Consider the following 141,510-nt stretch of genomic DNA (forward strand, 5'->3'; position numbering starts at 1 on the left):
GGCCTCAGTAAAAGGCGTTGAGTGGTCCCCGGTGATAAAAAGGTTGGGGACCACTGCTGTACAGAGTACGTCTCACTAGCTTAGTGCGCACCTCGTGCCTCGCCTCCTGGAGGTTTACAGCTTGTGTCTCCATGTCCTTTCCGTTGCATTTCTTGGATATCCGTTGCATTTCTTATTGTGCACGTTAAAAGCTTTTCCCTATGGCTGCTGCATAAGATGTTTTCACATCAAAATTTCATTTTAATTTATCATCGAATACAAAACACTGAAAACAAGAAAGAATCCCCTCTCGTGCAGTTCCTTTGAAACCACCTGAGGCAACTGCAAAGGCGAACATTCAGCCATCCATGATCACCTCATGTATATGAACTCGGCAAGAAGGATGTGGGAGGAGGAGAAGGTGGAGAAAAAAACCAGAGGGGGTGGGGGAGGCACGGGCCCTGCAGTTTAGGATCTTTAAAGGACCACAACCATTTTGCAGGGTTAGCAGGAGGCCCATTTGTTTTCGATTCTCTCCCCGCATTGACTCAGCAGTAACACGGCTGTAATCACCACCATTTGAGAAACCCTTCTCCAAAAGGAGGAGAAAAGTGCTGGTGAAGTTTCTTGGCAGAGAAAAGTCAAGCTCTTCTCTCTGGGTTGCAAGGCACAGACAGGAGCGTTTGTCCTCAGGTGTCCAGGCCTGTTTTGTGCTCTTCTGTTTCGCCGGCTTGCTGAGCAGCGCCTGCACAAACGCTGTCCCCAGGATTGTCTACAGACTGGTCGAGTTCTGCGCCCGCAGGCTGAGCCGTTTCATCCTCCTCTTCCTCTTCGGCTTCTCCGTCGTCTTCCACGTCCATTTCGAACACTCGCACGTGCCGGAGGTTTGAACTGAGCTGGGGGGAAAGGAAAAGAGACACACTGACGGTGTTTAAAATACAAATACAAATATTGGCAGAAAGAACTTTAAAACCCCTAGGAGCTGTTTCTTTGCCGTTAAAACGATTCCAGTATCCACATCGCTAGGGCATTCCAGCACAAAGCAATGTCGCATTCTATTTCCCCCCCCCCCCTAATGTGCAGCATCATTTTGAAGAGTCAAAACAGTAGCATCATCCTTGCTTTCTTAACAGCCTTCCAGTTGCACATTGACTCTGGATGTTAATTTTTGCATCATGACTGCCTAGTTGGAAGCCACGAGAAATGTATTTTTGCAGCAGTTACAGAGTGACCTGCATGTGGAAATAGCAAACCGCATATAGAATAACAGAGTTGGAAGGGGTCTCATGGGTCATCTAGTCCAACCCCCTGCACTATGCAGGTCACTCAAATCCCTATCGCTCATCTACTGTCACCTGCCACCCCCTTGAGCCTTCACAGAATCAGCCTCTCTGTCAGATGGCTCTCCAGCCTCTGTTTAAAAATTTCCAAAGATGAAGAACCCACCACCTCCCGAGGAAGCCTGTTCTACTGAGAAACCGCTCTGACTGTCAGGAACCTTCCGGATGTTTAGATGGAATTTCTTTTGACAGATGGAATTTCTTTCACAGAATCATAGAATCACAGAGTTGGAAGGGGCCATACAGAACATCTAGTCCAACACCCTGCTCTACGCAGGATCAGCCCAAAGCATCCTAAAGCAATTTCATCCCATTGGTTCTGGTCTGTCCCTCTGGGGCATGAGAGAACAATTCTGCTCCATCTTCCATATGGCACGCTTTTAAATACTTGAAGATGGTTCATGTGCAGTGTTTCTGTGCCAGTGTTTCACTTGTCTTTATTGGTAATTGTCCCTGGGGTCAAAACACTGTTTTTGTGAATCTTTATCATTTATCAGATGGTGTGTGTCGTGTAGCCAGGGGATCTGGGGATTTTCTGGCAGCCAGACAAGGGATGCTCAGAGGTGGTTGCTGATGCCTCCCTCTGTGTTGTGACCCCTAGTGGTCCTTGGAGGAACTACCACTCAAATCCTTGGAGGTCTCTGATCCAAATACTAGCCAGGGTCTGCCCCACTTGGCTTCCGAGATCTGATGGGGTCAGGCTTGCCTGAAGGTAACCCCGTACAGCTACCAAATGAAACTAAATGGAACCTCCATGTTCAGAGCCAGTCAACATCTGAATCCCAGTGCCAGGAAAGCCTGGCCTCTCTGCCATGTTGTTGGTGCTCCAAAAGAACTGGTTGGTCACTGTGTGAGGCAGGAAGCTGGACTAGAGAGCCAGCTTGGTGTGGTGGTTAGGAGTGGCGTCTTCTAGTCTGGTTTTATTCTTAAATACAGCCCATCCTTATACTATTAGATAAGATCCTTGAATTGATGTATCATTTATCTCATTTGACATTGGCAGAATAATCACCTTGTTCACAGTACCAGGATGAAGTAAGACTGCAATTCTATGGGAAAGGCCCATTCCATTTTCTTGAGTTAAGGTGTCTCATATCAGACAGCAAACTCTCCAAGGGGAGCCTGGAGATCTCCCACCACGACAACAGATCTCTAGAAAACATGGCTGCTTTGGAAGGTGAACTGCGTGGTCTTATAGCCCAGGGGTAGTCAACCTGTGCTGGCAGGGGCTCATGGGAATTGTAGTCCATGGATATCTGGAGGACCACAGGTTTACTACCCCTGTTATAGCCCACTGAGGTCCATCCTCTCCCTAAACCCCACCCTCCTCAGGCTCCACCCCCCCCCAAATTTCCAGGCATTCGTCAACAGAGCTGTGTAGACCTGTCAGCATGATGCTTACCACGCAGGAAACTTTCCGAATGCCATTCACAGCCACATACTGGGCCTTCATGTTCTCTAGCACTCGCCACTGACTCTCTATGCTGATGGTGCAGGTAGGAATGTCATCAGCTTGCTCATCCAACCTAGCAGGGAACCAAGGGTAAAACACTGGGAAGTCAACAACCAATTCTTAATCATAACAAATAAATTCATGAGCCCCCAGACATTTTTGGGATGCTGACCCACCGGTGGATGCAGCTACAAAATGGCTGCCACAGGAGGCAGAGCCAGCCACAAAATGGCTGCCACCGCTTACCTCAGTCACATAGCGAAGATTCTTGTGGGGGCAGCTGTTGCCAAAGCAACATTTAAAAAAAAAATCTGCACAGCCTATCAGAAAACTTGCCAGGTAAAACACCCACTTGACCCCACCCATTTCCTAAGAAGCCCTGGGGTGACGGAAAACATGTCTATTTATGGATCCTGTTTCCAGTTCGCACCTTTGACCAGAATTCCAGGAGAACTGTAATTCCCGAGTTTCCTTTGTATATACCGATGATAAAGGCAGCTGGGCCAGAATTCTCTCCTTCCCCTCTTGCTTGGAATTCTCCGCTAGGACGACGGTTATGGTCTCGTCGTCATAGAAGTGGGCATCAAGACAACTGTAGAAGCTGCAGCAAGGCACGGAAAAGGGCATTTCGATGTCTGTCCAGTCTGTTTCCCTCATCTAGAAAGCCACAACTGGACTAATAGCCTCCTGATCTTAAAACTGTCACCAGGATAAAACATTATGGAGAACCAACACAAAAAAAAGTGAGACAGAACAAACCTTGAGAAACAGGGAACCTACATGGTGGACCATGCTGCCAAGTCATAGTCAACTCATGATGATCCTGACAGCTTTTAGGAAGCAAAACAAGAATGGAAGTGGTTTGCCCTTGCTTCCCTCTGTGTGTTGCAACCATGGACTTCCTTAGTGATCTCCCATCCAAGCACTAACCTGAGCTGACCCTGCTTTGCTTTCAAAATTAGACGAGATCAGGCTAGCTTGGGCCACCAACATCAGGAACATTTCCCTATAAACTCCTCGAAGACAGATTCAGGGAGGGAGCCATGCTGGTCTGAAGCAACAGAACAAAGCTGGAGTCCAGAATTACCCAGAATTAAACTTAGTCGGTCTTAAGGGTGCCACTGGACTCAAACTTTGTTCTAAGAACTCCTTGTATTCCTCTATCTTAGCAAGTTCAAATTTCCAGCAGTGTTTTAATCTTTTATCTTGCCTCATTTGGGTTTTTTAAAAGCAAATTGCTACATACACTTTGATGGTGTCAGGCAGGCTTTCTCAACCAGGATTTTCATGAAACCCCGGGGTTTCTTGACAACCCTGCCAGGGTTTCCCGAATGGGTGGTAATGAATTATTTTTAATACATTTTAAATGTTTATTTATTGGGTGATATCACCATGTATGGCCATATCTATGACCTGTTCCCCTCCCCCTGCCAAAATGGCCAATGATGTGCCCAGAGGAGGAGGGAAGGCCCCAGGTAGGTGTGCACACCGCTCTTCTTCCCAATCACATTCTGCATGATCGTGCCATTTCTAGGGTTTCTTCGTGCCTGAAGAATATTTCAGGGGTTTCTCAACAATATAATATAGGGGGTTTCCAAGCTACACCAACAGAGAAACTGAAATAAGTATGGATGGAAAAGGAGACAATAAAACTGCATCCTTACATTTCCCCCCTGATGTGTTTGCTGCTCTTCTGTTCCATTCCTCCCAAAGAGGTACTTTTAATAAAACAGAATTCTTCCTTTGTAGCTAGCATTATCCCCAGGGCGTTCTTCAAGAGGTTTCTATGTAAGTTTCTTACTGGGGTCTATTTGCATCCCCTGTTGGATTAGTATGACCCCCATATTACCAAACAGGCAAAAAGCAGGCCTCATGTCGCTCTTCCAAAAAAGGAAGTTGCTGTGTTCATAAGTCTACCTCTCACCCCCACTTCCACTTGCCGTCTTAGGAAAGCCACATTCTCTGCCTCATTTAGATGGCAACATTTCAGTTTGCAGAGCTAACTGGATCATTTGATTCTGCAGTCCACAGAGGCATGAATGCAGTTGGATGGCAGCGTTGATAATCAGCACCCCCAACTCCCCAATATTAAGCCATCCAGACACTGCCTTATCCTGGCTGTATTCTAGGTGTAAGAGCCAAGTAATACATTCTCATTTGATGAAGCAGGTTACCGCTACCTTGCCAGCTGGGGCATTATTCAGTCTTGAAATTGTACTAACCTTACACCCGAGCTTTCATTAATATTGTTGCTTGGGAGGCTTACAAAATCAACGGCCAGTATTCCATTATTAGCAGACCTAAAGGGTGAAAAATATCATCGTGTCAACCAATTTCTATTATTCTAAGGTGATAGAAGAATTTCAGGTGGGTAGCTGTTAGTCTGCAGCAGGGGTTCTCAACCAGGGTTCTGGGGAAAGCCGGGCTTACACAAGAGCTCCCCAGGGCTCAGGTGGACTTTCCCAGACGTTCGGATGGCCACTGACATCACTAGATGTCACTGGAGCCCACATCCCCTTTGCTCTACAGGCCTTGTCTCTCCACAGTGGAAGCGGTAAATGATGGATTGTTCCCACATCTTACTTCCATGCCACCACTTACAGGGTTCCTCAAAGCCTGAAAAATATTTTTCCCCCTGGGGGGGGGGGGGAGGGTCGATCAACCCTTTCCCCAGGGGTTGCCGCTGCCATGCCACCACAGCTGCTGTGGTGGCAGCCACGCAAAGGGGGGCACAGCATTAGGAAGGTTGAGAATCGCTGCTTTAATGAAATAGGCATCTTATTCCATGCCCTAGTGATGGTGGTTATGTAGAACTATGGTACATTTAGATATTTAAAAACAAAAAGCCACCAGATATTAAGAAATAAAAAGCCACCCTGGTATGTTATTGCAGGGGTCCCCAACCCCTGGTCTGCGGCCCGGTACTGGGCCGCAAAGGCCGTCATACCGGGCCGCAAGCAGCCGCGCCTGCCTCCCCCCCCTGCAGAGAGAGGGGGGGAAAGAGGCCGGCACGGCAGCCGGTGCGGCAGGCGCGGCACCCAGTTTGGCAGCTACGCAAACGCGCACGCGCGGAACTGCCGCGCATGCGCGTTTCCGCCCCCTGGTGGCCAAAACATGCATGCACGGCAGCTCTGCGCATGTCTGTTAGTGCCACCTGGTGGCCAAAACGCGCATGTGCAGCAATTGGGCATGCACGTTTATGAGCAACTGCGGCAGCCGGGCCGCTGGCTCTCCCCCACCCCCGGAGGCGGTCCCCGACCAGAAGAAGGTTGGGGACCGCTATGTTATTGTACCTTGAAATATCTGTGTGCCTCCGCAATATATATATTTTCGAAACGGAGTTTTCCAGCATCGTAAACAAAACATAATGCAAATGGGATGTTTTATCGTTCCACCTGCAATGGCAAACATTCAAATCCATTAAGAATTACAAACACTATAAACAGACTGCGGCAACACAATCACACAAACATACTTACAAAAAGGGCAACTTAAAGAGGTGAGGTGCTGAATCCTCACTGAAAGGGAAAAGGAAGACGTGAGAACCAAACGGCAGCAGAACGATGTGAATAAAAACAATGTATTTATTTATTTCAAAGCACCCAGACCTACCTCCTTGATGCTTTGTATAAGGGCACACAAACTGCTTGGTGTATCGACTTGCCAATCACATCCTACAAAGTAAGGATTAGAAACATATAAGTATAATAGAAATAACCAGTCACGGCAGCCCAGCTGACCAATGGGCTGGCAGCACTAGAATCATAGGGAGGGGGAAAAGTTCTATCAAACTAAATGGGACTAGAGCAGGGGCAGTCAAACTGTGGCCCTCCAGATGTCCCTGGACTACAATTCCCAGGAGCCCCCTGCCAGCGAACGCTGGCAGGGGGCTCCTGGGAATTGTAGTCCATGGACATCTGGAGGGCCACAGTTTGACTACCCCTGGACTAGAGCATTAAATAAAAAATATTGCACAATTATTCATGTGGCCTTTAAAAGCTGCCCAGAATGAAAGGCAGAGAAGGAAAGGGGTGTAATAGAATGATTTTGAATGGGGGTGGTGAGGAACAGCCCAAGCACTCCCTTATCCACCTACCTTTCCTCTACACCAGGGGTCCCCAATGTGGTGCCCGTGGGCACCATGGCAACCACTGACACCTTTTCTGGTGGCCACCAAGTGTTTTAAGGCAGTGGGTGTGGCCAGTTAGGGCTTTGGCCCAGCAAGGCTTCTGATTGGCTGTGCAGACTTTTAAAGAGGTCGCTTTAGCTGCAGCTGCCGCCACAACAAAAGCATCTGTGTTACTGAAGCTAAGCTGTGGCAGCCATTTTGTGACTAGCGCCACCTCTTGCAGCAGCCATTTTGTAGTTGCCTCCACCATGCTATATCAGAAATCCAAATAAGCTCTTAAGGTCAGACTGGTAGGGGACTCCTGGCTCCACTCCCTCCTTGCAGGCTTCAGTGGCTGCTTTTCAATTAACATATGCACATCAGGAAAAAGTTACAGTGAAGTTTGTATAACTTTGCCCTAAAACAAATTCCTTGCTCACAAAGTCAAGGGTACACCACGAAAAGAAAGGACGGTTCAAAATGAGTACAACAACAGAAAAAAGAACCCATCCTAGGCCACAATAAACAATTTCACAATGAATGCAACTAAACGTCTCTAATCTCTTCTTTTAATTGAACAACCAAAACGGCCTCCAGATTATAACCGTTTTCAAGTGAGTTTTCACAAAGTCAAGTGAGTAGCTATGGCTTTCGCCGCAAAATACAAAATGAACACTTACAGCCGGCTTTTGTAAACACTGATCAATGATTCCTTCCATTTGCCGTTTTACAAAATGCAGGGACTTCTGAGGATAGTACGGAAACAGTAAAGGGCTTTCTGGATGGGGTGAAAAAGGAAGAACTTCTCTTTAAAAAACACGCACACAATTACTCTGTGGAACTCTCTGACACAAGATGCAGTAAATCCTCCTAGCTCAGTCACCTTTAGAGACAGATTAAATACATTATTTGGTGGTTGGACTGGCAGTTGCTGTAATCCTTCATCGGCAAAAGGGAACCTCCAGTTTGAGAGGCAGTAACCTTTTAAATACCATTTTGAGGGCCAACAACAGAGGGAATGTTGTAGCCTCTTTAGAAGAAGAAGAAGAGTTGGTTCTTATATGCCGCTTTTCCCTACCCGAAGGAGGCTCAAAGTGGCTTACAGTCACCTTCCCATTCCTCTCCCCACAACAGACACCCTGTGGGGTGGGTGAGGCTGAGAGAGCCCTGATATCACTGCCTGGTCAGAACAGTTTTATCCTAACCACTACACCAAACTGGCTCTCTACACCAAACTACACCAAACTGTGCTATACCTATAAGCTTTCAAGGCCTTCTGGTGTGTGGAACTGGACACTCTTATATGAATTACTGCCTGGTCTTTCACAGGCGCTCTTATTTTCTATCAAGGATTCAAACCACGAAGTTCTAGCTTTGTGCCAGCACTCCTTCTGGGCACTCCTGCACCTGTAATCCCACCTGAATGATTAATGCAGAGGTCCCCAACTGGGTTCCCATGGGCACCTTGCCTAGTGCCTGCCAAGTGTTTTGAGAAAGGGGGTGGGCCTTCTGCCTAGCAGGCTTTTGATTGGTTCGGAAGATTAAAATAGCATTGTTTCAGCGGCGCCTGTCCCTACACTGTTGGCTTTATTCTCTCTCACTCCTCTTTCTCGTGTATGCTTAACAATGACTCCTCTTGTCCCCTCTACTTGAGAATAAGATAAGTGTTTTTTGTACCCTGCTTTTTACCAGTACCTAGCTTCCTTCATATGGCAACACCCGTCAGGCAAAACACATAAAACTGCTTGTTGGCTTCTAGTTAAGAGAGATGGAGTGTGGAGGACAGTAGCTCTGATGGGAGAAGTCTTCAGCCTAAACTGGGAACAATGGCATGGTTTTCAAATTTCAGTTTGCTTGCTAAGAAATTTTATAGAAATGAAAGACCCTTGTGACTAATGGCTTTATTGTTTATTTCTGTGTATTTATATGCTGCCCTCCCTCAAGGGCTCAGGATCTGAAGACACTGTGGTTCCTAAGGAAAGAGTTAGCCCGCTTTATATGTTGGATCCCACTTTATGGATTGGATCCAGCAAGATGTTTGGCTCGGTCTTCCATCATGGCTTTTGACCAGGGGTAGTCAAACTGTAAGCCCTCCAGATGTCCATGGACTACAATTCCCAGGAGCACCCTGCCAGCGAACGCTGGCAGGGGGCTCCTGGGAATTGTAGTCCATGGACATCTGGAGGGCCGCAGTTTGACTACCCTTGCTTTTGACCATGCAGGTCCCATAATCCCCAGCAAAGCCCCTTGGGGGTCGGAAGGTGAGTGTTGGGGCTGGCATTTACCTGCAGCCAGGGTGAGTGGCAACAACAGGGCTGGAAGCCCTAGTGGTTATTCATTTACATTTACAGCAATGGTTACGTTTTACTATATATCTTAGTTAGCTATATATCTTCATAGTCATATTTCTTTATGTATTCCTAGCCATGCATTTAGCCATGTGTGTAATCCTTCCAGTTATGAGGCAGAAGACTCTGCATTCCATCAGATGGTTGCCACGGGGACGGCCAGGCCTGCTCTCTCGTCAAGGCCTGTGTTCGAGTTAGAAAGGTTGGGAACCTGAAAAGGCCTAGGCTTGAGCCTGGGAACCAGGGGGTGGTCTCCACCATGGAAAATCCCCATGAAGCCCACCCATGTACTACCTAGTCTGTGAAGTGTCACTGACATTTACACCTGTCATCTGATGTCACCATTGGGTTGGACCAGAAAACTTATTTAGTCTGTGATTTGTTTTGCAAACTTGCCTTGGTCAATTTTGTTTGCTTTTCCAAGCCAAGAATCACTACTGTAACCCTGCTCCTGATTCCTAAACAAACTCTTGTTTATGGAGTTTGAGATGGCCAAGTAGTTGTTCCTGGCAGTCTCCCATAAGCTGGATTGACTCTTAGCACCTGTCAATCATCCCCTGGACCAAGAGGATGTAGTACCTTTAAGATGGCTGCCATGTTGCAAGAAGTTAAACCACTGGTTTCCTTCGGTGTTAGGTGGGGAGACGAGATCATCATCTTCATCTTTCAAATACTGCAAGGAAAGGATTTGCACAATGCATTTCTGAATGAGGCAAATGGTCTTTTGGTCGGCTCAGGAGGCAGCAGAAGTCTTTTGCTCTCTTTCTCCCATTCAACTGTGCAACCCTGTGAAGAATTGCTCCAGTCTGAGCCCACGGATTTCAATAGGCATAAACCTCACACTGGATTGCACTGTTAGCCTTCCAAAAAGCTTAGTGACTCTCTCTCGTTCTGCATCTTTTGGAACAGCTTTATTGTCCAGATTGCCTATCTAGGCAGAGGGGAACAGTTAATCAGAGAGGGCTATAAACCTTTGCCCTGTGAAACCCGTGGTGGAAACTGCAGCATGAGCACCTCGTAACCAGAAGCTGTCAAAGCAAGAAAAGAGACTTTCCATCTCTTTCGTAAAGGTATTACCCGAGACGGAAATATAAAAATGCAGATGGAAATATCAAAATGCAGAGGCGGTGATCTTTCCATGGCAGCTGCTCCACTGACCCTGTTCTTAGCGAGTCATATTCTCACCTCTATCGCTTACCTGGCCCACTCTTTCCACATTGAAGTACTTCCCTTTACGGCTGTAGAGTTCAGGTGCCTAAAAGCAAACAAAGAGCACATCACAGAGAAGCCTGTTTTTGCACCCTTGCAGGGGCACCTGGCCACCAGGCTGAACTGAACCCCGTACAACAGACTTTCTCAACCTTTTTTACCACTGAGAAACCCCTGAAATATTCTTCAGGCTTGGAGAAAGTGGCGCCATCCTGCAGAATATGGTTGGGAAGCATCGCTGTGGACATGCCCATCCGGGGCCCCTCCCCTCCCCACCCCCTCCAGGCCCATCGCTGGCCATTTTGGGAGGGGGGAGGCTGGTCGACATGACCATATTAAATTCCGAACACATTTTAAAAATATATTAAAAATGCAAACTCTTCCAGGGCCGTCCAGAAACGCCAGGGTTTCACAAGACCCTGCTTGAGAAAGCCTGCCCTAGAGACAGGTAACAAAGAGGACAAAGTGGGGATCTGCAGTGGAAGGGGAGAATTGCTGAAGACTGGTTTCCTTTCCAACAGAAGTGCTGCTCCATCAGTGCTTGATCATCCCACCAGTGCAATGGCGGAGGTGCGGAATGCAACCTTGGGAGGAAGGCCGTGAGCAAAAGCCATTTACCTCATTGAAGTGCTCAGTCAGAAAATCTGCCACAAAAGTAATGTCTTTTTGAGTCATCTGAAAGAAAGAATGAATTGTACGTTTTAAAAATAATGTCCACGAAATACAGCACGCTTTAAAACAGCTTTTTAGCAATTGTTCCTCCCCCCCTTTCCGAAAACTAATAGGTAGCAACCAAAATGTTCACCCTGATTTTTTTAACATTTATTTTTAAATATGCGAGCACAAAAAGGCTACCTTGTTCAGCTCTGGAGGGACATGATCTTCTGACATCCGTAGCATGGCTGGAAAATAAGGAACGGCCACGGTATTGTGAAGAGATTAATTCACATCCCCCCACCCCCTCCACTGCAAAAATTCACATCCCCCCCCCCACCCCCTCCACTGCAGCTGTTATGAAGGAAGAAATCCCGTTCTTCCAAGGCTGATGCTAGAATAAGGATCTTGAACCAAGCAACAATCCACACAGTACCTTTACTGGGACCCACTACAGTGACACAGATGTACACACAAGCTTTCAAATGAATTCTGGTTTATTGCTGGATTCCGAATTTGGTCAAGTATCCCTGGCACACAACTTTTCACTAGAATTAAGGACTGCGGAAGTAAATTCTCAGATACTAGCCAATCACTGCAAGAGCCAGTTTCTAAACCAGGGATTCCCAGCCCAGGGTCTGCTGGAGCTCCAGAGAGCGTCTGTGGCCTTTCTCCTCCTACCATAATGGGCTTGGCCACAATGCCCAATTTCATTCCCCCCCCCTTCCCAAATGTGAGTGAGTTTTCTTCCTTTCTTCCTTCCCTTTCTTATTTTTAAATTTATATACCGCCGCTCTCTGACAGGTCTCGTGGCAGTTTACATGATAAAACCACATCTTGTCGTTTCTGTGCCTGGGAAGGGTGATGGAGCCTGAACACCTAGTCCTGCCTTAAACTAGCGATCCCCAACCTGTGGGCTGCAGACCACATGTGGTCCTTCGACTAATTGGAGGTGGGCCCCAAAGGACACCTCCCCCCCCCCGGCCCTTTACAACACACTTCGGGTGTCATTGTCTCCCATCACTCCCAGATGGGACTATCTCGTTGCAGAGAAACAAGCTCAGGGTTCCCATTGATTTGTCAGTGTCATGAGTTAAAATTTCCATGAAAATAAAATGTTCCTTATGTTCCTTGTTGTGGCGTGTCTGTATCTTATTTTGAAGGGATGGTTAAACATTACCATAGCGATCAGAGAGAGTTAGGGCAGTGGTTGAGAGTAGAGGAGTAAACTACCCCCCCCCCCCACCGAGCCTCAGTAAAATTGTCAAGCGCTGAGTGGTCCCCGGTGATAAAAAGGTTGGGGACCACTGCCTTAAGCCACCTTCTATCCCTCCCCGTCAGTCCTCCTTGAGCCTGCCTGTTAACATCGGTGGTGACGTCACTTCTGGGGTGTGTGGGGTGTGGACAGCTGATACCACTTCCGGGGCTCCAGAATACAGACACTTTGAAAAATAATAAAACTAATTTGTATGATATGTTGCATTTTTCTTACCCACGTAGAGCCATCGGAAAAAAGCTTTGAAATTTTTCATACTGCTGTCTATAACTCTGCAGGGAGAAGGCAGAGGAGGTTAAAAGTACATTTTAAACTTGACATCGATGCTGATGAATCCCCAAAGGTGCATTCTTAAGGGACCCCCTCCCCACCCCTCCAACAGAAAAGCTTCAGTTACAAAGAAGGTAGCTAGAGGGTTGTGTGTTTGGTTTTGGACACCACCCTTTAAGAAAGACGTTGACAAGCTGGGACACGGCCAGGGGAAGGCTACGAAGATGGTGACCAGTCTAAAGACCAAGTGCCAGGAGGAAAAGTGGGAAGACCTGGATGCATTTAGCCTGAAGGGGAGGCGATGGAGAGGGGATACGATAGCCGTGTTCAAGCACCAGAAGGGCTACTGCAGGGGTAGTCAAACTGCGGCCCTCCAGATGTCCATGGACTACAATTCCCAGGAGCCCCTGCCAGCGAATGCTGGCAGGGGGCTCCTGGGAATTGTAGTCCATGGACATCTGGAGGGCTGCAGTTTGACTACCCCTGGGCTACTGGATAGAGGATGGAACGGAATTCTTTTGTTGGCCCGTAACTTTAGAGAACCAATAAACTGAAATTATACCAAAAGGGTTTTTGGCTAAACGTTAGGAAGAACTTCCGGATAATTGGAGGGTTCTTCGTTGGAACAGGCTTCTTCGGAGGGGGGTGGGCCCGCCTTCATTGGAGGTTTGTAAGCAGAGGCTAGAAGGCCACCTGAAAGCCCTGCTGGTTCTGTGAATTGCGGCAGATTGTGAGAGGGAGGGCAGGAAGTGATGTGCCGATGCTCAGCTCTTGTGGCCCTTACATCTCCGGCGTGTGTGTAGGTGAGGTAGCTGTGAATTTCCTGCATTGTGCAGGGTAGGGATGGGCACACACCACACCTCTGCAGTTGAACTACCTCCTCAAAACAGAGAGGGGCGTTACCCCACGTATTGCAGGCGGAGAGCGGAGGCTGGGAAAACTGTGGCCCATCCTAATGCAGCTTAGAGAATCCGTGACTGAGCTTTCAACTCTGCTCTCTCACCCAGCAGGCCCCACCAGCTCTCCGTAGGCGAGCTGCTCCATAACCTTAGGCAGAATTACTCTGTTGTATAGCAGAACATGAGGACGAGCAGCAGAAGATACAACTGGGCTGTTGGCAACGCAAGGCCAAGCAACTTAACAAGAGAACGTGAGTTCTTTTGCCCATAACTTTCCTGAATCATACTTACTGAAGCAGTTCGTTCGCCTTCAGGATGAAGGAGCCCACAGCAGTAATGGCTTCTGCAAAGAGAGCCAAGATGACTTAGAAGCCAGCCAAAGTTGTGATCCACGTTCTCATTGGTGAGCCAGCAAGCGTACCTTCTATTCCTGTCACATCCAGCCCCAGAGACTCGTATTTCTGCTTCCACGATGCCATTCCTTTCAACTCACTTAAATGGTACAACAAGGCCTCAGAGCCACTGTTAAAGCAAGATCGCAGAAGTGGTTAATGAAGGAGTCTGTGTTCTGCTAGAGGGGGAGAAAACACTGGATGTGTTTTAAAGAACAAAGCGCGAAAGAAGAAGAGCTGGGTTTTCGGACCCTCTGCTTACTACCAAAAGGAGTCTCAAACAATTGCCTTCCCTTCCTCTCCCCTCAACAGACACCCTGTGAGGTAGGTGAGAGAATGGTGACTGGCCCAAGGTCATCCAGCAGGCCTCATGAGTTTCAAAGCAGCTTAAAATCACTTTCCCTTCCTCTCCACACGACAGGCACCCTGTGAGGTCGGTGAGGCTGAGAGAGCCCTGAGAGAACTGCTCTGTGAGAACAGCTCTAACAGGAATGTGACTAGCCCAAGGTCACCCAGCTGGCTGCATGTGGAGGAGGAATGGAGAATCAAACTGACTCACCAGATTAGAAGCCGCTGCTCCGGACCACAACACCAAGCTGGCTCTCCTGGTGGACTGTAGGGGTGGCTTTGCAGTAGCTCCCATTCTACACCCGTCAGGTAGGAGGTGGCCCTCCAAGGTGGCAACAGAATTTATACAGCCTTGTCTCCTATGCTTTTAGCATTCACCAGAAGCCACTGGGTCAGACTTTCTGGATCAGAGGTCCTCAATCTCTGGTTAACATTCAACTCTATTTATCCTTGTTATCACAAGGTAAGGCAGGAGGGAACCTGAACAGATACCGGAGGCCCACGATGGAGATTAACATTCTCACAATGCAGTCTTAGGCAAAGTTAAACCCTTTGAAGTCAGCCAAAATCAAAGGGGCTTCAAAGGATGTAACACTTCCTAGGCTGGCACTGTAAAACAGCTCAGGCAAGGCTTAGCTTTTGGATGGAAGAAGAGCTGATTATCCTGAGAATTGGTAAGTCTCCTGTTCTGAACAGAGCTACACTTCTACTTGAAGGGCCCCATGCAGAGCACTGGGGACCCAGCAGTGCCCCTGCAACTGTAGGCAACAACTGTGAACAGTTTAATTAGCTTCAGTTTGGTGCACCAGCTGATACCACTCGTAGTAAAGGTAGCTAGTGAATCTTATATAGCTAGACTACTGTAAATTGCTCTATGTAGGCCTGCCTTTGAAGACTGTTCAGGGACTTCTAGCAAGTTCAAAATACAACTGCTTGCAAATCCTTTGAAGTGAGCACCTTGGAAGCATTCAGGGGCTACAGATCTGCACTAGTTCTCAAGAACAATTCAAGATGCAGCTTTTCACTTGTAAAGCCTGGGGCCAGTCTATCTTAGGGAGGAGGTTGTCCTGCTTGAGCCCCCATCCAAACGCCCTGAGAGCAACTACAGAAAGGCTGCTTTAAGTTCCAACTTTGCCAGAGTGACGCCTGCTCAGGTACACCTTCTCAAAGAGACCTGCCAGGCTAGCTTCAGTGGGCCATTTCTGGACAACTGTGACATTTTTTTCAGAAATCTGGCTGAACCAGCGTGGTGTAGCGGTTAAGAGGGGGCAGCCTCTAATCTGGAGAACTGGGTTTGAGTCCCCTGCTCTTCCACATGCAACCAGCTCAGTGACCTTGGGCTCACCACTGCACTGATAAAAGCTGTTCTGACTGAGCAGGAATCTCAGGGCTCTCTGAGCTCCACCTCCCTCACAGGTGGGGAGAGGCTAGGGAAGGCGAATGTAAGCCACTTCGAGACTCCTTCAGGTAGTGAAAAGCAGGGTCTAAAAACCAACTCTTAAACAAAAAACACACCTTGCTCTGCTCTTGCCAATCTGCAGTTTGTATGATTATAAACGGTCTTGCTTTACATTTTACTATGTTGTTAGCTATCCTGAACGCTCCACAGTATTACGCTTGGTGGGCAGTATGTTTTAAAAACAAAATCACAAAACAGAGCTCTCAAGCTTGGAGAAATGACTGAGGGATGATATGATAGAAAATTACGCATGGCATAGAGAAAGCAGTGAAAGAGACCCTCTTCTCCCTTGCCCACAATACAAGAACTTGATGGTTTTGGCCTCTGAGTGACACAGAATGTCGGACTGGATGGGCCATTGGCCTGACCTAACATGGCTTCCCTGATGTTCTTAACTTTTGCCTAGCTAGTCATTCAATGATTCTGCCCATCCCAGGAGTTCTTGGACACGCTGGGAAGCCAAAATATTTTTCCTCCTATGCAGCATGAGGAAGAATGCCTACTTCGTCTTTATTACCATGAATTAAAAATAGATCTTTGCTATTATCTTGCTCTTGCTAAAGCTGGAACCTTATTTTTAAAACAATGTTTATATACCCCAGTTTCTGCCCAGATATGGCCCCAAGGAGCCTTAAAACATCATTTTCCCCTCAGAACAACAACCCTGTGAGGCAGGGCAGTCTTCAAGCATCAACTAGACAAACACTTGTCTGGGATGCTTTAGGCCAGGGGTGGCCAGACTGTGGCTCTCCAGACATCCATGGACTACTACTCCCATGAGCCCCTGCCAAAGTCTGGCCACCTCTGCTTTGGGCTGATCCTGCATTCTGCAGGGGTTTGGACTAGATGGCCTGTCTGGCCCCTCCCAACTCTAAGATTCTAGGTTTATTTTTTTATTTATTTATGTTTATATTTATATACCGCCGCTCTCAAATGTCTCGCAGCGGTTTACAAGATCAATAAAATCCCCTACAATACCCCTTAATACAAAATGTAATAGCATGGCAGGATGGCGAACAATAAAATACCAAACCTCTCCCCCGTTCAGCACGGGTCCATAGCTCTCTTTCTCCCTGGGAGCAAGGAGCCTAGTTGACCTCAGTTTAGGCTGAGATTAGGCTGAGAGTGCATTTCTGGCCAAGGTAGCACAATCTTCCATGCTGGAGATGCGATCTCACCTTGAAGCTGCACACTCCACCAATCCCGTCTGAACACACTTCCCAGGACTCACCTCTGCAGATGACTTATGACGAGTTTCTGGATACTGGAATACGAAGACTCCATGGATTGGCCGAGTTTTTTCAAACCCTGTGGGAAGACAGTTTGTTCAGGCTGCTGCAGACTGAGAAGCATGCCAGAAGAAAATGTGCAAGGGGAAAAAGTTAGCGTACCTTCACGGTTAACTGACTCATTAGCAGACCCTGAAGTTCAAGGCTGGGTAGGAAAAAGAGAGTCAACATTCAGTTTTCTTTTTTTTTTCCTGTCAAAAGGAAGATGAGCCAGACAAAACAGGATCCTTTAGGGCAGTGGTCCCCAACCTTTTTATCACCGGGGACCAGTCAATGCTTAACAATTTTACTGAGGCCCGGGGGGGGGGCGGTAGTCTTTTGCCGAGGGACGTCACCGCTGCTGCCTGAGCCCCTGCTCCACTTGCTTTCCCACTGGTGCCCCTGACTTCCTGTTGCCCACTGGGGGGCACTGCCAGCAGCAGCTGCGCAGTGGCACGCCGAGGGGGAGCCCCAGCCATGGCAGCCACTGGAGAGCACCAAAGGTGAGCTGGCGGCAGAGTGGCAGGGCAGCCCCCGAGGCAGCAGCTGGGGAGGAGGACGAGGAGGAGCTGTGGACCGGTACCGACTGATCCATGGACCGGTCCCGGTCACTGGACCGGGGGTTGGGGACCACTGCTTTAGGGTGCTTACCTTGCTTTGCCCCACAACAATAGCTGCATGAATTCATCTTGCACAGATGTAGTGGTATTCTTCTCCTATAAAATTGGAAATCACTGGCATCAACACATTTAATTAAGAAAAAATATTCAGTCCTATCTTTCAGCTTTGAAGGCCGGCTCACCTCCTCAATCCTGGTGGACCCTGATTACGTCCAGCTGTGCAAGGGTGAAGGTGGGTGGGCTTGTTGCCCTATCACTACCCCTGTGGCAGATGTCTCGCTAGCCTTTTATGCAGGGGCAGTCAAACTGCGGCCCTCCAGATGTCCATGGACTACAATTCCCATGAACCCCTGCCAGCGAACGCTGGCAGGGGTTCATGGGAATTGTAGTCCATGGACATCTGGAGGGCCGCAATTTGACTACCCCTGCTTTTATGCTTGGCCTAGGAGCTGTAGTGCTGAGCGGTGACAGTAAAGAAATCAGCCTCCCCAGACAGAAGCTCTTCCATTGGTGGAGCCAAGCCACTGAGAACAACTAAGACAAGAAAGTCACACTACACTGTAGACCCAGCATTCCCTTCTTCCTTTGAGCCCTTTGGATAAGCCTAAGGATAGGATGTCAGTACATTAATGCCCCCTTACCCTCTCGGAAGCGGCAAGTACAAAACGGGCCCTTTTACAAGAGGGCCAGCTCCCGTCGTTTTCCCAAGGAAAGAAATGCAGCAGCTCTCAAAAGAACCATTGGACAACTTGTCCAAGGTCCCCCCCCCGCCCCCCCGGATACCTGTACAAATTTAGTAAGCCGTGAATCCATCTGCATGAGTATTTCTTCCCAAGCTTCACACATACAGGTCAGCGACAGCTTGATATACTACAAAGGAAAAGTTAACAATTCAGCCCTTTTGTCCATAGCATTGGGAACGCAGCTAATTTACAGAAAAAACTCTAACATTGTGATTAAATTGAAAGAGCCTTTTAATATGGGGTGTGGTTTGGGTGGTTTTGTGTGTGTGCCCCTTGTAAAAAATACACACAAGGTACACAAACATCCCAAGCACATCTCCAAAGCCCTGAAAATGCATCCTAAACTTATTGAAGAGCAGCAAATTCACATTTTGGGGGGGATTAATTCTTTAGTCTCAGAGTATGAATTACATAAAGAAGGACCCTGAAGCGACTGTAGGACTCCTTGATGGGATGCTTAGAAGTGCAATGAGGACAGAAGGAAGCCCACAAGCTGATGCTGGCTGAACAGTCTATTTATTATCCCAAAAATATAGAACCAGGCTCTGGTTCAGCCATCGTCAGTTCATTGGTTTCCTTCTGTCCTGGCGGTTTGGCTGATGGGTCCTTCGTTGCTGATAGAACTCCAATAAGACAGTAATTATTCCAGAATGCCAAGCGGCCTTAAATATAGATCTTGCCTTCTCAGTGACTAATAGACCAGTGCAAGTATAATTTCCCCTACTCTTAAACGGCAATAAGAGATCAGCAGTGAGCTGCAGATTTTTATCATTCCTTGTTTCTCACCATACTTATTCTCCTTCCCTTCACTTTATTGGGGGGCAAAGAGCAGGGACTCTGTCTAGTGACTTCACTGGGATATTTATTTCTTGTATTTATATGCCACCTGCCCTGTAGAATCAGGGCGGCTTGCTGAATTTAGAAGGCCACGCAATTATATAATGTTAGAAGTTTGGAATTAAAATCTATTACAATACAATTTCTCATAATAAAGGAAAATAAAGTGAAACACAGTCCCCTGCCAGGTGGAACGGGCTCCCGGAAGCGCTCAGGGCCCTGACCGAGCGAAATAAGTCCCACAGGGCCTGCAAGACGGAGCTCTTCCCCCAAGCATTTGGTTGAGGCTGGGGGGAAGGAGAAGGGAGATCTGCCCCTCCCACAGCACTTCCAGCAAGTGGCCTAGGCCATCGCTCTGGAGTCACATCAGCAATGGGGGGGGGGGAGTGACACAGGAGGGTTGGGGTAGGGGGTCAGGGTATCATTCTACTGTTATTTATATGTTGTCAGGACTGGTCAGGAGTGGCAGCTTAGAAATATGAGGAACAAATAAATAAATTATCCAGGTCTGCAAAAACTGTCTCCTATTCCAGAAAATGGAAAAAGAGGTGATAGTTGGTGTATTCAGCAATTTGATTAGATGGAGTTAGGGAGGGGGGCCGGAAGTATTTGGATTTAGGTGCCGACCACAGGCCTGGAGGAACTGCTCGGCTTTGCAAGCCTTGTAGTAGAATTAAACAGATCTTTGGTGGCCTGCTAGGTTTCTTACTCTTTCCTTTCACAGACTCTGATACCAACCAAAATTCCCCATCAACAAGGACCAGCTTCAAGCCCGAGTTGCGGGGGAGGGGGGGGCATCCGAGCTTGCAGGGATTTTAGTTTGTACAGGAGGACACTCAGTGATAAGAACACAGTTGCAGGCAGACGGGAAAAGAAGACTTCTTGGCACAGACTGTGAAGAGCCCCCTCAGGAAGGGAATACTCTACTGACACTGGGAAGATCTTTCAAGATTGTACCTGCAGGAGAGTGGAAATGTGGGTAAATTTTCGGGCCATTCGGGTCACTTCAGGCAAATACGTCGAGAGGAGGCTGGTGTCGAACTGTAACAAAAAGCCAAACTTATGCAGGAGACAAGCATCGTAAGAGAAGAAGACACATGCATCTTGAAGTCTTCATCTCTTCCTAGAAGGGTTTCACTTGTGTTTAAATTAAAATTAAACTCTTGAGTTTACTGTATTAGCACCCCGCCTTTCTCCCGATGAGGGCCCAAGACAGCTTACATTATTTCCTTGCCTCCATTTTATCCTCACAACAACCCTGCAAGGTAGGTTAAGCTGAGAGAGTGCTACTAGCCCAAAGTCAACCTGCAAGCTTCCATGGCACACGTAGGGATTCCAACCCAGGTATCCGAGTTTCAAAAAGAACTATCAAAAGACTCTTTCAATCGTAGCCCTTGGGGACATATGAAAATTCACCTAGGAAGGCAGTAGGAGACAGTTTAAATCCAATACTTGGTTTATCACAGCTTAATTGTGCTCTTTTATCACGTGTTGAGCTTTAGAATCTACGTGGTGTCCTGCCAGCAAACAACAGGCTTCCCAATTTGTCAGCCAGTCTTTTAGAAGGGACAGGCAACAGTTTGTAAGCTTGAATATCTACTTAACGAAGTGTGAATAAAAAGGTTTAGAGCCTCACCCTTCAGGAGAAGAGAGGCTGGAGATTACATCTGGAAGAACAAATACATAATGCAAAGGGATCTCTTTAATACTGAGTGGTGTCAAAAGGTTTTTAAAAATTCTCCCTCCTGGACTGCTGAAATTTAGAGTATTATGGAGAGAATAGATTGCCTTAGTCCAGCCTTTATCAACTTTTTTACCCTTGAGAAGCCCCTGAAACATTCCTCAGGCTTCAAGAAACCCCAGAAGGGGTGTGATCGTGCAGAATAGGGTTGGGAAGCTGAACTGTGTACATATGTGTACCATATGGTCATGTTGATCCCATCCCCCCCTCCCAAATGGCCCATGATGGGCGTGGAGGGGGTAGAAAGGAGAGCCCCCCCCCGATAAGCATGTACACAGCCATGCTTCCCAACATGACCATATATGGCCATGTCCCCCGATAATGAATTTTAAAAATACATTAAAAATGAATTAACTCCCACCGATTTGGGAAATCCTTCCAGGGTCAAGAAGCCCCAGGGTTTCATGAAGCCCTGGTTGAGAAAACCTGCCTTAGGGGGTTGGGATGGCTGTAGATTGCGCTGACCTGTTATAATCGACCATGTTAGCTAAATTAAACTAACAACATACATCCAATCATCCAAAGATTTTCCGAGCAAGGGATTTCCTGTTTCCCCCCTCCTGCGGCAACCCACAGAGCCCTGAAATGTCATGCCAGGTGAGTGGAGATTGCTCTCCCCCCTTTCCTACAGCTTACAGGGACTGGGTGGCTGGATACATGGGCACAAGAGACAGCAGGTTTGTCAGAGGCCATCTAATGAGCTAATGAGAGATGAAATTTGAACTTGGCACTCATTTGTCATTCGGCCTCTTAGCCATTAGGTCACACCAGCTCTTAAGCAAGGGGAGACAAAAGGCCCATCTTACACAATAGCTGGCATGGTGTAGCAGTCAAAGGGTCAGACTGAGACCAGGGAGACCCAGGTTCGAATCCTCACTCTGCCATGGAACCTTGCTGGGTGACCTTGGACCTGTCACTCTCTCGTCCTCACCTACCTCACAGGGTCGTTATGAGGACAAAACAGGACACAAGAACGATGTAAGCCACTTTGGGTCTCCATCAGACAGTACAGCGAGATATAAATAAATGAATGAATTTAAATCATCCGGGTGGCCGTAGCCAAATTTCTCTCTGCTTTTTTTTACTTTTTTGTCATGCAGCTGTTCAGAACCAGTAAGCTGAGGGTGGCAATTTTATCATCATCAACTTAAAACTGTTGCTCCAAAACACTCCTCTGCACCCAAAACCACCAACTTGACTCACCTGGAAGAACGTTATTTCCGGCTCGCTCTCTGGAGATGTTTCTACTTTGGTAATAACGGATAACGATTTCAAGTCACTCGAGAGGCATAAGGCAAGACAAGAACCAGACACCTGGAGGAGCCCAAGACAAAAGTTTTTGGGGAAAATACGCAAGGAGACTCTACTGTAGAGGTACACCAAATTTTATTTAAAATAGATTCAAGTGGGTTGCCGTGTTGGTCTGAAGTAGCACAATGAAAACTGAATCCAGGGGCACCTTTAAGACCAACAAAGATTTATTCAAGGCATGAGCTTTCGAGTGCAGGCCCTCTTCCTCAGACCAAATGAAACAAGGATCATAAACATACAGATATAAGGCAAAAGTTAATTGTGGCAAATTAGTAAACTGTCTCATAATATCCAAATTAAGCCATATTACATTTGGATGACACCAATTTGCCACAGATTGCCTTATTTCTGTACGCTTATGATCCTTGTTCCATTTTGTCTAAGGAAGAGCGCAGGCACTTGAAAGCTCACACCTTGAATAAATCTTTGTTGCTCTTAAAGGTGCCACTGGACTCTATTTTTGTTGTGCTTAAAATAGTAAGACATAGCTCATCATGAGCAAAGAAATGGGATTGTATGTATAAAGAAATGTATAAAACTCTTCAGAATACAAGATGGTTTGTGTCCCTGAGAGATGCCAGCCTTCCATCTTGTCAGGGCTTCTCGGCCTTTAGAAACACAGTGGTTGGAGAAACTGCAATAGCTTTCCAGGGGATGGACACCTGGAATGGTTCATTCCAGCTCTTAAGGAACAGAAGACCCAACCAGAGGAAAAGGGGGTCAGTTTCAATCACTGATGCTTTAGACCAGGGGTAGTCAAACTGCGGCCCTCCAGATGTCCATGGACTACAATTCCCAGGAGCCCCTGCCAGCGACTGCTGGCAGGGGCTCCTGGGAATTGTAGTCCATGGACATCTGGAGGGCCACAGTTTGACTATCCCTGCTTTAGACAGTTTTGATACGTTACTACCAAACTGCCAGCAGTCCCAAAGTTATCTGTGTTTTGCTTCTGCACAATTGAATAATACCCTTCAAAATGTCAAGTGTTCCTGTTAACGGAGTATTAAGTACAAAGGTAAAATAAAAAGGGTAAACTGTTAGTTTCCTGCACTGTGCATTGGGTGAACTAGATCAGTGGTCCCCAACCTTTTTATCACCGGGACCGGTCAACGCTTGACAATTTTACTGAGGCCCGGGGGGGGGGGGTTAGCCGAGGGACACCACCACTGCCGCCTGAGCCCCTGCTCAATTTGCTTTCTTGCCGGCGCCCCTGACTTTCCACCACCCCACTGTGGGGTGCTGCCAGTAGCAGCTGTGCAGTGCCACATCGAGGGGGAGCCCCAGCCATGGTGGCCGCTGGAGAGCACCAAAGGTGAGCCGGCAGCAGAGTGGCAGGGCAGTCCCTGAGGCAGCAGCTGGGGAGGAGGACGAGGAGGAGCCGCGGCCCGGTACCGACTGATCTACGGACCGGTGCTGGTCCCCGGACCGGGGGTTGGAAACAACAGAACTAGATGACCCTGGAGGACCCTGTGATCCTATGAAAATCTCTTAGGGGAGGACATGGCACTGAAACATAGTAATAAAAGACCAACATACCCCAGTTACTGTGGCAATCTTATACATCCCATAAGCATAAACCTCAATGAAGCCAGAGTTGTTCCCAAGAACCAGGGCATTCAGCCTAAATAAAAGTCACAAAAAGGAAGTGTTCAGTGTTCTTATCTATTAAGTAGGTGATGTAATATATTGACATACTTTCCATGTGATTTTTTAATGGACTGTCTCTTGTGTTTCATTACAGAGATATGCAATTCCATTTATACACCCGCAAGGAAAAGGGTCAGACGCTTTTAAACAAATGGAAGCTGGGACTGGATAGACTCAATACAATGACATTCAATTATCATTTAAACAACAACAAGGGAAAAACCCCTGAAAAACCCACAGTGTTGTGGGAAGTTGAATGGCAGCTGATGAAGCACTGGAGCAGGAGAAATACACTGCAACCTGTTATGTGGAAGCCTGTCCCTAAGGTGCTGTATCTGCAGTAGCAACTGGGAAACTGAACAACTGCATTCAAAACAGGAAAGCCACCAAAGAAAAGGGTGCTGTGCAGAGAAACAAAGCATCCCTCTGCACAAAGCTTATCTGCCACACCTGAAATCTGTCTGCCCTTCTTTACCAAGGAACCCCGAATCTGTTTCAAACGACTTCTGAAATATCTGGAGGACATCTCCCTTTCCCTTTTTTCCCCTGGGTCTACTTGGCAAAGGAGTTGGCATATTTCCATGGCCCTTCAATGGCATGGGCCTCTTTTCCTCCTCTGTTCTCTAGTGGTGAAACACCCGACAGTACGGGATGCGGGCCAAATCCAAAGGGTGCCTAAAGTGCCCAAATGTAGCAATTTAATTTCCCCTGCAGGAGTGAAGGGCAATTGATCCAGTATATTACAGAGGCTAAAAGTCAGTGGGCTGGATTCAGCCACCTTTTCCACACACCTCTCACCCAGCTCCTCTTGTCATATAGCTCTTGCATCCCATGGCCCCCTTGCTAGGTGGTCAAAGGAGACCTTTCTTCCCTTTTCATCAGAAAAAAAGCTAGTTAGATGTACCCTACTATGGGGGGACTTCACGTATCCTCTGTTCTGGCGGGCCTAGCTTGATTGAAGAAAGGTAGGCCTGCTATAAGCAGAGTAGGGCTATTTTGAACTGCCTTTGTATTCAATGTTAGTAACTGGCTGCTAATCATTTTTCCTGTCATATCTATCTATCTATCTATCTATCTATCTATCTGTCTGTCTGTCTGTCTGTCTGTCTGTCTGTCTGTCTGTCCGTCCGTCCGTCCGTCCGTCCGTCCGTCCGGCCGGCCAGCCATCCTTCCACCCACCCGACCCACCCACCCACCCACCCACCCGCCCGCCCGCCCGCCCGCCCGCCCGCCCACCCACCCACCCACCCACCCATCCATCCATCCATCCATCCATCCATCCATCCATCCATCCATCCATCCATCCATCCATCATTGCATTTCTATCCTGCCACTTTCACAAGGGCTCGTGGTGGCTAACAATGATAAAAACCCCAATACATAAAACACATATCTGTGATGTAGTGTTGAGATTGTCCATACCATTCCGTACAATGCAGCTTCCCCCCTGAAGCCATTTTTGACCACACAATCTTCCTCAGAGGATTTTTTTAAATGTTCCAAATTGAGCCCTACAGCACAAAACCAGGTTTTCACAACCAGGGTTTCCTGAAACCCTGGGTTTCTTGACAGCCTTGGGAAAGGTGGTCATTATAGACTTCAGCTGTACCTGAACATGTATCCTGACCTTTATTTTCTCAAAGATTAACTTTAAAAAAATCAAACACATGGCCTACCTGACATCACCCATGAGCTTCATAATTTCATCTGACTTTTCTTCGCTAAAAAAGAATATATATATATTTAAAACACACAGCAAGCATGGTATTTGTTCTCAAAGTCCAAGTAAGATAAAAATGGGAAATGAGTTACCTGAAAATTTTGGCGGTGGTACTGAAGCTATATTTAAAAACAGAAAAGAAGCACATTCAATGATATAAAAATGAACCTAAGAAGAACCCCTTGGATCAGTCCAAGGAGGGTCCATCTAGTTTCTCTGGACAGCCAATAACAGGGCCCAGAGGCCTTCATAATTCTCCTGCTGGATCAGGCCACTGGTCCATCTAGTCCAGCATGTTGTCTCACCCAGGGGGGAACCAGTTTCTTTGGAGAGCTAAGCAGAGGGCAGAGAGGCCAAGGTCTTTCTTGAGACCAAGGGGTTTCTTGAGGGCCCTAGAAGGGTTTCTCGAATGGGCGAGAGTTAATTAATTTTCCATGTATTTTTAAAAGTTGTTATTGGGTGATATGACCATATCTGGTCATGTCGACCCCCCTCAATGGCCAATGCTGGGCCTGGAAGGGGTGGGGATGGAAGGGGCCCCAGGTGGGCGTGTCCACAGCTCTGCTTCCCAACCACAGTCTGGACAATCATGCTACTTCTGGGGTTTCTCAAAGCCTGAGGGATGTTTCAGGAGTTTCTCAATCGTAAAGATACTGAGGAAGGCCCTGCTGTGACCCAGGTGATAACGTTAAGGATTTTAACACTCACTTCTTTGGCAGCGCAGGCAGCTTCGGAAGGAGGAGGTTCGATTCATCCTCAGCATCGAAACATGAAGCGAGAACACTGAAATTTAAAACAAGGAATCACCGATGGTTTGGCTTCATTTCCTGAGAAGACGATGAATTTTAACAGATGAATATTCAGCGCCCAAAGCATCATCCACATTCAGGGGGGAAAACAAAATAACTGATTTAAACAGTTATTATATCTAATATTTCCTTCAAATTATCATTATCTTCTTAAAGAGAATGAGGCAAGCATTCAGTGCAAATCGGAGCATCATTAGATGACCACAGAGCACTCCCAGCATTGTTTGTGAGAATATGCATGGCAGAGGTGAGACGATTCAGTGTCGCTGAGCAATCCACATGTCAGACTAAGAAGGGTTGGTTTTTATACCTCGCTTTTCACTACCTGAAGGAATCTCTAAGCGGCTCACAATTGCCTTCCCTTCCTCTCCCCCTTCCTCTCCCTGTGGGGGAGGCGGGGCTAAGACAGCCTGTGACCGTAATGATGATGAAGAAGAAGAGTTGGTTCTTATATGCCCCTTTTCTCTACTCAAAGGAGTCTCAAAGCAGCTTACAGTCGCCTTCCCTTTCCTCTCCCCACAACAGACACCCTGTGAGGGAGGGGAGGCTGAGAGAGCCCTGATATTCCTGCTCAGTCAGAACAGCTTTTTCAGTGCTCTGACAAGCCCAAGGTCACCCAGCTGGCTGCATGTGGGGGAGGAGTAGGGAATCAAGCCCAGCTCCCCAGATGAGAAGTCCACACTCCTAACCACTGCACCAAGCTGGCCCCTGCTGTTCAGAGTTCTGTCCACTGGAGTGCTGGTATCCTTTCGGAACTGGAGAGCAATGGAGAACTATGGAAAAGGCACAGATGGAAAGAGAAGGGCTAAGAGGACGACTTCCCATAACACTGGCGGCTGGTCTGTTTCTGAGTTCAGTTCCAGGTGCTGGGTATGACCTCTGAAGGCCGCCATGGCTTGGGGCTGACAAATGTGAAGGGCCATTTCTTTCCATGTGTTCCAGGGTACCACTATAGTCCTCCCGGCCCTGCAGAAAAGGCTCCCTGAAGAAGTGAGAGCTCCTTGGAACTCTTCAGGAGGCGCTACACAACTTGCCTGCCTGTCTGCCAGGGCTTTTGAAGGGGATTTCAAGGGCAGGGATCTTTTTTCTTTTTATTTGTGGTACATGAGTGTATGTATGTGAAGGGTGGGGGAGATATCTGGGATTAGTTATTTTAATTCTGGTTTTAAACTAAGAACATTCTTGACTGTTATTGTAAGCCATCTTGAACAACAAGAAAAAGTGGAATATAAATGTTTTAAGAAATAAGTCAATAAATCCCAGCTTTCCAGAACGGCACTAGAAGTGTCTACACACGTAAACTTTTGCTCTTCCGCGCCTCCACGATGGCACAACAAGATCAGGGTGAAAAGGAGAACCCCATGCGGGAGCTGCACACCTGCAAACTTTGCCTGAACACCTGTGTCGGGGAGAGTGATGACATTCCTCACCCGGGCAGCCAAAGTGCTGGAGCAGTTCACGGGCCAGACGCCTGCCTTCTCAAAAGCTCGATACACTGTCAGATCTTTTGGGATCAGGAGAAATGAGAAGACTGCTGTTCACTGCACTGTCCGTGAAGCCAAAGGTGAGGAGACCCCTGAGAAGGGGCTGAAGGTGTGAGAATATGAACTGAGGAAGAACAACTTCTCAGACCGGCAACTTTGGAAGCCAGGAGCCCATTGATCTGGGCATTAAATATGACCCCAGCATTGGAATCTATGGCTTGGATTTCTACGTGGTTCTGGGTCAGCCAGGCTTCAGCACTGCTGACAAGAAGCACCGAACCGGCAGTATTGGGGCCAAGCACCGGATCAGCAAGGAGGAAGCCATGCGATGGTTCCAGCAGAAGTCTGATGCCATCGTCCTTCCTGGCAAAGAAACAGTCGCTGTCCCAAGAAGAGTTAATGAAGTTCTCCATTGTTTAAAAAGAAAAAAAAACACGTAAACTTTCTGTTTGCAAGAGCTCCCGTGCATCGCTGCTCGGAGACGGCTGTTCCCACGGGTAAGAAGCAAGCAGCTACCTGCAGGCTCCCAGAGGAAATCCCAGGGCTTACCTGCTTTCTACCGTGACTTCCATCCAGTGCATGTACGTGATGGGAGCGTCCACGGAGAAAGAGTGCAGGCTTTCCGGCTTCTCTACGTCACACAGGATAACTTTCTTTGTATCGGCGAGTCCGAAAGCTAAAACTACAGAAAGAACATCAGCCCACTAGAGTGTGCAGCTGGCCTCAACCAGGCCTTTTTGGTCCTAGCTCCAGGACCCGGTGGGATGCTCTCCCTGGTGAGATGAGGGCCCTCTGGAAACTTCAGCCATTTTGGGGGGCCTGCTAGGCAGAGCTGTCCTACCTGGCCTAGGAGGCCACTGAGGATACAATGACCCCCCTGCTCCTAAACCATCAATGTTCCACCCACAAACAAAACATCAACCCACCCAAATGAAATTCTCCCCCAAAATATATGACAGCTGTTTTATCCATGCGCATTAATTATTTATATTCTGTTAAATGCCCTGAGTTATCATTATTATTATGTTATTATAATAATTATTATGCACTTCAAGATAGGTGCCAGCAGGACCTCTGACATAACACATCCGTCTCAACACCTTACTTTTGCCATCCGGTCGCCACGCAAGGGCTGTGACTTCTTTCCCAGTAGTTTCGCTTGGCGGCAGACTCCAGACTCGCTGAAAATTTGCCAGTCGATGTAGTAAGACCTAAAAAGAGATCGAGAAAGAGGTTTTCTTTAAGCGAGACAAACAAGACTAAGAGCCCGATGGAGGGACTGATGGTACCAGAGCATGGCTGAAGTTGGGTTTGCAAGAGGTTATATAGGGTGCCCCCCCCCGAAAAAAAAAACAGATCCTGTTTCACTCAGGAAAATCTGGAAGCAAAAACAGATTGAAAGAGCATTATCCAACGTGTGCGGAAACAGGAAAATCTACTTCTAAACTGCACAGAAAGAGCATTATCCAACGTGTGCGGAAACAGGAAAATCTAAACTGCACAGAAAGTGCATTATCCAACAGGGGCTGTTGCAAGCAACGGCATTACGTTGGCTTGACTGTGATTTTAAATAATGCTCACTTGGAAGCCTCTGGAAAAAGGCAGGCTAAAAGGACTGTCAATCAACAACCCATCTCCCCAGCCCACAACGGCAAGTATTCAGGACGGCCTCCCGCTCTCCTTACCTCTCCGACTTTGTTTGCAAGGGCGATCAGATCCCTCTTGGGGGACCAGGCCATGAAGAGGATCTCTTGCGGCAGCTGCTTCTCGCCCACTTGCCGGAAAGCAGGCATGGCTGTAGCGGCAGCTCCCTGAAACCACAGGCAAAAAGAGGCGTATGCCCGAGTTTCTGAGTGTCACCACCTGGATTTCATGGCTGATGTTCAGAATCAGAATCACAGAGCTGGAAGAGTCCACCAAGGGCCATCCAGTCCAGCCCCCCTCCTCTTTAGGGACAAAAATCGCACCCTCCTGACAGGTGCCCATCTAATCTCCTCCTCAAAACTTCCAATGAAGGAGACTCCACCACCCTCTGAGGCCACATATTCCATCTATGAACAGGATGATGTTGTGAGCTACTTTGGCTCCCCACACAAAGGAGAAATGGCTGAATAAAATAGCCCCATATCTCCCTAGAAAAATGGTTGCCGACTCTGGCAACCCTACATTCACTGCAGCCCAAACATGCCCAAAGTGGGGCAGGGTTGCAGGGAACACCCAAAGAGAACCACCCCCCACCCGTGCCTGCCTTAAAATCATAGAATTGGAAGGTACCCCCCAGGGTCATCTAGTCCAACCCCCAGCAAAATGCAGGAAATTCACAAGTACTTGCCCTCCCACAGTATCCCCAATTTCATGCCCAAGTGATGCCCCCTCCCCCCAAAACAACCCAGAATATCTGGCCAGTCTGGCCTGGAGGAAATTCACCTCCGGACTCCAAGGTGGGGGTCAGTAGCTTCCTGGGGATGCACTAAGGCAGGGGTAGTCAAACTGTGGCCCTCCAGATGTCCATGGACTACAATTCCCAGGAGCCCCCTGCCAGCAAACGCTGGCAGGGGGCTCCTGGGAATTGTAGTTCATGGACATCTGGAGGGCCGCAGTTTGACTACCCCTGCACTAAGGGGTCACAAGAGCCAAGCACTGACTTGGGGTTGACAGATCCCCCCTGGGCACTGGTAGGAGATGGGGGGAGGGGGTTGCCAGATCTGTGATGGGAGATTGGGGGGCGGTGCCTGCAGAGGACAAAGGTCTCCATGGGGCACAGGGCCATCCAGCCCACCCTCCAGACTCCCGGGGTAGCCAAACTATGGCTGTCCAGAGGTCCATGGACCACAATTACCATGAGCCGCTGCCAATGCTGCCAGGGGCTCATTGTCTGGAGAGCCACAGTACCTCCCCCCTGCAGTGCAGAGCATCCCCTTCCTCCCGGGGAACGGGCGCCAGATTACAGAGCCCCCCCTGCCAGGCCGGGACATCTCCCGGCCCCACCTGGAGGCTGGCCTCCCTGCAGACCGCCGCCCGCCCCTTTCTTCCCCATTGCCCTGGAAGCTCCAACCTGCAGCGGCGCCTCTTTCCTCCCGGCCGGCATGGGGAGCAGCCCGCCCGCCCGCTCTTCGCGGCTCCTCGGCGGCTTCCGGAGGCAGGCCCAGGACGGGACCGTGACGTGAGTCCGGGGCGGCGCTCGCACGTTCCCCCTCGCAGGCTCCGGCAGGGCTGGGCGGGTGCCAACTCCAGGAGATAGGAGCCAGGGAAACCTCACGTGGAGAAGGGGCGTCAGCAGAGAGAAGGGATAGCTGGAGCAGGGGTCCATGCAAGGGTTAGAGGGGGGAGGCCGGGTGGTGGCTCTCCGGATGGGCAAGGACTACCCTGACCATGAGCCCATGGTTGTCCCTGCACATCTGGAAAGCCTGCTGGCAGGGGCTCATGGTCATGGTAATCCCGGGGCATCTGGAGAGTCAGCCTACAGGGGCTCATGGTCATGGTAGTCCCTGAGGATCTGAGAGTCAGCTGACAGGGGCTTATGGTCATGGTAGACCCTGGGCATCTGGAAAACCAGCCTGCAGGGGCTCATGGTCATGGTAGTCCCTGAGGATCTGAGAGTCAGCTGACAGGGGCTTATGGTCATGGTAGTCCCTGAAGATCTGTAGAGCCAGCTGACAGGGGCCTGAGGATCTGTAGAGTCAGCTGACAGGGGCTCATGGTCATGGTAGTCCCGGGGCATCTGGAGAGTCAGCCTGCAGCGGCTCATGGTCATGGTAGTCCCGGGGCATCTGGAGAGCCAGCCTGTAGGGGCTCATGGTCATGGTAGGCCCTGAGGATCTGAGAGTCAGCTGACAGGGGCTTATGGTCATGGTAGTCCCTGAAGATCTGTAGAGCCAGCTGACAGGGGCCTATGGTCATGGTAGTACCTGAGGATCTGTAGAGCCAGCTGACAGGGGCTCATGGTCATGGTAGTCCCTGAGGATCTGAGAGTCAGCTGACAGGGACTCATGGTCATGGTAGTCCCTGGACATCCAGAGCCAGCTGGCAGGGGCTCATGGTCATGGTAGTCTCTGGGCATCCGGAGAGCCAGCTGGCTGGGGCTCATGGTAGTCCCTGGGTATCTGGAGAGCCAGCTGGCAGGGGCTCATGGTCATAGTAGTCCTTGGGCATCTGGAGAGCCAGCTACCAGGGGCTCATGGTCATTGTAGTCCCTGGGCATCTGGAGAGCCAGCCAATTAAGCTGCGAAGGCTCAATGCACTGCCTTTTCCCTGCCTGTCTCATCAGGGCCAATCCCCCCACCCCACAACCGTTTTGCTATGGGGCTGGCTCCCCTGGGGTGAGCTGTCGTGAACTTTTTGTTTGGCCAAGCGCTTCTTTGCACCCAACCTATTGCCTTGCATTTTATCCCCAAGGGACACCCTTTTTCAGAATTCCCCAAATGAAGACTGCTCAGAGGGATAAAAAGTATTCAGTTTAATTGTTTTGCGTTCTTAACAGCAAATTATGTCCTATGTCAAAGAGCAGACATTATTGACTGGTTCTTTGCATGTGTTCCGCCCTTCGAAAGAAGGAGGATCTGTTTCACCAATCCAAAAGCTAGCAACATTTCCGTTCAGTGCTGCAAAATGCAGGCCCACCTCAGCTGGGTTCTGAATGTATGGATGAGAAAGGTCAGAGGCCTTGGGTCAATACGATGACAAACCCCACCCCCCAACTTCTTTAACTGAGACGCTTTTTTGATTTCGTCTTCTTTCTTTGTTTTGCAGTCTTTGCTTTCTTTCCATTTCTCAAGACATTTGCTTTGAGTTTGCTCTTTTTCCGATTCAGCTTCTGGCCACCACTGCAAAACAAGAAAAACACAACCTTGTTTATTTTATTTTTATGTATTTATAAGATTTTTATACTGTCCATCCAGGTAACCCGGCTTTGGGCGGTGTCCAACATAGTACAGTAATATGCTTAAAAGTTAACTTTGATTTAAACAATTTAAATACAATTAAAATAGTTAAAGTAACAGTAAATGACTTCAGGATAAAAATCCTGCATTGGCTATCTAAAAACTGGAATCTCTTATCATGTTTCAAACAGCCTGGCAAAGATCTACATCTCCCTTTTCGGTAGCTGATGGTGGGTTGGGTGGGGCCTGATAGAAGTTAGATGTTCCTTTTCATCAACTCCAACCAAAAGCCTGGCAGAAGACCCCCGTATTGAAGAGCACCCTGCAGATCCTAGCTTTCTAACGTACAACATTAAAAAAGAATATCAAAACCTATCCAGCAGTGAACGCCTCCACTGGCTATCCAGCCTCTGTTTAAAAATCTCCAAAGATGGAGAACCCACCACCTCCCGAGGAAGCCTGTTCCACTGAGAAACCACTCTGTCAGGAACTTCTTCCGGATGTTGAGGCGGAATTTCTTTTGAATTAATTTCATTCCATTGGTTTTGAATTAATTTCATCCCATTGAGGTCATAGTATTATGAACTCTCTGGGAGCCAGTTTGGTGTAGTGGTTAGGAGTGTGGACTTCTAATATGGCACGCCAGGTTCGATTCTGCACTCCCCCACATGCAACCAGCTGGGTGACCTTGGGCTAGTCACAGCACTGATAAAACTGTTCTGACCAAGCAGTGATATCAGCGCTCTCTCAGCCTCACCTCCCTCACAGGGTGTCTGTTGTGGGGAGAGGAATGGGAAGGCGACTGTAAGCCGCTTTGAGACTCCTTCGGGTAGGGAAAAGCGGCATATAGGAACCAATTCTTCTTCTTCTTCTTCTGAGATTAGAACTCTGAGTGATAATAGTATTACAAACATATTTTAAAAATCTACAAAGTGTCTCCGTTTTGCATGAAGAAACACCCAGTCTACTTAAATGAACAAATGGCTCCACGTGACCAACTTACCAGCATGCTCCAGAAGCTGCAGGCAGCTGAGGACAGGCGGTGCGCTTGTGGTCTCCTGCTCCACAAACAAAACATCCGGCCTCCGTGTCCTTACAGGAATGACTTGGAAGTGCGCAGCGATCACAAACACGACAGTGAACCCAAGCTATAAAACAAGAGATTGGAGGCCTGAAAAGGGCAACAGTGCAAATAAATGCCTCAAAGAGAATCCCAAACATGAGGGGAGCCCCTCAAGAACGCAATTTAAAGCTTCACTGATGGTTATTCAAGGATGTCACCGCAGTACGCAAGCTTTTGGACAAAATAATGCAACAAGAATTGAAATACTTGAGAAAAGACAGAGCGTTTTAGGGGAAATGCTGACTACATGATTTAAAACGTCAAATTAAAATAAATCACAGGACCACCGTATATTTAATTAGGCACTGAAGTAATGGCAGCAGCATGCATTTTTAGAGCCACTCAAATATGTTCGGCCAGAGAAATGGAATTTTCATTTCTGGGGCGAAGATTAAGTAAGTGAGAAGTCTTCTGAATAGGTGGGAAGAAGGCAAATGACCAGGGAATTTCCTAAACTGCCATAAGATCTGCAAGTGAAGAAAAAGTGTGTCAGGGTTCCAGGCCCCTTGAGACCATAAGAACAAATCCTTTGACTGCTTAAGAATATGAGAAGAACTCATCTGGTCGAGCCTCCTGTTTCTTTCAGTGGCCAGCCAGTTCCACTGGAGGGCTAGCAACAGGGTAGAGAGGCCGAGGCCTTCATAAGAACATCAGGAGAGCCCTGCTGGATCAGACTAGTGGTCCATCTAGTCCAGCATCCAATATCTCACAATGGCCAACCTGTTCTGCTGGAAGGCCAACAACAGGGCATAGAGGCTGAGGCCTTCTCCTGATTCTGGAATTCAGCGGTTTAGTGCCTTTGAACATGGAGGTTCCCCTCAGTCACAATGGCTAGGAGCCACTGACAGCCTTTGCCTCCAATGAATTGCTCTAATCCCTTAGGGCTAATCCTGCGTTGAGCAGGGGGTTGGACTAGATGGCCTGTATGGCCCCTTCCAACTCTATGATTCTATGATTCTTTTAAAAACTGTTCATTCTTGTGGCTGCCGCTCCATCCTCCGACAATGAATGCCACATTTTAATCCCTCTGTGTAAAGTAGTATTTCCTATTGTCCATCCTGAACCTACTGCCCATCAGCTTCATTGGATGCCCTCGTGTTCTAGTATTTTGGAAGAAGAAGAAGGAGTACTTGTCAACTCTCAAGAGTTAGGAACCAAAAGGCTGAGCTGCAAAAATGATTTTAAAATTTTAAAAAAATATATATATTTTTAAATGCGCTAAGTGCGCTAATTCAACATATTTAAAACATAGTCATAATTTCTAACTGCACATGGAATAGACCAACATAGAATGGACCAAATGTGTTGAATTAGTGCACTTTTATGTAATAAATATTTTAAAAATTTGAGAAATTATTTTTGCAGCTCAACCTTTTGGTTCTGAACTTTTCTGGTTAGGCTGGGTTTTGAACTCTCAAGAGTTCCCATGTCATGCCTAGTTTCAGAAACCTCTATCGTGTTTCTTTTCTAAACTAAAAAGCCCTGGACTAGTCTATAGGCTTTCCATGCAAGGAAGGTGCTCTCCCCCCCCCCTCACATCACCTTGGTTGCCCTTCTCTGTATTTTTTTCCACTCTGCAGTGTCCTTTTACAAACATGGTGACCACATGGCATCTTCCCAAAAAATCAGTAGTAAGTAATGCATTGAAACAGGCCAGGGAGATATTTTAAAGCTCTCTTTTGCTAATTTTGGATATGAAACACATGCTGAGTGGAAGTAATCTTTCAGGTTTCTGACTGCTTAGCAAATCAATTATTTAAAACATCTTAAAGCCACCTGTCCGCCCACCTTAGAGCCCTCCAAGACAGTGAACGATAAAAAACATGAATACAAGCTTAAAATACAAATACAAAATTAAACTCGAAGAAGTCACGGCTTACAATCAAATACAAAGTTAAACAAGATGCATGAACAAACAGTAAGGTGGGTCAGTGAGAAAATGCCAAACAAAAAGAGAACAGTCTTCAAGAGAAGGACCCATGAGAATCTGGAGCATGTTGCTTTGAGCGTTCAGGAAGACTCAAGCATACCAAGGTTCAAGTGACCTTGGCCAAGGTCATGTCACAGCATTAATTACTGCCAGGAATCAAGGCCTATGATTGGTTGGAAAGAATAGGGGGCAGTCCCTACTCCCCTCCTATCCAGGACCCGGTGTCCTGGGGGATTGCCAGTATGCCTCTGCCTATATTGGAGTAAGAGAAGACCACGCCAGCTCATGAGAGAAGCTTCCTGGACTGATCCATTCTTGCTTGTTATTTTTAAACAGCAACCAAAGCAAGCAAAGTAGCCATGTTCTTTAACAACCAGCTTTGCCAACCTCCAGGTGACAGCCGGTGATCGTATGGGATTACCATTGATGTTCAGGCAACAGTGATCCCTTCCCCTCGGGGGAAAAGGCCACTATAGCATTGTGCCCTACGGAAATCCTGCCCCACTGCAAACCCACCTTCCTTAAGCTCCAGCCCCAAAGTCTCTAGGTATTTCCCAGCCTGGAGCTGGCAACCCCATTCACCACACAGAAGACCCCTCTTAGCTTTTCAATCGAGCTGAATAAAAATGTGATTTTTCTTTCAAGAACAAGAAAATACTTACAAGGTTTCACACACGTTTTGCAAAGGAAACAGTGCCTCCAGCGTCTCCCGTCCTATTCAAAACAAGTCAGACATAGATTTTACATAACAGGATCATAGATATGTCACTTGTGGCTAGGGTTACCATTCTCCAGGTGCTGGCTGGAGATCTCCCAGATTTACAACTGATCTTGAGACTACAGAGATCAGTTCCCCCAGAGAAAATGAGACTAAGACCACGGTACCCAGCGGACCCCACTCCCAGTCTCAGGGTGGGTTAACATCAGTCATAAAAACGATGAATACAAAGGGTAGTCAAACTGCGGTCCTCCAGATGTCCATGGACTACAATTCCCAGTGGCCCCTGCCAGCAAATGCTGGCAGGGGCTTCTGGGAATTGTAGTCCATGGACATCTGGAGGGCCACAGTTTGACTACCCCTGAGATAGATAGATAAAATTCAAAATTATAAATTTAAAGTATGTTGTAGAATTATTATAAATCCCCTCTTTTTTACAGTATACATCTTCCTGATGAGGTTTAGTCTGGATTAGGTTACTGGTGAGATTCTCAGGCAGGGAGAGGGCATTTTTGTGATGCTGTTTCCTGGCCTCAGCCATAGACCTGGCGGTACAGTTGTGTCTTACAGGCTCTCCGGAACCGTCTGAGGGCCCTGATTTCACCAGGCAAAGAGTTCCACCAAGCAGTCCTGTGCACATTCTGGAACTTGTTTCAGCTGAAAGCCCTGGCTCTGGTTGAGGCCAGTTGACCCCCAATTCTGTTTATATTTGCACAGTAACAAATTCCAGAATGTGCACATAACTTCAGCCTACACTTTGCATAGGAGAGTCACACCCCCCTCCCCGTGGCCCCAATCCTGAAGCTATTCACATGCGCTACACGTTTATTTGCGCTCAACCCCATTCCAAGATCCACTCACTTTGGAGGTACATGAATTGCACATTTCACAGTGCTGGTTCTCTGAACTCACATATCGCTGACAAATGCAACAAAACCTGCCAGAGAGGGAGAAAGTAGTTAGTGGAAAAATACGGCAAAAAGTACAAAGAGCCAGCAATTGAGAGAGAAATGGTTCAAAATGTTTTATAGGTGGTATGTAATACCTAAGTTATTGGGTCATATTTTTAAAAATTATGATGTCAAATGTTGGGAATGTAAAGATAAAGCAGGCTCCTTTTTTCATATGTGGTGGCAATGTAGAAATACAGAATCACAGAATCATAGAGTTGGAAGGGGCCATACAGGCCATCTAGTCCAATCCCCTGCTCAACGCAGGATCAGCCCAGACCATCCTAAAGCATCCAAGAAAAGTGTGTATCCAACCTTTGCTTGAAGAGTGCCAGTGAGGGGGAGCTCACCACCTCCTTAGGCAGCCTATTCCACTGCTGAACTACTCTGACTGTGAAAATGTTTTTCACCTAGCCTATATCATTGTATTTGTAGTTTAAACCCATTACTGCACGTTCTTTCCTCTGCAGCCAACGGAAACAGCATCCTGCCCTCCTCCAAGTGACAAGCTTTCATAGGCAACAATTTTGAGCAAAAGTACTTGAAGTATTGGAAAAAATGTTAAATACTAAATATTATGTCCCGGAATACATGTTGTTGAGTGTGCCCCCAGACAATCTCCCTTGTAAAGCGGGCGTTTCTTTCTTCCATGCGACAGCTGCAGCAAGGATGGTGATCGCAAGAAGATGGAAACAAGAAGCTATGCCAAAAATAACATTTCTCGAAAAGCTGGGGGAACTGACCAAAATGGCAAAGCTTACCAATCTAGTTAATAGTAGACCAGCAGAAGAATTAGAAGAACGTTGGGGGTACTTCTCAAAATATCTAGCTATATAGATATATATGTATTAATAATAAGTATTAATAAGTTAGTAGGGTAAACTGACTTGTGATGGAATTATAATCTTTTGTTCTTTTTTATTTCTGTTATTTCCTTTCTTAAACTTAATAAAGGCTGGAGGTATCCAGCATTAAAAAAAAAAAAAGACCAAAATGTCCATTACCCACCAGCTACCGAAACGAATGATAAAGGCTGTCTAAAGGGGCCTCAGAGTGGTAAGGCAGCCGACATGCTGTCTGAAGCTCTGCCCATGAGGCTGGGAGTTCAATCCCAGCAGCCGGCTCAAGGTTGACTCAACCTTCCATCCTTCCGAGGTTGGTAAAATGAGTACCCAGCTTGCTGGGGGGTAAACGGTAATGACTGGGGAAGGCCCTGGCAAACCACCCCGTATTGAGTCTGCCGTGAAAACGCTAGAGGGCGTCACCCCAAGGGTCAGACATGACCCGGTGCTTGCACAGGGGATACCTTTACCTTTACCTTTAAAGGGGCCTTAGTATTGGTCTCAATGTAATGGCACACAATCATGACTATGTAGACCAGAGGTAGGCAAACTGTGGCCCTCCACATATCCATGGACTACAATCCCCATGAGTCCCTGGGGCTCATGGGGATTGTAGTCCATGGACATCTGGAAGGCCACAGTTTGCCTACCCCTGGTGTAAGCAGATGAGCTGAAGTCTTACCTGTACCCTTCTTCCACAGGAAGCACTATCAGTTGAGGCGAAAGATTAGTAAAAATACGAACTGGGGACTGTTTTCGGCCTGTCTTCCCGTACTTGTAGAGGGCGTGGTTATCATAGTCCACCTTGAGAACAAAAGCACAGCCCAGGAAAGGATGAAAATATTAATCATCATCATTCTTTTTTATTTTGTTTGTTGTCTGGCTTTCTCACTGGGACTCGGGGTAGGTTACAAGCAGGAGGAAATCTATTCCATCAGTCAGCGAGGCAATTACAGGCGGCAACACCAAAATTGACTCTAACAGCAAAGATTCCTAGTAAAACAAAATAATTGCAAGGGAAAATATCTTGCTTAACACAATGATCGATGTAGGGAAGTCACCACCTGAGTGTTCCAATGTGCCTCAGATCTGATTCTCTATAAGAATTCCGTCCTAAATAATTATGTTTTGCATAATTATGTTTTACTGGAAAGCCATGCACTTTTGTCATCTACATGCCCTATTTTTAGCCATTCCTACTTCCTGTACATTGGTCTCTGAGGGCCACAGTGACTTTATGGTAGACATTTGACTGCTTCTACACAGGGAAAGAGGCCTGAATCCCATAATTAAATCAAAATCTTAGAGCCATGCAGACTCTGGTTGTGCAGTTACTCGGATCTCCTCACCACCTCCTTAGGCAGCCTATTCCACTGCTGAACTACTCTGATTGTGATAATTTTTTCCCTGATATCTAGCCTGATATGGACGTTTTGGTCTTTTTTTTATGCTGGATAGCTCCAGCCTTTATTAAGGCTGCATGGAGCTTTTATTCCAACCCCAGGTCGATTCAGTCCCTGCCCTCTACACAGAATGCGATTTCCGTTTGGATTTGGGGCGATTTAAATTTTCCTTCTGCAGCAAGAAGGATTGATCTGGAATGACCCTACCTTTATTGTGCGATATCTTAGAGTGCTTTTAACGCTCAATATTTTTCAAATCTGGATTGGGAAAGAAAGCTCCGTGGTAGAGAACCTCTGATAGGTCACACCTGGTCATGTGACACGCTTGCCTTAAAGGAGAAGCCCCTAATTTCTCTCAACTTCTGTCGGTGCTGGATTTTTCCTCCCTCTTCTGCCTTTTTCGATCCTCTCCACCACCACCCCTCCAAGAAAAGAAAGAGGCTCCCTGCCTGGCTCCCCCCCCCCCTTCTGAACTACCCTAACCACATGCAGAAGACTTTCCTGTTTCAATGGGGAGGGGGGGAGGAGAAGAAGACCCGAGTTCAAAGCGATCTGAATTCAACAGGATTGACAATGGAATAAAGAAAGTAAGTGCAGACTCTGCCCTCGTCTACTGCTCTAGAAAGTTGGTGCGCGTGTTTAGAGAGAACAGACGCTCTCACGGCATCTTCCTTTGCAGCAGGAGAAACTGCCAATAGGAAACCCCGACAGGTGCATGTGATGGTTTTGGATTCGTCAGATATTTAAAAAAATAATAATAAAATAAAGAACTAGCAAGATCATCACCACACAAACAAAATTTATGTAACTGCTTGCTTAACTTACAGAACAGACTCCCAAGAAATCATGACAAAGCTTGTAACTCCTCTGCCCCCCACCCCTCCACCCCCCATAGACTATATTTCTACTTCACTTCGGCCTCACCTGATAATCCAGCATCCTGAAACTTGGGAAAAATTCAAGGATGCGTGATTCAAAAAAGTATGGAAACATCCAAAATATGGGCAACTCTTTGCTGACAGCATCTTGAGAGAGAGAGAGAGAGAGAGAGAGAGAGAGAGAGAGAATGACTGATTGGTTTGCTTTTTAAAATCTTCAGAACTATTGAATAATAAACATCTGGAAATCACCTAATAGTAGAGCCACTCGCGAGCAGTTTGGCAACAGATCCTGTCCCCTGTCCCACTCTGCCTCTAATTACGGTGTTAAAGCTGTCAACAGTCTTTTTGGAATATTGTCAAGTACCTGAGTTACGCTCATTGCTTAAAAGCAAGCAGTCCTGTGAAAAACCTGCTTTGCCAAAGGCTGCCCCAAGGATTTACCTGTGCAGCCCGTCTGCTCCGACATGGCCATCAGCTGCCTGAATGCAAACGCCAGAGCTTCGACCAAGCCACCAAAGGGAGGGTCCGCCACCATGATCACCTCATTGCCTTTCTCTTGCTGCAAGAATTCCTGACATGTGCCACGGGCAGCCTGTAAAAGATCAAGGGTCCATTTCAAAATCGGGTTGCACTGAGGTGTCAGACGGAGCCAAGTAAAAATGCACATGACCTGCCTTACTCCCCTCCTCTTCCTCACATAGCCCTTCTGGATTTGGACCCAGAAGTGATGCTATATTACCACTCTAGGCATTTTTGAAATCTCTATGGTTTTTACCAGTCCCCTATCCCCGCTGGGCTCCTGCTGCTCCACTGAAGAACCCTGGAGGGCAGCCCGGCAGCCCTAAGGGCTCTTAACAGTGAGAGCAGAAGGCAGCTCACTCTCCAGGAGCGAAAAGGCTGCTTCACTGCCAGATAAATGCTGGGAATGTCTGGTGGGATTTATTGGTTTGTTTGTAACAGTCTCCCCACCCCACTTTTATATCACAGAGTTACTCAAAGAATTGCTGGAAACTATAGTTTTACTTGGAAGTGACATCACAATGCAGCCAATGGCTTTTGCCATAAAGTTTCTGGTCATTCTTAAAGCTAACCTATGCCACTCCTTGTGTGTATGAAAGGATCCAACCTAATGGCTAGTCATGAGGTGGGCAAACTGTGGCCCTCCAGATGTCCATGGACTACAATTCCCATGAGCCCCTGCCAGCATTCGCTAATTCCAGCTACCCTAGGCTAGTCAGTGAGAGCCTATATACATTAAAGAGAATTCAAACCACACTCTGAAGCCTTTAACTAGCTTAAGCTTTGTCCTTTGACTACCTGGAGACCACAGCACTACAATACGATCAAGGTGTCATTGCTCCACAAAACTGTACACAGGGAAACCATGTTGTAGAACTTGGCTGCCGCTTACCTCCCCGCCAAAGAAATAGTGGTTAAACATATTGTAGTGGCAGAATTCCTCCTCTGTATAAAACTGGGAGTACCTGCAAAGAAATTGTTTCCATTACTTAGAAAGTCTGCAGCCAAAGAACTGGCTGATCAGCTAAAGTCAGGGCCATTCCGCACGAGTTCAAAGTAGCAGAAGGCTTGCAAATGGTAAATGCTACTAATTTGCCGTTCTGCATGACGTCGCACACAATCTGCAACAATCCTTCTACACTAGCGCTAAAATCACTTTGTTGTAGCGATTTCCAGTGAACCCAGAAAAGTGGATTCACCCTCAGAAAATCGCTACACTCCTGCCAGCTACCTGCAACACTAGCGAAAAAGGCCTGTGCGTTCTTAATGTGGCGGCTGCAACAAAGTCCCTCCCCCTGGCTCTCTCCTCCGAACTTCCGGCGAAGCGATCGCCATTTTTCCCCCCTCGGAGCGAGCGGGGAAAGCAACGAACCAGAAAGGCTTCGTTCACCCAGCGAGGCTTCTCCGGCTCCAGTCCCTCTACAGAAGTGCTTTAAAGCTCCCCTAAGTCCCCAAGCACAACACAGCCCCATTTGCAGGTTTGTATTTTCGGCTGAAAATCGCACCCATGCGGGGGGGTTCACTCGGTGGAGCATGGTAACGATGAATCGCCAGCTCATTCGCCAGCTCATACGCCAGCTCATACGCCGTTGCAACGAATCAACGCATATTCATTGCAACATGTGTGTGTTTTTTTAAACCTGTGCTTAAAGGGAAAGGGGCTTTTCCGGAGCATGATAACAACTGCCCATTGGCTGCTCATTTGATTGACGGCCAGGGGTGGGACCAATCACAGAAAAAATCGCTTCCTTTCTAGCGATTCCTGCGAGACCGGAAACCTGTGGGGAACGAATGAAAGGCTACTGGATTCCACTACAAATGCAGGTACGTGGAACACCGAGATTCCACTATTTAAAATAGCGTTTCCGCTTTGTGGAACCAATTGGCAACATTGGTCCTTGTGCGGAAAGGCCCTCAATCTTGCCCACAAGTTGAAGTCAAGAAATGGATCCAGTTGCTGCATTATTGTCTTTTGTTCAAACCTTTACCAGCCCACTTCTCTCTGATTCATAGTGTACTGACAACTTGGTAGAGTGGTTAAGAGCAGTAGCCTCTAACCTGGAGAACCAGGCTCAATTCCCCACTCCTCCTCCATATGCAGCCAGCTGGGTGACCTTGGGCCAGTCAAGGTCCTCTCAAAGCTCTCAGGCTTCTTTGATTGGTGGAGAAGGTAGCCTATAAATAAATTTTGGGCACGGAATGATCATGTTGGTACTTGAAGGGAGATATTAGAGGATTAATGGTTAGGCAGTGCTGCTCTAAAAGGAAGAGAGCATCGGATGCTGAGAAATGTCCTACCTGAAATCGATATCTAACAAGAGGCTCCTGATGGGGCTCTTCTGTTCCTGCGATGATCGTAATTTGATCAGTTCGTGAAGCCTGAAAAAAGAGGTTAGCATAAAGCCACTACATGTACAGCGCAATAAATGGAAGACAATGACAATGAATATACTCAGTGTTCTCTGTAAGGGAAGGGGGGGGGAGGGTGCCACAAAGAAAGTTTCCTGCTCAGCATCCTATCATGGGAGACAGAGACACTAGACCAGCCTAACTCAACCAGGGTTGTTGTTGTTGCTGTTGTTGTTATTTCAATTTATTACCAGCCACTCCCCAATGGCTTGTGTTGGGTTACAATTGTCTGGGTTTCATGAAATCCTGGGGTGTCCTGACAGCTATGGAAGGGTTTCCTGAATGGGTGGGAATTAATTAACTTTCTGTATTTTAAAAAATATATGTTAAACATTATCCAGTGATATGACTATTAATGGTCATGTCAACCTGCCTTCCCCTTCCCACAATGGCCATTGATGGGCCTGGAGGGGGTGGGAAGGGGAGGGGCCCTGGGTGAGTGTATCCCCAGCTCTGCTTCCCAACCATATTCCGCACGATGGCGCCACTTCTGGCGTTTCTCGACGCCTGAAGGATATTTCAAGGGTTTCTGAACAAAACAAAAGTTGAGAAAGGCTGCACTAGACACACAAGAGACATTTTAAAAAAAAATTAAATTTAAATTAATTTTAATCTGTTTACAAAACAAGGCACTCCCTTCACTGTGTGAGCATCAGCTAGGGCAGGGGTAGTCAACCTGTGGTCCTCCGGATGTCCATGGACTACAATTCCCATGAGCCCCTGCCAGCAAATGCTGGCAGGGGCTCATGGGAATTGTAGTCCATGGACATCCGGAGGACCACAGGTTGACCACCCCTGAGCTAGGGCACCAACCATTTCCCCTGCATGACTGACCTTGGGGTACCGAGGCAAAGCACTCTCTTGAACCCGAGCGCAACAACGACGTCTAGCAGGAACTGGCAACTCCGATCAGCAAACAAGTACTGAGCGTTGGTCTTCTTGTTCTCCAGAGGTCTGAGGAGCTGGCTGGGTCTCCTCAGCTGGGCCACCGAGACGTCATCAAGCAAGCAATGGCCGGCATGGGTGATCCTCTCAGGGGGCAAGACGAGCTGCTGGCATTCTTGACAGAACTTCCTTTCCCATAACGGCAAGACGATAAACTCCTTGTACCTGATGTTACAACAGCAAATAAGACAGCGGTCTCGGAATGCAAGGCGTGCTAGAAAAAGGCAATAGCTCTAGGAAAAGCTTTAGGTTTCCGACATGAGACAGACGGGCACAATAAAAGAAGCGACCTGCCCCTGGACTTGAGCAAGGCTGTTAACGATAGGACCATTCATAGGTCAAGAGAGCCAGCTTGGTGGAGTGGTTAGGAGTGCGGACTTCTAATCTGTCGAGACGGGTTTGATTCCCCGCTCCCCCATATGCAGCCAGCTGGGTGACCTTGGGCTCAACACGGCACTGATAAAACTGTTCTGACCGAGCAGGAATATCAGGGCCCTCTCAGCCTCCCCTCCCTCACAGGGTGTCTGTGGTGGGGAGATGAAAGGGAAGATGACTGTAAGCCGCTTCGAGATTCCTTCGGGTAGAGAAAAGCGGCATATAAGAACCAACTCTTCTTCTTCTTCAGTAATTTCAGGACTCTCTCAGCCTCACCTCCCTCACAGGATGTCTGTTGTGGGAGAGGAAAGGGAAGGATTTGAGACTACTTTGGGTAGAGAAAAGCAGGATATAAGAACCAACTCTTTATTCATTTGTCAGCGTAAGCAAGAAGCAACTTGATGGCATGTAACACGCACACATATCTGCAGACCACATATGCTTGCATTTGGTCTTTCATTTGGACTTCTCCTTCCCTAAATCCATCTAGATAAGGGAGAGACCCGGAGCCTGCTTGACTTATACCGAAATGCCGTGAACATAAATAACAACTATAAACTAAATTCCAGTTCCCACCTTCTCCAGCTTCATTGTGCCATTACAGCAACTGCTCTCAACTTTATGAATCATGAAAAAACCCTGAAACATTCTTCAGGTTTTGAGAAACCCCAGAAGTGGCGCAATGATACAGAATATGGCTAGGAAGCATGGCTGGGTACGTGCCCATTCAGACACCCTCCACTTCCCACACCCTCCAGGCCCATCACTGGCCATTTTCAGGGAGGGGGAGGACAGGCAGGTTGACATGACCATATAGGTTCATATCACCAGATAAATGTTTAACACATAGAAATATATTAAAAATTCCCACCCATTCAGGAAACCTTTCCAGGGCCATCAAGAAATCCCAGAGTTTCACAAAACCCTGCTTGAGAAAGCCTACATTACAGAGTTTAAAATATAATTAAATTCTCACCCCTGGGACTGAACAGCCCCTGGAAAGGGTGATCTTTGCCTAGACGTTGTTCCATTTTAAAATGTTTAAATATATCTAAGCTGCTTTCCCCCTCCGATGTGGGCACAAGGTGTCTTAGACAAATTTAAGTAGTGTAAAAGCTTCCATCGATTAAAAAAAAAAAGAAAGAAAGAAAGCCATATCCGTAATATTACAGCTTAAAATCTTTAATGCCACAACTTTGATATCTCAGCTAGAAGGGCCATTTCCCTCCTGAATGACAAATTCTAAAATTGGCAGCATAAAAAATTAACAGAAGGCTCTTATAAATGGAACACACACACCACTACGCTACCTGTTACGCCAGCCTCTCTCCACTTTTTTAACATTGAGAAACCCCTGAAACATCCTTCAGGCTTTGAGTGCCAAAAGTGGTGCAATCGTGCACAATATGGTTGGGAAGGCCAGCTGTGTACATGCCCACCCAGAGCCCCTCCCCTTTTCACTCTCTCCAGGCCAATCATTGGCCATTGGGGGGGGGGGGTGTCAGGAAGACCATATATCCCAATAAACGTTTAACAATTTTTTAAACTATTAAACAAATTAATTAACTCCCACCCATTTGTGAAACCCTTCCAGGGCCATCAAGAAATCCCAGGGTTTCACAAAACCCTAGTTGAGAAAGTGGTACATCACAGTCAGAGACAGGGTACTTATGGCAGGGGTGGGGGGCACATCAGACACTCCCCATGACGTGCTAGGTTCACATCCAGTAACATCTTTCCAGCAAGCTGTTCAGAGGCCTGAATGCAACATAGTCATTACAGGGGCTCGACCATACCTTTCCACATTTTGCGCGTGAGAGAAAGCGGGCTGCCGACTTTGGTTGTATTTCTCCTGCGCCAAACGCCTTGCTTCAGATACCTGAAAAGATGGACGCAGGAGAGATGTCAGCATCCAAAGTGATAATATTCCCACCAACAGTTCCAAAGACACAGTAAAGTGGAGTTTCCGTTTCCTTTCTGACTAAACATCCCAGCTGAAAACCTGTAACCCGGTGGTCCCCAACCACGGGGCCGCAGCCCAGTGCCGGGCTGCAAGGCCCTGGCACCGGGCCGCGGCTCCCTCTCCCCGCCCCCCCCCCAGTAAGAAATTTCCCAGGCCGCAAGCAATAGGGATCGATTAGCTTGTGGCCCGGCAAGCTTCTTTTTGTGGGGGAGGGGGAGAGAAAAGCAGGCTGCGCGTGTGCGTTTGCACCATGCGCAGCCGCAAACGCACATGTGCGGCGCTCCCGCAGGGGTGGTCAATTCAGGTGGTCAATACAATTCACCCGCAGGGGTGCCGTGCATGCGCGTTTGCAGCTGCGCATGGCACAAACGCGCATGCGCGGCTGGGCGATCGCCCTCCCCGCCGCTGCCAGTCCACAGCCTGAAGAAGGTTGTGGACCACTGCTGTAACCATTCCAAAATTTGTACTTTCAAAATTCTGACATGTGATTGCTAAAAGACAGGCACAGCCATAGGAAAACGGCTGCCACCCTCCTAGAGCAGGGCTAGTCAACCTGTGGTCCTCCAGATGTCCATGGACTACAATTCCCATGAGCCCCTGCCAACAGGAAAAGGCTCAAGCTGGGGGGGGGGAAATCCCTTTCTTGCCGGCTGGGCAGCGCGGCTGCCAGCTCAAAGAGCCGGCGACCGCGCTGCTTGGCCAGCTGGGCAAGGCTCAGGCTGGGGGAAACCCTTCCCGAGGAGGGAACCCTCCAGCTCCCCCCCACACACACCCGACCTGCAGATCCCTCCCCCCTCCTTCTACCCCCCCTCCTTCCCCCTCTGCCCCGTCTCCTTCCATGGCACCCACCTTCCTTCCTTCCTTCCTTCCTTCCTTCCTTCCTTCCTTCCTTCCTTCCCCTCCGCTTCCAATCTCTTTCCTTCCTCTCCCTCTCTCTCCCTTTCTCTATGCCTGCCTGGCTTCATTCACTCATTCGCCCCTTCCCTCCAAGGGCCCTCCTGCACCCACCCACTGCCCACTAGCGCCCACGGCATTTTCCTTACAGCGGGCTTAAATTCTACTTAGAGATAAACGCTCTCCCTGGGATTAAATAGATTGGGATTTGTAATTCCTGCTTACCTTTTCATCTTCCCACTGGAAAAAGCTACAGTCTTTTCTCTCTCTGCAAGCAGAACAAGCATAGAATCTTCTTCCTTCTTCCTTCCCTTGACGAATCTTGGCAAACAAAAGTGCAGGCCCTGGAAGAAAGGGTTTAACTGGGAAGCCTTTCGAGGCAAACAGAAGAGAGAAAGGTGTACACACACATATAAGGCAACGCTTAAGATTCACAATAAAAATTCCCCCTGCCTTTCAAGAGAGAGCATGGTAAGATACACCTATGATCCCACTGAAGTCCATGGAATAGACCAGGGGTAGTCAAACTGCGGCCCTCCAGATGTCCACGGACTACAATTCCCAGGAGCCCCCTGCCAGCAAACGCTGGCAGGGGGCTCCTGGGAATTGTAGTCCGTGGACATCTGGAGGGCCGCAGTTTGACTACCCCTGGAATAGACGCATTCCTGCACAGAAACTGGGAAATATTGAGAAGGGTCAGGAAATCCCGTTTCATCTGTGTATAACCTTTGCTTGAATAACTGGGGGTAGCACTACAGAGGAAAAGCATCGATTTGATGGGGAACACACTATTTACAACAAAATACTAGAAAGACAAGGTTCTGTCTGGGGATACCATTATTAGAGACACCCCAAAACTGTCATATAGCCTGCCCTGTGATATTTGTGCGGTCTTTTCCCTACTGGACCAGCTAGGGTTGCTTTCCAAGTTCTAATACAGCCCCCTCCGCTTCTGAAGAACGCACTTTCATTTTCATTTTCTCTACAGGAGGAATGTAGGGTGTACATGTCTCGACTTTTTTACTTCAGGTTTTGAGAAATCCCGCAAGTGATGTCACCAGGCAACACCTTCCTTCCACGGCCTCAAAGTCACATGGCACAAGAAGTGACATCACCAGGCACTCTCACAGGATGTGACATCATCAAGCTGCTCCCGCAGCACAGGAAGTGGCAGCACTGAAATATTTTCAGATTACTTGTGAACAGAACTAGACCTGCACTCTGGGCTGGACACCAGTTCGCTCTTCTTCACCAAAGGGAGCCTGCAGTGGGAAATTGCAGAAACAGGACCGGGCCAGGCCAATGCCTCTCCGTGGCCTCCACCCACTATGCCACTCCGTGGCCTCAACCAGGGCCTGGACATTTTCTGTCCTGGCCTTTGCCTGGTGGAATGAACTCCCAGAACATATGCGGGTCCTGCCAGAGCTGGAACCGTTCCGCAGGGCCTCTTCTGCTAGGCCTTTGGTTGGAGCCAAAGTTATCATCTACCGAGGCCTCACCTACCTACTAACTACTTACTGTAAGAACCCCCAGATTGCAACCTGGCCTGAAAATGGATCCATCTAAAAATGGATTATTGCCGTTGTCTCTGCCCTGATCATCTTAAATTGATTTTATATTTCCATCTAATTAAATTATTGTATTTTAGCCTTTGTCTGCATGGACTGTTGTGAACCACACTTAACCAGCCCGCCAGGAGGGCAGCATTGAAACCAATTAATCAATTCCCCTCTCCTCCAGTTCTCTCAGAGCTCTCTCAGACTCACCTACCTCGCAGGGTGTCTGTTGTGGGGAGAGGAGGGGAACAGATACAATTAACGAACTTCAGACAGATGATTTAGTAGGGCCACTGCTGTGGGATTTCCCAAACATGCCAAAATGTTTGTTTGTTTTTTTTAAATTTAGAGTCCACCACTCACTGGGACCCCTGGCTCAACTCGACACAGTCGCCAGGACGAGGCATTCAGTGAATAAGGAAATAGGCTTTGGGGTTCTTGCTCCACCTAGAAGCACTGTCCACATGACATGTTAAAGGAACATGCAAAAATTGCCGGGATAGGCAAGATCCACCATGCACATAACTGAGCAGAATATAAAGGGTGCCCCTCCCGTGTCCCGTTTGGCTCCAGAGGAGACTTCCTGCTCCTTTGCGCGCACTTCCTCCCTGCTTGCCTCCAGAACAGCAGTTGGACAGGTGAGTGACTGCAGCCAGCTAGGCAGGTCTGTCTCCTTTGCTTTCTAGACGGCCACTTCTAGAGAGCCATTTTTGTGTAGTGGTTAGGAGTGCGGACTTCTAATCTGGCATGCCAGGTTCGATTCTGAACTCCCCCACATGCAGCCAGCTGGGTGACCTTGGGCTTGCCAGGGCACTGATAAAACTGTTCTGACCGGGCAGTGATATCAGGGCTCTCTCAGCCTCACCCACCCCACAGGATGTCTGTTGTGGGGAGAGGAAAGGGAAGGCGACTGTAAGCCGCTTTGAGCCTCCTTCGGGTAGGGAAAAGCGGCATAGAAGAACCAAACTCTTCTTCTTCTCTCTCTTCTCTCCAATTTTCTTCTTCTTTAAGCAGCCCGGTGCTGCGTATTCTGCACAGGAGCCTCCACAAACCACAGCCCAGCCCCGGGCACAGCGATGCTCTCCTGCCTGCCTAGAAACAGCTGGTTTAATGGAGACATTTTGCAAAGCCTACAGTGAGGGGGTGGGCGGACTCACCGTGCGGGCAGTGGGGGGCTGGAATCAGCGGCGGCGGCAGCAGCAGCGCCACCCCCATGCGGGGAACCCCCGCCATCGCCCTCCGACCACGCGATGCAGCCGGCACTTCCGGGTCCCAGGAGGTCGTGCCAGCGGGCGTCCCAATGGAAGCCGAAGTGAGGGCTGCGGCTCCAGGCTGCCTTATCTCTATGCAGTCGTGGGCGGAGGGGACTTCTTCAAACGCAGCGGCTGCAGCGCCACCTAGCGCCCCCGCCAGGCAAGGGCACCTTCCAGCCCCTGATCGCTCATTTGAGGGATGCCAACCTCCAGGTGGGACCAGGGGGTGACAGCTCTTCTCCAGGCGACAGAGAGAATGGCTGCTTTGGTGGGTGGGGTGGACGCTCTGGCATTGTGACCCACTGAGGTCCCTCCCTGTCCAAATTCTGCCCGCTCCACCCCCGTAATCTCTAGGCATTTCCTTCTTTGTCATTAACAAATGCAGCTGTTTGTTATTATACAGACATAATCCAGTCTCTCAGTTGTCAAAGGCTTTATATTTATTAATATTATTATTATACAGAGTAATAACACCATGAATGTGTTTTAGAAGGGGGGGAAACCACACCTGTTGGTTTATCTCCTCTTCTAAAGCACCTTGGGCTGCCATATCCAGGTTTAGGATGATTCTGGAGATTGGAGCAGAGGGGACCCCGAGTAAAGCAGAATTTGGGAAGTCCGGGAACTCTGCAAGGTACGCTAGAAAGCCCCCCCCCCCCCCCCATCCTCCAAAGCAGCCATTTTCTCCGGGGGAACTGATCTCCAAACCACATAGATCAGTTTGAATAGTAGGAGATATCCAGACCACACCTGGAGGCTGGAAACCCCATGGCAACCAACAGGGGATGGGCGGGGGATACTGTGATAGTCCTGACAGTGCCCGCAGCTCATCCGGGAGCTCGTTCCACCAGGTAGGGGCCAGGACTGAAAAGGCCCTGGCCCTGGTCGAGACCAGCCGTGCTTCCTGAGGTCCCGGGACCCTCAGCAGATTTATACCCACAGAGCAGAGTGCCCCGTGGGGTCATAAGGAGGTAGAACTTTATAATGAACTTTATAAGTATGCCACATTCTTTGAAAGTTTTAGTAGGAAGTTTAGAAGTCTTCCACATATGTTTTGACCTCTCCAGGCTCTTCTTTGCTTGTCCCTGGATAACATTTGTCGGGTAGTGCCCTGTGGGGGTCATAAGGAGGTAGATGGCCCCGCAGGTAAGTAGGGCCCAAGCCACATAAAACCTGAAAGGTCAAAACCAATACCTTGAACCTGATCTGGAAGCAAATTGGTAGCCAATGGAGTTGTTTCAGCAGTGGCTGAACATGAGCCCTCCAAGGGGACCTGGTAAGTACCCATGCAGCTGCATTCTGCACCAGTTGCAATTTCCCAGGTCATGGACAAGGTTAGGCCCCGCATAGAGCGAGTTGCAGTAGTCCAGGCTAGAGGTGACTGTTGCATGGCTCACAGTGGCCAGGTGTCCCGGGGACAAGTAGGGCACTAGTAGCCGGGCTTGGCGAAAATGAAAAAAACGCCATCAGAGCTACCTTAGTGATCTGAGCCTTCATAGAAAGGCAGGTGTCAAAAATCACTCCCAGATTCCTGGCTTGCGGGCACAGATGTTAGTTGTACCACATCCAGGCAGGGAAGATGCGCTACCTGGTCTTGCTCTCTTCTACCCAGTCACAGAACTCAACCTTTTGGAGGGGTTGAGTTTCAAGCGATTCTTCCTGATCTATCCAGTTACTGCTTCCAAACAACTGGCAAATGTATCGGGGAGGGGAAGGGGGAGAAGCTGGTATGCCGCGGCCCTCTCAATTATACCTTGCCCTGAAAGGCGAAACTGTGAGGCAGGTGGGTCTCAGAGAGCTCTGACAGAACTGCTTTGTGAGCTCTGATAGGACTGTGACTAGTCCAAGGTCACCCAGCTGGCTGCATGTGGAAGAGCTGGAATCAAACCCAAGTTGCCAGAGTAGAAGCTGTTGCTCTTAACCACTACACAGAGCTGCAGTGCTCTGATACAGCTTACCAGTGGGCAGACCACTGACCCAGAGATACCTAAACTCAGTTTCCCACTCGTGAAATTGTCTGGGCACATTTGGGGTGGCCATCCTTCTACATAATCTCTCAATGTTGCTGGGGGGGGGATTCCCTAGGGGCAAGATCAGAAATATAGATCAGTAAGACTTTGAACTACAAAAAAAGAGAGTCCATCATAGACCAAGATGTTTATTGTCTTACGTGAGCAGAGTCTGATAAATACCGGCTTCAAAAGATTTAAGAGTACTGATAAAAACAGAAACCACAGTAAATGTATAAAGTTAACAACTTTTGTTTAAGCTGCAGTACAATGAATCTTATATTTTAAGGCTTCGTAGATCAAGTATATCATCCCAACATACTACATTAATTGGTTTACCAACTCCCAAATCATAGGAAACCAAGAAGCGACCACTTTGCGTCGTTCCGGAGAAACTCTCGGCAGCCTAAGATGCAGCACTGCCGGAAAACACTTGAGAACTTTCATTAAAAGCAATCTTTGCTACAGGCATTACTTGAGGTCCTGACATTCAAGTATAACACTGAATTTTTTTTTTTAAAAGGTACAACTAACTATGGTGTCTAAAATTATTTACTCTGCAACTGACATTTCAGAAAAAAAGTTCTATTCAGCAACATCGTCTTCCGAGGCTGCTGACGACATGAGAAATGGATGGGAACCTGCAAAATGGACCCATCTGCAAAACACTCTGAGCAGATTTGGTGGCTGAGAGATGGGGCTCTAGCCATTTACGGGAGGGGTGGCCAAACTGTGACTCTCCAGATGTCCATGGACTACAATTCCCATGAGCCCCTGCCTGCACCAGGCTGGCAGGGGCTCCTGGGAATTGTAGTCCATGGAGATCAGGAAAACCACAGTTTGTCCACCCCTGGTTTAGGGCACAGATCCTCACATACTAGCATGGGGACGTGATTCAACTTTGGTGTCAAGCTGAAGAACTGGCATTGAACGGGATTTTAAAGGAAAGGGGGGAAAGCTATAAATTAGGGTCGTGCGCTTCAGCTCCCAAAGTGACCGTTTAAGCCCAAAGCGGCCAACACCACGGCGCGGGGAAAAGGGGGGCTCTGCCCCTCCCCCCCGTGCTGTGGTGCTGCCTACTTTGGGCTCTAACGGCCGCACACAACTCTACTATAAAACATTGCCAAGGGACATAGCAGGAACCTCATCCAAGACAAAGGGAAAAGCCACAATGCTTCTGTCATAAAAACTACTCACAAAATCTCAGGACCAGAAAGTCGTGTGACATGAATACATACAGCTCCAAGTGGAGAGCAGCCTTAGGTGCATTCTTGGAACGTGAAAGAAAGCTAACCCTGAATAACTTGGTCAGCAGCAAGAAAAACAAAACCTTGGGAGTATTTCAAGACTCAGTAAGAAGTAGAAAAACAATGCAGTGCCTTTCTCTTCTCTTCCTCAAGGGCAGGGGTGGCTGAACTGTGGCTCTCCAGATGTCCATGGACTACAATGCTGGCAGGGACTCATGGGAATTGTATTCCACGGGCATCTGGAGAGCCACAGTTTGGCCACCCCTGCCCTAGTGGTACCTTTAAAGCAGGGGTAGTCAAACTGCAGCCCTCCTGATGTCCATGGACTACCATTCTCATGAGCCCCTGCCAGCAAATGCTGGCAGGGGCTCATGGGAATGGTAGTCCGTGGACATCTGGAGGGCCGCAGTTTGACTACCCCTGCTTTAAACATTAAGTTGGCTCAACTGGGAGGAAATTTCCTGGAACTGAACTTACACTGAGGCGCTGCCCTCCCCTCCACCCCCACACACAGGCATTCGATCTACAGACAATAAGATACAGGAACAAGCTTCCAATTCATATTCCCATCTGTGACCCCCTCAAGGCTGCCCACAGGTCCCGCGAATAATCCACCCCCCTCAAGGAGGGAGTTAAGCCGAGGCACATATCTAAAGATGCAGGCTCCAATCCCACAACGTGCTTTAGGCACCCAGTTATGTCGGACTGGACGCTCGCAGGGTTCAAGGCTCTCTTCCACATCTCTCATCACAAACAGGATGCCGACACTGGTAACACAGGGAGTTAAACTGTAGAGGCCTGCAGATTCAGTACAAACATTCTGGAGGACCATGAAATAAATTCCCTGTCTGTATTTGGGTGGAATTTATTGCATTGCCTTCATGCCCTTTGTTTCCAAATGTGCAAGTAGTGATACTGGTCCCACCGCGAGACAACTCTGTGATGTGTGACAACATGGAGCTGTAAGAAGCCACAAAGAAACTGGATCTCATTAAGGAAGAATCGTCAGGCAGGATTCTTACAGGCGAGTAATGGAAAGGCTCCGCTCCATTTTAAACAGATAAGACTATGAATTCTGACGTTTCTCTCCCAACGGTAACAATTCTTGCATTGTAGTCAAAAGTAGTCTTTGGCATTGTAAACTTCTTCTCCCCCCCTTTTAATATTAAGTACAGAAAACTTCAACTCTGCCTACAAAAATATAGCATTGGACAAGTTCCTCATTTTCCCTGATGCAGAATTTCACAATTTTAAGCAAACTGTAAACTTATTACATTCAAAGTACAAATCTTCGGAGATTTTTGAGGTTTTGGCAGTCCAGCACTCGGTGTCCAGCAGGATCCCATTACTGGGAAGCCTTCGCACGATAGAGTTCTTGCCCAAGCAAAGCCTCTTATCCAGCTTCTACCAGGAAGAGAAAAAAGGCTTGCGGCTGTGAAACGTCTGAGTGAAGGCGTTGCTCAGGTGAACAATCCGCCCTTGCGTTCCACCGTGGCTTCTCTCCACAACCACACGGGGCATCTGGACAAGCTGCAGGGGACTTTTCCCGTCCTTTAGGGCCTGAGTAAGATTAAGTATCTGCAAAGGAGGAAGGATGGATGCCAGTAAGAAGCTTGCTCTTTCAGAAACAGCTCGGAAAACAATGGGATAGCCCGGGTAAGTCTGACCCTGCCAGGTCTCAAAAGCTAAGCACGGTTGATCTTGGCGGGTATTTGGAGGGAAGACCTCTGAGGATCTGGACAGCCCTTCCCCTAAGGCAGGGGTAGTCAACCTGCGGTCCTCCAGATGTCCATGGACTACAATTCCCATGAGCCCCTGCCAGCGTCTGCTGGCAGGGGCTCATGGGAATTGTAGTCCATGGACATCTGGAGGACCACAGGTTGACTACCCCTGCCCTAAGGGACACTAGGGGCCATGATGTAGAGCCAGGAAATGGCAAACCACCTCCAAACGTCCCTTGCCAGACAAATCTCAGATCTCCTGGTTACTCTGCACGTAATATACGATAAATACATCCTAAAACAAGTTGGCTTCACTTTCCAGGTTTCCCTGCCCAGCATCCTTTTGGGCACCAGGGCCAAACATGCACTGAGCCTGGATAGCCTGCAAAGACCACCAGCCCAAGCCCTTTTTACCAGCAATCCCTCCCTTCTGTCGCCCGGGGGTGCTGCCGTTTCAGGCCTCTGCGTGGGAATATAAAGTCAGTGGTGATAAGGCGGCTCAATGCCATTAACAGACTGACTGCTAAATAGCGGCCACTTCAACCTATCTAAGAAGCCTGTGATGCAACCGAAGTCATTCTTACCTGCCCTCTCATGACAGACATTTGATTCTCAAAGGTAGCCTTGTCAAAGCCTTTGTCAGTCTGCATTCAAAAAGACAAAGAAGGCGCAGGAAATCTCACAACTCACGTTAGACCGACATACATGTAATGACAGTTGTAAGAGAGGGCTTAAAAATAATCATGATCATCTTTATTTTGTAACCTGCTTTTCCTAGGTAGCACAGGGCGGGTAACAGCATAACGCAAAACAATCAATTTCTTAAAAGCCAGTTATAAATATGAAAACATTTATATATTTTGCATCAGACCCATTTCAGTAAAACTTGTGTGTGTGTGTTGGGGGGGGCATGTTCCAGATCTTTCCTTTGGTTTTCAGCAATGAACCCAACTGTTCTCAACCGTAGGCCCGATAGAACAGCTGTGCCTTGCAGACCCTGCGGAACTGGTTAAGGTCCCACAAAACCATGGCCTCTTTCAGCAGAGAGTTCCATCAGGCCCGGATCAAGGCCAGAAAGTCCAGTCCCACCTCTCTGGGGCCAGGGATCCTAAGTAGGCTTTGGCTAGAGGACCTCAACACTCTTTGAGGGAACTTGGTGGAAGAGACAGTCCTGCAGATACGCCCGCCCCAGATCACTTAGGGCTTTTGAAGGTTGGTACCAAAACCTTGAACCTGATCTGATCTCCAAGCTGGAGCCAATAAAGTTGGGATACCCTCTTATTCATATATATTCTGGAAAGGTATCCAATCACGTGTGTTTCTCAGCCAATGCAAACAAGTTGTAATGCTTCATTGGATGTGAAATGTCTACATTTTTCAGGGAGATACTCTGATTTGCTTTTGTGGGTATGTTTGTCTTCCAAAGCAGGGGTAGTCAACCTGTGGTCCTCCAGATGTCCATGGACTACAATTCCCATGAGCCCCTGCCAGCAAACGCTGGCAGGGGCTCCTGGGAATTGTAGTCCATGGACATCTGGAGGACCATAGGTTGACGACCCCTGTTCCAAAGGATACATCTTCTATATTGTATCTATCTATCTATTATACATACAGCGAGAAAATCCTAGATATATTTTACTGTTAAGACTCCAGCATCTCCTGGTTTTGTTATCATACGGCTTTTCACACGGCCAACGGAGGAAGGAGAAGTCCTCTCCACCTGCTAGCTCTGCCCACCTACAAAAGTTACCTTGAACAGTTCATAAAGATCTTCACAAAGATCCTGTACAAAGTTCATGTCAGAGATACGAGGAAGAACCAAATCGATCGTCTCTTGAGAAAAAGGGACCTTTGCTTGTGGCAGCCAGGCCCAGTGGAAGGGATCTAGTGGAAGAACAGCAGGCAGGAAGTCAGGAGGTGAAAGGAACACATTTTCCAGTTAAATTCCCAAACATAAAACTTTCATTTCTCTCTGTGTGGATTTCAGGAAACGCGACTTCAAATATACAATTTTGCTAATAATCCTTGACTAAAATTAAATTTACAACTTTAACTTTTCAGTGGGTTAAAGAAAGGGCTTGAAGACGGTATGATTTGTAAGAAGAATGAGATAAGCCAGGTTAGTTAGACTGTGTTCTCTTATTGCAACACCTGGAAAAGCTGATAGTTGTAAAATTGAAACAATTTTTATTTGACATTGTGCACCTCAGGGGAACACGTCCAATTGGGGCTTGCTTTCAGAAACCCAGCAGAGCTGTGAGCATGACAAGCCAGGCACAGGTTCAGCTGTGGGACACAGACAGGATACAAGGACATGGAAGGGGGATTCAATCTGTGTTTCAAGGATTTTATATCACCAAATTTCATAGAACTGCTGTAGGAGGGACTCAACGGTAGGGATCCATAAAGACAGAAAGGTTTTAACCACACCATGGCCAAGGGAAATATACCTGCAACTTGCAGCTTGGGTGGGTGGCTGGGTGGCTGGGTGGCTGGGTGGAGGGAGGGAGGGAGGGAGGAATTTCTTTTGAATCCAGAAAACAATTTAACAGTGCTTGTCTGCCCTCTAGTGCCAATGTTAAAAAAAGTGCTGGGTCTCCATTAGCAAATAAAAAACCTCATAAAAAACAAATTAGGCTGGTTCCTCACAGTCACTCTGGAAGGAATCCCTCCCTTATGTGCTTCCTAATCAGTATGTGAAATAAATCTATAATATGCTGCAGCTGAACGAAGAAAGCCCAGGAGAGCACCTCTGGCAGAACTAAAGCCACCTTCCTTGCCGGGGGAGCTCCCACGTCAAGTCACGGCTTTCTTAGGTTTATTCAAGCTTATTCAGTGAACGACACCAGATATTAGCATGAATCCAAAACACTCACATGCTCTCCACTCATCCGGATGCTTGAAGGGAAACGCTAAGCCATTGTCAATTGCTGCAATTTTAATGACAGGCTCCTTTTCATTAATCCACTGGATATCCTGAGATGGAGGGGAAACATAATTTAGACAGCAAGTTTAGCATTTAGGAGCAGAAGGCTCGTGATGATGACTGTTCGATTTAGCGCAGTGTGGACGAATGCAGCTGCCACATTGCAGTGATACAGCAGTGAAAAGGAAGCCATAAAAAGCGAAGCAGCACAGAATAATTGTGGAAGTGTGTTAGGGCAGGGGTAAGTCAACCTGTGGTCCTCCAGATGTCCATGGACTGCAATTCCCATGAGCCCCTGCCAGCAAACGCTGGCAGGGGCTCATGGGAATTGTAGTCCATGGACATCTGGAGGACCACAGGTTGACTACTCCTGTGTTAGGGGACATTGTTATAAGGCAGAAACCTCACTGATCCCCATTTTTAGTGCAAATATTAAATGTCTACTTAGGAGTCTACTTAGGACCCAGCTTAGGAGTGGACATTTAATCCACATGCAGGATTCTGCATTACCAACTCACCCTCGGATTCCTAGTGCAAGGGCCACACAACTTATCTGGAGGGGGGGGGGGAGGTGGCCACATGTAACTTGGAGCTCCCTTACCTTATCCGAACAGTCGGCCTCGTCACTCTGCTTTTCGTACCGGAGAAGCCAATTGTCATTGCCTCTGTCTTCAATGGCATGAGGAGGAGGAAACAGAAAAAGGACATCGCTTAAAAAGGCCTCAAGGCTTCATTATCAAAGGAAGTTAACCAAGTTCTGCAAGTCAGCATTGTTTTGGAAATGCAAGGAACGGGGCCTGCCCCAGGTTCAAACCCCCACTGTGCCAAGGGAACTTTGGGCCAGCCACAGCCTTTCCGCCTGGCCCACCTCATAGGGTTGTTGTGATCCTAAAATGTAGACTTAATGACGCAAGTTTGCTTTGGGGCAGATGGGGTATAAAGAAAGCCGAATGAAATGACACAGCAGTAGCAGCATTTGCATTCTGATCCATGCCTCACGTTAAGATTCATCTTTAGAACCGCACTGCTGTTCTTTGGATGCCCCTTCCTCCAACAGATGTTTGGAACAAGAAGTTATTTTTTTGGATGAGAAAAACCACTGCCTGTTCTGTGTGTTGTCCTTCTGAGGAAAGAACCCCTGGGTCAATGCCCTCCTCCGCACACGGAGGATTTGAAGCAAGCAGCACTCAGGACAGATAGAGACGAGCTGGCCACCCCTTTGCCCTGCACTTTCAGAACAGCTGGTGCTGTAACTGTGGCCATCCCAGTCCTCCACAGCAGACAGGGAAAAGGTGACTGCTGCCAAGGCGCATCAAGAGCCTTTGCCTCAAGGCAGGCTTTCATGAAACCCTGGGGTTTCTTGAGGACCCTGGAAGAGTGGCAGTTAATGAATATTTATATATATATATATATATATATATATATATATATATATATATATATATATATATATATATATATATATATATATATATATATATATATATATATATATATATATTAATTTTGTTAAACGTTTATAGGTGATATGACCATATATGCTCATGTTGACCCAGCCACCCCTTCCAAAATGGCCAAGGATGGGCCTGGAGGGGGTTGGAAGGGGAAGGGCCCCAGGTGGGCATGTACACAGCTCTGCTTCCCAAGCATATTCTGCACAATTGCGCCACTTCTGGGGTTTCATGAAGCCTGAAGAATGTTTCAGGAGTTTCTCCTTGGTTAAGAAGTCGAGAAAGGCTGCCTGAAGCAGATACCGCAGCCTGCAGACAGGAGGACACCTGAACCAACAGCCCGGGTCCAGCTTCTCTGCAAACATCCAGTCAGACAGGGAATCCCAGGAGTTGATTTAACAGCACCACAAAGAGCTCGGAAACAAGAGGCCAAGCCATGGCTGCTGCGTTTTGTGGGCCAGCTGCAGTTTTCCATGGAACATCACTAGCTGGTGGGCCCTTCCTCGAGAACCCCTTTTGCTCATGGACATGGAAGTCCTCCCTCAAGAGTCATTCAGCCTGTTCTTGTTTTCTGGACCAGTATCTGACATGCCTCCTTATGAATGAGCCAGGACTTCTCACACAAAGGAGGTGCCCAGCAGCCACAGGAGCCAACACCTATGCAAGCGGGAACAAATCCTGCCCTGCAGCTGCTACCAGGAGAATAGCTACTGCAAGTGACAGCTCCTCAATGCAGAAGCATTCAACCAAAGCTACCCCATTGCTCTCCAGAGTCAACTGCCAAATTTATCTCCTATGTATCAGATGCATTGTATACATCAGGAGTAGTTAACCTGTAATCCTCCAGAGGTTCGTGGACTACAATTCCCATGAGCCCCTGCCAGCAAATGCTAGCAGGGGCTCATGGGAATTGTAGTCCATGAACATCTGGAGGACCACAGGTTGACTACCCTAGGTATACATGACATCTCAGCCTACCTACTACATATGACTTTTTTTATCTCGGGTCCTTTACTGTCCCTCTCCCAGCACGAGCGATGGGAATGGTTACATACCGGTGTTTCTGATGACATAATCAAGCACAACCAATCTTTCAAACTGCGACTGAAACTGTTTCCTGGTATTTTCAGGCAAAGGTTCTGTTTCAAATTTCCTGAGCCAGAAGTCAGCCTCTTTGTAGCCTTCGACAAACAACTGAAAGGAGCCAACCTGTAATTTATAAGAAACCCCACATTCGGGAGGGAGAGGGAGAACAAAACTGAGTTTTGGAATACCTAATATGCAGCTCGTAGCCTGAATAAAAAAAAAATCCACACCATAACCCATCCTGTCCTCCCTGCCTCCCTCCCTGGATGGATCCAGTCTCCCAAAATGGGGGAAAGATGAAATTAAAATAGTCTTATGTATAAAACAATTTAAGCAAAGGATGACAGAGCTTTTCATGGATAGCAGAGCCCTTCTGGAACCTGAAGTTTCTATATTGTTGATCGCTGCTAAAGTACCCAACATGCACTTCTTCAGACTAAAAATTCTGCACACACTCAGTCTCTTTATGCTAAAAGAAATGGCCCATATAAATTATGCAAATTGAACCAACTCAAGATGCATAATCTATTCCATTTTTGCTAGTAAGCAGCATTTACGAATCCCTGTTCCTTGACAAAGGGTTGTCACTTGATAAAAGGGTTGCAACAAATTATAAATTGGCTTAGAATTTCCTTTCCTAAGTGAAGCTATAGTGGTGGGGCAAGGCCAGGATTTCCTGGTCGGTTCATCTGCCTTATCGGCCTGGCTTCAGGCCAGGCTGGGGAAGCCTCTACTACACTTTCTGAAGTAGTGTGAGCCAGAGCAATTTAGGGAGGCCTTTTCGGTTCATTGCCGAACTCCTTTAGGAAAACTTTGTGCACTCAGCTGTATTGTAACAGCTATGTTGCCACAACATTTGCTGTGAATTTATGAAAGAATCTCTCGTTGATTTTTGTAATGTTACTCTTTTAAATACAATTGTCACCTGCTGGAGAAAGGCAGGTGAAAAAAAGTGTCTTAAATATGAGCAAGATGGAATTAAAGAACGTTGGGAGACAGGCAGGAACATAAAATACGAGAACATACAAGAAATTCTTGTGTTGGACATGCCCCATGTGAATCCTGACTTGTCATGAAGCATGAACCTCCATTCCTAATACAAATTCAAGTCCAGTTTATTGCATGTGGCCACAGGCCATCACAAAACCAAAGGAAAACGGAGAAAATAGATTAAGACAACAAGATGCTAAATATACCTATATCCAAAACATTCTAAAACACTTTAAGACAGTGGTCCCAAACCCCTGGGCCGGGGATCAGTACCAGTCTGTGGATCAGTCGGTACCGGGCCGTGGCTCCTCCCCGGCTGCTGCCTCGGGGGCTGCCCTGCCACTCTGCTGCCAGCTCACCTTTGGTGCTCTGCAGTGGCTGTCATGGCTGGGGCTCCCCCTCGGCGTGGCACTGCACAGCTGCTGCTGGCAAGCATCCCCCAGTGGGCGGCGGGAAGTCAGGAGCGCCGGTGGGAAAGCGAGTGGAGCAGGGGCTCAGGCGGCGACATCTCTTGGCAAAAGACTACCCCCCCCCCCCCGGGCCTCAGTAAAATTGTCAAGTGTCGACCGGTCCCTGGTGATAAAAAGCTTGGGCACCACTGCTTTAAGACACAAAACATGCATCTCCAAAACATTCTAAGGTGGCTACCTCCATCAAAATTTAACAGGAACAGACTTAAAAATAAGGTCTAAATCAGGTCGTCTCTTTTTAAGGATGCATTTGCTCTGGCAGGAAGAGCAAAGAGTGCCACTCTATAAGAAAGAGAAGGCTCCATGTGAGATAGCAGGTAAATTAATTTGTCCAAATTGCAGAGAGAGGATAAGAAGGATAGAATGATATCCAGGAAATTATCCCGGGAATCTGAAAATAAGGGACAAGCCAAAATGTAGTGGGGAAGGTCCTCCACTGAATTTCCACAAATGCAGACATATCGTGCCATGGGTTGCTTAAGATAATGGCCATTGAGAAGCTCTACTGGCATAGTTTGGAATCTTAATTCTGTTCTAAGTTTATGTGTTGTGATATCTACCAAATAATGGGGTCTCAAATTATCTTTATTAATCTGAATCACGGGGCAAATTTTGTTTGAATGACTGAGGTGATGTTAACTAAGGCAGGGGTAGTCAACCTGTGGTCCTCCAGATGTTCATGGACTACGATTCCCATGAGCCCCTGCCAGCAAAAGGGGCTCATGGGAATTGTAGTCCATGAACATCTGGAGGACCACTGGCTGACTACCCCTGAACTAAGGTACTCCTTTTGGACACCCATGCCCTCAGATCAAGATTAATCCCAGCTGGCAGGAATAGGTTATCTGGGATGATGTAACCAGAGGAGACATTACCCTAATTAGCAATTGTTAACTTTGATAACTGAGCAAATCTGGGATAGTTAATATATTTCCCCCCAGGATTTGAGAATGGCTAAATTAACACGGGCTTGTTCATAATGCAGTTTCTTTTTTAAAGTGCATTTCAGAATTGATTTGTCACACAGCACAAGGGACTGTTACTCCAGAACCTGAAGCCCAACATTACCTTGGGAATGTCTGATTCTGTGGTTGTTTTTATCCTGGTAAAAAGATACTAAAAACTGATTGCTGTTTGACCTACCGGGGGGGGGGGGAAGAGGGGAAAACCTTGACATTCTAAACCAGGGGTAGTCAAACTGCGGCCCTCCACATGTCCATGGACTACAATTCCCAGGAGCCCCTGCCAGCATTCGCTGGCAGGGGCTCCTGGGAATTGTAGTCCATGGACTTCTGGAGGGCCGCAGTTTGACTACCCCTGTTCTAAATTGTTCTAGCTTCAAGGCTCCTAGCATAACAACCTGAAGTCTTCTGAAAGGGCTTGCTTACCTTGGGAGGTAGACCTATCCGATGAAACTTCTTCCCCACTTTTGGCACTTTTTCTAAAGCATACTTCTTGCCTCTGGATTTCGCACGATCTATTGCACTATAGTTAAAGGTTTCACTGACAATCCACACAACCTTAAAACACACAAGGCAAAACAAGACACAGAATTATGGCACACTTGCTATAGCAGAAGTTACAGAAAACTGCTGAGTAGCCCCATCATAGCCCCAATCTCATCTATTTAGGCTATTCCTTACATTCTTTAAAAGAGATTCAAACACATTAGTCATACTCTAAAACAAGGTGGAGAATTTCAACGGATGTTGATATTGCAGATCTGTCACCTAGCTGGACTCCCTCACAAGCAGCACTGAATTACTACATTAAACATGGTCCACTGAAATAGAACAAAATTTGAGTCCAATGGCACCTTGAAGAACAACAAAGATTTATTCAAGGCGTGAGCTTACGTGTGCAGGCACACTTCCTCAGACAATGGAACAATCATAAGAGTTCAGATATAAGGAGAGTACATTAGTAGCAAATGAGTAATCAGCTTCATAAGTCCAAATATGCAGTATGGTAATTCTTTGCTAGAAAAGCCAATCAGTCCTCTGGGTTCAATTGTCATTCACAAAAAAATTGGGGCATTAAAAATGTAAAGTTAATGATTAATGGCAGACAATTTTCCAGTTGTGAAAAAAAGTAATTAAAAGTGACTTCTTGTTAGCCCCATCCATCTCCACTCAAACATAGAGGCATCCCCACTGTGCTGAATTTGTTATCCTGTCCTGAGAGCAGAGAGTTAGATTCTAAATAGATACTAAACAGAGAGTTAGATTCTAAATTCTAAGAGACCGTTAAGTGATGTAGGCAAGTATGTAGGACATCCATACACTCAGGAATAATCCCCTCTGCGCCAAAGCATAACTTTCCCTTCACTGACAACTTGGATTAAGCAGTGATTAATCAATGCTTAAATCTATTCACCTTCTCTATGACCCTTCTAACCTGGCACTTGTAGGGGCCCACAAGCCTCTCCCCATCTCTTTGCTCATTGTTCTTGGGAGTTAACCTGTGAGTTAATTTGCCTCAAATACATTTTGCCCTATACACAAGTCACCCGGCTGCCCCAGCAGTGCGCCTGTGTTCTTGGATCCCTCTCACACTCCCATGCACATGTGGGTCTTCTCCCTGTCCCACATCCCAAAAGGCTGTCCATTTCCTCTTCAACTCGGCTGCTTCTACGCACCTCTTCAAAACTGGTAATTATCGCCCATCCCTACAACACTTTGCCCTTTCCTTCCTGATACGTCCTTCTTCGCTCTTGTAAGTGGTTGCTGTTTGCATCCTTTCCCATAAATAACAGACTGGTTACTTCCAAGAGTTCTCATAGAGACAAATCCCTGTAGACATCGGTTACCTGCCTCTTACTCCATATCCAAGCTACTTCTCCCAAACTAAGTGGAGACTACCTAGTTTGGGTAACAGCAGGGCTTTCAGGAGCTGTGCTCCACCATGGGAATCTCCCCCCAGGCAAGCCCACCAGGCCCATCCTGTTCTTCCCTTTCAAAAGATAGTCAATGTGTTTATTTCATTCGCAGAGAAAGGCGCCTATTCTTAACTGATTTCGTGGTTGCTTTTCAGTGATTGCTATGCTTATAGTTTTGTATTAATTGCACATCAGTTGCACATGAATAGGTTTTAAAATGTTACAAATTGTTTTTAATTCATATTATTGTTAGTGATCAGAATGTTGTACAAAGCCCAGAGCCGGCTTGCTGGGAAGGCGGTTTATTAACTGAACAAATAAAATAAATAAATAAATTTAATTGGGTCGTTTTTGCAGTGAACCTCATGGGTGTTTTTCATGCTGTGTAGGTTACTGTGCAAAGCAGGAAAACAACACGCCTGAATACCTGAGATTGAAAAGTCTGTCCCAGCTCAATCAGTCAAAAAGAACAAACCACCTGTTGGCTGCTGGCAAAGAAAAAGCAGTTGAGAGGAAAATGCTCAAAGCAAGACACACTCAACATCCTAGAAACAGGAAGCACATAGCCTAGGAATTGTGCCTCATTTCAATGACAAGAGTTAAACTTCAAGACAAACCTCCACCTGGATTTTGGTAGGCCAGCTGCTACTGCAAAGCTCTTTTACCTTTGTTTTAGGGACCACTCCCAATCCCAGTTTGCTGTCCACAAGGTAGGCACTGGCTTCAGAGAGGTATCCCTGATTAGGAACAAGGCAGCCTCTGCCAAAACAGCAAGGGCAACAAATCTTGTGGAAGTATTTGGTCCATTTTGGATTCAGGTGACCGTAAGGCTCTTCGGATTTTGGTTTGAACACTCCAATGGTATTCTAAAAGGCACAAAAAAAAAGGGGGGGGGGAAATAATTACCAAATTGCTTGTATTTCCCACAGTTTTCATTCTTTAAGCGGTTAGAAAAGCATAGCTTTCTTGGGCGTTGTGTTGTTTAGGGATGACTTTGCTCTGTTTCACTCTTCCGTTCCACCCCACGCTGGATATCACCAAGAGCATCAACCACAAAGCATCCTAAGCAGGACTACACTGACTGGAATCTCACCAGCACTGCGTGAGGCAACTATGGGCCACAAAAATTAGTGAGCATGCAACCAGGCACTAGGCACCCCACACCCAGCCCCTTTTTTCTTCTTGCTGAACTCCAAAGTACAGCAGAGGAGAAAAACACACCTTACGGGCAGACTGCAAAAGTGCAATAGAGAGAAATGTCAGAACGAAACTAAAGATAAACAGAACACTGCCCAGTCTACACATTTTTCAAACCATCACCCAAAAACTCTCTTGAAGAAACAGTGAGCATCGAATGAATGCACATCCTAGCACCAAGACACGCTCGCCCCATTACTTCTAGAAATGTTGCAATTTATTTACTTCATCAACACCTGACCTTCCTCCCCAATGCGGACACAAAGCAGTTTGCATCATTTGCCTCTCTTCCACTGTATCCTCACCACAGCCCAATTAAGGTTGACCAATTAAGCTGACTCCGTCACCCAGCAAGCTTCCATAGCAGAGTGGAGAGTCAAACCTGGATCCCGCCCCACACATGACAACCATCACTCAGCTTCAAAACAACACTTATTGGGATCTCCTTTAACCAATCACTGGTCCTGTTTGAGAGAAGGGAATAACCGAATTACTCCAATGCAAGGCTTTTTTCACCAGTATTCTGCCTGTACTGTATTTCCAGCATGACTATGACACTACCTGAAACACTGTAGATATCTAGACACTTGGTGAAACCACTTCTTCTTCTGAAATATAATACTATTACTGTCTACATTGAGATCATGCAAGACTGTACTGGAAATTAGCATTTGTGATGCTGAATTTCTCCGGTGTAACAGAGTTGGTGACAAATTTGAAAGTCTTTACTAGAAAATTGCTGTAAGGCCCTGTCTATCAACCCAAATCTCACCAGGACACCACAACACACAGTTGTCAACCTCTTCTCCCCCCCCCCATAAGTGGTAACAGGGATAACACTAGACTGTTTCAAGTACTGCAAAGTACTTCTCAGCACTTCCAACTTACAATAACGGGGTAACAGATTTTTTTCACCACTATTATTCTTTGTGTTTTGTGTGTGCATACAGAAGAAGAGTTGGTTCTTATATGCTGCTTTTCTTCTTCATTTTCTTCTTCATGCTGCTTTTCTCTTCCCGAAGGAGTCTCAAAGCGGCTTACATTCGTCTTCCCTTTCCTCTCCCCACAACAGACACCCTGTGAGGTGCGTGAGGCTGAGAGAGCCCTGATATTATTGAAGAAGAAGAAGAGGAGGAGGAAGAGGAAGAGTTGGTTCTTGTATGCCACTTTTCTCTACTTGAAGGAGTCTCAGAGTGGGTTACAATCGCCTTCCCTTTCCTCTCCCCATAACAGACACTCTGTGAGATTGTCATCCCCAAATCAGAAAAGAAGCCCAGAAGTGTCTGGACTACACTGCCACTCTATTGTTGAATAAGGGGCATGGAAAGGACATGAGCAGCAAGAGGCTAACTAAAAATAATATTCAGGTACTGGGCATAGGTGCTAAAAGACATTTCTCTGTGATGTTCTACTTGTCTCTCCTCTGAGTTTAACATTTTTTTTTTGCCCATTGATCTAAAAAAAGGACATCGTATGGTGTTTCTGCATGCAGCCAGGACTGCAGCTAGTCACATTCTCAATGCTCAGTTTGTACATTACAAGACATCAGTATACAGTGTTGTCTCTCACTACTGGGAAATACTCTATTACTCCTGGAATGGCTGACCATTACAATTATAACAAAGAGATACAATGCAAGGACTTTCAAAAGATTCGACATCAATCAAGATCTGGTGGAAGGAATGCTTATTTGACCTACAGGTATTCCATTAACATCTGGCAAAAGAAAGTTCTCAAGGGCTACTATGCATTTCCAGACTCAAAGGAAAAAAATGCCCCCCCCCCCGAGCCTTTTGTGAATTGGCTGAGTGATGCACTACATATTACTCAAGTGTTTAACTTAGAAACACTGTGATCAACCACTCTCTTTCAAACTAGATGCAATTTGATCCTGAGAGGTCTATAGTTCTTTTCATGTTTCAGACCAGGGATGGGCAAGCTGTGGCACTCCAGATGTCCATGGACTACAATTACCATGAGCCCCTGCCAACTCCGTGCTGTGCCTTTTTGAGAAACGCTAACTATGACATGTGCACGCTTTCCAAGTTTAAGTGATCAAAGACCAAGCTAGAGCTGATAAGTAAGGCATAGTAAATTTTGGGGTAGATGAGGTTTCACTAGAAATGCGATGGCAACTAGCACCAATGCTATTATCCAGGCAAAGCATTCTACAGAAATATCCCTTGAAGGGTGGATGCTGCTGAAATGCAAAATGCATCCTTTGGCATCGCAGATGATGGAACCAAGCTTGCACCAGATCCTAATGGCCTGACAAATACTATGAGAGCCTGTCTCATCTGCTTTACCATCAAGAGCTCAGTAACCTACTATACACCCACCAGTGTCCCCTCTTCAAAGCAATGAGCTTACATGTTCCCTTGTATTAGCATCAAAAAACAGAGTAGATGGGAATTTAAATAAGGAAAAGGCTTGCAACAAAACCCAGGAAGGACATCTTGGTACTTCTGATCATCAACTTTCAGTAAGAGATGAGATGGAAAGTCCAAAGGCAACAAGAGCAAAAACTGGCACAAAGCTGAAGTACCTCTGCACTTTCCCCAGCATCTGAAAGAGACTATGCATAATTCTCAAATCATTGCTACTTCAGCTGCATTTTCTACCACCATTATCTTCTGCTGTGAGCTTACTGACTTGCTTAGCCTCCAGCATAACCTATATTTGACCTTCTGCATAACCTATATTTGACCAAAGGCACTCCCTGCATATAATCAGTAAGTTGCTCCTTTAAGCGTATGTTTGCCCATGCGGGAACCCAAGAACACAGGATTGGAAGACATGACAAATACTACAGAGGCTTGAACGTACTTTCTCTATTTTGACCCTTTTTGGGAGTGGGATCTTGACCTGGATCAGGGTATTTTCTCCCTTTTGTTGTGGACTATATAACTGGAAAACAGTAGCTGTCATTTAAGATGGCCCATAGGACTTCAGGGTTATTCAGCTACTCTGATTCACATGTAGCCTCACTTTTAGACCAACCATTTTTTAATAACTATTGTGTGCCATTGTTCCTTTTAAATTTTCATGCATGCCAGGGAAAGCTGTTTTGACCCCTGTGCTTTCTTGGGCAGATTTCTGATTTCCATTTGTTTCTTGAACACCTTCTATGTACAAATGACAGAAATACAAAAATAAACGTTGGAATCAGGTGGGTTGGGGTCTGAAGCAGAAGAACAGGGGCATCTTTAATACCAACAAAGTCTATCTACATGTCTGAAGAAGCTTATCCCTGGAATAAATCTTTGATGGTCTTAAAGGTGCTATTGGACTCAAAGGAAAAAAATGTTAATGGCAACATTTCTACTGTACTTGGATCGCATGGTTGGAAACAGAATGGAGAAACTGTAAAAGATATTTGAATTTCAAAAATAAAACAGCGTTGCAAAGCTTAGTAACATCCCCAGTTGTAAACGAAGCGAATAAGTATCTTCCTTCAGGTGGGAACAACAGAGCACAGGCAGCTCCAAGCTGACAGCACTTCTACAGCGGTGTCACGTGGCTCCCATTACCTCTGCTGCACACGGAAGGAGTAATGTGAGGACTGCTGACTTCGTAGGCAATTAGGACAAGGCCAATGCTGATGCTAAAACAAACCAGCCCGTCCCCAGGGTGCCATAAACCTTTCTGCCTTCTTGCTTCTGCGGAGCATTATGCATCTCTGAGGAGTTCACAATCCATTAGCTTCGGCAGAGAACGTTCACTTCACTCGCTTAGGTTTGCCTTATGAACAAGAAACATTAACTGCATAAAACAAATCCCAAGGGCTGAGAGATGCTGACTCAGGATTTGGATGTTCTCTTCTGCACACTGATGATGCTGGACTCCACAGAACTAATAACGACCGGGCTACATCTTGCCACTTTGAGGAAACAAGTTTCTGCCTCCACACACAAAACACCAAAAACTGACCCTGGAATAACCTGAATCTAGGCTGCCACAGAGTGCAGCCCCTTCTGCACTGATACTCTGTCTTGTTCACCTGACACCTGTCCACACTTGGCTGCTAAGGTATGTTCCCCCTGTACTGAATTTGGGTGCCTCATTTCTATGCTGTGGCATGGCAAAACTATTTATCACCACTGTTTTTAATAGGCATTTAACATGTAAGGCTGTGCAACACTAACAGGGGAGTATATTTGTTTTATTTTTATTTATTTGATTTATATTTATATACCACCCTCCCCGAAGGCTCTGGGGCCGCTTGTTGTGAGTTAATACACATATTCTGCTGTAACTCTGGGGTTACATGGAGTTCTGGTTGGGAAACGCTGATCTATAGTATAGGTATGTAACTCTCAGGGGCCAATAAAGAGGCAGGAACAGAACATGTATCCTGTGTTACCTTAGGGCAGGCTTTCGCAGTCAGAATTTTGTGAAACCCAGGGGTTTCTTGATGGCTCTGGAAGGGTTTCCCAAATGAATGGGAGTTAATTAAATTTAATATTTTCTTTAAATTTGTTACATATTTATTGGATTATATGATCATGTCAACCAGCCCCTCCCTCCCCCAATGGCCAATGAAGGGCCTGGAGGGGATGGGAAGGGAGGGCCCCCGGGTGGGCGTGTACAGAGCTCTGCTTTCCAGCCATATTCTGCACAACTGCACCACACCTGGGGTTCCTCAAAGCCTGAAGAATGTTTCAGGTGTTTCTCAAGGGTGAAAAAGTTGAGAAAGGCTGTCTTAAGGTAATTTGTGAGGGGCAGAGGAAGACAAGCTAATCCTACTCCAGTAGGTAGAGACTCTGGTTTAAAGAGCTGTTCGAGAGAAAATCATTCCCTCTCTCCCAGACAGAAACACTCTGCCAGCTCATAAAGCTGCAAAAGTGTGGAAAACTGCAATGTTTTTTTCCAGCAGAATTCTGTTGTCCCTTGCGGTAAGAACCAATAGCTTGTCACACTCCTTGTCTCAGCCATCAATTGCTAAGCTTTGTGCCCCTCTAAAGAAGAGGCAATAAACTTCTATTTTGGTGTTGTGAAAGAATAATACCGGTGTGAATCACAGAAGAAGAGGAAGGAGGAAGTAGCAGAGCTTACCTCAAATTCCTATTCTATCTCTCCAGGCTTCCTGTAGAATGGCAGCTCATAATCCAGCACAGTTATTGCCTTACTGGACATTTGCAACTCAGGCCACAATGAGAGCCAGCTCAAACAATTATCCTGGAATGTATGACTGCGTGGGTGGGAAGCTGAGAATGTGCCTGACCATGCGATCCAGCAGAAAGGAAATGCTTCTTTAGCAAGGAGTTTCTTCAGCAAAGAGTATAAACCTGTGCATAAGGTCCTGGTGATCCAGAACACTTTTGCAGGCATTAAGCATTACATGAAATAAAAAGGGAATGTTAAGATAACCAAAGTATTCCTTTTGCCTACACTTCAAGGAGTAAGAGGGGTACAGAACAGGCCTAAATAGTATGATGCATTGCAAAACATTAAAGTCTTAAATCAGGGGTAGTCAAACTGTGGCCCTCCAGATGTCCATGGCCTACAATTCCCAGAAGCCCCTGCCAGCATTCGCTGGCAGGGGCTTCTGGGAATTGTGGTCCATGGACATCTGGAGGGCCGCAGTTTGACTACCCCTGTCTTAAATTATCCCAGCCCGCAAGCAAGAACACAAACGGTCCAAGATGCCACAGGTTTACGATTCACTAACCCTCATTACCACCTCAGAAATATTTCCAGGGAAAAATCATTGTTGAACCTTTACTATTTGACTACTCCATGTTTCTCAAGGTCTCCTAGCATCAGAACTTCCTGAACTCCAGTTAAAAGGGGCCTCCTTGTCTATCAAACAACTCACCTACCAAACCCAAGAATTTTAAATCAGTGGTTCTTCACATAGCCGCTTGAACAGCAGAACACATCTTTGGAACTGTTTTTGCCTACAGGAAGGCCATGCAAAAAACACTCAACAGAATTGCACAGAAGCAGCCTTCAGAATCCTATTTTCCACTATAGCTGGAACTCAACTACTCTGCAGGTATATAAACATATAAGAAAAAGATGTCATTCTAGCTTTAACGTACTATTACTGCCTAACCCTGAAGGTTGTGATAATGCCCAAGCGACCCTTACCAAGTCAAGAAATGAGTTTCATGCCACAACTTTCATGAGCAATTTTGATTACGCCCTTAAGAATGAGATGGTGCTCTCTGTTAATACCTAGCAATTTAATTAATGAAAGGGCACCTGTATTTCAGTCAGATCAGAATGTCCTGTACAACCGTACACTTTGTTTCCCAATACAGAAAAGGCAAGCAGCCTAACTACATTTCCCAGCAGCTTTTCAAAGTAAATGAAGAGAAGGCTCATTGCAAATTCTCTGTGAATGCCAAAAAACAACTAACCCACATTGTACTGTAGCAACCAAAACGTATACTTGAGCACTCTATAGATCTTATTGCATCAGTGGTTGTCAACCTGTGGTCCTCCAGACGTTCATGGACTGCAATTCCCATGAGCCCCTGCCAGCATCTGCTGGCAGGGGCTCATGGGAATTGCAGTCCATGGACATCTGGAGGACCACAGGTTGACTACCCCTGAATAAATCACCTGCTTGCACCTGTCCTATGGACTCTAAGACCTCCTGTGAAAGCTTTGAAAAATATATTTATTTTTCATTCTCTTTTCCAAAACTGCAGCATGAACCTAACAGAACAAGTTTAACTCGGTAAGTACTTGACCAAGGCAAATATTGGGCAAGGTTATTCTATAATTTATTACATAATCAAGTCTACAAATGCCCAGACAATGAAGTACAAACCCTCTTTGCATCTTTAACGAAGTAGCTCCCACTTGATCCCTGGGAAATTCTTTCTGGAAAGACGCCGCATTCTATGGCTTGTTCCGCTCGCTGCACTATTTCTGCAAATTCAGGATCATCCAGAAATAAATTCATATCTGCAGTACTTCCAACATTTCCTGGAGGCAATAAATACAAGCCACTTTCAATTAGGATCATGAACAGATCAAAAAATTATCTAAAATTTAATCAATTTGCCATATGCCACAACAGACTAATCAATTAACAATCCTTCAAATTATCCAAAGTTTCATATAGGAACCTTTTTTGAGATACTGGAAGAAATCCAAGGCAATGTACAATTCAACAGAGAAAAGCTGTGGAGAAGAAGAAAAACATCAGTAAGACTTCCTTGTTCTGTTGCAGTTAACGTACCGGGACCAGTACGATTCCAAATTAAGTGTGCAGTTCACTTGCAGCCCAACTTTAAATGCTTCCATTACTGCTGGAAAACCACAAGTGGCACAAGCCAGGCACAATCCAACTGAAAAAATGGTTTACCCTTAGAAGTGCTTCATTTTCATTGGATGGTGCCCCCAAATGTGTCCATTCAAGCATTCCTACTGTTTCCATGTACACCACCCCGAGGTGCCAGAGAGGGGTAGTATATAAATTAATATACATGAAATAAATAAAGGCAAAGCGCACAGAGTCTTAAATATCTACCCATTTTAGTTCTACGCAGATACAAAGTAACATATACTTTTGACCTGCATAGTTCTCGCCTTGGCTTTGCTACACAACCCAGCAAGGCATACATAAAATAGCTTGGGGCATGCATGCCATCCAGACTCTTCTGGAGTAAAGGTGAGAATACTAATTAACGCCATGAATGTTGCCACATGTTCATGCCATGATGATGTTGTGCTCTCAATTTGCCTGTGCTGTATTGAATCTGTGATCCTAATTGTGTTGTGTTGTTTTTATCCTGCCTAGCAACTGCTTGTGCTAGCTTTGCTTGACCAGAGACCCAGGGGCCAGCTGGGTATTGTAAGCTATGTTATTCTAGCTTTGTGGCCCTGGGGATGCTGGCAGTTGAATTCTGTGAGTCTCTTTGGGGTTCCTTTTTGCTACCGCTTGTGTAGCAGACAGCACTTTACTCCCTTTTGCTGTCTTGCTGTGGGAATGCACCTGGGTTTAGGTGTCAAGATGCTGCAGGAGGAGGGACTGGGAGCATCTTAAATCTGGGTAGGTTTCGCTATCCTCAGTTTCAGCAATGAGTTTTCATGGACCTGTTCCATTACCTCCTTAATAGAGAGATTTCTTCAGCTGAGAGTCTACTTATTCAGGAATTCAATGTAATGTGACAATCAGGTAATTACAAAAATAAGTAACAGACACTAGCTTTTGTGGCTCTATACAATTTTAGAAATTATGTTCATGGAGGACAGATTAGTTAACTTATTAACACATATAACTACGCATTCTTATGCATCTCCCTGCTTAATAACTTTATATTCCCCACACAGAATCTAAGTAACTGTCATCCAAACCCACCAATGGAATTCATTTGTAACTCTGTTGGTGGGTTTGGAATGGCAGTTGCCTAGACTGCATCCGTGTTCTAGAAAGACAAGTACCGTATTTGCCGGTGTATAAGACGACCCCCCAACATTTCCACTCAAAATACAGTACTATGAGCCACCATGGGCAGCTATGTCTATCCCAACTGAAGTGCACCCGGCGTATAAGACGACCCCCCCACTTGGAGGCATGTTTTTCAGGGGGGGAAAGTAGTCTTATACGCCAGCAAATACTGTACATGCCTCCTCCCCATTTAGAAGCTTTTCCCGACTTGTAGAAGAAAGGGACTAAAAGCACACCCATCAAAGCAGCTAGGATTTTATACAGGGAAATGGGACAAAATCGCACATTAAAGCACTGCAAGCTGCTTTGAGAACCAGCTGACTGAAGTATGATATACAGACGTACTGAGTTCCAAAATGCAGTTCCTCCACATCCTTGTCAAAATGTCGTGATGCCACAACTTCACTACACTGCACATTCGGAACCAGCCTGAGATGGTGCATAGGAAACATTTGGAGTGCTAGAAATGCTATATAAATGCTGGATAAGGTAATACACTAAAATGGCTTAACAATCCATGTATGAGGCCTCCGGAAGGTGTGCGGGCATGACAAACATCAAGGTGGCTGAAAGGGTGGACTAGCAAGGGATAAACCAACCCACAAAAGTTACACAGGCAACAGAGCAAAGTGGAGGAATTTAGAGTGGAGAGAATGGGCTAAGCAATATCCAGCTGCAAGAAGGCAGTGGTATGTGTATATCCCCCACCTCCAAAAACAGGAAAGTAATAGAGCAGAGAGAAAAGTCCCAGCCTGGTTGGAGAATCAGAGCATAACCTGGAATAACTGGGCCTGCCACGAAGCCGGCTGGGTGACCGTGGGCCCGTCACTCTCCCCATCAGCCTCACAATTTGGTTTGGAGCAGCCCTTCTCAAGTTTTTTACTATTGAGAAGCCATTAGAATCATAGAGTTGGAAGGGACCTCCTGGGTCATCTAGTCCAGCCCCCTGCACTATGCAGGACACTGACAACCCTATCACTCATCCACTGTAACCTGCCACCCCCTTTGAAACATTCTTCAGGCTTTAAGTGGCACAATCATGCAAAATATGGTTGGGAAGCCTCGTACATGCCCACCAGGGACCCCACCCCCTCTAGGCCCATCGTTAGCCATTTTCGGAGGGGGGTCAATATGACCAGACATGGTTATATCATTCAATAAATATTTAACACATTAAAAATATATTAAAAATTCATTAACTCCCACTCATTTGAGAAACCCTTCCAGTGCTGTCACGAAGCCCCAGGGTTTCATGAAACCCTGGTTTGGAGAATAAAACTGGGGAAGATAATTTGCTTCTCTCATTTTTTCCCCTTTGCCCTCCTCCAAAGAGCTCAAACTGCGGTCCTTTGTACCTTCTCCAAGACCCTCAACGAGTGACTGGTCTGGGGTTGAAGAGTGAGCTTCCGTACAGGGGGAGAGTGAAGATACGAACCCAGGCCTTCCAGATTTAGCCCACCACACCAGCAAAGCTGAGTCATTCCTCTGTCATGCATCCCTTGTTTATTTATTCATTTTCAAAAACATTCATTGTGTTTAAACATCTATAGCTACTTACCTGCAGTAGGAGGTGATACAGGTGAACCCCTCACAGGACTTCACCATCTGGTCCAGCCCCATTAGTAATGCACCTTGGAGACTTGAACTCAGGTCTTCCAGAACCCAGCCCTACCACAACACTGCATCAGTTCGCACTGGCACACCAGTTCCCTGCACTATGTAGTGGGGGAAATGTCAGATCACGATCCAGGCTCAGCCCGTGGAAGCTTACTGGACACCCCTGTGCCGAGCTGTTTACAGCTGCTTCAGCCAAAAGACCCCATCCAAGGAACAACTTTACTGGGACTGATACATCCAAAGAACTGGCAATGATACATATCATGAAATGCGGAGTTCCTTAGAACTCTTTCATTGGACCAGATGTTCCAAATGTCTTCCTTAAAAGGGAAAGACAACGTCTAAGCAGATTTTTCAGGTTGCATCTTTAAGAACCTCTCACCAAGCCAGCACACTGAAGACTTGCTGACAGGCAAAGAAGAACCAGATTTTAGAATGATCCAGGGAAAGAGCCAGTCACGGAATCGCTTGCTCTTTTAGGATCATGAACAAAGTATGAGTTTTTAGGACCAACAGTATAATTTGGAGTAAATGCTTTGGTGGGCACGGTATCTGAAGAAGCCTGCTTTGCCCACAAAAGCTGATACCCAACATTAAACTTGGTTGGCCTTAAAGGGATCCCTGGGCTCACACTTTGTTCTGCTCCCTGAAAAATTGCGCATGCATGCAAAAAACGTATTCCAGGCATGCAACTTGGTTGCTCTTGAAGGCACTCCAGACTCACACTTTCTTCTGCTCCTGAAGACCATAGTGAAGGGCGGCATTTGAGTTAAATGAAAAAATAAAAGTGTGCATGCGAATGAGAAGCTTATACCAGGAACACAACGCGGTTGGTCTTAGAGGCGCCTCTGAACAAGCACATTCTGTGGCTTCCGACCAACAGGAATTCCCCACCAGATTCGACCTCACAGGGCTGTTGTGTCGAGGACGAGGAGGGAAAAGGAGACTTGAGGTCCCCACTAGGGAGACCTAACCTCACTCGCGATGCCCTCCTGTCACTCCGACGCCACCTGCCTCCTCTCTTCGGCCTCAGCCTCACAACAACCCTGCGAGGTAGGCCCAGGCTCCCAGACCCCAGGAGGCGCCCCTGCTGGTCCAGCCTCCGGCGCGCAGGCGCAGAGGAGCGTCTCTCCCACCCCCTCACCTGCGGCGTGCCGCCTCCCGCGCTTTCTGCGGCTGCGCCCCGGCGGCGGCGCGGCGGCGAGCAGGGGCTCCTCTTCCTCGCCGCTGTTGTTATCGTCGTCGTCCTCCCCGCCCTCGTCTTCGGTGTCGGAGGCGGGCGCGATGCCGTCCAGGCTCACCCGGACGGCGCCTCCCGGCGTGGCCCTCACGCAGACGGCGGGCGGCGGCTCCGTGTCCAGCAGCAACAGCTCCTCATCGGGCTCCTCCTCAGGGCCGGCGCCGCCCTCCGCCATGGAGCGAGCCCCGCCGACCACTGCCGGCTGAGGCGCCCACAGACGCGCCGCGCACGCGCACGAGGGGGAGGGAGGCGGCGAGGGACGCGCCTCTTTACCTGCCTTAAAGGGCCAGCGCCGCGCTAGCCACGCCTCTGCCTGCGTCACGGCAGGGGAGGGGGCGGGGCCTTCGTGTGGGAACCTGCGGGCGCCTCCAGGATCAGCGGCTGCGTGTTCGAGGCAGCCTCTGTCGTGCACGGGGACACTTCTGCAAAGACGACGGGAGAGAGAACTGGTCTGCGCTGACCAGGGCAGCGGATGAGCCCCAAAGACAAGAGAGAAGCACCCCCAAGAGAACAAAGATCACCCCTGGGTGTCAGCTGGAACAGAGCCCTGGGTTCCAGATCAAATCAGGCCCAGGGGCTCCAGGGACCAAACTTACACTGTCGGGCTTTGGTCTCAAGATGAGGAGACAGGAGTCCCCAGGAAAGACGGCCCTGCCAGGAAAAGAGGGAGGGGGGTGGGCATCAAGGAAGTCCCTGCAGCCCTCCGCTTGCAAGACCTGAGTTGGGCTGTTCTTGGGTGGCCGTAAGTTAGGTGCAGTGTGACGCACTTGGTACACACTTTGAAGAATGGAATGTTATGGCAAATAGCAAAAAGTGAAATAGAGATTTATCCGGGCTTCTTACACCGTGCAATGTGACACAAAGTCAGGGGCAAAGTTGATTGCCATTTATTTATTTATCTTTCTGCTTATATACCACCCTCTCTTGACCAAGTCTTCTTGGGGTGGTGTACAAAAAGATTTAATAGTTTGCAGCTGAGTCATAGTTGAGCTATAAAATTATAAAATCAATTCAACTAAAACTAAAGCATCCAGTGCTGCTGTCCAGTTCAAATTGAGAATGAAAAACATGGCAGAGTCTCCAGGAAGGCCTTCCACATCATCCCCTGAAGAAGAAGAAGAAAAGTTGCTTCTTATATGCCGCTTTTCTCTACCTGAAAGAGTCTCAAAGCGTCTTACAGTCACCTTCCCTTCCCTCTCCCAACAACAGACACCCTGTGAGGTAGGTGAGCCTGAGAGAGCCCTGATATTACTGCCCGGTCAGAACAGCTTTATCAGTGCTATGGGGAGCCCAAGGTTACCCAGCTGGTTGCATGTGGGGGAGTGCAGAATCGAACCTGGCGTGCCAGATTAGAAGTCCGCACTCCTAACCATTACACCAAACTGGTTCCCTGCCTGGTCCTTTCAGCTGGAGATGCCAGGGATAGGACCTGGGACCTCCTGCTGATGCTCTTCCACTGAGCCATGGCCCCTTCCCCTTGCTTATGCTGAATCAGACTCTTGGCCCATCAAGGTCAGTATTGTCTACTCAGACAGGTAGCAGCTCTACAAGGTCTCAGCCAAAAGTCTTTCACATTCCATACTGCCAAATGTTTTAATTTGAGATGCCAGGGATTGAACCTGGGTCCGTCTGCATGCCAAGCAGATGCTTTCCCACTAGACCAGGGGTAGTCAAACTATGGCCCTCCAGATATCCATGGACTACAATTCCCATGAGCCCCTGCCAGCAAGTGCTGTCAGGGGCTCGTGGGAATTGTAGTCCGTGTACATTTGGAGGGCCATAGTTTGACTACTCCTGCACTAGGCCATGGCCCCGCCCCCTTGGCTTACAATGAATCAGACCTTTGGTAAATCAAGGTCAGCATTATCGACTCAGACTGGCAGCAGCTCTCCAGGATTTGAAGCGAAGGTCTTTCACACCACCTACTTCCTGTCCTTTCAACTGGAGATAACGGGCCATTCCGCACCGGGATCCATGTAGCAAATTGTTCGCTGAACGAAAAATCGCCATTTTAAATAGTAGAATTCGTCATTATGCGTACCTGCCTTTGTAGTGGAATCCAGTTGCGTTTCTATCGTTTCCCACAGGGTTCCGGTCTCGGCAAAAATCGCTAGAAAGGAAGCGCTATTGCTGAGCTGTGTCCCGCCCCTGGCCGTCAACCAGCCAACGGGTGGCCGTTATCATGCTCCCAAACAGCCCCTTTCCCTTTAAGGAATGTTTTAAAAACAAAACAAAAAACACCCGTTGCAACGGAGAGACCCATCCAGCTAGCAGGTGATGTTTGAGCTGCCGTTTCATCGTTGCCACGCTCCCCCCCCCGAGTGAAAAAAAAATCCCCCCCTCACAGGCGTGATTTTCGCCCGAAAACAGTGTGAAAAATAAAGTGAAAATAAACCAGCAAACGGGCCTCTGCGATGCTTGTGCTTGGTGACTTTAAACAGAGGGGCTGCAGTCGGGGAAGCCTCACTGGCTAAACAGGCTCGCTGGTGGGTTGAACTTCGCTCGCTCGGAGAAAAAAAAATGGTGATCGCTTCACCGGAAGATCAGAGGAGAGAGCCAGGGGGAGGGACTTTGCAGGAACCGCAACAATGGTAACACACAGAACTTTCCCGCTAGTGTTGCAGATTGGTTGCAGGAGTGTAGCGCTTTCCGGAGGGTGAATCCACTTTTTGGGATTTCCCTGAAAGCGCTACAACAAAGCACTTTTTGCGGATCGGTTTCAGGAGTGTTGCAGATTGTCAACGACGTTGTGCATAACGGCAAAACTGTAGTGATTTCAATTAGTAACCATTGTGCTATTTTGGACGAATGCAGAACGGCCCCAGGAATCGAACCTAGAATCTTCTGCATGCCTCTCCCGTTTCGTACCTTCATACTTAGACATATTCAAATGACAAAGCCCAAATAAAGGCAAGGAGTCTAAAGTGACATAAGACTAATTGTCTGCCCTTAAGTAGCAGACAACTGTACAATCCAAAAAGCCATGAAATACCCTTTCTTTGGACCAACCCAACAACACAGGACAGCATGCAACGTTTTGCATTCTCCCAAACTCTTCCTCAGGCCAGCTGTTACAAAATAAAAGGGGGTGGGTGGGTGGAGGAGTGAAGCAGATTTGTCAGGTCATGATTTTAAGACCTTGTCAGGCCAGTCTATGGTGGATCTTCCGAAAAGTCAAGAAGAATCAGGTTTCCACATGCTGCAGTCAGGCCGAGGCCATAAAAAGAAAGTCATAATTAAACTCCCATTCTTTCACTGTCTCCTGTTGTCTTCTTAACCAGTGAAAAGTCTTAAGTCTGTGTTCAGAAGAAGGGTATTGCAAAATGCCCGGCTGGATTAATGTTAGAAGGCTTTGTGGCTCGTTTAAAACACCAGATGAAGATTTAAAAAGCAGCTTGTGCCAGACACTCCCTGTCCTACCTCACAGGGTTGTGGTGAGGAGAAGGTGGGGTAAGTGAGGAGCGCGTGTGATGCCCGGAGGTCCTGAGAAGAAGGGCCAGCTAAAAGCCTCACTTGAAAAGGTGTCATCAACCTCTTTGCGTGAAAGGGTGTTGGATCATGTCTGATTTATGGATTGGATCCATCCATGTCTCACTGGGTCTCCCTCCTTTCCTGCTACCTTCAACATTTTCCTGGCATTTTCTTTTCCATTTTCTTTTCTTCATGTGACCCAAGCATGACAGCTTCAGCTTAAGTCATTGTACCTTCCTGGGCAGGCTTTCTCAAGCAGGGTCTCTTGAAACCCTGGAGTTTCTTGACAGCCCTGGGAGAGTTTATCGAATTGGTGGGAGTTAATTCATTTTAATATATATTTTAAATTAGTTAAACATTTATCAGGCGATATGACCACATATCGCCACTTCACGAGAAGGAAGGACTCCCTGGAGAAGAGCCTAATGCTGGGAGCGATTGAGGGCAAAAGAAGAAGGGGACGACAGAGAATGAGGTGGCTGGATGGAGTAACTGAAGCAGTCGGTGCAAATTTAAATGGACTCCGGGGAATGGTAGAGGACAGGAAGGCCTGGAGGATCATTGTCCATGGGGTCGCAATGGGTTGGACACGACTTCACACCTAACAACAGCAACAACAAATGACCATATACGGACATGTCAGTCCGTTCCCCCCCCCCTCCCAAAACGGCTGCTGATGGGTCTGGAGGGGGTGGGAAGGGGAGTGGGTTCCCTGCACGATTGCACCACTTCTAGGTTGTCTCGAAGGCTGAAGAATGTTTCAGAGGTTTCTCAACAAAACAAAATCAGAGTCCAGGGGCACCATTAAGACCAACAAAGATTTATTCAAGGCGGGAGCTTTCGAGTGCAAGCACTCTCCCTCAGCAAGCCCTTGAAAACTCCCGCCTTGAATCAATCTTTGTTGGTCTCAAAAGTGCCCCTGGACTCTGATTTTGTTTTCTTGTGCTGTTTCAGACCAACACGGCTACCCACTTGAATCCTTCAGAGGTTTCTCAACAGTCAAACAAGTTGAGAGGGGCCATTCTAGGGAGAGTTCAGGCTTGACTGGATCTAGAACTCACAGATTTGTCTTTTTGGCCACCCACGGGATCCATAAAACTCTCCTCCAAAGGAATTGGCTTTCTTCTTGAATGCTGTTTCTGTTGGCCAGCTTTCACACCCATACATACTTGTCATCTATAAAAGTCCTTTTTTTGGTTGGTGATACTTACCAGTAATGAGTCTTGGCATCATTTGAATGGGGGCTCTCCCTGAGGGAGGAATTTGTGGGGTTCAGTACAACCTTATATATTAGTACTAGCACTCCCTCGAGTACTTTCTATAACCTGTCAAAACGAGTAGAAAAAATGCTATTCATAAAAATTAGACCCATTCTGACGTCTACATCTCAGAAGTGTGCCTGTTTAACAATACAAAAATCATTTCCACGACTGAGTGGGGATTTGATAACCATCTTCAAGTATTTAAAAGGGTAACATATATTATAGAGGATGGAGCAGAGTTGTTTTCTCTTGCCCCGGAGGGACCAGAACCAACGGGATGAAATTAATTCAAAAGAAATTCCGTCTAAACTTCAGGAAGAAGTTCCTGACAGAGCAGTTTCTCAGTGGAACAGGCTTCCTCGGGAGGTGGTGGGTTCTTCATCTTTGGAAATTTTTTAACAGAGGCTGGATAGCCATCTTACAGAGGCTGATTCTGTGAAGGCTTAATGGGGTGGCAGGTTACAGTGGATGAGCGATAGGGTTGTGAGTGTCCTGCATAGTGCAGGGGGTTGGACTAGATGACCCATGAGGTCCCTTCCACTTCTATTATTTTATGATTCTACGAATGGGTAAATATGCAAGAGAGTGTAAGTGTGCAGTCTAATTCTAGTAAGCCCCACTGTGAGAGCCAGTGTGGTGTAGTGGTTAAAAGCAGCAGCTTTTAATCTGGAGAACCAGGTTTAATTCCCTACTCTCCCTCATGCAGCCAGCTGGGTGACCTTGGACTAGTGACACAGTTCTCTTAGGACTGTTCACACAGAGCAGTTATCTGAGAGCTCTCTCAGTTCCTCCTACCGCACAAGGTGTCTGTTGTGGGGAGAGGAAGGTAAAGGTGTTTGTAAGCCATTTTGAGACTCCTTTGGGTAGTGACAAACAGGGTATTGCAAAAAATCTCTTCTGTGTTCAGTGGTGCTTACAGTGCCATCCCAGCCAGAACTGATGCCTTTCAAAGTCCATGGACTAGGCTAAGAGCAAGTGACTTATTCCTTCATGGTTCAGTGAAGGAACTCCGGTCTTGCAAGTCCTCTAACCACTACATCACACTGGCTCTTTCTTGATGTGAAAATGAACAAGCTGAAAGAATTTGGAATTACAATGAGACTAATTCAGTGGCTAGGAGCTTGGAGCATGACTGTTACTGATTGGATCCAAATAGATTTTAAACAAAGAATGTTATGGACCTAGAAGTGCAATCTGAAGCAGCGCCACACTCTTCTAAGTCCCTTGAAGTCAATGGGTTTAGATTGGCAGAACTCTGCTCAGGGCTGTGTTCTAGAATCTAGATGTTCTGATTTCTTGCCTGCTCCAGAGTCAAGATGAATGGGGAAAAAATCTTGTGCTTTGAGTAGTAGTTTGGCGCCCTCTTGTGACATTTTAAGCATTGAGCATGTGCTGCCTTTTTAGATAGATACAGTACTAGTGCATTTGTTCATTTCCATGGAGAAATCGGACCCCTTAAAATATAGCCAAAAAAAGGGAGGGAAGAGCACAAGTCTAGAATCAAGATAAAAGACCAGAAATCACCACAGAGTCTCGAGAGTACAAGTATAGTTTCTACTTTTCCACCCAGCCAATCAAATCCTGGAACAATTGCATGCCACTTTATTATCATTTTGCTGTTGGGACCGCACTGATAGATCATGTGAAGGCCTTGAAAATACTATCCACTCTGCCCACGGAAGTTACTTTGTTACATTAGTCACTCACACCTGCAGTCTACCTGTTTCACAAGAAGAGCCCTGATGGATCAATCCAGCATCCGATCTCACGCAGTGGCCAACCAATCCCCCTGGAGGGCCAGCAACAGGGCACAAAGGTCTAGGCCAGGGGTAGTCAAACTGCGGCCCTCCAGATGTCCATGGACAACAATTCCCAGGATGTCCATGGACTACAATTCCCAGCATTCGCTGGCAGGGGCTCCTGGTCTAGGCCTTCATAAGAACATAAGAAGAATCCTGCTGGATCAGACCAGGTGGTCTACCTAGTCCAGCATCTTGTCTCAAACAGTAGCCAACCAGTTCCCCTGGAGGCCCAACTACAGGACATAGAGACTGAGGCATTCCTGAGGTGGCCTCCTGGCTCTGGGATTCAGAGGTTGACTGGCTCTCTGAATACACAGATTTCCTTTAGTCACCATGGCCAATAACCACTGACAGGCCTCTCCTCCATGAATCTGTCTAATCCTCTTTTAAAGCGGTCTCTGGCTGTCACCACATCCTTTGGCAGCAAATTCCACATGTTAATTGCTCTCTGCATAAAGAAGTATTTCCTTTTTTCCATCCTGACCCTACTGCCTATCAGCTTCATCAGATGCCCACAAGTATTTTGGGAGAGGGAGAAAAAGCTCATGGGGAGATCTATGCAAATTCCTTTCTGCATCCTGTCATTTTCAGCCTGAGGTGCCGATTAAAAAACACCAAAATTGGCAAGCGAAGCAGCTACAATTCAAAGACTTGAGACTTAATTACATAACACACTGTGGACTATTCTTGACCACATAAAAGCCAATTGTTAATACTGGGCCTATCAGTTGCGAATCATCTAGTAGCGTGCAACTTTACTGCATGTAGAGAGCCCCCAGAATTATAGCTCTGGAGAAAATAGGTGCTTTGGAAGGTGGGCTTTATGGGGTTATCCTCCACTGAGGTCCTTCCCTGCCCCAAAGCTTGCTCGTTCCCAGCTCCACCCCCAAAGCCTCCCGGTATTTCCCAACCCAGAGCTGACAGACCTAACTGTACCCCTTAGTTAAATGTAGGGTCGGGATGCCAGTCCTTAGGTTGGACCTGAGGATCCCCTGGAATTATATCGCATCTCCAGGCGACTAAGATCAGTTCCCCTGGAGGCAGTGGCTGCTTTGGAAGGGGTGGGGGGAGGACCATAGTAATATCCTCTATTACCGTCTCTCCCCACCCATATCCCGCCCACTCCCGGCTCCACCCCCAAAGTCAGTCTCCAGGTGTCTTCCAGCCCAGAGCTGGCAACCCTAACTGCATGCACAGAAAAGCTCTCTGCAGTGATGGAATGTAATACAACATTCGACACAGGATGAAAGAAAAGTTCAAATACAATAACAACAATAACAATTCCCATAAAGATGTAATTGAATAGAATGTGCTGCACAATAAGGCGGCATTCTCCAAATGCATGCACACTTTCAGGGGTAATCAAACTGCGGCCCTCCAGATGTCCATGGACTACAATTCCCGGGAGCCCCTGCCAGCGTTCGCTGGCAGGGGCTCCTGGGAATTGTAGTCCATGGACACCTGGAGGGCAGCAGTTTGACTACCCCTGCTGATGAGGCTTGGAGAAAAAACCCAGCAACTATGAGACTTGGGATTTCGAAGACTCCTTATCATGCTTCGCACCAGCCAGGAGCCCTGCGCCTCCACCTCCTCGCCGAAAGAGGGCGCTCTTCGCCGATGTGCCTGTGCCCCTCTAGGCCACTTCTTTGCCGGCTCAGGGGGCGTGGCCCAAGCGATTGCCTCGAGTGCGCAGGCGCGCGTCGGTGCGGCCGTTGCCCGTCAGCCTCCGTCTCTACCATGAACGCGGAGAACTTCGGGGCGAGCGAGAGGCTGGTGAGCGCCGCGTATGTCCGGCAGGGCGCGCAAGGCCGCCGCGCCCACGAGCTCCGCCTGCGGACGCTGCTGGAACAGGTAGAGCCGGCGCTGCGGGGGCGCGCCTCAGAAGCTCGGGGGGCGGGGCCTGGGAAGCCCCGCCTACGACAGTGGTTCAGGCCACGCCCCCACACTCAAGGGTCTCCCTCGGAGAGAACGGCGCTTTGCTAGCGTGCGCCAGAGAGAGAGAGGGCGGCCAAATTCTGGCTCTCCAGAGGTCCGTGGACTACAACGACCACGAGCCGCTGTCTTCATGCTGGCAGGGGCTCATGGTCATTGTAGTCCACAGACCTCCAGAGTTACTGGCTGGCCACCACATTATCGAGTGCCCAAATCACTGGCCAGCACACCTAGCACGTGGGTGGCAAAACAGTGGCTCTACAGAGGTCCATGGACTGCCATAATAGCAGGGGCTCATGGTCATTGCAGTCCATGAACCTCTGGAGAGCCACTGTTTGGCCATCCCATCATAGAACACACAAACCACTAGCCAACAGAGTGGCCAAGCGATGACTCTCTAGAGAAGCATGGTGTGCCATGCTGGCACTGGCTCATGGCCCTTGTGGTCCATAGACTTCTAGAGAGCCGTTGTTTAGCCACCTCTGACCACCAAATTCAGGTCCCTACACTGCCGTGGAGGCTTGCTTGGAGACCCAGGGGCCCCATTGGGGAGGAAGGAAGGTATTTGCACAGCTAAGAAATGTTATTCTGTTCCTTGTCCCTGCCGCTGCTTTTGGCCAACTAGTGTACTTGATCTCACATATTAGTTGCTACGGGATCTTAACGCAGCGCTCGTAGTTCTCTCCTCCTTTCCTTGTCTGTATTGGGCTTGATCTTGGACCAGGTTGGTTGAGAACAGCAGGTTTTAATCTGGAGACCCAGTGTTGATTCCTCACTCTGTCTCTACGTACAACCTGCTACATGGCCTTGGGTCAGTCACTGTTCTCCCAGAGCTCTCTCAGCCTCATCTGCCTCACTGGGTGTCTTTTGTGAAGAAAAGAAGGAAAGGCGATAGTAAGCTGCTTGGAGAGTCCTCCAGGTAGTAAAAGGGTTTAAAATCCCAGCTGTGGGAGAAGCAGTCAGAAGTTCAGAACCAAGGATGTGTGTGTGTGCAAAAGATCATCTTTCAAACTTTATTATTATATTATTTCCTTTATTTATTTATTTATCTATCTATCTATCTTCCCTCGTTCTCTGACTGTAATAATATCTGGAAACTATTTTGGGCTCTTAACTTACTGCCACAATTTTTTCAGGTGCCATGTATTTACTGTCCAAAAGTACCTGTAAGTTCATCCTGTACCCTGTATTAAAAAAACAAGAACAATGCAGAGGGATAAGGTGTAACAACAAGTTTGTAGAAGAGTAGAATGGAAGTGGGAAAGCAAAATCAACACAAGGGAAAATGAAGGAATGTTTAGTTGGATATTTTTAGCACTGTTCCAGACTGCAGGTGGGTGGCCCTGTTGGTCTCAAACAGCAGGACAAAGTCTGAGTCCAAGGACACCTTTCTGACAAGCCAACGTTTATTCTGGGTAGAAGAAGCTTTCATGCGTATACACAAAATACCCAGAATAAAGCGGCCACAGGACTGAAACATGTTCCAGGGTTGTGTTTCTGAGCATCCACAGAGCTGTGCTGGAGAAGATGATATCACAAGTCATGGTTACAATATCACACAGTCATGGTTTCGAATTCCAATTTTGGGCAGTCCCCAAAACCTGCAGCTCAAGTTATTCCCCATGCTGATGCAATGCTAATCAGATCATAGAATGGAGTTCAGACACAAAGGACAGAGAGGGAGTGCATCAGCAAGCAATGCATTATGGAGATCCAGACTAGGTTGGAGGAACATGAAGTTTGCAGAACAGAGTCCGAGTCCAGGAGCAACTTTAAGACAACATTTTATTTCAGGTGTGAACAAGCACACTTCTTCAGAGTTTGCCGGGAGTCTGTGGCTGTAGACCAGTGGTTCCCAAACATATTCAGGCTGCCGCCTCCTTGGCTCCCAGGCCACATCCCTAGTGCCCCCCCCCCCCCATTGTACAAATGTACACCTCTTTCCTGGTGTTAGGTCCCCTCATTACAGTTAGCTCAGGTAGGGTCAATTGGCTGTTGGAAGAAAGGGTGGGGAACTAGGGATGCCAGCCTCCACGTGAGGGAGGGGGGTTGGTCTTTTGGAATTACAGGTCATCTCCAGACTCCAGCGATCAGTTCCTGTGACTGCTTTGGAGGGTGGCCTCTGTAGTATCAGAGCCCGCTGAGGTCCCTGTCCTCTCCAAATTTCTAGGAATTTCCCAATGTTCAGCTGGACTTATGCTGGTTGCAGTTTGGATGGCTGGAGGAGGAGAAGGTGAGGAGTAGGGGTATGTGCTTTGGCTCAGTTCAGCTGCCCCGGCAATCACCGAAGCCCGAGGCGGCCAGCGGCCAGTGGCGCGGAGAGGAGAGGCAGCGGCATGCCAGCAAGCAGCCGCATGCAGGCGCACAATTGCGCCTGCGTGTGGCTGCCAGCTGGGGCACCACCGCCACCCCCTTTCTCCGTGCCATTGGCCTCCTATGTGCCACTTTGGGCTTCAGTGATTGCCGACCCGGCTGAACCAAGCTGAAGCGCACAACCCTAGTGGGGAGGTCTCTGGAAGCCTAGCATCATACCTCACTGCCATCATAGCTCTTTGAATGGAGGTCTGGTCCTGAAAGTTATCTTTCATTTTAATTGTATTTTGTATTATATTATTTTGTATTATATTATATTTGTAATTTGTATTATATAATGTTCAATGTAAACAGCCCAGAGCTGCAAAGAAATGGGCGGTATAAAAATCTAAATAAATAAATTTATACCCTACTTTTCTCACCAGTGAGGCCACCAGAGTGGTTTACAACATTCTCCCCTTCTGGGTTTTATGCTGCCTTAATGACTGACTTCCCTTTTATTGGAGCGCCGACATTTGCGAAGCTCTCCCCCACGTGACTGTGAGGAACAAAACATTCTGATGGAGATTTGCTGAAGTAAAAAAGAATTACCATATAGATTGCTTGAGTATTTGAGGTGCCCCATATAGTCTTTCAATTTTGGGAGAGTTTTCATTTGTGAATAACTATTTCCCTCACTCCAGCCGTGCCTTATCTTGATGAAGAAGCAAAAATGAAACGTGGCCTACCCGTGCTGTGTTTAATTGTGCTGTTTCCCTGAAGGGCAAATGTCCTGAAGAGGGATGGGATGAAAGCACCATTGAACTCTTCCTTCACGAACTTGCCATTATGGACAGCAACAACTTCCTCGGCAACTGCGGTGTGGGGGAGAGGGAAGGAAGGGTGGCATCCGGGCTTGTGGCCCGCCGACATTACAGGTAAGTGCTGCTTTTACTGAGCCCTGGCAAGAATCGGCAAGTTTTATTCTAGGTAGCAACTTCCGTGCGCATATCCAGAATAATACTCAGTTAGTCTTAAGGGTGCCACTCGGATCCTAGTTAGAATCATAGAATCACAGAGTTGGAAGGGACCTCCTGGGTCATCTAGTCCAACCCCCTGCACTATGCAGGACACTCACATCCCAATCGCTCATCCACTCTAACCTGCCACCCCCTTAAGCCTTCACAGAATCAACCTCTCCGTCAGTTCGCCTTGATCAATGCTGGTTTCACACCCTCCTCTCTCTTTCCAGGAAGGCTCTCACCTGAGAATAAACTAGGCTGTCTGCATTCAAATATAGTGCATTTTTAGAATGATGGTTTCTTTGGCATTAGAGGGCCAGCTCGTTATAGCTGGTGATTTTGTCATTGTTAGCTGCCAATCCTTTATCAGAGTGTGGTCTAGGGCAGGCTTTCTCGACAGCCCTGGAAAGGTTTCCTGAATGGGCATGTATACAGCTCTGCTTCCTAACCGTATTCTGCACGATCGTGCCACTTCTGGGGGTTCTTGAAGCCTGAAGAATGTTTCAGGGATTTCCGAATGGTAAAAAAGTTGAGAAAGGCTGGTCTAGGGGCTAGAGCAGGGAATCCCAACCAGGGGCCTGAGAACCCCCGGGGGGCCATGGGTTACAGCTTATCCCTTCCTGCCTTAATGGACCTAGTCACAAGCTAGGTCCAGCCATTTCCATCGGTCCCCCTCCCTGAGTTCCCCTCCCTGCGTTCTCTTGTCATCTCTGCGTCTGGCTCCTGGCTCCCCCCCCCCTCCGGTCCTCCTTATGTCTGCCCATTAACATGAATGGTGATGTCACTTCTGGGGACATGGCACTTCTGGCAGTGGGGGTGGGCTGGCCAGCTGGTATCACTTCCAGAGCCCCTCAAAGCCTGAAAAAATGATTTCAGTGGCTCCTCCTTGGGCAAAAGGTTGAAGAAGGCTGCTTTAGAATGTCAGACCTGGATCTGGAAGACCCAACATTTGAATCCTCACTCCATCATGAAAGCTCAGGTGCATGGGGGCAGCCTTTTGAACAACCAAGTATGGGAGCATGCTCAGCCTGCAGCCCTGGGATTTCTTGACAGTCCTGGACGGGTTTCCCAAGTGGGTGGGAGTTAATTTTGTGTATAATTTCTTAAATTGGTTAAACATTTATCGGGTGATATGACCCTATAGGGCAGGGGTAGTCAAACTGCGGCCCTCCAGATGTCCATGGACTACAATTCCCAGGAGCCCCCCCTATTTCTCCCCCCCCTCCCAAAGTGGCCAATTAAAGGCCTGGAGGGGGTGGGAAGGGGAGGGGCCCCGGGTGGGCATGTCCACAGCTCTGCTTCCCCACCGTATTCTGCACTATTGTGCTGCTTCTGGGTTTCTCAAAGCCTGAAGAATGTTTCTGGTGATTCTCATTGGTGGAAAAAGCTTAGAAAGGTCACTCTAGAAGAATGAGACCCACCAGCTATATATTGCATCCTTTCTAGACAACTTGTCTAGCCAGCACGCTGTGGTGGCCTCTAATCTGGGTTTGAGCTCCTCCACATGCAGCCAGCTGGGTGACCTTGGGCCAGTCCCAATTCTGTCAGAGCTCTCTCAGCCCCATTGTCATGCCCCTGCTAGGGCAGCATACCCACCTACTTCGCAGGGTGTCTGTTGTGGGGAGAGGAAGGGAAGGCAACTGTCTGTAAGCCGCTTTGAGATTCCTTTGAGTAGTAAAAATGGGGTACCAACAAAACAGCTTCTACCTCTTCATCTTCCTCTCTTATTCTGTCTTTCTCTCTCTCTCATTCTCAGCCCTTATCTGGCAGCAAAAACAGGGGTCTTGCCACACTTTTGTTGGATCTCCATATAATAGTGCTAACCACTTTCAGCTGGGTGAATCACCAGTTGTGGAAATCCTCACACTTTCACACGTGATGAAGAACATCTGAAGAACCCTGCTGGGTCAGACCAATGGGCCATCTAGTCCAGCATCCTGGGTGGCCAACCAGAGACTGTAGAGGCCGAGGCCTCCCCTGATGTTGTCTCCTGGCTCTGGGATTCAGTTTATAAACCTCTGTCATGTCCCTCCTCTTTCCTAAACAGAAAAGTCCCAGACCCTTCAGCCTTGCCTCGTAGGGAAAGTGCCGGTTAAACCTTAGTGTTCTTCATGAAGTTAGGTTTCCATAACAAAGCCATAGCACAGAATTCAGGCTCCATCAGATGATTTTGCATGTTCCATCCAGCTGATGGTACAGCCTTCTTCTGGCGGAAGAAGCACAGGCCACTGGCGGAAGGTTCGTTTTTGCGGAGGGAACAGATTTTCATAGGCTCCATCCCACAGTTTTGTTTTGTGTGCCTGTGCCTATATTTTTCCACGTGCTTTTCAGGTTGATCCACGGGATTGGAAGGTCGGGCGACATTTCTGCCGTCCAGCCGAAAGCTGCGGGCTCCAGCCTCTTGAACAAACTGACAAACTCTATTGCCTTGGATATTCTGAGACTCGCTGGTAAGCCGGGGGCAAAGCACACGTCTGTGGACGGAGACTGCCAGTGGTTTAGCTGAGCCTGCGCTTTCCCCCTCTGAGTTGCCTTTTCCTTCCAGGCGTCCGGACTGTGAGCAGCTGTTTTGTGGTCCCCATGGCAACTGGGATGAGCCTCACCTTATGCTTCTTAACCCTGCGGCACCAGAGACCCCAGGCCAAGTACATCCTTTGGCCACGCATCGACCAAAAGTCCTGCTTCAAGTCCATGATCACTGCAGGTAAAGAACGCGTGTTCCTTGTTCTGCAGCACTGTCAAAGTGTGTGCTGTGAATAGTAAATGGCAAATCAGCTGTGCACAACTTGATCCAAAATGTCTGCTGATACAGCTGCCTGGGCCCACAAGAACAGAGGGATTCTCGGACTCTCCGGCATCTCCTGAGGTGTAGCTGATGGGGGTTGCTGTTGAGTTGGGAACTCCTCATATGCAAAGGGACCTCACTGGGGCCCAATGCCACCCTCCAAAGCATCCATTCTCTCCCAGGGAACTGAGCTCTGTAGTCTGGGGAAGAGCTGTAAATCCGGGGGGGGGGGGGGTGTCCTACCTGGAGGCTGGCATCCCTAGTTCCTAGCCATGGGTGGCTGTATTTTTTATACTATATTTTCTGTAACTTCATTGTCCCCTATCAGGCCTCTTCATCATCCTTTGAATTGCTCTCCTTTTCATGCTCTGCCTTCTTCATCCTTCATTGTTTCTCCAGCAAAAGCGCATCATATCTTTTGCAGGTTTGTCTGTCCCCCCAACCCCGATCTGTTCCCATCAGTTCCTTCCATATTTCTGTCACTTTCTGCCAACCTCCATTTCTTGCAGCCCTTCTGTTTGTAATTCAGGCTTCCCTTTGCCCCTCTAATCTTTGTCTTCTGTGCACCAGTTCCTCTATCTCAGCTGGCTAGCTGTCCCACTGCTTCTTTTCTCCATTCTTCTTCCCGCCTCACCCACTCTTACTCCAAGTGGGAGCTGCCTTTTGCATCTACCGTTCCTTAGTTTATTAATGTCCTTTGAGGTCCTTGTTCCTTTTCCCTTTTGTCAGACATTGAGCTCACTTTCACCAACTGCACAGAACACATTAGCTAAATGTATTTAAAAAGAAAAACCTCAAGTAGAATAAGTTGATCCTAGCCTTGTGGGGGGGCTTCTGTGGGATATTTGGGGGGAATGGGTCAAGAACCGCGTTGACGTTCTTGCTTCATCACCAGCCATTGCAATGAAACCCAAAGCAGGAGACCTGGCCCTGACTTGGGTGCAGAATTGTACCAGGTTCCTTGTTTACACAGCCTGACAAGTCCTAGTGATGGAGAATTTATGCGCCCAGCACAAGGGCAGGCAGGCTGGGTGCTGTTCTTGGTGCTCATGTTCTCCTTGGCTTCCAGGCTGCATGGTTTTTCATGCCTCTTAAGCTGGACATAGAGTTGTCAACAGGCCTGGAGAAAAAGGTTCCATCTCTTTACACGGGGACTTAACGTGTAAAAATGGGCAGCTGAACGGAAGTTCATAACATCGCCCTGTTAGCCCTCCATTAAAGGAGACTAAACCGTCTTTCTGCAGCCACTTGCTCCCCTGAGTTGGGTGTATGGCAAATGAATGAGTTCCTTGTAGCCACAATTTTGTTATGGGCTCTTTTTTCTTAGCAACAAGTATTCCTGCAGAAGTTTGCCCCCCTTTCTGGCCATTGCCCCTTTAGACATTTAACTTGTCTCTAGGCCACTCCCTCTCTGCTGCAGTGTCAGCACAGGGCTTTAAACCGCGGTCTAGCGACAGTTCCTTAGAAGCGGCTCTGCTCGCCAGCACTCCATGGCTCATCCTTAGCTTCTCAGGAGTTAGAATGGCAGTGAACAGACCACAGTGCCTTGGAAGCCCAGCCAATCGCTGGGTGAAGTATATTATTTTTGAATTATTATTATTATAATTAAATATACTGCATTTGGCTTCATTACATCCATAATTATGATGGTTTTGAAAATATCACCTTGCAGTGTGGCGGGATAAATTTGATTGCAGTGTTTGGGGGGAACCAAATTTTATTTCAAACTCTGCCCATTAGAAGAAAAGTGGAGGTTGAGCCCACCCCAGCCCAAAAGAAGTGGGCTCTTTCATCTTGACTGTCAAAAGCAGACTTTCACCCCTGGGCCACCAGTCAAAATCCAGTCCAGTTGAATAGGTGCTCAGTTCATTCTTTGCTAGGTAAGCCTAGATCAGTTTAGACCAGCCTTTCTCGACATTTTTTTTTACTTTTGAAGAACCTCTGATACATCCTTCAGCGTTCGAGAAACCCCAGAAGTGGTGTGACCATGCAGAATATGGTAGGGAAGCAGAGCTGTGGACACACTTACCTGGGGCCCCTCCCCTTCCCACCCCCTCTAGGCCCATCATTGGCCATTGGGGGGCAGGTTGACATGACCATATATATTGTCATATCAGACAAAAAATATTTTGCAAATTAAAGAAATATACATTAATTCACTCCCACCCGTTCAAGAAAACTTTCCGTGGCCCTCCAGAAACCCCAGGGTTTCACAAAAGCCTGGTTCAGAAAGCCTGGTCCAGACTTCAGGCAGTCTTGAGAGGTTGGGAGAGGAGAGGCTGGTAAACTCAGGGGAATATGCATCCAGTTGATATGAGATTATGTCTTGATCAGTGTTGCATTGTGTGCCAAGTGTAGAAAAGGAGATAGATAGGCTGCGTTGTGTGTTTCTGACCATAAGGCACCACTAACCCTTCTGCATTTTAAGTCCAGTGTGGTTGGGTTGGGTTGACGGTGCTCAATTAGGGTGAAATCCTAACATCCATGGTGAACTCCCCCCAACCACCCCTTGGTTTTCAGCAATGCATGTTCTTGCTGCTTCTCTGTGCTTACATTTTACTTTGGGTTATAAGGACGGAGGAAAATAAGCACGGAAAAAACACAAGAATCTGCCATTGATTTGGCTCCAGTGACTAAGATGGAAGGAGGTGCCTCAAACCAAGACTAACCATTGGCTCTTCTCTTCCTACTCATAACAGCCCTCCACGGATTCAGGAGATATTCTTGGGCATGTTACACTGTCTTGTTTAAAGTCAAGATGCCAGATTCAAATAGAGGATGTTTTGTAAGGAAACTGTAGGGCAGGGGTAGGCAAACTGTGGCCCTCAAGATATCCATGGACTACAATTCCCATGAGCTCCTGCCAGCGCATGGGACATCTGGAGGGCCACAGTTTGCCCACCCCTGCTGTAGGGGCTTCTGTGTACTCCCATACTATCAGCACCACAGTTACTTAAATTAACAGATGTTATTTAGGCTTGTTCAGAGCAAAAGAAATTAGCTCCAGGCCCAAACCAGCCACGCACTTCAATTTGCTGGAGGAGACATCAGCACAAAAGGGGAAAGGATGACTGGGGCCAGGGAAGGACAGGCTTTTCTGCTCCCATCCAGCAAGATGGTCTCGTTCGGAATGCATCTCTTGAATTGCGTAGCTCGGAGGATGTGTGCTTGGCATCAGATCCAAATTGGCACAGTCTCTTTCATCCTTGAAGTTCAAAGCTACTGGAAGAAATCACACCGGAGAAGGCAATAATCAAAGGAGAAAAGTGTGGCTCTACAAAGTTGTCTTCAACCGCACTGAATGTATTTTGGTCTTCCGTTAAATCTGGAAGAAATGGGACATCTTCACATCACAAATCAGGGTGAGACGAGCAATAGCCTCACTTGGGCGTCATGGAGCAAAGTGAGTGAGAACGAGCCCCCCGGATATGAGCCAGTCAGCTTTATTGGAATGTATGTGCGATTGTTGAGCCACACGGTTTTCTTCTTTAATTATTACAGTCTCTTTCGCGGCAGTCGTCTTCTTTCACCAGCAGCAGCCCCTAGCAATGCCTCTTTGCTCTTCCTAAGGGCAAAGGACAGCAAGAGGAAGTCCTCCAACCCGCTGGGGGCAGGACCTACCTGGTTGTCAGACTGAGGATTTCCCCAAGATGTATCCAGTTGGGGGATTCTCGAGGGCCTGGTAGATGTGATCAGGTCATTTGCCCCAACCAAAACTTAGCGCAGTGGTTCTCAACCTTCCTAATGCCGCGACCCTTTAATCCAGTTCCTCATGTTGTGGTGACCCCCCCAACCATAAAATTAGGCAAGTGTTCTTTCACAGAAATTAAACCAAAACTGACCAATGGCGTGAAGATCCATTGTTCATGATTGGATATCAGTTAGTTTTTCCCGGGGTTTCTCAGTTCAGTACTGCCTCCTGTCCCACCATGCCAATCTCGCTCCTTTCCGCTGCTCCAGACAGATGAACGCTCTACTCGATCTACTCCACAAGGCTGTTGTGTGAATGCCCCCCCCCCAGCCAAGCTGCTTGCCCTGCCGCACCCCCTGTGAAAGGCTCCTTCAGCCCCCAAAGGGGTCCTGACCCCCAGGTTAACCACTGGCTTAATGGAAGTGTTCTTCTTTGCAGGCCCTCTGGAACTGTGCTAGTTCAGCTGGGGGCCAGACCGCCTCTGGAATGTTTGTTTGTTTTTTATCACTTTATTTATTTTTTTTAATTTAAATCACTTTTCTGATGTTCATAGTAATCAAGATTAATTTGGAAAGTAGTTGGTGGTTTGTTTGTTTTTCAAAATGGGATTCAAGCAGAGGGATAAAATCAAGCGCAGGACAGAAACCAGTATGCAGTCTGAAGGCTGGACGGAAGGCAACCCTTGATACTCACTCACACCTTGTTTTTGTTGGCTGGATTAGGTTTTGAGCCGGTGGTGATAGAAAATGTGTTAGAAGGTGATGAGCTACGTACAGATCTGGTGGCAGTGGAAACTAAAATCCAGGAACTTGGGGCCGCTAACATTCTCTGTGTTCATTCTACCACGTCATGTTTTGCTCCAAGGGTGCCTGACAGGTAAATAAATCCACACGTAAATACTTCTGGTAACTACAATCTAATAACGATGCGTCGGTGAAGCTTCCAGCCGTGATTGGCTGAGCTTCCATGATGTCACACGAGTTGGGGGAGGCGGGAGGGTCTCTGAGCTGCTACTGGCTGAGCCGCTCAGATATCAGACAGGACAAAAAAACTTACGATGTTACAAGTGAGGAGGGAAATCATAGCCTAAGAAGAGATGGGTGAGAGTCCTGAGGCAGTGGAGGCGCATTGAAAAGACCTGCTGAAGAAGCTTTACTGCGAGAGAAAATAGGGAGAGAGGGAGCCAGATTGGTTCAGAGCTCTGTAATCAAGTTATAAACATGCACATCTGGATCAGAGTTCAAAGTCGACTGTATTCCGAGTAAGAGCTGAGTTTCAGAAACAACAGAAGCATCTGGTGCGACTTTTATGGTTGTCATTTCAGGGTGTAGGTGGGAGAATAGCATGTTTGAATTTTCTCCCATATTAAAAAAATGACTTCTGCACATTATGGGAAATCAGGGTTTAGAGAAGGGAGTTCTCACCAGAGAGGGTCAATCTGGGGCCATGGCTAAGATTGGCAGACTGGTGGGTTTGACTCCCCCCTCCTCCTCCATGTGAAGCCTGCTGGGTGACCTTGGGCCAGTCCCTGTTCTCTCAGGACTCTCCCTGCCCCACCTATCTCTTCACAAAGTGCCTGTTGTGGTTGTGGCCATAAGCCGCTTTGAAACTCCTCTGGGTAGATAAAAGCAGGCTGTTAAAACCTGCTCTTCTTTGTCCTTTTTTGCTTTTTTACTTTTTAAATAATAGTCTGAATTAGCTCTTGTTTGTGGTACAGTACCTTTGTGGCTCCATATCATGAGTTCACCGATTTTAGAACCTGAATCTTAAGTACCCCACAAATATCTAGCTGTTCTCCAGGAAGTTAAGGAACCCAGCTGAGTAGGACTTCCTGTGCCTGGGGGGATCGGTAGGAAGAGTGCTAGAGGAGAAAGATTAGAGTAATGAACCTGCTATTACTATGGTTGAACTTATGATGCTTGCAAATTGCTCTTTGTTTGGGATTAGGATAAGTTTCAGCCACTGCAACATCCGTGTTCATAAGCCTCTCAATACATATCATTTTTGCCAGCTCTCTGTTGCTGCTCTGTTCTCATAGCTTGATGCTGCTAAGCCATTTTGTTCTAAGTAACAAGAGAAAACGATGTAAGATCCTTTGACTTGTATAAAACCCCTCCAAGAATTGTGTATCAGTGGCTATCAGCAAGATTTGTATGATAAAGGAACAGGATTCTATTGAACATGGTGATCAGGGTACTTCAGCCCTACTTCCACAAAGGAATTCTTGACTTCCCTTGCCATTTATGCAAGCAGTTTATAGCTCTGTCATTGAGCTTATGACAGAGCCACCGCAGAGAAATCTGAGAAGCTCTTTATCAGTTACTGCAGGGGTCCTCAGCATGGTATCTGTGGTGCCGACATCTTTTCTGGCACCCTCCCAGTGCTTTTAGGAAGGGGGTGGAGAACCTGCTCTGCATGCTGAAGGTCTCCACTGTGAAACAGTCAGGTAGGAGGGGATATGAAAGACCCCACCCTGAGATCCTGGACCAGTGAATCAGACCCTTGATCCATCAGAGCCATTGTTGTCTGCTTACACTGGCAGGAGATCTCCAGGGTCTCAGGCAGAGGTCTTTAACATCACATTCTTTCTGGAGATACGGGGGATTGAACCTGGGGGCTTCTGCATGCCAAGCAGAGGCTGTACCACTGAGCCACAGACCCTTTCCTAAAATGCACATGAACCACTCCAGGTCCACCCTGGATAGCCTGGGCAAGCCCGATCTCATCAGATCTTGGAAACTAAGCAGGGTCAGCCTTGATTAGTATTTGGATGGGAGACCTCCAAGGAAATCTAGAGTCATGACACAGGAACAGGCAATGGCAAGTCATCTCTGAATGTCTCTTTCCTGGCTACCAGACAATCCTACAGGTCAGCATCGTCTACTCCAGCTGGCCGTGCCTCTGCAAGGTCTCAGGCAGGGTTCTTTCTCTAACTGTCTGGTTCTGTCCCACTGTGTTCAGTTTTGGGCACCCCAGTTGAAGAGGGATGTGGACAAACTGGAGCGTGTCCAGAGGAGGGCAACAAAGATGGTGAGGGGTTTGGAGACCAAGACATATGAAGAAAGGGTCGTGGAGCTTGGTCTTTTTAACCTGGAGAGGAGACGACTGAGCAGGGATCTGATAACCATCTTCAAGTATTTTAAAAGGTGGTGGGTTCTCCAGCTTTGGGAACTTTTAAACAGAAGCTGGATAGCCATCTGACGGAGAAGCTGATTCTGTGAATGAGTATGCAGGACACTCACAACCCTCTCACTGAGTGAGAGGGTTGTGAGTGTCCTGCATAGTGCAGGGGGTTGGACTAGATGACCCAGGAGGTCCCTTCCAACTCTATGATTCTATGAAGTGCCAGGGATTGAATCCAGGACCTTCAGCAAGCCAAGAAGCTGCTCTAACGCTGAGCCACGGTTCATTGTCCATTTGTGTGTCCACGTGTGGATCAGGCAAGTGGTCCATCTGGTTCAGCAACCTAAACCAGCGGCCAAATCTGTTGCCCTAGTGAACCCACAAATGACATAAGTGAACCCACAAATGACTTCACCTGCTGTAGCCTCCTAGCTCCAGAATTCAGAGCTTGAGTGTGGATGCTGATGCTCCTTTTAGCCCCCACTGTCAGGAGCCACGAATCGGGCCTTTAAAGCTGTCAAAGCTCGTGGCCATGACTACGTGCATCGGCAGCCAATTACAGTGCTTCGTTGCCGTCTTGGTGGGCCGCTGTCTGGTTCTGTCCCTCGGTGCGCTGATCCTTGCAGGTCACTGGGTCCCTCCTGGCCTGTTTGTAATTAGAAATACAGCCATTGAGTTCACATTCTGAGCAAGGATTTATTTTTTATTTACTGTAAGTTGGTTTGGGTTCGTCTAAATTGAATTTGGAATTTATTGCAAATATATTGATTTGATATAAATTTCTGGTGGTTCGTTGTAAGGAAGTATAAAGCAAGGACTAATAATTCTGTCTTTCTGCCAAAGCTGGGTTGGGAAATTTATTAATGTGGATCACAGCATTGAAAATAAAAATGACCTCATCTCGGTCCACCGTCATATACCTTTCAATCCTCCACCGCTTTCTCTTTTTCCTCCAGTACATTGTTGTGGCCAGCCGTATTCCCCCGCCTATGAATTTAAAATATTCAGGGGTATCAAAAGGGCCTTTTTTATTTAAAAGTCTTCTGTCAGCCCCAGACCGGCAAACATTTATCTCTTTCCACAAGATTTGCAATCATTTTAGAAAATAACTTTTTTATATGCTTTATAGAAAGTATTTTCTTTAAAACTTTGTTTCATTAGAAGAAAGTTTAGAAAATAAGTTTTTTATATGTTGCACAGCAAAAATTGAGCCCAACAGCACCTTTAAGACCAACAAAGATTTATTCAAGGCGTGAGCCTTGAATAACGTATGGTTTTTTTAATGGCTGCACGTATAAAACCTCGACAGACGGACTGTGGTGGACCTTTCTCCCTGTGGTGAAGGTTTTCCACATAACTCAAATGGAGCTTTTTTCCCCATTGGTAAGGGAATATTTAGAAATGCCCCGTTCCCTGCAGCGTGGAGTAGGCGTGTCGCGGGCCGTATAGCCATGCCAACTTCATTGCTAGGCCTCTGTGTGATGCCTGCTAACTAGGGCCTTGTGCAGCACATGAGGACCACAGAAGGAGGTGGCAGACCTTGCACACAGAGCCCTGTCAGTAAGCAGTATGCATGGGGCATGTTTTGTGCCAGATTTTCTCTTGGGTTTGAATACACTTACTAAACGTGGATCATTGTTTTGACTTTGAGCTTTTCCACATCCTCATTTTCCTCACTGGTCAATACCTGTTTGGGGAGGGTGTTCTGCCTTCTGGTGGTTGATCCAATATTACATTGGTGTATGTCCAATTTGCAGGGAGGTATGCCAGACATAAGTGAGTGTATATTTAATTAACCACTAGGGGGAGTGGAACACATGTAAAATGGATACCCCCCTCCCGAAGAAGCAGCTGTTTGCAAGGAAAATGAGAATTCAGAAAAAACTCTATGAATTTTTTTGACAATACATAAATGTGTTTACCTCTTTCCCTTCTATTAACATTTTGCATCCTATATATTGAAATCTTTATATGTAAACAGTTGGTGGATTGCCCTAAGAACCTCTGTGCCTTTGGCTAGTGAAATGGTTCTTTTCACAGATAGTGCAGGTGTGAGTTCATAAAAGCTTAAGGAGCTGTTTCATGTGCATCTCACGGGCCTTGCAGGTTCCCTTGTCCCATACTTCAAGAAGGACGTAGATAAATTTCAAAGGGTACAGAGGAGAGCGACGAAGATAATCTGGGGCCAAGGGACCAAGCCCTATGAAGATAGGTTGAGGGACTTGGGAATGTTCAGCCTGGAGAAAAGGAGGTTGAGAGGGGACATGATAGCTTTCTTTAAGTATTTGAAAGGTTGTCACTTGGAGGAGGGCAGGATGCTGTTCCCGTTGGCTGCAGAGGAGAGGACACGCAGTAATGGGATTAAACTACAATGATATAGGCTAGATATCAGGAAAAAAATTTCACAGTCAGAGTAGTTCAGCAGTGGAATAGGCTGCCTAAGGAGGTGGTGAGCTCCCCCTCACTGGCAGTCTTCAAGCAAAGGTTGGATACACACTTTTCTTGTTTGCTTTAGGATGCTTTGGCTGATCCGACGTTGAGCAGGGAGTTGGACTAGATGGCCTGTATGGCCCCTTCCAACTCTATGATTCTATGATTCTATACTGTTCCTCGCACATGCCCAGTGCCTGGTTCTGCTGCGTGGCAGAGGCTTTTTGCTTACATTGCCCAGGGTGGGTTTCTTACTCCTCCCATTTTCTCCCTGGGCCTCTTGGGCCTCCTTAGCCAGGCCAAGCTTAGAAGCACGAGCTAGTAGTGCACCACTCTTGCAGAGCAGAGCAGAGCAGAGCAACAAACCGTACTCTGCTGTGATTCATTTCCAGGATGGGCGTGAAGCTTGCTGGGTGACTCTAACTAGGGGGAAGTGAGATAAAAACTATTTCAGTTGCCGTCAAATTCAATTGGATTGAATTTACAGCTGAGTGCCGAGAGGCTTTATATTCTGGGTTTATTTAATTTCTTTGCACCAGATTTTATATTTGCAGTTAGCATTGAGATAGGAATCTGGGTCAGCGGGGAGGGGAGTTATTTTGAAGTCAAGCAGCAGACTGCGGGAACAATGGAATACCTGCCATGGAGGTTTTCAGAGGATTCCGCCTGTGCTAAGTTGCAGGCACTGGCTAACATATGCCTGTCCCCCCAGACTTTTCTGTTGATTGTTTGTAAAAGTGATTAATAGGTGAATGCGGCTGGGATGATTAATCCTCCGTGATCCGCCTCGAGAGCGTCTGGTGGAAAGGCCCGGATCAAAATGGTTAAAGTAAGCCAAGGCCATGGCCAGACTCTGAACAGTAGCCACCTGTCTGTCTGCTGTTAGAATATTTTAAATGGCCAAGTCCGGCGAAGCAGTCTTCTTGGAAAAATAGATTTTTGAAACTCGAGCCAAACTTGCAAATGTTGACTGTCATTTGCCAATTTTTACCAACGAGTAACACATGACAGTCGAGATTCTCAAGTTTGGTTCGAGCTTCAAAAATCTACTTTTCAAAAAACTTATTTAGAAAGCTTCACCAGAATTGAAAATGGAATTCCACAGTAGTGGCTATCCAAAGATCTCTGGGAGTATCTGCCCTCCTCTCCGAACATATGGCAAATTTGACACCCGATGGGAGTTGCAGAAGCGATGTGAGATATAGAGTGGTGCGCAGTGAGCTAAAAACTCTTCTGGGCTGTCGGGAGCCCCTTGCTGTAGTCTACCGTCCGTCGTGGGGGGAAGCCTGGACAGCAAATGACTTTCCCTTTTAACCTGCTTTGATTTTCTCCTGGGGCGCTTCTGTGGATGGTCACCTGGGCCCAAATTTCCATTTTTCCCCCTTTGCAGACTGGAAGAGCTGGCAGAGATTTGCGCGAAGCACGACATCCCTCACATTGTCAACAACGCCTATGGAGTCCAGTCTTCCAAGTGCATGCACCTCATTCAGCAGGTAAAAATGCTTGCATCAGATGCAGGCCTCGGCCGCAGAGGGGAATCTCAGTGCGTCCCTGTTCACGTGTAGGGAAAGCCTGGTTCCTGAGCACTTTGGGACAGCCCCTGTGTCCTTTCCTTGTCTGTCTCCCAACCAGGCTGCACCTCACACAAATAGACATGCGGAAGCCCAACTCCAAGGCCTTCGTTGTACATGCCATAGAACCAGGTAGCCAATTGCGAGGGATTCTGTGAACTTAGGCAGATTGTGATTGGCTGGGGTGGGAGGGAAGGGTTTTGTTGGTGCTTGGCTCTTGTGGCCCTTTTGTGGCACACCCAGGGAAATGCCGATCAACACTTTAGGGTCGGGAGGCAAACCTCCTCCTGTTCAGAGTTGCCAGGGATTCTGGGTTTTTTTTGTGGGGGAGGGTGCATGACCTGAGCTTGGAATTGTGGTCACGGTGGGTGGGAAGGTAGTTGCGAATTCCCCCTGGGGCGCAGAATGTGTTTCTGAATGTCTCTCAGGGTAGGCAGCTGGGTGGATGTGCAGCAGAACAACTAGATTCGAGTCCAGCAATACCTTTGAGACCAACTCAGCTTTCAGGACAGAAGCTTTTGAACAGGGGTAGTCAAACTGCGGCCCTCCAGATGTCCATGGACTACAATTCCCAGGAGCCCCCTGCCAGCATTTGCTGGCAGGGGGCTCCTGGGAATTGTAGTCCATGGACATCTGGAGGGCCGCAGTTTGACTACCCCTGCTTTTGAACGTGGAAGCTCCCTTCATCAGATACAACAGGACTGGAGAAGGGAGCTCCAACTCTCGAAAACGCACACCCTGACAGTTGCTTTGTATCTAAGGTCCTACTGGATTCGAATCTCACGGTTCTACATAGGTAGTTCTTTTTTGTGAAGAGTTAACGGCAGAAGGCCTAGGCCAGAAACTTTATCCCGGATCTTTTGGCAGAGAGTCGGTCCTGTGTCAGTGCACGAAGGAGAGTCCCACAGGAAGGGGTGGGGGGGAACCATCTTCCTCAACTCTTCCCAGTTACCTGCCTGAGCATCGGCACTGTAGAACTCCTCTGTATTAGCAGTGGTTGCTTAGAGCCAGCGTGGTGGTGTGGCTAAGAGCAGAGGCCTCTAAGCTAGAGAACTGGATTTGATTCCCCACCTCCTCTTCCCCTTGCTGCCAGCTGGGTGACCATGAGCCAGTCACAGCTCTCTCAGAGCTCTCTCAGCCTCACCTACATCACAAGGTGCCTGTTGTGGGGAGAGGAAGGTGACTTTAAATGACTTTGAGTCTCTTTTGGGTAGTAAAAAAGCAGGGTGAAAACCCCCAGCTCTTCTGAGCTGTCTAGTGAGCCAGTTTTTCTAAGCCAGCTTCTTTTTTTATTTTTTATTTTCCCCATCAACTCTTGTTTTGTTTTTAGGTAACCACTTTATCAAAGCAGTCCTGACGGTGGCCTGCAGGAATTAGGTGGGGGCCGAAATCCTTTTCTATTAGACATGTTAGCAGCAGGACGGGTGGGGTGTTATGAAAACTTTACTGATGGTGTCTGAGCTGGAAAGGCATCGCAGTTGGAATCTGTACAATCTCTCCTTGGCTGGTGAATGGCGCTTCGGCTACAGCAGGGGTAGTCAAGCTGTGTTCCTCCAGATGTCCATGGACTACAATTCCCATGAGCCCCTGCCAGCATTTGCTGGCAGGGGCTCATGGGAATTGTAGTCCATGGGCATCTGGAGGAACACAGCTTGACTACCCCTGGGCTACAGGACAGGTGGGATCAGTTGGGGAGAGGGAAGCACTTGTTGACCGCCTGTATCCTCACCTTGGAAGCGCCTGCTTATTGCAGGTTGGGCGGCAACCTCATCACTCTTGGAGTTGTTTCCTTTCTATGCGTGAAATTTAATGCACAATATTTATTATTGATGACTTGCAGACAGCCTCTGGTACTCATTGCACAGACATTAAGACCGAGGCCATGCAGGAAGACTTGAAATAGAAGGTGAACAGGAAAAGGAGTAGAGGGTCATCCAAAGAGGAAAGCTGAACGAAAGGGACAGCCATTATCTGCTGCTTCACCTGAGATTCTTCATAAACCCGGGCTTGCTCATTTCCTCTATCCGCCTTTTATTTCCCTTGACTTAGAACAACATTTGAGTCCTGCGGCATCTTTAAGACCAACAGTTATTCAAGATAGAAGCTTTTGTTTCCTTACCTGCTTCAAGCCAGATTGGTGTCGTGGTTTAGGGCAGCGGCTTCTAATCCACTTGGAGACTCCTGGTAGAGGAAAGTGGCATATACGCAGCATAGGAAACCCAACTCTTCTTCTTCATAAACAGGTTTGATTCTCCACTTCTCCACATGCAGTCAGCCAGTCACAGCTCTCCAAGAGCATTCTCAGCCTCACCTACCTCATAAGGTGTCTGTTGTGGAAAGAAGGGCAGAAGGTGACTTTAGGCCACTGAGACACATGAGGCCTGCTGGGTGACCTTGAGCCTATCACAGTTTTCTCAGAGCACTCTTGGCCTCACCTGCCTACCAAGTTGTCTGTTGTGGGGAGACGAAGGGAAGGCAATTGTAAGCTGCTTTGAGATACATGAGGCCTGCTCGGTAACCTTGGGCCACTCCCAGTTCTTTCAGAGCTCTCAGCCTCACCTACCTCCTAGGGTGTCTGTTGTTGGGAGATGAGTGTGAGCTACTTTGGGTTCCATGAGGCCTGCTGGGGTAACCTTGGGCCAATCCCAGTTCTCTCAGATCTCTCTCAGTCTCACCTACCTCCCAGGGTGCCTGTTATGGAGAGAGGAAGGGAAGGCGGTTGTGAGCCACTTTGAGATACATGAGACCTGCTGGGTGCCCTTGGGCCAGTCCCAGTTCTTTCAGAATTCTCTCAGCCTCACCTACCTCATAGGGTGCTTGTTGTGGGGAGAGAAAGAGTAGGCAATTGTAAGCCAGGTAGTAAAAAAGCATAGTGCAAAAACTAGTTCTTCTTATACCTCGAATAATACTTCGCCGGTGTTAAAGGTGCCACTGGACTCAAAACTTTGTTCTACTTCAGACCACATGGATCCCCACCAGAATCCAAATTCCCTTGACCATGTTTATGGCAGAGCGATGAGAGTGAAGCAAAAAGGGGGAAATGCCAGTTGATAAGAAATGGATTGATTTAACAAAGTCCCTGCGCATTTTGCTGTGTCGACTTTCTCAGGGGGAATCTATAAGAACACAAGTTTATCTTTCATGCACATAACTGAAAGACCGCCATAGCAAAATTATTCCAAAATCATTTTTAAAACAAAATGGATTACAAAAACAGATTCATATCATCATCCCACAATAAAATTGCAACCATACTTCTGATGAAATGCCGGCCCTCAGGCAAAGGGCCCTCCCCTCCCCCTGAGGGCCAATCAAAGGCCTGACACGCTCTCCCACAGCCCTCTGCTTGCCCCTCAGTGGGAGGAGGGAGGGCCCTCCCTCGCTGAGGACCAACCACCGGCTCCATGTGGAAGGCCAGCCCCATCCTCCAACAAAGCCCCATGGCTGTTGCCAATGTGCTCAGAACTGGCAAGCCCGGGGAAGGCCGCCCACCCTCACTGCAGAGGCCCCATCATTCCTACCTGCCTCCTCCCCACCGGGGAAGGCTGGCCACCTCCTCAGAAGCCCTGCTGCTCTTGCCTGCTCCCTCCCTGCTGGTGGGGAGTGCAAGGCCTAACCTCATCCACGGAGGCCACAGTACTGTCCACTGCCTCTTTGCCGCCTCCAGAGGCCATGAATGCCGGCCTCCTCCTCCACAGAGGTTCTGCACATCTTGCGTGCCTCCTCCCTGCCAGCAGGGGCAGTATAAGCGGCTTGCCTCCCCAGTGGAGGCCCTGCTGCTCTTGGCCAGCTCCTCACCCTCCACTCTCTCCAGCCTCCCACTGCAAGAGCTGGGTGGGGGATCACTGGCACCTGTCTTGCTTTTAAATCCTCTAAGCCAGGGATTCTCCACCAGGACTCCCTGAACCCCTGGGGCTCCCCAGCCTTCCCCTCTGCCCTGCCTTATGGACTCGACCACCGGCTATTCCTGGCATTGCCGTGAAAGCAGGGCATCAGCTGCTTACATTGACTGGGTGGTGGCGTTCTCGCATGGTTACTATGCCTGGGAAAGGGGGGTGGAGCCTGGACACCAACTCCAGCCTCAAACTGCCTCCTTTCACTCCCACACCCTCAGTCGCAGGGAGGTGTGGCCAGCTGGCATCACTTCCTGCAGCTCTGGGGCTTCTTGAAGCCTGAAAACTATTTCAGGGCCACTTCTGTGGTCAAAAAGTTGAAAGATGCTGCTGCAAGCAGACTGTCACACTGACCTTGTTAGCCTAGGCCAGGGGTAGTCAAACTGTGGCCCTCCAGATGTCCATGGACTACAATTCCCAGGAGCCCCCTGCCAGCAATGCTGGCAGGGGGCTCCTGGGAATTGTAGTCCATGGACATCTGGAGGGCCGCAGTTTGACTACCCCTGGCCTAGGCTAACCTGAACAAGTGAGCTCTTGGGAGCTAAACAGGGTCAGCCCTGGCTATTAAATGAGTGAGATACCTCAGAATGCCAGGGTTGTGAGTCCAATGGCAAACCCTGACTGAACATCTGTTGCCTTGAAAATCTTTCGGGGTCACCATAGGTCTGCCAATCAGAAAGCAAATCAGACCTTTGGGGTTCAGCTATTAATCACTAACCTTAACAGTTTTATTCCCCCAATGTTTTTGTGAACGACAATTGAATCCAAAAGTCTGATTTGTTTTTCTAGCAATAAATTATCACGCTGCATATTTAGGTTGCTGTGATGCTGTTTACTCATCTGCTACTAATTGACTTCCTGCTTATATCTGTAGTCTTATGATCCCTGTCCCACTTTCTAAGGAAGTGTGCACGCACACGAATGCTCACGCCTTGAGTACATCTTTGCTGGTCTTATAGGTGCCATTGGACTCCAATTTCGTTGTGCTGCTTCAGACCAAAACGGCTACCCTCTTGAATCTGTCAGATGGGAAGCATGAGAATTGCTCATAACTGAGAGAAAGGAGTGGGTTCCCCAAAGCTACCCCCTCCGGCCTCTGTGCCAAGAGGGAGGCGTGCCGATGCTCGAGAAGACACACAAGAGAATCTCCCCCCTCCCCAAGGCAAGCCTAGCTGCAGCCAAATTAACATTTTTCTTGTCGATGGAAGATCCATTATTAGAGCGAAAATATCCCAGTCGAAATGCGAAGGACAGTTTAGCTTCCTGCTCACTTATAATGGAAACAATAAATCATTTCTAATGATAGCCTTGTGGGGAAATGCCACAGGAGCACGGTGGGGACAGTAGTCTGCCGGGCTGCACACTGCTATCTGCCTAGTTCCTGTGGGGTTTTCTTCTTGTTTTTGGTTTTAAATGATGTATGCTTAAACATTCCAAAGGGTCACCTTTGCTTTGAACTTGCTAACTTTTGGCTGGAGGAAATAGATTTGTTCCATTGACAAGGAAACGTTCTGTGCGGCCAAAAAACCGTCCAGCTTGCTGCAGCGACCCCCCGTGGTTTCCAGTGATAAATGGTCCTGGAAGGGAAGATGTCTTGCCATTGAAGAATGCCAGGCTCCTGAAGAGCTGATGGGAGGCCTCCTTAGGTTCTGGCTGCATTGCTAGGAGCAGAGTATCTGCAGCCAGCTATTCCGCACGGGTTGGACCTCATTTGGAACGTTCTGTTCCGGATGCCGCATTTCAGAAAGGATATTGACAAGTTGAATGTGGCGGACCACATTCAACTTGTCGGAACGGGGACTTGGATGGCCGAGGGGGTGGAAGCCCTGTCTTATGAGGAGATGCTGAGGGTAGGGTTGGGTGCTTCAAGCGCCGAAGCACCCAACCCTAGCTGAGAGATTTGGGCCTGTGTAACTCAGAGAAGGGGAGGCCAAAGGGGGTAGGATAGCCAGGTTTAACTACCTAAAGGGTAGATGTGTTGAAGAGGGGGGCAGCCTATTTACTGCTGTTTTAGAGACCAGGGCTGATTCTGGACTTACTCTGTTTTTTTTTGGTGTGGATCCTGCTGAATTCAGATCGATTTGAACTCGGGTCTTCCTCTTTATCCCCTCTCTCCATTGAAACAGAAAAGTGTTCTGCACTTGATTGGGAAAACTCAGAAGGTGAGGGGGGAGCCAAGTCCAGACAGAGCCTATTTCTTTCTTTCTTTTCTTGAATTGGGGGGGGGGGGGGGCTTGAAAACAACAGAGAAGGTAGAAAAAAACCCCACGAGGCAAATCTCTATCCACAGAAGTGAGGGCTTCTGCAGTTTCTACAGAAAGAAAATTAGAGCTTCCTCTTTAAGAAAAGCTAACAGCCTTGGCAGGTTTGGCCAATCAGAGGTTCTGTATCATGGAGTCAGCTGGCCAATCAGAACTGCTTTACCACAGAGTCCGCTGGCCAATCAGAACTGCTCTGGAGTGCTTTCTCATGCTTTCTGAACCGCAATATTCCAATATCGAGGATTAAAAGGACTCCTGGATATGGCGAAGAAATGGTAGGGTGACTCCGGATCAATCCTCCTTGGTGCAGAGGGAAAACTAAAATCGCCCAAAATCAAAAGAGAAATCGCATTCTGTGTAGAGGGCAGGGACTGAATCGGCCTGGGATTTGAATAAAAGCTCCGTGCAGTTTACACCCAGGACTAGGACCAATGGGTTCAAATTATGGGAATGGAGGCTCTACTTAAACGTTAGAAACTATTTTCTGAGGACGAGGACTGCTTATAGATGGAAAGCACTGGAGTCTCCTTCGTTGGAAGATTTTTGAATAGCTTGGATGGGCACCAGTCTGCAGGGTGTGATTTTTAAGTCCCTGAGAAGTCAGGGGATGGACTGGATGGTCCCTGGTGGCCTCTTCAAGCTCTGTGTGATTCTGAGAATCTGGAAAACATATAGAGGGATGTATATCCGTCTGGGCTACACTGTACCCTGGCAATTCACTTCCTTTGGTTAAATTTATTATTTTATTTATTTATTTCGATTTATATACCACCGCATTTCCTGGGATACCCGTGGCGGATCGCAGAATAAAACATTAAAATACAATAAAACCCCAATTTACAATAAAACAAGCAAGTAGTCAAAAACACAAATAACCTATCCCATCCCACCTCATTCAGACGGTTCAGATGGATTAGACGGAGGCTGAGTCTTCTTGCACTAGGAGTAAGTGGGTGCTGGTCTAGTAGACTCTGGTAGACTTTGGGAAGGGGTCCTTGATGGAAACACCGGGGGTCTACCCTGGCCTCAACCAAATGCCTGGTGGAAGATAAAATCTTAGTCCACATTGCATGGTGGAATTGCATTTGAGTGGTGGTGAAAGGCTTCATAAAATGCCAGCATGCATGTTGGGTGCCACCAAGTCGCTTCTGACTTACGGTGATCCTATGAATTAACGTCCTCCAAATTGACACAAGAGAACATATATTGTTCCGCTTACACAGACATTTGTAGCCACTTGATCGATCCACTCCTTTAAAAGTTTTCAGAACACCAGGATGGGAATCGAGCAAAGAAGCTGCTAAGTGATGAGTCCCCCCAAGTCAACTCAGCTGGCTAAGTTCTGTGCCACCTCCATAAAAATCCGTTGCTCCAAACTAACATAGTTTTCAATTCTATTTTACTATTTGTTTTAAATTGCGTTATATTAAATGACCATTTTATGTACTGATTTTATATGACTTGGTCTGAACGACTGTAATAAAGTTTGACTTGACTAACATCCTCCAAAACAGCCTTGGTCAGGTCCTGCCAGTGGAGGGCCCCTGGGGCTTCCTGGACAGAGTCCATCCAAATCCTGTTGGGTTTCTCTGCTGCCTTCAGCTTTTCCTGGCGTTATCGCCCTCTCCGCGGGCACTTGTCTTCTCAACGTGTCACCCAAGGACGATAGCCTCAGGCTAGTCATTTTAAGTTCTAGGGAGACTTGAGGCTTGATTTGATCTACAGCCCACTGACTTACTTTTTGTCAGTCCAAGGCAGGGGTAGTCAAACTGCGGCTCTCCAGATGTCTGTGGACTACAATTCCCATGAGCCCCTGCCAGCGAATGCATTCGCTGGCAGGGGCTCATGGGAATTGTAGTCCACGGACATCTGGAGGGCCGCAGTTTGACTACCCCTGGTCCAGGGGATCCAACACCTCCTTTCAAAGGAATCCTACTTCCTTCCGGCCCGCACTCCAATAGGCCTCGGTATTCATTTGTTTATTTAAACATTTGTACCACGCTGCTCCGCCTGGCTCCAAGCAGCTTACAATAGTTGTTGGGGGAAGTCTTCGGTTTAAGACGAGTGTAAAATAACAACACTGCCAGTCCGTACTGCGTGTGGCTCCGGACTCAGCCGGGTTCCGTATTCTGCCTTTTCAGGGAGCGCGACGAGGCCGGATCGACGCCTTTGTGCAGAGCTTGGACAAAAATTTCATGGTTCCCGTAGGTGGCGCTGTTATTGCTGGCTTCAACGACGCCTTCATTCAGGAGATCAGCAAAACGTACCCAGGTACACATGATTTTCCTTGGGGGAAACTGTCTGTCGAAGACAAAGTCGGGTGGCTTATTCTTCTGTATAAAGAATGCTTCAGCGTTGGGGAATGATTTATGCCTTCTCCTTTCCCCCCAGGAAGAGCGTCCGCCTCCCCTTCGTTAGACGTTCTCATTACTTTACTGTCCTTGGGCACAAAGGGGTACCAGCGGCTGCTGAAAGAAAGAAAGGTAGCGTGTCCAAATTAATGGATGGCAAATTTAACATCAGGTTCTTGGTAACACGTGAGCGGTATGCTCCTCGTGGGCTCATCGCGTTCCAGACCTGGGCATTAAAAGTGTGTCTCTTGCCGGGTTCAGTATCTCACTTTCGCATGAGCATGGGCAAGTGCAAGGGGAGGGATGATTTTTTAAAAATGGGTCATCCATTTTCCCATATGCTCATCGCCTTTTTACGTGGCTTTTGTAGGACACAGGCAAGGAAAGGTCTGGTGAGTTCACAGTGCAAAACTGTACCCCCCCCCCCACTAGGCAGCCATCTCTCAGGGCTCCCCCTGTGACCCGTTTGAAGCTTTTGTTAGGGCCATGGGATTGATTTGTTGCTGCCATAGGGGTTTTCAATAGGTGTTTTAATGGGTTAATACTTTATTTTATTGGGGGTTTTAGCGTGACCCGCCACAAGCCAGTTTACTGAGAGGCAGTATATAAATTGCAACATAAATAAATAAAATAGTGCGGTGAGCTGTGCTTGTTTGAGAGACAGTGTTGACTTCCCTGGGGACACCCTCCCTCTCCCCCCCCCTCCCGGTAAGTAGGGATGCCCATCTCCAAGTGGGATCCTCCAGGATTACAGCTCATCGCTCGACTACAGAGATAATTTCCCTTGGAGCAAATGGATGCTTTGGAGGCGGGACTCCGTGGCATGGCCTTCCAATGAGGTTCCTGCCCTCCCCAGGCTCCTTCCCCAAAACTCCAAGAGTTTCCCAACCTGGATCAGGCATTTCTACCCCTCCATCCTCCAGCAGCAGCCAGGGGCACCTGGCAACCCTGCTGGGTAAGCTTTGTGGCTCAACGGCAATCTGAGAACAGGCCTTTGGAAGTCCTCCCAGTCTCATTTCAGGTAGGACTAGGACCAGAAACCGGAGATGTGTTGATACTCTGAGTCTGCATTGGCTGCAGAGAGAGAAAGATGGATGTTCTCCACAGCCCAGATAGTGCCACATGTCATACTGCAGGATGCAGTGATGGAAACTGAGGGAGAGGGCTGGAGAGTGGCATCCAGCATGGAAGGCCCTGCAAGCAGCCATCCAGTGGTACCCTCTAGGATCTCTCTGCCCGGCACAAGCACAGTCACTTGGGCCCACCCCTGCAGGCCGTTGCCACTTCCTACTGTTGAGATGCCGGCCCCGTGCGCTCATCATGGCTGCTACAGGACCGAATAAAGTCAGTCGGGGGACCATTTCCTCCATATATCCCGAGCTGAAGATCAGCAGGCAGGCATGATCCACACAGACGGTCTCAGCGCAGCATCCCGTTCTACAGAGAATGTCAGCTTTGTGATACTTTCCAAAGCTGCAGAAGGACCACTCGGTTGGCATCTCGTTACTCAGCCTGCCAAACTGTTAGGAGGGAGACTCAGGGGGCCAATGGGAAGTGGTGGTTCTGGTCGACCTCAACCAAATGACTGGTGGAGGAGATCCTTTTTGCAGACCCTGCGGAACTGTTCAAGCTCCGTCAGAGTCCTGATCTCCCCTGGGAGCTCATTCTACCGGGTGGGGGCCTGGATGGAAAAAGCTCTGGCCTTGGTTGAGGTCAGTCGGGCTTCCTTGGGGCCAGGGACCACCAGGAGTCCGGAAGTGGTGGAGCACAAAATTTTCCAACGCAGCAGGGAGCAAACCAAATGATTAAATGGCTGCTAGTCACCCTGCTAAATTAAATGGCTGCTAGAGCCTTTTGTGGCGCAGAGTGGTAAGGCAGCAGACATGCAGTCTGAAGCTCTGCTCATGAGGCTGGAAGTTCAATCCCAGCAGCCGGCTCAAGGTTGACTCAGCCTTCCATCCTTCCGAGGTTGGTAAAATGAGTACCCAGCTTGCTGCTGGGGGTAAACGGTAATGGGGGGTAAACGGTAAGGGGGTGGGGGGTAATGTTGCCAACTCCAGGTCAGGCAATTCCTGGAGATATGGGGATGGAGGCTGGGGGACCTCAGTGGGGTACAATGCCTTTGAACCTCCAAAACAGCCATTTCATCCAGGGGAACTGGTCTCTGTAGTCTGAGATGTAATTCCAGGGGATCTCAAGGGCCCACCTGGAGGCTGGTGTCCCTGATAGATAATTTTGTGACAGCCATAAAGTAAGAGCACAGTCTCCCTTTCATTGGAACCAACCAAATGACACAATGTGACACCTTTTAAGGAAGCATTTTAATAAACTGAAATCATGGTTATATGTCATTAGGATGGTCCTAATAAAGGTGTTAAAGAGCCTCTTGTGGCGCAGAGTGGTAAGGCAGCCGTCTGAAAGCTTTGCCCATGAGGCTGGGAGTTCGATCCCAGCAGCCGGCTCAAGGTTGACTCAGCCTTCCATCCTTCCGAGGTCGGTAAAATGAGTACCCAGCTTGCTGGGGGGTAAACGGTAATGACTGGGGAAGGCACTGGCAAACCATCCCGTATGGAGTCTGCCATGAAAACGCTGGAGGGCGTCACCCCAAGGGTCAGACATGACTCGGTGCTTGCACAGGGGATACCTTTACCTTTACCTTTTAGTCATTTAAGCCTGACAGCAGAGCAGGGTCTACCATGCAGCTGTTAGGTTTAAATGTCCCACAGTTATGTGGGCAATTCCCCTGCCCTTTCTCCTGGCCCTGAAGAAAGGTGGTAGCCTGGCAACCTGCAAGTGGGAGAAACTTGCCTGACCGGTTTGGCTTGCACCGTGCGGGTCAGTTCGTGGGCTTTCCCAAACCCCAAATTGAACTCCCCCTTTTGGAATTGCACCCATCCCTCAAATGGGCTCTAAGAGAGGGAACATGCGGGAATGGGGAGGTGCAAGAGCAGGAAAAGTGCTGGAGGGAAAATCTAGTCTGCAGTCCAGAAAAGACATGTCTGAGTGTTGCAGACTGGACAGCATTCGACCCATGCAACAGACAGGATGGAAAACGCAATGGCCGCCTTGGGTATGCGGCATCTTTTCCCTTGTGATTTAACATGGCCTTCGTTTGCTTCTGACCAGTTTCTCATCTCAGGTTGGTTTGGTGGTCCGTGTGCTCTCTCATGCTATATGCTACTGATATTTTTTCTCCCCTGATGTATTGTTGGAAGACATCCTAATCGGCCTAGGCCGGAGATCTTGGTTAAATTAATGGTATCACAGTTCTTGAACTCTCCGTTCTCAAGTATTTGAATCTTTTGTGTGTGTGTGTGTAATTAGATGGGAACCATGTGACCTGCGTTCCTTCAAATAGAAGCCTCCGCTTTAATTTACTGATGTTGTTGGATTGTTCCTTAAAGGTACTTCCCAGTGGGATGTCACTCCCTGTTGCTTCTCCTCCCTTGCATCCCCCAGTTTCCATTACAGCACTGGTTTAGCTTTTTTGAGGAGGGGGAGGCGGAGGCCAAAGTGCAGCATCATTACTGTTAGTTCAGGAGGAAACAACCAATCACCTGGGGCTTTCTGAATACCAGCTGCCGTAGGATTCCCCAGATCATCCTTTTGACCAGGGAGATGCCACTGAAATATTTGTCAGGCTTTGGGGTATCAGGAAGTGATGTCAGCTGGCCAGGAAATGAGAGGGGACTCGCCCAGCAAACGTTTAAATGGCATGGGGTCAGTCCCCTTCTCACTCCCTCCAGGCCCAACATTGGTCACGGTGAGAGGGGTCAGGTCAACCTGCCCAGATAAGAGTAAAGGTAAAGGTATCCCCTATGCAAGCACCGAGTCATGTCTGACCCTTGGGGTGACGCCCTCTAGCGTTTTCATGGCAGACTCAATACGGGGTGGTTTGCCAGTGCCTTCCCCAGTCATTACCGTTTACCCCCCAGCAAGCTGGGTACTCATTTTACCGACCTCGGAAGGATGGAAGGCTGAGTCAACCTTGAGCCAGCTGCTGGGATTGAACTCCCAGCCTCATGGGCAAAGCTTTCAGACAGCTGCCTTACCACTCTGTGCCACAAGAGGCTCATTCCAGATAAGAGTAGAATTTCTTTTTTAATTAAAACGTTACCTTTCCTCTTTACTCGGAGCCAGAAACGGCAGGCACAGAATGGGAGGGCTCTCTCCTGCCGCCATTTTGAAAACCACTCTGCCACCATTGAGAGGGCCTTTGCAGTGCTGTGTGGTACTGTAGAACCATGGTTGGGAAGCTCCGCCCCAGATAAACATCCTGGGTCAGGAGTTCCTAAAATGTGTCTTGTGTGCTGTGCGGAATAAACAATGACAGGCTTCTGTGAAAGGCACCTGATGCATCTGTCCGTGAGGGAGGGGCTGCGGCACAGTGGCAGGACGTCTGCTGAGCATGCAGAAGTTCCCGGGTTCAATCCCCGGCATCTCCACTTCAGAAGGGTCAGGTAGTAGGTGATGTGACAGATCTTTACCAGAGAGCTTGGACAGCTGAGTAGACTAGGGGTGGGCAAACTGTGGCCCTCCAGATGTCATGGACTACAATTCCCATGAGCCCCTGCTGGCAGGGGCTCATGGGAATTGTAGTCCATGACATCTGGAGGGCCACAGTGTGCCCACCCCTGGAGTAGGCAGTGCTGACTTTGATGACCCAGTGGTCGGATTCTGTATAAGGTAGCTTCAGGTGTTCATACCATTTACCACTCTGGTTGGAGCTTCTAAGCTGCAGGAGGTGAACAGAGTTAGTCCTTCTGTGTTTCTGTGCTGCGTGAGTTTGGGTCATTCACTCATTTCTTATGCGGGCACAGCAGAAAGACCCATCCTGAAAGGAGGCTACCCATTGCAACTCAGCACGAGTTGCTGCTCGCAGGCATTCCTTTTAATCCCGAGGCGTGCCCAGTGCAGTAATATGGAGAAATGCAAGTAATTAATTCCTGTGAGGGCAAGGTGGTTGTATGCTCACAGGGGCAAGGATAAAACTCAGTTTAAATTCAGGAAGAGAAAGTTGCAAGGGCTAATTAGAAACTTGGGAAATAAAGGCAGAAGCAGAAGGAGCTGCCATAATTGCCACAGGAACGTCGCAGCTCTGTCTGAGCACGAGACGCTGCGAAACGCCTAATGAGTCTTCCGGAAGGGCTCATGGCCATTTTGAAATGAAATCAGCTTTATCGTGCCCATTTCCCGCCCCCCCCCAAGGCAGCGGGGGCGGGGCAGGGATCAATGGACTATTTCGGACTTCATTGGACAATTAGATTTACAGTGACAACAAATAATTCCCGAGGAATATTAGGAGTTGTTGGGAACAGCAAATAATTTGGCGAATAAAAGCCTTGATGAATGGCCATATATCTGCGGGAAGCTAGTGGGTTCTCCATCGAGTGAAGGGGTTGGCCGTCCCTCAGTTTCATTCATGAAGCAGACCTCTTCCCTAAAAAAAAACCACGGTTCCACTCCACGAACCCAATTTCCTAATCACCATCAATAACATTTTCTCTTGTCGAAATAAGAGTCCTCCAACCCCCCCCCCCCCCCCAACCCTGTCCCCACTCCGTTTTTTATCTCTGCGCCTCAAAAGTGCGTATTCCCGAGCGGTGAGGTTTCAATCGTGACGCTTTATTGCTTTTTTTAGCTCTGCGCAGGCTGAGGCAGAACTCGGCAGGAGCTATTTATAACTTGACATTGAGTGCTCCTTTCTATATCCGTTCCACTACGCCTACGCAGGGAAAGGGGGGGAAGGAGTTCAGGCTATTTAAAAAAAAAAAAATCAGAATGATTTTTGCTCTCTGCTTTTTGCAGGTTGTTTAGTCCTCCTGGTGACAAAGAGTTCAGCCGGCATTGTGCAGTGAAAGGGGGGGGGTGACTCTGCAGCATAGCCAGACAGCCTGGCCCTGTGTCATTCCTCCCCCCCCTCCACACACACACAATAGTAGCTTTAGGTGCAAAGGATGTGTGCTTCTCCCCACATATCCCCAGCAGTGGGGAGCTCCAGGGCAGCTTGTTATGAGCGAGGTTTGTTACGATAGGAATTAAATGACCGGGCCCCTCGCCTTCCCAACCCCTCCGGGCCCTTCGTTGGCCAATTCGGGTTGGTGCTGGTCAACCTGTCCAAATAAGGGAGGAATTCTTTCCTTGGTCAGCTCTCTCCACCCCATGCATCATTTTATAAACCTCGCTCCTGCTCTATCAGAGGGTTTCCCAACCATGGTACCGCAATACCACATGGTAACATGGCATGTTTGTTTTTTTCAAAATGGCGGCTGGCTGCCAATTCTGGCTCAGAGTGAAGAGGAAAGGAAAAGTTTAATTTTTAAAAATTCTACAAGTTGACCAGCACCTTCCTAAAGTGGCCACCGATGGGACTAGATTGGTCTAGATAGACTGTTGGCCTGACCCAGCAGGGTTCTTACGTTTTTAGAAGGAAGAGGAGGTGTTGGTGGTGGAGGTGATGGTTATATGCTGCTTTTCTCTAACAGAAGGAGTCTCAAAGTGGCTTACAATCACCTTCCCTTTCCTCTCCCCACAACAGACACTCTGTGAGGGAGGCGAGGCTGAGAGAGCCCTGATATTCCTACTCAGTCAGAACAGATGAGGAAGAAGAGTTGTTTCTCATATGCCGCTTTTCTTTACCCAAAGGAGTCTCAAAGGGGTTTCCAGTCACCTTCCCTTTCCTCTCCCCACAACAGAAACCCTGTGGGGTGGGTGAGGCTGAGAGAGCCCTGATATCACTGCTCGGTCAGAACAGTTTTATCAGCCCAAGGTCACCCAGCTGGTTTCCTGTGGGGGAGCAAGAAATCAAACCCGGCTTGCCAGATTAGAAGTCCACACTCCTTACCAGTAGACCAAGCTGGCTCTTTATATGATGACTAGGGAAAGAACTGGAAGCCTCAGGTGTACAGAACAACAGGGTACAAAAAAACCAGCTCTTCTTCTTCTCTTAAAAAAAAGAAGGAAACTCTCTTGTCTTCCCTCACCGGAAAGGCAGCTGACATTTAGCACATAAGTTGTTCAATACCCGTCTAGTATGATCGGAGTCTTCTGCGTTTGAGTTAAATATAGTAGCGGCAACTCAGGAAAAAATCAATGGTGCTCGGTTAGCTTTCTTTTAACTAAGACTTGTGCTTGGAGTCCTCATAAATCCCACCCAAAATAGCCAGATTTCCTAATAGAGGTTAGATATGGATTTGACCCTGCCAAAGGTATTGCCAGAGACGAGGCGCACTGAATTGATTGCACAGGGAACTGCTTAGCTGGCAGCTTCTAACAGTCCTCGACGCTTGTGAAGGGGGGGGGGGAGATCACTCAGGGATCCCGAATGGCTCCATCGCCTCGAGTGGCACTGGGGTTCCACAGCCGGCTGCACACTGAGAGTGGATTTGGGGAGGGGGTTGCGGTCATATCTTTGTAACGCAGGAGGTTTTCCTGCTGTAGAAAATGCCGGGTGGCTTGACCCCGCCAGCTGCTTGGCCTGGATTTCCTGGGGCCAATCACACTCAGGGGATTAGGGAGAAATACATCAGAAATACATCCTGTTGCGTCTGTGCCTGAGGTTCTGGCCATTTTGGTCATTGGGCGGGTTGGTTAGTTCTTGCCCAGGCTGGACCCTGGGGCTGCCCTTCCTTCCGGTCTTGAGAACCCATCTCATGGAGGTCTCCTAACCCTTCTGTCATGTTGGCCGTCAGATTGTAGCAAACTTACAGCGAAACCGTATGGTGGCCTTTTTCAAACTTTTGACCATGGAGGAGGCCCTGAAATAGTTTTTCAGGCTTCAAGGAGCCCCGGACGTAATGTCAGCTGGCCACACCCCCAGAAGTGGTATATCACATGGTTAAAGGAGAAAAGAAGAGCTGTTTTTTTTAATACCCCCTTTTCACTTCCCAAAGCAGCTTCTCTTTCCTCTCCCCACAACGAACACCCTGTGAGGTAGGTGGCGCTGAGAGAACTGTGCTCTGTGAGTACAGCCCTAAGAGAACTAGGACTGGCCCAAGTCATAGGATCATTGAGTTGGAAGGAACCTCCAGGGTCATCTAGTCCAACCCTCCTGCAGAATGCAGGAAATTCACAACTACCTGCCCACCCACAGTGACCCCAATTCCATGGCCAGATGATGCCCCCCTCCAAAGGCTGTGGAAGTGTGGTGAATCAAACCCACTTCTCCGGATTAGAGCCTGCCGGCCTAAACTACTTCCCCATGCTGGCTGGTGGTTTTATGATCAGCAAGCCACTGTTTGTGATGAGCTCCTGTTTGGAGTCCCCTGTGCCGTGCCTTAGTCTTGTTTCACAGCTGCACAGTGTGACGGCCTCCTCAAAGAGTCCACGGACCTTGTAAGGACCAGCTGACAAAACCTTCTTTTTCATCTCCTCCTTCAGGAAATGTTTTCCTATCTTTCGAGTGAGCTGAAGAAGTTGGCAGAAGCCTACAACGAAAGACTGCTAGAGACGCCTCACAACCCCATCTCCTTAGGTAACCGGGAATCCCGGCTTATTCTGGGTAAAAGCTTTTCAAATAAAACTTTGCTGGGCTTCAGGGTGCCGCTGGACTCAAACTTTGTTCCCGGGTGTGCCCTGTGGCAGGGGCCTTTCCTTCCACACAGGAGGAGGGAGGAGCCTTGTTCCCATCTGCCGTCAGAATAGCCACTGGCTGGAGGCTTATTGTTGATTGTTCTAGCTAAACAAACTCTTCTTCAAATGGTCTCCCCGGCTCAATTCTGAAATGTCTGAAAGACATAAGCTCGGTCGTGTTCGTATGAACAGATGAACGCAAATGAGCTTGCGCCTTATGATGTTCCAGAACTGAGCTGGGGAGACCATTTAAGCCCCGAGTGGGCACTCTTATTCCAGCCTTGAAAACCCTTTTTGTAGATGATTTTGTTTAGCCGTAACTAAACCTCAAACCGGTGGCTATTTGGCTCATCCAGTGGAAAAGCCAGTCTTTTGCACACTGAAGTGTCGAAGGTTTTGCCTTAATAAAGACTTTGCATCCTACACAGACTCTGACAACAATATTTTCCAGACTCCCAGTGGTACAGGGTCATTGGACTTGTCGCATCCTACTGTGCCTTCCTCTACAGGGGTGGCTGAACTGTGGCTCTCCAGATGTCCATGGACTACACTTCCCATGAGCCCCTGCGAGCACATGCTTGCAGTGGCTCATGAGTTTTGTTGTCCGTGGGCATCTGGAAAGCCACAGTTTGGCCACTCCATTCTACTGTTTTGATTGCAAATCTGTGATTGCCTGGGGCAAGAACTCCTGCTTAAGCTAGTGGGTGCTGCTGAAGCAATCCCCGTGGGCTCCACAGCTTCTTTGTAACTGTCCCGACCACGGGAGCTGCAGCCAGGCGTGCTTGGTGCTTCCAGTTCACGCACAGCTTCCCCGGTGTGGATTTGGGCAGGAGGTATCCTGTGTGTGTCGACTATGCGTGAGCAGCAGGGTGGTCCTATGCAGAGTTCCCCCAGTCTAAGCCCAGCACACAGGATTGTTTCTAAAAGCAAGTTGAATGCTGTGAAAATGTCACTGGGCAGGAAGCCAGCTAGAGCCGTTCATTATCAAGGCACTGTCCATGTGGTGACACGGGGGGCTCTGTCAAACTCATGGTTAAGAACAGAGAGCTAGTACTTGAAGGCATTGCACACCAAAGTCGCTTTTTGTGTTAATCACTTCAGGGTGTGTGTGTCTGCGTGTGTGTGTGTGTGCGTGCACGTGCGTGCTTGTGTGTATGGGAGAGGTACGTGAGATTGAGTGAAAAAGCTGGTTGGATCCAACCCCAACTAGATTCTTTCTTAATTAGGATATTCCAGTGACCTTCAGACACCTATAAAATAAGGCGGTTGACCATAGTTAGCAATGCAGGCAGAACACAGAACTGGGGTTAAGGCCCATCAAGAAAGGAATGGTGACCTTTTTATTTGAGATGAAAATAGGAAGTGGAAAGGAATGTGCCATTAAGTTTTTTTGTATTTCATCATAAAAGGTAGTCTCTCTTGGGTAACTTTACGAGAACACTCAAGTTGTAAAGTATGTTTTTGTTGGTTGAGAAAAGAAACCTGAGTGTCACACAGCCACTTTGTGCTTTCAGCTATGTCCTTGAAGAAGCTAGATGAACAGAGCAGTACGGCAGTTACGCAGCTTGGATCGATGCTTTTCACAAGACAAGTTTCTGGAGCCAGGTGAGTTCTAGTAATGTCTTGGCTTCAGAATTGTAATAAGCAATAGGGGCTAGGCTGTTTAACTGGCCTCAAAAGATGTGTAAAATTTGGCAGGAGAGATATTGTAGTATTTGTTTTTTATTTATTAGTCAGGTTTCTATACCGCCCCGTCTCTAGACGGGCTCAGGGCAGTTTATAACATGAAATAGAGTCAATAAAACATTGATAAAACAATCAATAAAGACAATAAATAACCCCCCTCCCATTCCTCCCCCCCCCCCGGATCTGGCCAGGCAAACATCTCTAGGACTGGGGATCCCCAGCACGTTGGTGTTTGCTGAGCTTCATGCCCTCCAGGGTACATACTGGGAGAGGCAGTCCCTCAGGTATGCAGGGCCCAGACTGCGTAGGGTCTTAAAGGTCTATACTAGGGGTAGTCAAACTGCGGCCCTCCAGATGTCCATGGACTACAATTCCCAGGAGCCCCCTGCCAGCAAATGCTGGCAGGGGGCTCCTGGGAATTGTAGTCCATGGACATCTGGAGGGCCGCAGTTTGACTACCCCTGGTCTATACGAAGACCTTGAACCTGATCCGTAACTCAGCTGGCAGCCGGTGCAATGCTGGAGGGCAGATTGAATATGTAACACATTTTGATCCTCTGTGTCCGTCCTTTGACATAAACTTAATTGTTTTTCATTTTGCTTCTTCCTGAGAACATGGAAGATGCGCTAAGAATTGTGGCCCCTTGTGGGATGCAGATAGTTCAGTTGCTAAATGTGACTGGCGCTAACTTGCTCCCTCTTCCTGGCATTTTGGACATTTGCATTTAGAACTGAGTTGTGCTTGCTTTCCAGGGTGGTTCCTCTTGGTTCTTCGCAGTCTGTAAGTGGACATACTTTCAAAGGCTTTATGTCACATACGGACAGCTACCACTGCGCATACCTCAACGCGGCTTCGGCCATTGGGATGTCCAAACAAGACGTAGATGTGTTCTTGAAAAGGCTTGACAAGTGTTTGAAGGCTCTAGAGAAAGGAAAGACCCATGGGCAAGATATGCCGGTAACGAATGAAGAAGAAATCGTGTCTGAAATGGAAAAATGCAACACAAATGCAGCTGAAGGAACTGCCAAAAGTTAGCTAATGACGGATAAATTGTCAGTTTGTGATGTGCAAACTGTATCTTTGGGTGGGGTGGATTGTGGATTGGGTGGGGTGGATAGATTGTGCAATCTATTATGCAATTAACATTAACCAAAGTGTAGATCACTATGGGCTTCATCGAAAGGAATGGGTGTGATACACAAGTATGTTTCTCACCCAGTTTGCATTACTTTCACTGACATTTGTGCCAGAGAATGTAGTGCAGGATTGGGCTCCGAACAAATTTTCAGAGTTAGGAATGTTGCCAGCAAAATTTACATCCCTGGGCTTTTCTTGCATTTTCATTTGCCTTGTTTCAAGTTCCCGTTTCTTCATTTTTTTGTTTCTGTTCTGCACATGTTTTGCTCCTAGTGATCGATTCAATATGCCCATGTATGCCAGATATAGACCAGTGTAATATCGAATCAACCACTAGAGGGAGCAAAACACATGCAGACCAGAAACAAAAAAATGAAGAAACAAGAACTTAAAAGTGCAGAAACTGATAATGCAGAAAAACCCTCCGTCAAGGGTCTAAAAGATGCTCTGCAGGACTGGTGTAAACCTGTTAGCAGGGAGCCAAGCCATTGTACTGCAAATGTCAGGCTCTTGATGTGTGGTGGAATGGGAAAGTGGCTGCTTTTCAAAGACTGATTTGATGTGCTCCTCATAGTGGCATGGTAAAAATAGACAGTTTTCAAAAAAAAAACTGACACCCTCATTGGTAGCTCTTTGTAAAGGCAGCTGCCCACTCTAATATGGTTCTAAAATTATCTGATTTATTACAAACCCAGAACATACCATGCAGCGCAGTCGTATGCTTATGAATCTCTTGTTCTACTGTGCTTGTAACAGAATATTACAATGCCTCCTTTGTCGTTCAAATGGTGTGTCCTGTTGTGATCTCCCTGCTTCGTGTGTGTGTTTTTTTTCCAGCTGGGGCGGGTGGTGGGTGGTATAAATTTTATCAGTCTTGGCTTTGGAATGGTTACCCAAGAGTGTTTCCATTCCAAAATTCCTCCACCCCTCACCCACCAAGTGGCACACAGCATTCAAACTTACACTTGAGTATGTCAGACATAGACCAGCATAATATTGAAGCTACCACTAGAGGGAGCAAAACATACAGAACAGAAACAAAAACAAAATAACAGGAATTTACAAGCGAGGAAAATGAGAATGTGGGAGAGCCCTCTGTCAAGGGTCTAATGTGCTCTGTGCAGGATCGGTATATACATCATCACAATGTATTCTCAATACCTTGGACAGCTCCACAGGGTTAGCAGAGCATTCACCCAAAAAACTAAGTGTGGAATGAGAGCCTTGAATCTGACATCGACTTTTGATTATTACCAAGCTCTCCGGGGGTGTGGGACTCATTGGGACCCTGCTGCGGTTTACAGTGCTAAATAACCATGATCCCCTGCAGCTCCTAAGCAGATCTATTAATCCCCCCCCCCCGGCATGAAGCTATGGCAGCCTTTCCCAAGGGTTTTACCATTGCAAAAACCCTGAAACATTTTTCAGGCTTCAAGAAACCTCAGAAGTGGTGCGATGGTGCAGAATATGGTTGGGAAGCTTAGCTGTGGACATGCCCACCTGGGGCCCCTCCCCTTCCCACCCCCTCCAGGCCCATCACTGGCCATTTTGAGACGGGTGGGTGTGTCAGCATGACCTTATATGGTCATAAAAGGTAAAGGTATCCCCTGTGCAAGCACCGAGTCATGTCTGACCCTGGGGGTGACGTCCTCCAGCGTTTTCATGGCAGACTCAATACAGGGTGACTTAGCCAGTGCCTTCCCCAGTCATTACCCTTTTACCCCCCCCCCCCAGCAGCAAGCTGGGTACTCATTAGTGGAGGTCAAGCCATTGTACTGTAAACATCAGGCTGTTGACATGGATGAATGGGAAAATGGCTGCTTTTCAAACGTTACTTGTAGTGGCATGGTAAAGCTGACAAAGTCTTCCAAAAATGGCTTTGTTTAAAGAGTTTTCACCAAATGCCCGTGCTGTTTTTGAGCACAGCTGAAGAGGCTTTCCTCCTTAAGTCAAAGCTAGGAAGAAAGCCCTATGCTCTGACTTAGAGGTGGGGGATGATGTGCTTGCCACAGATGGAGCCTTGGTACAAATGCCCTGAATGGAGCTAATCAGGGAGGTGGGTGGAGAGCAGAATTTGAAGTGGCGGAACTCAGCAGTGGCATCCCTTTTAGCCCTTTAACAGGATTTTACAGAAAAATTCAGCCACCTAACTCAGGTGTGAACTTTGGCTCAGCTTTCACATACCAAGCTGCGGGGGTCCTGGTACTGCCCCTACAGGATTAAAAGGTAAAGGTAAAGGTATCCCCTGTGCAAGCACTGGGTCATGTCTGACCCTTGGGGTGACCCCCTCTAGCGTTTTCGTGGCAGACTCAATACGGGGTGGTTTGCCAGTGCCTTCCCCAGTCATTACCATTTACCCCCCAGCAAGCTGGGTCCTCATTTTACCGACCTCGGAAGGATGGAAGGCTGAGTCAACCCTGAGCCGGCTGCTGGGATCGAACTCCCAGCCTCATGGGCAGACAGCTTCAGACAGCATTTTTGCTGCCTTACCACCCTGCGCCACAAGAGGCTTGTAACAGAATATTACTTTTAAGTAGCCGTTCTTTAATCTTCTGTGTATTTCACAGCAGCATCCACACGCAAGCTGCTTACAGCACCCTTCTCTGTGCTTCACAGCAGCTTGGACAAGCCTGTTTCGATCTTTAAGTCTTCTTCAGCATAAATGACAATCGACATTCAGGAGTCGGAAACATTTTTTTCAAATAGCTCCTGGCCTCCATCGACCTCCTCATGGCTCCAGCGCGGAGAGTCATCCATGCAGATTCCTGCTCTGCAGGGTACTTGGCTCAGTCCTCGTTCCCCCCACATTATCATTTAGAGCAGGAGTAGTCGAACTGCAGCTCTCCAGATGTCCATGGACTACAATTCCCATGAGCCCCTGCCAGCATAGGCTGGCAGGGGCTCATGGGAATTGTAGTCCATGGACATCTGGAGGGCCGCAGTTTGACTACCCCTGGTTTAGATTCGCAAGGATTTCAGGCCGTATCAAGAGTGAGCTGAATTTGGCAGGAAGGTGAGCAGCTTCCCCCCAAAATACCGGGCCTAATGAAGATTAAAATGGCTATCAAGGATAGGACATTTTGGAGACCGTTCCTTCATCGGGTCGCCATCAATTGGAAACGGCAGCTACGGTCACCAGCTCCAGGCTGGGAAACAGCTGGAGGTTTTGGGAGCTGGAGCCTGGGAAGGGCGTGGTTTGGGAAGGGAGGAGCTTCCGTAGGATGTAATGCTGTAGAGTCCACCCTACAAAGCTACTGTTTGCTCCACAGGAACTGATCTTGGCCCTCCGGGGATTTGCCTGGAGATTGCCAGGTGACACTGGGAGGTTGGCAACCTAAATAACAGCAATGCCAACACACCGAGTCAGCGGAGATGTCTGGTCAAGCCACTGCTGCCACCGTCTGAGAAGAGCTGTGGCAACTGACACTGAGAACGCCTAGTACAGAAAAGGCTAGGGGAGGGCATGGGTGTCCCACGGAGCACTTTGGTCTACTGTGCTTGGAGAGGCAGGCTGCTCTGTTTTGGCCTTAGATGGTCCTTCTTACCCAGTTGGTTTCAGCCTTTTCATGCTACCATGGTTGTGACCCCAAGGAGGGCTACCACAGCCAGCGTGGTGTCGTGGTCATGAGAAGCCGCTTCTGATCTGGATAGCTGGGTTTGATTCTGTGCTTCTCCACATACAGCTGGTTGGGTGAGTGGGTGGCCTTGAGCCAGCCACAGTCCTGTTAGAGCTGTTCTCACAGCAGTTCTGTCAGAGCTCTCAGCCCCACCTACATCACAGGGTGTCTTGTGGGGAGAGAAAAGGAAAGGTCACTTGAGGTAGTGAAAAGCGGGGTATATAAAAAGTGCATCTTGTCCTCTTTTTTTGGGTGTCCGTCCTCTTTGGGACTTTGGTTTATTTGTTTATTTATATATTTACTGCTGTTCTCAAGGACTTGTGGCAATTTACAATAAAGCGAATTTTTAAAGCGAATAATGAAAATAGCCTCTTTGGGCTAAACACTAGGAATATTTAAAGTGAGATTTCTCCTAGCGCTTACTCACTGGAAGTAGTCCGTTGGGAAATTCGTCCTCTGTTTTGGCTTTTCGAAATATGGTCGCCCTTCCTCTAGGCCAGGGGTAGTCAAACTGTGGCCCTCCAGATGTCCATGGACTACAATTCCCAGGAGCCCCCTGCCAGCGAATGCTGGCAGGGGGCTCCTGGGAATTGTAGTCCATGGACATCTGGAGGGCCGCAGTTTGACTACCCCTGCTCTAGGCTGGCAGAATACGCGAGCGAAGTGACAGAATTTGGGTGCGTGGCATTATTCCTTCGAACCGCCGTGGATCTGGTTCCTCAAGCCGACCTACAAAACAGATACAGCTCTTGGAACGCTGTGTGCCGTTACTTCTTTTGCAGCGGGGGGTGTTTTCCCTGCGAATGACTTTGTTTTGACTGGTTCTCACCCACTGGCGAATGAGGAAGGATGGTAACTGGCTGTATTTTCCAAGGAGCAACCCATTCGGCTGTCAGGGAACCAGCGGGCTTTCTGGGCCCCTCAAGGGGAGGCTGTTTTTCAGAAAAGCCCTCCAAAGACTGCTGGCAGGGAAGTCCAAATGAATCACGACCTTAGAGGAACTCGGTTCCAAGAAAACTTGTCTGCTGTGAGACGGCCTTCACGGGAAAGGGGGCTTTTGTCTTGTTTTTTAAAATTCCAACACACAGTAAATCTTATTTTTTAAAACTCTAGTAAGCATTGCTATGTAAAGGGAAGGACTTACAAAGGAAGGCCTCGGACGTTACACGCCTTATGCTGAACACACAAAGCCGACTCAGACAGAAGCAGACCATGGCTCCATCCAGGTCTGTATTTTTTTTACATAAAAAAAAAAAAAAAGAATTACCTTTATTTGGACAGGTTGACCCGCCCCCTCCCAAAGTGGCCAGGGGTGGGCTGTGGGGGAAGGGGAGGGGCCCTAGCCATTTAAACCAGGGGTAGTCAAACTGCGGCCCTCCAGATGTCCATGGACTACAATTCCCATGAGCCCCTGCCAGCATTCGCTGGCAGGGGCTCATGGGAATTGTAGTCCATGGACATCTGGAGGGCCACAGTTTGACTACCCCTGATCAAAACCTTTGCTGACTGAGGCGTGGAAGGTGTGGCCAGCTAGCATTATTTCCTGGTGTCTTGAAGAATGAAAACTCTTTCAGTGCTACCTCCATGGTCAAACTTTTTAAAAAGGGGACCAGTTCACTGTCCCTCGGACCGTTGGAGGGCTAGCTCTATGCTCCAGAGGAGCTATGTGTCTATTATCCCAATGCCACCCAGTGCCAAGACCTGCTCAACTTGCCCGCTCTGACAAAATGTGAGCTCCTCCACCCCCCCCCCCTCCCAAAAGCACCGGCTGCCTCACTGTCAGGCAGTGAGCTAAATCTGGGAGATCTGCCTCCAAGAATGAGGCCTGTCATGGACTTGCCGACTGCTCTGAATGCTAAAAGCTGTTGCAGAGGAGTTGGTTCTTATATGCCGCTTTTCTCTGCCAGAAGGAGTCTCAAAGCGGCTTACATTCGCCTTCCCTTTCCTCTCCCCACAACAGACACCCTGTGAGGGAGGTGAAGCTGAGAGAGCCCTGAGATTACTGAAGAAGAAGAAGAGTTGGTTCTTATATGCCGCTTTTCTCTACCCAAAGGAGTCTGAGAGGGCTTACATTCGCCTTCCCTTTCCTCTCCCCACAATAGACACCCTGTGAGGGAGGTGAAGCTGAGACAGCCCTGAGATTACTGAAGAAGAAGAAGAGTTGGTTCTTATATGCCGCTTTTCTCTACCCAAAGGAGTCTGAGAGGGCTTACATTCACCTTCCCTTTCCTCTCCCCACAGCAGGCACCCTGTGAGGGAGGTGAAGCTGAGAGAGCCCTGAGATTACTGAAGAAGAAGAACAGTTGGTTCTTATATGCCACTTTTCTCTACCCAAAGGAGTCTCAAAGTGGCTTACATTCACCTTCCCTTTCCTCTCCCCACAATAGACACCCTGTGAGGGAGGTGAGGCTGAGAGAGCCCCGATGGTACTGCAGAGGAACAGCTTGCAGTGCTATGGAAAGCAAAGGTGACCCAGCTGGCTGCATGTGTAGAAGAGCAGGGAGGGCAGCAGGCCTGCTTCTGCACTTACCCCTTTATGTCAATTGAGCCTCTCAGGTGGGGATGGGGGGAGAATCCGCGAGTCTCAGCTCTGCGGAGCCAAGTCAGCCGCTCTCCTGGCGGCTGGCCCTGGCTGGGCTGCACCAACACTCGCCTGCTACCCGCTGCCATGAGCCCACCTCTCCAAAAGAGCTCTGCGCTGTAGGCTAGCAGCCCCATCACACTCGCATTCTGCCAGCACCAATATGGCTGGGCGAAACACATGGGCGCTGCCTGAAAGAGGGAGGAGTGGGGCACAAGCCCTCTGAGGCCACCACTCTGCTCTGAGGGAGCCTCCAGCTCCAGCCCTCCCGTGGGCCATCATTCCACGGCCGAAGCCAGGCCTGGGGGGCCGGTGGAATGGCTTGGCGTCCTGGTCAAGAGGCCTGCGACCCGCACATGTGGTGCCTTATATAGGCTCACCCTGATGCCGTGCGTGCTGCAAGGGCTGAGATACAGAGAGAAGAAGGAGAGTTGGAGAACACAGCGCACATTCCGCACATGCGCACTGCAGGACCCAACAAGTCGGCTGTTAAGCAGCAAAAACACCCAGCGAGCCGGATAAATGTCCTCGGCGGGTCGCATGTGGCCTGCGGACCATAGTTTGAGGACCCCTGGTCTGAAGGTTGGTCATCTCACTGGCGGTGGCTCTCCAGGGTCTCAGACTGAGATCTTTCTCATCCACCTGTACCTAGCCTTTTCTAACTGGAGATACCAGGGACGGAACCGGGGACTAGGCCTGTGCGCTTCAGACTGCTCTGGTCGAAAAATCTCTTGAAGCAGGGCTGCTTTGGAGACAAATCGACCATATACAGTCCAAAGTGTAAAATCCTATAGGGAAATGGAGCCAAAGCAGCGGTCCAAAGTGTGCTTCGCCCCCCCCCCCAGGGCCTTGCCCTCCCGCCCGCCCGGGAGCAAAGTTTCTCTCCCACGAGGCCTGAAGGGAGGAGAGCAAGAGCGAAAGCCCCAACCATGCCACTCCCTCACTCACCTGTGGCTGGTCCCCCACCTGGAGGGAAGTGGGGAACCAGAAATACTGAACAGCTGAACACAGAGAAGCTAAACCTGATATACATGTTTGGGACTCTTGACGTGATTGGCCCTTAGCAGAGACCCATGATTTTACCTTAAGTCTAGCTCATGAGTCTCTGCTTATTGGCTAAAAGCCTGGGGACAGCCCATCCCAAGTGAGGGCTCACAATCCCGACCTCAAGTCCAAACTCAAAGTCTCTTCCAAATTCTCTAGAAATCCACATACACAACAGTTTGCCAGCAATGCTTTCCCCAGGGCCCCAGCACTTGTTGAGGCCCCAGAACCCAGAGGTGGTTGTCCATGTCCACCTGGCTATGGGTGAGGCCCTCAGAATAAGGTGACCAGATTTTAACATTGGTAAAGTGGGACACCATTGACCGGGGGGGGGGGGGTTGTTCTTGATTAAAATTTGGTTTATATGGAGCAACAAAGTTTCATAGAATGCCAAAATAGTCTTGTAATATATATATATATTTACTTGCAACATAAGTACAATTTGCCAGGTACCCCCAAATGTCCCTCCAAAAGTGGGACAATCTGGTCACCTTACTTCAGAATAACACCGAAAGACTGGCCTCTGATACAGGCAACAGCATCTGCCCACCACCCACCAATACATCCCAGCCCTTCACTCACCCTTGGCCCCACTGGAGAAGCAGCCAGGAGCCCCCTGGTTTTGAATGTACATCTGGATTTCAATATTTAAACATTTTTAATTGGTTTGATCATATGGATGAGTTGTGAGCTGCCTCGGGGAAGGGCAGCACCGAACTCTGAAAATGAATGAATAAATGGCGAGGAACGAGCTCTCTGCGTCCTTCCTCTTCCCATGACTAGCAAACCCCAAATGAAGCTGAAACAAGCAGAATTACTGTGAAAGGAGAAACGATGCGAAAATGCTTGGCTGGAAGACTTATTGGCATCAATTGCGAGGGGGAAATAGCAGGAATCTGCTTTTCCGAGGGCAGAATCTGGAGGTGCGGGATGCTGATCATTCTTTTTAGGCCAGCGAATGCTCAGCCTGGTAGTGGCCTTACAGAGGCGAGAGACATTTGGGGCAGCGCAGATGGTGGAATCTACACGCTGAAAGGATGCAGCCCAGCTTCCACCAGCAAACGTTGTCAGTAACTTTTTCTTGTAATGTTGTCCCCTGTAGCTCTGGGTTTGAGCTGAACAGCTGAAGAGAGGAAAGCAAGAGGCTCTTGGAAGGTGTATGACACAAGGACTATTTGTGCATGCAGCGTACGGCTTGTGGGAAGTTTACCACAGCATAGACTCTACGGAGGAAATAAAAGACGACCAAATGCAGCTAGCGTGTCGAGGGAAGCAAAACCCTGCAAATGGAGGGGGGGGGGGGAAGGTTGGCGCTGCAGCTTGGCATATGCAAGGGCAGGCATCTGAACTGTGCCATCCTCGGTTTTTGCAAGGAAAGTCAGGAGCCCAGATGTCCTCTGAGGTTCTGCCTTGCCTCAGCAGTTCTTGTGATGTGGTTGTTATTACGTATCTTTGTTTCTTAAATTTATACCCTGGTTCTAAGAGCATGCCTTCTAAGCACAGATTGTTCCAATTTGCAGAGTTAGATCATTCTGGAAGGGTAATGATCATTCTAACTGGAGAAAAATTACATGGAATCGTGCATGCATCTCAGATGGACAAGATGCACGTTGAGGGAGGTGTTTTAAAGTCAATTCTGTATTAAGAAGAAGACAGAGAGTTAGATTTTATGCCCTGCTTTTCTCTACCGGAAGGACTCTCAAAGCGGCTTACAATCGCCTTCCGTTCCTCTGTCCACCACAGACACCCTGTGATACAGGTGAGGCTGAGAGAGCTCTGGAAGAACTGCTCTGTGAGAACAGCTTAAACAGGACTGTGACTGGCTCAAGGTCCCCCAGCTGGGGGGAATCAAACAGGGGAATAAAACCTGGCTCTCCAGATGAGAGGCTGCCAGTCTTAACCACAGCACCAGGCTTGCTTGGCCTAGATACCACTCCCCAAAGCAACCATTTTCTCCAGGTGAATTGTTGAAGATCAGTTGTATTAGCAGGAGATCTCTGGCTGCTTCAGAGGGCAGGTTCTGTAACCTGTAAACTGCTAAATTTACCAAGGGCCCACTTCCAGGGAATGATCCTTGACCAACATGCTCTATTCCCACTGCTGTTGACATTCATGGCGGAGAACGAGAGAGAGGTGGCATTTGACCTGAAAATGATGTCACTTTCGGGATACGTTCTAGGAATCCCCTTAATCTCCAGAGCCATTAATCTCCATAGCTTAATCTGGGTCAGATGCACCCAACCAAGAAATCTCCCAGGGGTGGCATGCGGGAATCTGGCAGCCCTGGGCACTCCCTCCAAATCTCCCAGAATCTCCTGTGCGTGGGAACCCCAGCCCTGGGTAGGGTATTGGAGAAGGAGCTCACCTGGATGAAGAGAGCTGTGAGGAGGACAGTCGGCAGGAGAGCCGCCATCTTTGGTGAGAGCCTTTTGTTTTGTGGTGTTTGTGAGTTTTCTCCCACCCCCCTGAGGAAAAGAGGCTTCTCCGAACCCTCACAGAAGAGTAGGAGAGCTCTATGGGGACATACAAGTTAATGTAGTGCCTTCCATGAAGATAGATTCAGGTCGGCCATCATGTTGGTCTGAAGCAGTAGAACGAAGATTGAGTCCAGCGGCACCTTTGTTTTTTATTCAAGGTACACGCTTTCCTCAGAAGAAGTGTGCATGCACACAGAAGCTTAGATCAGGGGTTATGCAAAAGCTCCCCAGAGGTTACATGGCTTTTCCCAGAAGACCTCGCTTGAGCCCACTTCCCCCGTTGCTCTACAGGCCTTGCCTCTTTCTCCATGATGGAAATGTGTCTGTAGACCTGCCGAGGACTGAGCTCGAAGTCCGAGCTTGAGGTCCGAGACAGGATTGTAGTCTGACAAAAGCAATTGGTCAGCTCGTGATCGGATCCTGCCTGCTGGATCCAGTTAGCTGAAAGTGAAACTGACCCATGGCATGCACTGGCAGGAAGATCTTTGGTTGTGCATATTTTTATACGAGTTGGGATTGCTGCTGGGTTTTCCCAGTTCCGTTTTTGCCTCTTTTACCATTGAGCTGGAGTCCCAATAAAGCGCTGAAATGAACTCCCGGTGCCCTGGCCTCTGACCCCACGGACCTCATACCGGCCACGAGGAGGGTATTGCGATGCGGGGTTTGCAGCCCTGGTGAGCCATCCCTGGAATCATAACTGCGGATTCCTGCCTTCTAAGAAAGGACAGACCCTCCGTCCTGGTAGACAGCCAGAGTCAGGCTCAGAAAACCCGGCCGACTTCAGGAGCAGTCTTTGCTATTGATGCCACCCCACAACTTCACAGAGATGGTCAGAAACAGTCCGAGCACCCTGTCCGTTTCTGGGTGGCTCAATTCCAGGTGAGGTCTAGAGATCTCCTGTAATTACAAGTGGTCTCCAGGTTACAAAGATCAGTTCCCTTGGAGAAAACCACTGCTTTAGAGGGAGGACACCCTGACATTATACCCTGCTGAGGACATCCCCCTCATCCCCTTGGGAAAGACCTCAATGGAGTCTAAAGCTATGGAGCACCCTCCAAAGCAGCCCTTTTCTCCAGGGGAACTGATCTCTTGCTTGAAGATGAGCTAGAATTACAGGGGATCCCCCAGGCCCCACCTGAGGCCTGGCATCCCTACCCCTTCCCCAAACCCCTCCCCAAGCTGTCCTTGGCCACCCTTTGTCCATTTCTTCATCCAGGGCCACCACCCCTGTCTGCCAGCTTCCAGCTCCTCTTTCTGTCCTTATAAAGAGAAGCCAACTGTTTGTTTGTTTTTTAAAACCCAGCAACCCAATTTGTGATATCACCACTCCTGTCCTCTGTCAATCCTAGCAGGAAAACGCGGAGTGCCACATGGTGAGCTCTGTAATTTTGGTTTAACTTGGCCATTCAGGGATGCTCCAGAGCCCAGCCCAAAATGTTCTGCTGTTTAAAATGCTGTTTGGGGATATAAGAACATATTGCGGTTCTGCCCCCAGGGAGATGGAGTACATTCTGTCTGCAGCTCTCTCATCTCTTGCTGGGAGCAAGACCCTGTTAACTTTCCAAAGCAATTTAAACAAAAAAAAAACACACACACACCCCAAATGCTGGCGACCTTCCTGTAATGACCACAGCACCTGTTTTCCCTTGATAAGATCATTATTTTCCCCCTCCCCTCCTTGTCTGCAGTATTTCTGTCTGGAGTAAGCACATTCTGCTGAGAGCTGCCTCCAGATCAGCTGGCTGGATTGCTGACCCCTCTTTCTTCAGGGAGCCCGCAGCCGGGAGGTGGGGGGGGGGGAAGCCTGCGTTAAAGATCCAAGAGGGACAGATCATTTCAAGGGGGTTAACATAAATAATCTCTGACAAAGGCTTTCTTGCTCCGTTGCTGACACAGAAGAGCTTCACCAGCAATTGGCTGGTGTTCTTGTGACCTCCAGGGAGCCTGTCTGTCCCTCTGTCTGTCCACAGGACAGCACACAAGTTGGCTAGAGCAGTGGTCCCCAATCCCTGGTCCGGGGACCGGTACTGGTCCGTGGACCAGTCAGTACCGGGCCGTGGCTCCTCCTCATCCTCCTCCCCGGCTGCTGCCTCGGGGGTTGCCCTGCCACTCTGCTGCCAGCTCACCTTTGGTGCTCTTTAGCGGCCGCCATGGCTGGGGCTCCCCCTCGGCGTGACACTGCTCAGCTGCTACTAGCAGTGCTGCCCAGCGGGCGGCAGGAAGTCAGGGGCGCCCGCAGGAAAGCAAACAGAGCAGGGGCTCAGGCGGCAGCGATGTCCCTCGGCAAAAGACTACCCCCCCCCGGCCTCATTAAAATTGTCAAGCGTTGACCGGTCCCCGGTGATAAAAAGGTTGGGGTCCACTGGGTTAGAGGACTGAGCTTGAGGGCTCAGAGGGAAAATGGAGAGCAACTGGGGGCACACAAGAAAGAAGGAGGTAGATGAAAAGAGGGCCAAATTTGTCACGAATGGCAAGCATTCCAGCTGGGGGTTTTGTCCAGTTTTCTCCAGATCTTAGAGATGCCAGCTTCTGCATGCTTTCTCAATCTGATTCTTCAAGTATTGAGGGTTATATCCACTCTAGGACATTGCAGGATAAAGGTAGGGTCACTCAGGATCAATCATGCTTGTTGCAGAGGAAAAATTTAAATTGGACAAAATCAAAATGGAAATCGCATTCTGTGTAGATGGCAGGGACTGAATCGACCTGGGATTGCAATAAAAGCTCCGTGCAGATTCAGCCCAGGTCTCTGAACACACAGATCTAGCATAGACTACAGGGATCACTTCTGGCGGAGAAAATGGCTGCTCTGGAGGGAGGACTCTATGGCATTGCACCAGTGAGGTCACTGTCCTCCCCAGGCTCCACCCCCAAAACTCTAGGACCGTTTCTGCGGTCACTAAAAACTCCGTGGCAGCACTCATCCACCTCTGCGGAATGTCATTTCTTTCACAATAAAATCTCATGATTCAGGCACAGGGCCAAATGCTTTCTCTGTTTGCTGCATGTTTTCTGAATCCCAGGACAATGCGAATTCCTCTCCTCCACTGGGTAATGAGGATGGTGTTATTGCACATGCTCGGATGTTTTTTTTTAAGGGAAGGGAGGCGAGATGGGAGCCAGAAACACCAACTCTCCCAACGGAAGTGTAAAATGCAAGTTGGGAACAGACTCCTGGACAGCGCCGGAGAAAACCACAAATGTCGAATGCCAGGTGCAAAATCGGGGTCAGTGTCCAGAAGTCAATGTGGCAAGAACATGCTGGCAAATAACAACTGTGAAAATGGCCCAGGAGTTTCCTAGCCTGGGCCTGGTAACTCTGCCTGTTGTGTTCTGCCAAAGACCAAGTATGAGGTCCAAGGCCGGATCGTAAGTCTGCACTATAATTGACCAATCCGTGGCCAGATCCCACCTGCTGGATCCAGTCGGTTTGAAGTGAAACTGACCAATAGCATGCACTAGCGGAAAGATCTATTCTCGGGATTTTGTATATAAGCTGGGGTTGGTGGAGGGTTTCTTTGTTTCAGTTTTTGCTTCTTTGAACCATCATGCTGGGGTCGCAATAAAGAGCTGAAATGAACTCCTAGTGCTCTCTCCGAACCCATGGCTCTAACACTACCCAGAGGGGCGAGAACCTGGCAATCCTGCTTCGATATGCAATTGGGAAGGAGAAATACAGCCAATCAAAGTTTTCATAGCCAGCAGATGCACTAATGGCCTAAACCTCTTCATGGTTGAAGGCGCAGGAGCCCTGCCTGAAAGTAAATTGGCATTCCTTGTCATGGTTCCATCTGTCCCATCGTCCCTTTCTTCTAGGGGCTCATGGGAATTGTAATCCATGGACATCTGGAGAGCCACAGTCTGGCCACCCTTGTTCTAGGGCCTGCGATCAGTCATGCTGAAACCACAAGCCACCTCTGAACATATTCCACTCTCTGCTCTCTTTAGAGACCCAAGGACCATATGAAGATTCATCCAATGCTTTCTTCGGGGTCTTGACAATATCAGTGTCATCTGCTCAGACTGCCAGCAGCTTTCCAGCGTGGCAAGTCATTCAAATCACGTGCCACCTGATTCCTTTCCCTGGAGTTGTTGGGGGTAGAAAGGGGACCCTACTGGGTTGTACAGCAGAGGCTCTTCCAGCGAGCCCCAGCCCACCCCAAGGTAGGTTTGCCAAGCCTACAGCATGGATTGGGGAAGGGAGTTGCCAGATCCATGGAGATTTGGGGGATGGAACCTGGGGACGAACAAGGATCTCGGTGGGGCACAATCCCCTAAAGCCCACGCTCCAAAGCAGCCATTTAACCTTTGGCACCTGGATCCCCAGTTCCCACCTGGAGGCTGGCACCCCTACCCCGAAGACTGCTCAGAAATGAAAGACCACAGAAAGCTAGGGAAGAAGGTTCTTCATTCATTTCTGTTTCATTGCAGTAAGCATAGGAAGGAGTGTCTTCTTCCTTACGTCTCTCTGTGTCCCAGCTTTCTTCTCCCTCTCCCATGACTTAGGATCACCTGCCTGGCATCAGCCAGAACCTGGGCCTTTTCTATATGGCTCTGGGATGCCAGCCACCAGGTGGGGCCTGGGGACCCCCCAAAGTTACATATCATCTGCACTCTACTGAGATCAGTTCCCCTGGAGAAAATGGAGACCTTGGAGGGAGGAGTTGTGGCATTGGACCCCACTGAAGTCTCTGACCTCCCCTGGCTCCATCCCCAAATCTCCAGCCTTGATCTGGCAACCCTGCTCACATGTAGAGTTCTACATCTGGGTCACAAAGATGAGAAGCACGCATACTGGAGGGGAGAGAGACTTCTGGGAGCTGTGTTGTGACCGAGATCTTGGGGTACTTGTGGACTGCGAGCTAAATGTGAGCCAACAGTGTGATGCAGTGGCAAAGAAGGCAAATGCAGTCTTGGGCTGTATCAACAGAGGCATCCCATCAAAATCACAAGATGTCATAGTCCCACTGTATACCACATTGGCCAGACCTCACCTGGAGTCCTTTGTGTAGTTCTGGAGGCCTCACGTGAAAAAGGACATGGATAAAATGGGGAGGGTGCAGAGGACAGCAGTGAAGATGATCTGGGTCCTGGGGACCAAGCCCTAGGAGGAAGGGCTGAGGGACTTGGGAATGTCCAGCCTAGAGAAGAGGAGGTTGAGAGGGGACAGGATGGCTCTCTGGAATGATTTGAAAGGCTGTCACTTAGAGAAGGGCTGGAAGCATTTCCTGTTGGCAACAGCCCGCAGAAATGGCTTTAAACTATGTTTATAATGGAACCAGCTCAATATCAAGAAACCTTTTGTCACAGTCTGAGTAGTTCAGCAGTGGGATGGGCTGCCTAAGGAGGTGAGGAGCTCCCACTCACTGGCAGTCTTCAAGCAGTGGCTGGACAGATCCTTCTCCTGGATGCTTGAGTAGGGGTGGGACTCCATGGCCTTCCACCTCTATGATTCTATGAGCTACTTCAGGGGAAAGGAGGAAAGCACTGCTCCATGAATGACATAGAAGGCTGCATGAACCAAAACAGCAATCCCCCCCCCCCCCAATAATTATTTGGAAGCCAACCCTACCAAACTCAACAGGATAGACTTTCAAACCAGCCTGCTTAGGTCTGGCGCTGCTTTCCAGCATACTCAACCTGGTGCTTTGTACACTCAACAAACTGTGCAGTTTGTGCGCCAGAAAAGCTATTATTTTGCTGCAAAGGTAGGCAAATAAGTCATGGGGGAGGGCTGAATATGCAGTCCACGAATAAGCATTTCCTAGGAGCTCTGATCTTTCAAAACAACAAATTAATTCAGATAACAGCTATGGCAGCACACGAGAACAATTTGGATCCCACACTGGTAAGCTGGGTCACCGTTTAATGAGATGCCACTGAAGGTCCTTCCTTGCTGAACGTATCCAAAGACAGACATTTCTGTTCCATACGCCTTTGACTGGAGGGGGAAATGCAGAAAAGCAAGGCAGTAAATCCTAGCACAGTTGACCGATAAAACAGACTCAGGGGGATAAAACAGACTCAGCTTTCTCGGTGCATGGCTGACCAAATCCAGCCTATCAGTGCTCCTGCTTTGGGGCAGCTGAATCTCATTTATTAAATCAGATTAGATTCGGACACCTAGTTCTGCACAGTCTGTTTTGACTGGCCAAAGTTTAGTTCTCCAGGGTCTCAAAAAAAAAAAGGGGGGGGTCTTTTGCCTTTCTTTGAGACCCTGAGCCTGAAACTTGGATGCACAATGAGTGTTTGACTGCTGTGCTGTGGCTCATCACCACGGTGTCACGGCTTTCTAGATGTGAAAACCACCAAGTACAGGACACATTGAGCGGCAGCAGCAACAAAAAGTGAGTCCTGGGACATCACAATCCCATGCCTGGAAGGCTAGGACTGTGGGAAGCAGGACTGCTGGGGACAGGAAATGCAAGGTGAACACCAGGAAACGTACCCTAGTGAAGAACAAACCAACCTCCAGCTATGGTTGCCTTTAGTAGAAAGCAGTTTGTTTTTGAACTTGCATTAGGACCCACATGGATACCTACAATCTACGGTTCAATCATGAAAGTGTTACAGGAGCAATTTCCCTTCCTTTGTTGGAAACAGAGGGTCATCTGCTGGTCAGTTCACCTCCCCTGTCACCAGAGGCTCCAGATCAATGTAGGAGGAAGATAAGAGGGGAGCTGCAGGACAGAAGGCAGAGTGCTAGATTGGCAGTCCAGCACCAACTCCATATCAGCAATGAGGATGAGAGATTGCAGGAGCAAGGCTGAGGTGGATGGCAGATGCTGACAGTGTGTTAAAATGGCAATGTGGAAGCAACGTGTTGGTCATGCAGCCTGTATCCTGAACTGATTCTCACACCTTGGACTTTGGCCTGTGTTTCAGAACACTTCCTTTAGATCTCCCCTTGGACTTGATGCCGTGAGTCTGAATTGACCAGTACTTGAACTTTGGACTGGCATTCTGACAAATCCTGATGGCTAGTTACTCCCTTTGTCTGCATGTTATGCCTGTAAACAGGTCATCTTCCTCAGGGGTAGTCAACCTGTGGTCCTCCAGATGTTCATGGACTACAATTCCCATGAGACCCTGCCAGCGTTTGCTGGCAGGGGCTCATGGGAATTGTAGTCCATGAACTCCTGAGGGCCACAGGTTGACTACTCCTGATCTACCTGCCCAGCTACAGATGCCTCTTTACCTACAGGCATTTAACCATTCCCACCAGTACACTTCTTAATATGGAACAGGAACTAAGCAAGTATTTGAGTCTCATTCACCGTAGCTCAGGCTGAATGTAATTGCTATTTTTTTCTCTCTGCTTTAACACAGGCAAACTATGACCTTGACACCCATCAGTTCCAGCATTCTATTTTCTACTGTGTCTAACCTGGTGTTTTTGAGAAACCCACAAACATCTGTAATGGCAGTGATGGGGGAGAATATTGTCACACCTGTTCTTTTCTTTCCTAATGGCACGTGGCTGAGGTGGTATGCCTTTCTGGAATGAGGAGCTGGGAGCCCAGTATAATCCATCAACCAATAGGTGTAAAAAGTGGGGGGCTGGCCCACTAAGGCAGTGGTCCCCAACCTTTATTAGGCTGGGGACCGGCAGGGCATTGGGCCGCGCCCGCAGGGACCGCGCGGGCCACGCCCACGAGCCGCGCCCGGCCGCGCCCGCGGGCCGCACCCGCGAATCGGGCCGCGCCCGCGAGCCGTGCCCGGCCGTGCCCGCGGGCCGTACCCGCGGATCGGGCCGCGCCCGCGAGCCGCGCCCGGCCGCGGGCGCGGCCCTGCCCTGATTCCCTCTCCCCGCCCTCCCCGCAGTAAGAAGCTTCCCGGGCCGCAAGCTTGCAGCCCGGGAAGTTTTTTACTGCGGGGGGGGGGCGGGGAGAGGGAGCCGTGGCCCGGCGCCATGGCCTTTGCGGCCCGGCGCCGGGCCGCGGCCCGCAGGTTGGGGACCACTGCACTAAGGAAAGCTTCAGTGTAGGCTGGGCCAAAGTGCTGCACATTCTTTGGCTGAGGTCATTATCTCTGCTGTCATAACAGGGCTCGTAATAGCTAGAGAGATAGAATAGCTTGGTATATATTAATGCTATATCGCTGCATCTGTTATACTGCTAATTTCACTTGCCTGCTAATTGGGGTACAGGGGACTCAGAAAGGGTATGAGGGCAAATTGGAGGTTGGTAGCAACAAGCCGGTCAGTCCAAGGCCTGTTCTGCATGATGGAAAAGCTGGTGAAAACTCACTAAATACATTGTGGCTTTTCTGATCTCTGCTCAGGAGAGTGAATTTACTCTGCAAAACTGATTTTGCTCTGCATGGTGAACTGCCTCTTCAGTGCTTTAAGCACCTTTTAAGCTTTTTACTGATTCATTTCTCTCCTGCCTGTCTCAGGCACTCTATTAGTCATGCAGAGAAGCTCCTTGGTTATGCAGATTAGTGACTGCATTAGAGAACAAAGCATGTCACTAAGTTTCTAATAGAATGGAGTTGGCAAAACTACAGGGGGCAGGGCTATGAACTGTTCCATGCAGAAAGCATTGCAGCATAGTTTTTCAACAGACTATATTCAAAGCAGAAGAATGATTGTAGTATAATACAGCGGTTTAAGCTGGTTGTTTTTTAAACTGTTTTATTTGGCTCCGTGAAAAATACCTCCTAGAGGAGATCAGCCCTGATTGCTCCTTAGAAGGCCAGATCCTGAAGATGAAG

At 48.1% G+C, this 141,510-nt stretch overlaps 4 protein-coding genes and 1 pseudogene across 4 annotated transcripts; 2 read left to right on the forward strand and 3 right to left on the reverse strand.

The window, feature by feature from the left end:
- Nucleotides 1-205: 205 nt before the first annotated feature.
- Nucleotides 206-31,072, reverse strand: ANAPC4 (anaphase promoting complex subunit 4). The gene is made up of 29 exons (XM_077301501.1): nt 30,971-31,072; nt 29,601-29,726; nt 29,021-29,126; nt 28,465-28,597; nt 26,331-26,405; nt 25,715-25,741; nt 25,579-25,623; nt 23,792-23,876; nt 22,148-22,258; nt 20,161-20,244; nt 18,407-18,493; nt 17,655-17,719; nt 17,127-17,169; nt 16,967-17,043; nt 13,958-14,058; nt 13,828-13,879; nt 12,584-12,639; nt 11,293-11,339; nt 11,056-11,112; nt 10,427-10,483; nt 9,808-9,901; nt 7,561-7,658; nt 6,385-6,446; nt 6,252-6,290; nt 6,066-6,167; nt 4,995-5,072; nt 3,203-3,373; nt 2,722-2,845; nt 206-875 (listed from the first exon to the last, which is right to left on the reverse strand). Exons 1-29 carry the CDS (start codon nt 31,001-31,003, stop codon nt 669-671), a joined length of 2,442 nt encoding a protein of 813 aa, XP_077157616.1. The 5' UTR covers nt 31,004-31,072; the 3' UTR covers nt 206-668.
- Nucleotides 27,757-28,382, forward strand: LOC143819637 (large ribosomal subunit protein uL5 pseudogene; annotated as a pseudogene).
- A 1,284-nt stretch (nt 31,073-32,356) lies between the features above and the next one.
- ZCCHC4 (zinc finger CCHC-type containing 4) lies at nt 32,357-50,637 on the reverse strand. The gene is made up of 13 exons (XM_077301502.1): nt 50,461-50,637; nt 47,973-48,091; nt 46,687-46,769; nt 44,405-44,680; nt 43,460-43,540; nt 42,054-42,126; nt 41,084-41,234; nt 40,686-40,786; nt 39,041-39,162; nt 37,428-37,503; nt 36,511-36,562; nt 33,799-33,943; nt 32,357-32,738 (listed from the first exon to the last, which is right to left on the reverse strand). The coding sequence occupies exons 1-13, from the start codon at nt 50,534-50,536 to the stop codon at nt 32,618-32,620; spliced, it is 1,476 nt and encodes a 491-aa protein (XP_077157617.1). The 5' UTR covers nt 50,537-50,637; the 3' UTR covers nt 32,357-32,617.
- Nucleotides 50,638-52,698: 2,061 nt separating this feature from the next.
- On the reverse strand, nt 52,699-78,049 carry PI4K2B (phosphatidylinositol 4-kinase type 2 beta). The gene is made up of 10 exons (XM_077301506.1): nt 77,700-78,049; nt 73,313-73,470; nt 66,000-66,200; nt 63,845-63,976; nt 60,966-61,119; nt 59,061-59,128; nt 58,410-58,509; nt 57,284-57,417; nt 56,118-56,177; nt 52,699-55,390 (listed from the first exon to the last, which is right to left on the reverse strand). Exons 1-10 carry the CDS (start codon nt 77,968-77,970, stop codon nt 55,217-55,219), a joined length of 1,452 nt encoding a protein of 483 aa, XP_077157621.1. The 5' UTR covers nt 77,971-78,049; the 3' UTR covers nt 52,699-55,216.
- Nucleotides 78,050-85,994: 7,945 nt separating this feature from the next.
- SEPSECS (Sep (O-phosphoserine) tRNA:Sec (selenocysteine) tRNA synthase) lies at nt 85,995-123,862 on the forward strand. Its single transcript, XM_077301503.1, has 11 exons — nt 85,995-86,181; nt 89,338-89,492; nt 91,908-92,026; nt 92,122-92,280; nt 96,775-96,928; nt 102,996-103,098; nt 111,472-111,601; nt 111,722-111,813; nt 120,061-120,154; nt 121,767-121,857; nt 122,692-123,862. Exons 1-11 carry the CDS (start codon nt 86,068-86,070, stop codon nt 122,972-122,974), a joined length of 1,494 nt encoding a protein of 497 aa, XP_077157618.1. The 5' UTR covers nt 85,995-86,067; the 3' UTR covers nt 122,975-123,862.
- Nucleotides 123,863-141,510: the final 17,648 nt, after the last annotated feature.

Source organism: Paroedura picta, chromosome 10, assembly GCF_049243985.1.
Source record: "Paroedura picta isolate Pp20150507F chromosome 10, Ppicta_v3.0, whole genome shotgun sequence".
NCBI lineage: Eukaryota > Metazoa > Chordata > Lepidosauria > Squamata > Gekkonidae > Paroedura > Paroedura picta.

Excerpts from the sequence above, each read along its gene's own strand:
- ANAPC4 (XM_077301501.1), bottom strand. The coding sequence starts at position 31,003 with ATGCCGGCCGGGAGGAAAGAGGCGCCGCTGCAG. Across the intron at positions 25,624-25,714 it reads ACCACCGCCAAAATTTTCAG|CGAAGAAAAGTCAGATGAAA; the intron begins GTAACTCATTTC and ends ATTCTTTTTTAG. Across the intron at positions 12,640-13,827 it reads AAGGCGAACGAACTGCTTCA|AGTTATAGACAGCAGTATGA; the intron begins GTAAGTATGATT and ends TTCTCCCTGCAG.
- SEPSECS (XM_077301503.1), top strand. The coding sequence starts at position 86,068 with ATGAACGCGGAGAACTTCGGGGCGAGCGAGAGGCTGGTGAGCGCCGCG. Across the intron at positions 111,602-111,721 it reads GATCAGCAAAACGTACCCAG|GAAGAGCGTCCGCCTCCCCT; the intron begins GTACACATGATT and ends CTTTCCCCCCAG. Across the intron at positions 120,155-121,766 it reads TCACAACCCCATCTCCTTAG|CTATGTCCTTGAAGAAGCTA; the intron begins GTAACCGGGAAT and ends TTGTGCTTTCAG.
- PI4K2B (XM_077301506.1), bottom strand. The coding sequence starts at position 77,970 with ATGGCGGAGGGCGGCGCCGGCCCTGAGGAGGAGCCCGATGAGGAGCTG. Across the intron at positions 73,471-77,699 it reads CGGGAGGCGGCACGCCGCAG|GAAATGTTGGAAGTACTGCA; the intron begins GTGAGGGGGTGG and ends TATTGCCTCCAG. Across the intron at positions 57,418-58,409 it reads TCCGGATGAGTGGAGAGCAT|ATCCCTTCCACTGGGCCTGG; the intron begins GTGAGTGTTTTG and ends TTCTTCCACTAG.
- ZCCHC4 (XM_077301502.1), bottom strand. The coding sequence starts at position 50,536 with ATGGCGGGGGTTCCCCGCATGGGGGTGGCGCTGCTGCTGCCGCCGCCG. Across the intron at positions 46,770-47,972 it reads TCCAGTGGGAAGATGAAAAG|GTATCTGAAGCAAGGCGTTT; the intron begins GTAAGCAGGAAT and ends CCATCTTTTCAG. Across the intron at positions 37,504-39,040 it reads CCTGTGGAAGAAGGGTACAG|GTTTTGTTGCATTTGTCAGC; the intron begins GTAAGACTTCAG and ends CCTCTCTGGCAG.